The sequence below is a fragment of the Magnolia sinica genome, chromosome 5 (assembly GCF_029962835.1).
Source record: "Magnolia sinica isolate HGM2019 chromosome 5, MsV1, whole genome shotgun sequence".
Taxonomy (NCBI): domain Eukaryota; kingdom Viridiplantae; phylum Streptophyta; class Magnoliopsida; order Magnoliales; family Magnoliaceae; genus Magnolia; species Magnolia sinica.
The window spans coordinates 22,769,926-22,914,104 of NC_080577.1; the positions used below are offsets into that span (position 1 = coordinate 22,769,926).

The following is a 144,179-nucleotide window of genomic DNA, read 5'->3' on the forward strand; positions in this document are numbered from 1 at the left end:
GCATTGCCAGGTCAAATAGTTATAAGTATTGTTTCAAAATACAAATTATCAAAAAGTGATGGTCCACTACAAGTATAAGCCCTGAAGCCCCGTCGATCAGAACGGTCTACAGAAACCTGCCCGAAGACTGCATATATGAGAATGCCTCCTCATCATCCTCAAAGTCTGGCTCCGCCTCGCAAGCTGCGACATCATCTGAAACTACAACAGGGTCTGGTTGGTGTTTAAAACACCGTTCCGTAATGCGGGAGTGAGTGATCAACTCAGTGGAATAATAAAGTAAAGGTTAACATGTTATCAATTCAGTCAAGCAGTAATGATAACACAATACAATCAAACATCCCTAAGTACTGTGATTAATGCAAGAATGATATGTAATAATGATGCATGCCCTCGCCTGCACTCCCACTGCAATCTTCATCTCACGGTCACGGAATGTCAGTCACTTCCTCAGTGCTCTACCCAACGCCAAACTGCACATGCAATGCGGTGCATGAGCGTGATTACCAAGTTCTTATTAGGCCTTTTCATACAGCGGGATTGGAAAAGTAAGGTACCTCCCTTATATCATTTTCCAAATGATGATCCATTCTAGGGTCGTAAATCCTAGCCAGTCTCATACGACGTTGCGGTTACAGGACGTTACAAAAGGCTCGTCACCTCGATGCATGCCTGGTTTATACTTTTGTTTACTACGGCAAGGCTCGTCACCTCAGCGCAGTCTTAGAGTATGCTCGAGGTCACTACGAATGGCTCGTCACCTAAATGTAGGCCGACAACTTGAATACAGTATTTCATACCACCATATTCGGCTCACGAGTTTAGATTGCTCACTGGTCACTACGGGGAGGCTCGTCACCCCGACGTAGGTCGATAGCACGACCACGGTGTCCCATACCACCACGCCCGGCTCATGAGTCTTAACAGATCGAGGTACCAGGGTTAACGGGATTTCCATTGGTGAGTTTGGTACCTTGGGTTTAAGCAGCAGCATCCATACATGGTGAACATATATCGGGTCAATCGGGTTACTTGACAAGCTCGACTGGTACGAGCGCACGTCGAGCCGATCGACATGGAGCGCATAAGCACTCCGAGTGGCCTAACCACTGTCGACAACCCAAGTACGACTCGGATTCATCGAACACGTCCGGTGTGGCGAAACAACCTCAGCCACCAACCTAGGACCTGTTACCGATTGCCTGGACTATACCATAGTCCCAAACACACTCCAAACAATTCATTTCACATGTGATAGTCGAGAACAACATGTGATAATCAATCCACATAGAAATCTTATTTGAGCATTTTAACAAACACATAGTGTACATGCCAACACACGTAGGCATTTCATCACAAATCACGTAATAGTAGATAGGTTACATAAGGAAACCATAAGTATAGATAAGGGGGTTGAGGATCCTATCTCAACGCCCTTATGTCATACCATTAAACAAGCATTTACTCATTCAATCATTTTGTCAAACACTTAGACTACACATATTACAAACATGTAATAACTTAATTAAAACAGATGTTATAGCAAATCCTTTCACAAGGAGTTACCACGTATACAACGATCATGCATTTACAATTAATAATCATGGCAAGCACAAATCATAATTCTATATTCATTCAAGCATATCAACAAACACATGGATTTCACTATATTCAACATAGTCCATATATATGTGTAAAGTGCGGAAAGCATCGCATCCAAGCATGTGATAACATTCAAGTCAGTCATAAATCCTTAACTGACATTGAAAACCTTGAAAACTATAACATAAACATTTATAGTCTGCACCTTTCGCCGGTAAACAAGTATCGAACTCAGTTTGTACACCGAGTTTTTGTCTACTGCACAACGACAACCTACAGTATGAAATAGGTTAGCTATTCCATCACTTATACGATTTGAAACCTTAAAACAGGTTAGGGTTAGGATTCCTTACCCAAGTACGTTGTCGAAAATGCCGGTATAGCGATATAGATGGGGTGGTTGAGTGCGTGGAGTAGCGGAATCGAATCCCAGGAAGAATCGCCAACTCACTCTCTCACTATCTCCTCTTTCCTTCTCTTTTCTCTCCTCTCTCTTAGGATTTTTCAAATTCGTATGGAATGAGAGAGAGTGTTTAAGGCCCTTATATAGGCCCAGAACTGACCTCAATGGCCCCAGGGCCATGGTATATTTAGGTTATAGTAAAATAGAAACTGTTTCGATCCAATGGAGCACTTCTGGAGGCCCATTTTCTACGTGCGGTCGGACTTAAGCTCCCTGACATTGGATCTAGGTCAAGCTGAGTTTTCGGTCCAATCAGATTTACAGATCGACCATGGCGGACCAGTTTCAGTTCGACGGTCACCGATACTCGATCAGGGCCACAAGTGCACTGACATGGGTTGGAAATTTTCCCTTATTTGAGGGTGTAATTGGGTCATATTCTGACGGTTTGAATCCTCATATTTGGACCTGTAAGTGAACGACTCAGTTTACTTAAGTTTGAGTTTATTTCTTAAAGATATTCGCATTTCTCACACACTTTGCTCCGGGCTCAAGTTGTGCGTTTCTAGATACTATTAGGACTTGATTTCTGGGATAGTTGTCAAGTCCAATAAGGCGGTCATATTTGTATAGTTTCGTAGTTATCGGACTTTCGACGTGCGGTGTAGGTCCGATACGGAGTTTCGGTGTGCTCCTAAGAGCAACCGTGTTTAGAGATTGATCCTAGATTTCAGGGTAAGGTAGCGCCAATGATTCTACGAGTTTTAGGTCTTACAGATCGTATTAAAAGTGATTAGTGCTAATTTTACAGATAATCTAGTTTAGCACTAGTTAATTCTCACCTAATTTTTAAAGGATTTGGTCCTGTGTGATTTCTGCCTGAGGTGATACTTGGGCTTTCGTACGAATTTTTTCGAGACGTTACAATCTACCCCCCTTAAGAAAAAAATTCATCCTCAAAATTAGTACATTTTCGTACTCCTCGAGAATCTGAGGGTAGTTCTTTCGAACCTCGACTTCTATTTCCCAAGTAGCTTCTTCTTCCATGTGATGCGTCCACAGTACCTTCCCAAGTGAGATAACCTTGCTACGTAATACCTGCTCCTTCCTGTCTAGGATTCGCGTCAGTCGTAGTACATATGTAGCATCCTCACTCAACTGTACTGCTCCCATCTGATAATATGGGAAGGATCGAGAACGTATTTCTTCAGCATAGAGACATGAAATACATTGTGAACGCCCGCAAGTGGTGTGGGTAAGGTAAGGCGGTATGCCACCACACCCACTCGATTAAGTATCTGAAATGGGCTGATGAATCGCGGCGTAAACTTTCCCTTCTTGCCAAACCGAAGGACTTCCTTCATGGGGTAAACTTTTAGGAACATATGGTCCCCAAATTCGAACTCTAGCTATCGCCGCCTCGTATCAGCGTAACTCTTCTATCTGCTCTGTGCCGCCAGAAGTCGACGCCTGATAATGTCGATCTTCTCTGAGGTCACCTGTGAGACTCGTATCCTAGCTCGTACCGTTTCATAGGCTTCCGCGGTCCTCCCGGTCAAATTTCGGCGACCCTTGACCTGTATCCGATGTTTGCGTATGATCCTAAGCCGAGTTTTGCAAATCGGAGTCGACTCAACTCGAAACTTATACCCTAGCGATCGCGTCGTCGCCGCGGTTCTAACGCCGTGACTCGCGCACCAAACCGATACCCAGGCTAGAAGATGTGGGCCCACATTCATTTCGAGAGAAACGCTGCGCGTTGTAATTTTGAGGGAATCTCTACAATGTGTCCCATCAATCAATCAACCACCCAAGTCAAGTACAACCCATACCCTAAGTACAAGCACCCATCACTCTTTTTCCATAAGTCAACTTTCTCTTTCCCTTACCCATCTCTCTTTTACAAAAATTCAAACCAAACCATGCCTTTCCATCCCCTCCCTTACAACAACCATCTATCCATCCCTTTTCATTCATGATTTTTCTCTATCTCTCCAACCCCAAGAGAAGCACCCAACGTTCATGGCTCACCATGAGAAGAGCTAGTGTGGCCCACCTTCCTACCACCCAATCCCACCCTCCAAAATTGATCCCAACAGTTGAAATTGTACCTTTGGAGCTCTAACATGCATTGGCAAAAGAAGGAATGGAAGATCAAAGGTGGGTGATCTAACCGTCAATTTTTATTTGAGGGCCCACATATGGTGGGACCCATCTTGATGTATGCTTTGTATTTAGGGAGGGCCCATAGTGGCGGGGTCCCTCCCCTTCTTACTGAGCTCTCTCTCTTTCCCTCTCTCTCTCTCTCTCTTTCCTTAGTTTGATGGCCCATCATTGATGTGGTATGATGATCCATGCCGTCCATTTAAGCGGGCCAAACCGCCATCCACATTTGGGTCCACCTTGCTGCCCATCTTCGGGCCAGCCATGGATGAAAGGAAAATACAAATGTCAGTGGACCCAAACTGTGTGGGCTACCCATGTGGACCCCACCGTGATTTATGGGTTTTATCTCCACCGTCCATGGAGTGGAGTCACCCCAGCCGTTGGCCCAAAGACTGGCCAGGCTCAACGAACAGACTGCTGTCCAGCAGGCCTGGACGTTGAGGCCTAGACATTGTCTGGCTTCTTGTTTCTATATATATATATATATATATATATAATATTATCTAGTGGGCCACATGTGTGGACCCACCTTGATGATGTGAAGATCCACACCGTCGGTCCATTTTCAGGAAAAGGGACGTGTGGACCCCACTCCATCAACGTCAGCAAGTTTTGTGGCCCCATCACAGGGCGTGTGTTATATCTAAACCACCCATTGATTAGGCCAGCAGCTGTAGGACCCACGTGTGAATGTGTTCATCCAATGTCCATTTCATTTTCATGGATGTAGAAGCCTACCATACTGTACGGGTTCTATCTACACCGTCCACTGCATGGACCCCATCATGATGTATGTATTTTATCATGTCTGTCCATCATCAGTATGTGGACCCCACCATGATAGTGTGTGGGGCCACCTTGACAGGATGTGTTTCATCCACACCGTCCAACCCATGGACGGTGGATGTGAATTGGCTGGAGTGCTTAACGCAGCAGCTGCTGCTACATTGCAGTCAGAATGTGGAGCCCACCTCGCTGAGGTTTGACGTCAGCAAATTCTGCAGGGCCACGTGTGGATGGTTCCACCTAAACCGTCCATCAATGACGGTGGGACCCACTGACATGGATGTACTGTCCACCATCCATTCATTTGGACGGTGGGGCCCATTTAGCATATGTGTATTATCCACCGTCCATTCATCTGGACGGTGGGGCCCCTTGGACGTAAGTGTTTCATTCACAGTCCATCTGGTGGAAATCCACCTGATGCATGGGTTTTATCTGCACCGTCCAGCAGGGCTGGATGGTGGATAACCACCTTGAGCTGTGATCTAAGCCGTTCATCTGTTTCGGCAGGTGGTGGGACCCACCTTGACTTCATCCATACCGCCCACACCAGGGACGGTGGGTCCCACGTAGCTAGTGCTGTTGTTTAACATCAGCCAGTCATGTGGGTCTGATCAGAGGTATGTGATTTATACCAGCCGTCCATTTGAACACGTGGACCAGCCATAATGTATGTACCGTATCTATACCGTCCACTTGGATGAGGTACATGCAACATCGTGAGTCCATAGAGCACCATTTAGTAGTGATGTGGGCCCATGCCTTTTGTGGGTGACAGATTGCATACATGCGTGGCACGTTGAATGACTTGAATGCATGACATGTGTGTATGTACACGTGAGATGCATGACTAGTTAATACATGTGTGATGAGTGTATGATAAGGTGCATGACACCACATTATGTGTTATACATCCATGGATGCAAGTAATAGATGCATGAGTGATGGGTTATGTGTTATACATCCATGGATGCAAGTAATAGATGCATGAGTGATGGGTTATGTTGAATGCATATGTGACGTATATGGAATGGACACCTGATCCGCGCATGACCTAAACTATGGTAGGAAGGCACGTGCGAGGCTTGAGGTCGAGTAAGCACTCCCTGGTGACACTATTTGAATGCATGCCTGCACAGGAACTTAGCCGTACATGTGAGTGTATTGCATGCACCTTCATGGCCCTGTCAATGAGATGTATTTATGGCCCATCCATGAGGCCCACCTCGATGTATTTGTGCCCATCCATGAGGCCCGACGTGTTGTATATGAGGCCCATATAATGCAGCCCACTTGATACTTATATGGCCCATGTGGTGTGTTTGAGGGCCCATGAGCAGGGCCCACTTGTAATGTATCTGTGGCCTTTGTCGAGGCCCAATATGATGTTTTTTTTTATGGCCCACCTTGATATATTAGTGCGGCCCATTGATGCAACTCACTTGATGTGTATGAGGCCCATTAATGCGGTCCATGTGATGTGGCCCACTTGACATATGAGGCCCAGTGATGAGGCTCATGGGCGAGGCCCATTGTGATGTATTCGAGGCCCATTGTGATGTATACAAGGCCCATGGGCGTGGCCTATTATGATTCGTTTGAAGCCCTTGTATGAAGCCCAACGCGATATATGAGAGGCCCATAAATGGGTCCCAACGTGATGTATGTGTGGCCGATACGGTGTGTATGAATTCCCGATGTGGACCACTCCTTGGGAGCAATGTTGGTTAAATGGCCACATTGATGGATAATGATGGTTTAATGTCCACGTTGTGACCTTCCCTTAGGCGTTGTTCGACCCATTCTCATCAAGGCCGATTATTGATCCTGATTCCGATTGTCGTGGCCGATTGCCGATTAGCGATCAAGGCCGATTATCATGACCGATTGCCGATTCCGAGTATCGAGGCTGATTATCATGATTGATTCTGATTCCGATTGTCATGGCCGATTGCCGATTAGCGATCAAGGCCGATTATCATGACCGATTGCCGATTCCGAGTATCGAGGCTGATTATCATGATTGATTGCCGATTCCGATTGTCGTGGCCGATTGCCGATTAGCGATCGAGGCCGATTATCATGATTGATTGCCGAGTCCAATTATCGATACAAATTCCGATTGTCGAGGCTGATTCTGATTGTCGAGGCCGATTGACAAAGCCCATTGTGATGTGCATTTGACCCATGTTTGAGGCCCCATGTAATGTATATGCGGCTCGTATTTGAGGCCCATTGTGATGTGCATTGGACCCGTGTTTGAGGCCCATGTTGTTGTATATTTGGGCCCTTGTGTGAGGTCATGGGTCCACTATATGTTAGGATCTATGAGGGTCATTCCTCGGGGGGCAATGTTGGTTAAATGTCCACATTGTCGAGGTCGATTGTCGATGCCGGTTATGGATACCGATTATAAGTATGTGACAGCATAACATCATCATACATGCCCATATGCATCATCTGCATGTTTGTTATGAGATGTGGTTGATCATTGCATATGTCATTGGGCAGATTGTTATGAGACTCCCTGATAGGCGGAGGTTATTTCACATGAGCACATGGTATGCACAGGATTGATGCATGACTGGATTGTATGACTCATGCATCTCGCATTATGATTACTGTACGCCCTAGCGACACCAGGGCCGTAGCCTCCACAGACGTATCGTGGATGACCAAATGGGACACCGGAAATGTTTGGTTCTAGCATACGGGCGTCATAGATGTCCTTGGGTGAAAATCCCTAAACCTCCGTGGCCAGAAGACGCCCCAACGTCGAGACCGAGTGGATACATGAGCGCCCGAGTGCCGAATACCAGGAGGCCGCGTCTCCCACTGTGTCGTGGTCGGTTGGGAGGGGGTGTGGCCTTACTCGCCCGAGGGTAGGGGGCAATACTAGGCTGAGTTTGACCAGCTCGTAAATGGGTCCGCTATCGACGTGCCGGATAGGTATTAGCAGACTATTGGTCAGGCGGATAGTGAGGTTTCTTACGCTTACTTGGACTGTGCGGCTGGGAGAGCGACAGTGCCATTTGGAGTGTACTAAACCCCGGTGATGATCCCAGAGATGAACTGTACTGATATGTGGATTTAGTGAGCAGGAGTTGCATACTCATTCATGCATTTATTCATTCACTATCTACTCGGGTTGGTGGTGCGCAACTATTTGATACGTGTGCCTTCGCAATGGCTAGGATTTTGGTTGGGGCGCGCGACTAACCTGAGATCAGGAGTTTACCACTTTGGGTCTGACTATCTAAATTTAGGTATGGGACTGGTTTGGATAGAAGTCCTTTGTGGTAGACCCCGTAGCCTGCGATACTACGTACTATCATCCCGACTTCACACTCCAGTATGGTCATTCCATTCGCACTGCATATTGCATTATATCCGTGGCATATGAAATTTTGGATTACCATGTTTCTGCATTTATGTGGTCTAGGTACGACTAACGCTATTCGTGAACTCATCAGGAATTACATATTGCATCGCATCCTCGACATCTGATATTTGGCTCTTTATGACTCCTCATTTGCATAGCTATCCTATATTGCGTATTCTGATATTGATTGACTCATGGACTTGTCCGTATTTTTGCTTACTTTGTTATCATATGATTTATGATCTTCTCAGTATTTCTGTTTACTCTGATAATTCTTACTCTTGTCAGTATTTCTGCTTACTCTGATAATTCATGATCTTGTCCGATATTGTATGATTTATGGATTACCAGTATTTTCGGTACTGTATGATGATGGCATTGTATTGAATACTTGGCACTTATCTTGTGCACACACTCACACCACCCTCTAAGCTTTCTATAAGCTCATGCACGATAGATGCGTGCAGGAGATGTTAGGTTGCAGCATTGTTGAGCTTGGAGTGTGCAGCGGTCTTCTGGAGCTTGATTTTCGATTTATGTATTTTCCTTTCAGCATTGTACTCAAATGATTATATTAGTGGATATGTGTTGTTGATGTTGCCTTTGTGAATTGGGTGATCTTGTGGTCATGCTTATTACGAGTTAAACGTACAAAAAAATAAAAAATAAAAAAATCCTCTTTGTAGGATCCTAGGATCGGAATCTGGCGTATGGACGTTAGGAGCCGAGAATGGGGTACTACGGAGGCTGTCGGCACTGGATTCGGCGATTGGAATTCCTGTGAATCCGATTTTCGGGTTTGGGGCGTGACATCGCCTGAACTAACTCGGGGCCAATCAAGCTCTTCTCGCCAACTTCTGCCCAGCAATGCGGTGCTTGACAGGGGCGCCCATACAAGGCCTTATAGGGAGCCATGCCAATGCTCGCCTAAAAACTATTGTTATACGTGAATTCTGCATACAAGAGACAGTCATCCCAACTGTCCTTGAAATCAAGTACACAAGCTCGCAATATATCTTCTAAAATATGATTCACCCGTTCCGTCTGCCCGTCAGTCTGTGGGTGGAACGCGGTACTGAACTTCAGTTTCACACCCATTTCTTCCTGGATGTGAGTCCAGAAGATAGATGTGAATCGCGTGTCTCGGTACGACATAATCTCCAAGGGAACTCTATGCAGACGCACAATCTCCCTGATGTTTAGTCTGGCCAACTCGTCAACTGAGTTCGAAACTTTAATCGAGAGGAAGTGAGCCGATTTCGTCAACCGATCCACGATCATCCATATGGAATCATAACCCTTCCTTGTCTTTGGTAGTCCCGAGATAAAGTCTATAGAGATGAAATCCCACTTCCATTCAGCTATGGACATGGGCTGAAGAAATCCAGGAGGTCGGCAATGCTCTGCCTTGACCTGCTGGCATGTGAGACAATGGGACACGTAATCTGCTATGTGGGCCTTCATGTTGTCCCACCAATACGATCTCTTCATATCGCGATACATCTTCGTACTTCCAGAATACATCACCATCTTCGAATTATGCGCAGTCTCGAGAACTTCCCGCCTCAGATCGTGAAGATTTGGGACGCATAGGCGGCCACAGTAACGTAAGCCCCCATTCTTACCAACTCTCCACTCGGAGTCCTTATCGTCGCTAGCCTACTCTCGAAGATCAGACAATCGTCCATCGCCCTTCTGGGCCTCAATGATCCTATCATCAATAAGTGGCCGCACATGAATGTGCGTGACGTTCCCGAACGGATCCTCTACGGTGAGCTTCTACTTGAAGTCTCGCACGAACTCTACTATACCCCATTCTGCCACCATTAGTGGAGCCGCAAACTCTATGGTCTTCTTACGGCTCAACGCGTCAGTCACAAGGTTAACCTTGCCCGGATGGTAGAAAACCTCGAACTTGAAGTCCTTCAAGGTTTCCATCCATCGCCGCTGCCTCATATTCAGGTCCCGCTAAGTGAACATGTATCTGAGGCTCTTGTGGTCGCAAAAGAGCTTGAACTCCTCTCCGTAGAGGTAATGTCTCCAAATTTTCAAAGCAAAGATGACGGCCACTAACTCCAGGTCGTGCGTAGGGTAGTTTTCCTCGTGTTTCCTCAACTGTCGCGATAGGTAGGCAATAACCCTGTCCTTTTGCATCAAAACACCACCAAAATCGATGCGAGACGCGTCCGTTTATATCGTATACTTAACTCCTTGCTCTGGCAATACTAGCACATGGGCAGATGTCAACTTGTCTTTCAACTCTTGAAAAGCTGCCTCTGCCTTCTCATTCCAAGGGAACTTAAGGTCCTTCCGAGTCAACTGAGACAAAGGTCTAGCTATCTTGGAGAAGTCCCGAATGAATCGTCGATAATAACCTGCCAGCCTAAGAAAACTCCTTACCTCAGTAATCGAATCGGGCTGTTCCCAGTCCTGAACTGTGGCTACCTTAGCAAGGTCCACGACTATCCCTTCCTTAGACACCACATGTCCTAGGAACTTGAATTCCTCTTTCCAACAGTCGCACTTCTTGTACTGTGCGAACAACTAGTTCTTCTTCAGAGTATCCAAGACTGCTCGCAAGTGTTCCTCGTGCTCTTCCCGACTCTTAGAGTATATTAGAATGTCATCAATAAACACGATGATGAATTGGAATAGAAACGGCCGAAATACCCTGTTCATCAGGTCCATGAATATGGCCGGTGCGTTCGTAAGGCCGAACGACATCACAAGAAGCTTATAGTGTCCAAAACTGGTCCTGAAGGCCGTCTTCTACACGTCCTCATCCCTAACGCACAACTGGTGATACCCCGACTGCAAGTCAATTTTTTAGAAATACTTTGCCCCCTTCAACTGATCAAACAGGTCATCTATCCTGGGCAAAAGATACTTGTTCTTCACCGTCACTTGGTTCAATCTGCAATAATCAATACATAATTGCAGAGATCCATCCTTCTTCTTTACGAACAACATGCTGGGTCGTATAAAGCCTGCATCCAATAGATCATCGATCTGTTTCCTCAGCTCCTCCATCTCACACGAAGCCATGCGATAGGTCGGAAAAGATATAGGTGTGGTACTAGGCACTAGATCGATGGAAAAATTGATTTCGCGCTGAGGGGGTAGTTCAAGTATCTTCCTGAACACATCTGAGAACTCTTGGACCACAGGAGTGTCCTCAAGTGTTGGACCATGAACATCCTCCAGCATGGAAGCGTAACAACCAATGCGATAGGGCCATCTGACCTGCACTGGGAATGTAAAGGTCTTGCCCTCTGGTCCACAAGCTGTCACCACTCTAGTATCACAGTCGATCTCTGCCTTTATCTCTGTGAGCCAATCCATACCGAGAATAACGTCATAATGATGTAATGGGGTGACAATCAAGTCGATGAGCACTGTCCTGCTCCCTACATCTATCAAACACCCCTTACAGATCCTAGTAGCGTCCGAGAAAGTTCTTGTGGAGTAAGGATTCTCACCCCAACCATAGGACTAGTTTCCAACCCTAACCGCTTGACTGCTGCACACGATATGATAGAGATAGTAGACCCCGTGTCCACTATTAAGAAGACTGGAGTACCTTGGATATGTGCCGTAACATCAAAAGCCTACTGAGAACGGTTTGGCACCTGTGCCATAGGCCGTTGAGGCAGCCTGAATCGAGGTGTAGGCGGCCTAAAGGATGGTTGTGCTGGTGCTGACCGCAGAGGTGGTGCTGATATGGCCTGAGGAAGTCGGCGGTTGATCCTCTGAGGTGACGAAAAGCCACTATCCCTCATCCTAGTAAAACAATTCGTCTCTGTGTGGCCTAGCCTCTTGCAATAAGTACACCACACGTCTGGTCGCCTCATCACGGCCGATGAAGCCATAACCCTAGGCGGTGAATCTGTACGCGGCCTCTTACTGAGGAACAGTCTGCTCGGAAGGTCTGGTTGTGACCTAGGAGCCATAGGTGCTCGCATACGGGACTGCCTGTCCCCATCCTGCTCCACTCGCATAGACTGATCACTAGTTCAGCATAGCTGGTATGCTGGTGCAGCACATCTTCGAGAGGATCTCTGGTCGCAGACCCTCAGAAAATTGCCGCATGCGCATCGGCTCATCGGTCAATATCAACGGAGCGTACAACTTGTAACGTCCTGAAAATCGGGGGTCGAGCAGGTACCCAACTCCCGAGTTTCAACGCATTACTTATGCAACATAGATAATGATGATTTAATGTTGTCCATGTTAGTGCATAAAACATGAATGAGAATAAGTTAAATCAGCAAATCATACTCCAGGGACAATTGAATTTATGCAAGCAGAAGACTGTGATAAGTATATAAAATGTATAAACCATTGTAGGTCCCCAAAGTATGAACGCATTGCCAGGTCAAATAGTTACAAGTATTGTTTCAAAATACAAAATATCAAAAGGTGATGGTCCACTACAAGTATAAGCCCTGAAGCCCCGTCGATCAGAACGGTCTATAGAAACCCGTCCGAATACTGCATATATGAGAATGCCTCCTCATCATCCTCAAAGTCCGGCTCCGCCTCGCAGGCTGCGACATCATCTGAAACTACAACAGGGTCTGGTTGGTGTTTAAAACACCGTTCCGTTACGTGAGAGTGAGTGATTAACTCAGTGGAACAATAAAGCAAAGGTTAACATGTTATCAATTCAGTCAAGCAGTAATGATAACACAATACAATCAAACATCCCTAAGTACTGTGATTAATGCAAGAATGGTATGTAATAATGATGCATCCCCTCGCCTGCACTCCCTCTACGATCTTCATCTCACGGTCGCGGCATATCAGTCACTTCCTCAGTGCTCTACCTAACACTAAATGGCACATGTAATGCGGTGCATGAGCGTGATTACCAAGTTCTTATTAGGCCTTTTCATACAACAGGATTGGGAAACTAAGGTACCTCCCTTATATCATTTTCCAAACGATGATTTATTCTAGGGTCGTCAGTCCTAGCCAATCTCATACGATGTTGCGGTTACAGGTCGCTACAAAGGGCTCGTCACCTCGATGCATGCCTGGTTTATACTCTTGTTTACTAGGGCAAGGCTCATCACCTCAATGCAGTCTTAGAGTATGCTTAAGGTCACTACGAATGGCTCGTCACCTAGACATATGCCGACAGCTTGAATACAGTGTCGCATACCATCGTATTCTGCTCACGAGTTTAGGTTGCTCACTGGTCACTACGGGAAGGCTCGTCACCCCAGCGTAGGCCGACAGCACGACCACGGTGTCCCATACCACCACGTCCGGCTCATTAGTCTTAGCGGATCGAGGTACCAAGGTTAACAGGATTTCCAATGGTGAGTTTGGTACCTTAGGTTCAAGCAGTAGCGTCCATATATGGTGAACATACATCGGGTCAATCGGGTTACTTGACAAGCTCGACTGGTACGAGCGCACGTCGAGCCGATTAACATGGAGCGCATAAGCACTCCGCGTGGCTTAACCACGGTCGACAACTCAAGTACGACTCGAATTCATCGAACACGTCTGGTGTGGCGAAACAACTTCAGCCGCCAACCCAGGACCTGTTACCGATTGCCTAGACTATACCATAATCCCAAACACACTCCAAACAATTCATTTCACATGTGATAGTCGAGAATAACATGTGATAATCAATCCACATAGAAATCTTATTTGAGCATTTTAACAAACACATAATGTATATGCCAACACACATAGGCATTTCATCACAAATCACGTAATAGTGGATAGGTTACATAAGGAAACCATAAGTATAGATAAGGGGGTTAAGGATCCTGTCTCAATGCCCTTATGTCATACCATTAAATAAGCATTTACTCATTCATCATTTTGTCAAACACTTAGACTACACATATTACAAACATGTAATAACTTAATTAAAACACATGTTATAGCAAATTCTTTCACAAGGAGATGCCACGTATACAACGATCATGCACTTACAATTAATATCATGGCAAGCACGAATCATAATTCCATATTCATTCAAGCATATCAACAAACACATGGATTTCACTATATTCAACATAGTTCATATATGTGTGTAGAGTGCGGGAAACATCGCATCCAAGCATGTGATAGCATTCAAGTCGGTCATAAATCATTAACTGACATTGAAAACCTTGAAAACCATAACCTAAACATTTATAGTCCGTACCTTTCACCTGTAAACAAGTATCGAACTCAGTTTGTACACCGAGTTTTTGTCTACTGCACAACGACAACCTACAGTATGAAATAGGTTAGCTATTTCATCACTTACACGATTTGAAACCTTAAAACAGGTTAGGGTTAGGATTCCTTACCCAAGTACGTTGTCGGAAATGCCGGTATAGCGATACAAATGGGGTGGTTGAGTGCGTAGAGTGGCGGGATCGAATTCCAGGAAGAGTCGCCAACTCACTCTCTCACTATCTCTCTCTTTCCTTCTCTTTTCTCTCATCTCTCTCTCTTAGGGTTTTCCAAATTCGTATGGAATGAGAGAGAGAGGGTTTAAGGCCCTTATATAGGCCCAGAACTGACCTCAATGGCCCCAGGGTCATGGTATACTTAGGTTATAGCCAAATAAAAACTGTTTCGATCCAATGGAGCACTTTTGGAGACCCCTTTTCTACGTGCGGTCGGACTTAAGGTCTTTGACATTGGATCTAAGTCAAGCTGAGTTTTCGGTCCGATCGAATTTACAGATTGACCGAGGCGGACCAGTTTTAGTTCGACGGTCACCGGTACTCGATCAGAGCCACAAGTGCACTGATATAGGTTAAAAAAATTTCATGATCCGGGGGTGTAATTAGGTCAGATTTTGACGGCCTGAATCCTTATATTTGGACCTGCAAGTGAACGACTCAGTTTACGTAAATTTGAATTTATTTCTTAAACATATTTGCGTTTTTCACACACTTCGATCCGGGCTCAAGTTGTGCATTTCTGGATACTATTAGGACTTGATTTCCAGGATGGTTGTCAAGTCCAATAAGGCGGTCATATTCATATAGTTTCGTAGTCATCGGACTTTCGACGTGCGGTCTAGGTCCGATACGGAGTTTCGATGTGCTCCCGAGAGCACCCAGGTTTAGAGATTGATTCTAGATTTCAGGGTAAGGTAACGTCAATGATTCTACAAGTTTTGGGTCTTGCAGATCGTATTAAAAGTAATTAGTGCTAATTTCACAGATAATCTAGTTTAACACTAGTTAATTCTCACCTAATTTCTAAAGGATTTGATCCTGTGTGATTTCTGCCTAAGGTGATACTCGAGCTTTCATAATAATTTTTTCGAGACTTTACACAACCTGATTATAAGGTTACACAAACATGGAAGAACATAGAAAAGATAAATATCAACTTGATCCAAAACTTCCGTGCCCTGGAAAGTTTTCATAGGTAGGCATTTAATTCTTACTGTTTCCTGTGGTGTGGTCCACTTAACCATTTGATATGCTTCAATTTTGGCTTCATTCACTAAAATGATCTGAAAAAATGGATGGACGGCGTAGATAAGACGTATACATCACAGTGGACCCGCAGTGTTTACTCAGTACGCAATCCGCCGTCCGATTTTGAGTCATGTGTTCTTCATCGTAGACTGCAGGGCTCACGTGTCTAACGCCCTTGACTTGATCCATATGTGATAGAGGGAGATGATACGGTAGGGGTAGAGCCGGAGTATGGTAGACCCATCTATCCACAGTAAACCTTCCAGGGAAATGAATCAATCGAGTCCGTCATTTTAGTCGGCCCTACTTTGGATGGATAGTATTCCCAAACGAATAAATATCCAGTGATTCTATCCATCTGAAAGGTAGCCTTCATATCAACGGTGAGAGAATAAAATAGTTAATGGCCAAAATTCATCAAGGAAATTTTGAGAAATATGATGGAAAGGATTACTCAATTGGTGTGATAATATGAGCCATCAGTGATAGATCCCGCTAGATGGACGTCCTCGATCGATGCATATCCCCTCGACGTGTACTGTTGAGAGATGGCTCTATCGTATTCCGGTTCTTCTGTGGCTACCGTATCATCCACCGTGTCAGAAGCTACGTCGCTACTGGACGGTGGTCTGTGGTTCCCAGATGTATTTTATTTATCCACGCCGTCCATACATTTTGGATCATTATTTTATGGTATCGGACCAAAAACGAGGCAGATCCAGATCTCAGTTGGACCACACCACATGAAAAACGGTGGTGATGGAACATTCACCATTGAGAACTTCCTGAGGCCCATTATAATGTTTATTTTCCATCCAACCTGTTGATTAGGTTTCAAAGATCTTGATGGATGGAAAATACAAATATCAGCTTTATCCAAAACTTTTGTGGACCCCAAAAAGTTTTTAATTGTGGGCGTTCTGCCACCACTATTTCCTTTGGTATGGTGTGGTCCACCTGAAATTTTTATCTCCATCGTTTTTCGGAATACACCCTAAAATAATCTGAAAAAATGGATGGACGGCGTGGATAAAACACATACATCATTGTGGAGCCCAAAGAGAACCGTCCAGTCGCCAGTCCAGGCAAACCGCGTCCCCATTACGCGACCGGGATCAAGAACACACTCAAGTGCACGGAAGATAATTACACCTCCAGACCTCATAATCAAGTAAATGCACAAAAATACCTAAATCAAAACCGTCTAAACTATGGCCCCACTATATTTTAGTATAAAACTAAAAAATAACTTGGACTTTCAAAGTATCAACCATTAATTAATTCTCATTTCACCAATCCAGTCGATTCCATCAAAATATATTTATTATCATTATTTTCTAGTATTTTTCGTGGGTCCCATTTATATATTTATACCAACAATTTGATCGTTTTCGATTAATTCAAATGCATGCCACATGGACAGAACATGCATGCATGCATATTGAATACCATACACCACAATAACACGATATAATTAACTCTCCCCCCCTTCCGATAAGAAAGTATGAAAGAAGATTAAGTCAAGCAAGAAGACTTTGACTGAGAGAGAGAGAGGTGCCTCATTTTAATTCAAAACATCCCACCAAATGCGCAAAAATCACAAAAAACAAAGCAATCATGGGAATGAAAAAACCATTCTCTCTTCTCTTCATGTATGCTGTGTTTTTGCTATTTTCTTCTTCTTTTGTCACTGCTACAACATCAGGAGATTCAGAAGTAGAGACTCTCCTCCATCCATGGTCTCCCACTAGTTTTAGTCCCTTCGACGTTGGCACCGAAAGCCGTCGGAAGCTGTCTCATGTGCAACACTCCGGCAAAACGACTGCGAGGGAGCTATATGAATTTAATGGTAACACTGATTATAATTTCTACTAACTTTGTGCATCTAACAATTACTTCCTTTGGTTTGTTCATGATTAATTTAGTTTATGTTATCCTACCCAATGTTTAAAATGTCCATGCATTTTTGTGGACCAGTTCAAACCCAGACTGGGTCTGACCGCCGGTCGAACCGGTTCAACCACCATGATGTGATAATTAAATTAACTAAAATTACTTAAAATTTAGAAAAAAATTAAGGCTGATGGTTCGGTCCCTCCAGCCTAGTCGAACGATGAGGTGAACTTAAACCCAAACCTGGCAATCTGAATTCGAAATGGTAGTGAGCCGGCATGGATCAGCCACCGGTTCATTCCAAACCGATGGGCTACTTCGTTCGGGTTTTTAAACATTTATTTCACCCCATTTTATTTTATTTTTACTCCAATTTTGATTAATGATGTGATTAACAAGTAACAATCTCTCAAATTGTTGAGTTTCTTCTTTCTTTTTTCTTTTCCATTCTTCTTTTTTTTTTTAAAGGAGAGATGATTTATTTATTTATTTATTTATTTTTTTTTTTTTTTTTGTAATAAGTGTATTTTTCTTTTGGGTTGAAAGCAAGAACAATCAAATGAGCTTGATCAAAATAGAATGTTACCCTTTGTAATGATTCTATATGATAATATGTCATTTTTACTATTTTTTCTGCCACTGTGCCACTTGTGCAGGACATCTGTACCATGAAAATGGTATGTCCTATACTGACCATCACCTTTGCAGAAAACGAGGCTGTCAGGTGGGCCACAACTGTATGTAGAGTCAGATCATTGGTTGTCCATTGATTCCTGGGGTGTGGTCCACATGATTAGTGGAAAGGTCTGGATTTTGTGTGAGGCTATCTTCATGGTGGGGCCTGCCATTTTCATAGTAAGGATGTCCTATGCAAGTGGCACTTTGGTGAAAAAGATAATATACACATTCAACCGATTGGTGGAGCAATCCCAACCATTAAATTGTGGACCCTTGTTTGTTAAAATAGGACCATTAGATATTTTTCATTTCTCTACCATCAAATAAATGTCCATAAAATCTGATTTTCGTACATGATGCGTCTAATCTGGACTCATAATTTGGACAGTTAAATTTGAATTATATATTTATACGACAAATGCAATTTCTAAGTGGTGCGTATCATCCATCATGCTCTGTCAAAGTATTGAAATTTTTCTTTAATTTAAATTTGAAGGATGGACAACTATATAATTAATCAATGAGTCAAACTCGCCATTAGCTAAGTAATGTTTTCTTTCTAAAGTAAAGATTATCTGTTTAAAAAATAAATAAATATTGATTTTAATAAAATATATTTTAATAATAAAATAATATATAATATATAAAAAGTTGTTTTGAAAAACACCTTTTTGTGGGTTTTTGGGAATAGTCTCACATGGAAAAGGGAAGAGAAAAATCTGTAGTTTATATGAAGGATGTGGAGTATTATAATATTTACCTACCTAGTCCGTGGACTATAGACCTTGCGTGTTGGAACACCCGCGCGCGCGCTCGGGCTCGATGCAAGGGCCTGGGCATGTGAGGCAGTGTGGCTGTAGAGGCACTAGTGGAGCACTTTACACTTAGTGCAGGGTCCAGTTGTAACTGCTGCATGACTAGCCCAACAGCTAGAAAATGGCTAGTTGTTGTTTCACAACAGTCAGCATGCAACAGATTAATGGCCCATGCACAATAGTCAGAAAACGACCATAAAACGGCTAGTTTTCCAACAGCCAGAAATGGCTTAATGAAATTTAAATCTCTGGACCATAACCCTCTAGCCACCATAGCCTATAAAAGGAGGGCCTGGATGGGTTTCCAAACCATCTCAACTCACTCCAGCAAACCCATACGAACTAAGACAGCCAGCCCCTCTCCACTCATATATTCTAGTGTTTCCAGCAACATAGCAAGGTTTAAACCTTAGCTTGAAGAACAGACCAGTGGTGTAGTCTAGGACGGTTCAACTGAACCAGTGGCCGGAGATTTGAACTGACCTGTGCAGAAGTCGAAACTACTTTTTCTCTTCTTTTCTTCTTCTTTTGAGATTTTTCTTTTATACTGTAATACTGCCAGAAAGTGTGTGATTGAGTTCCATTTGGTGGGCCTTCGTGTTTGCTGAACGTAAACCCACACCAGGCTCGCCGTATCCTAGAAGCTGTTTGCCTGTAACCTATCAGCATACTCAATTCACTTGAGTAGGGGCAAATAACGCTTTAACGACAACGTTTCAGACGTGCTTCAGCCTGTCCTGATTTCAAATTATTTTACAATTTTCGGTTTCCACATTATACAGAAATATATTAATCTGTATAATTTCCAACATTATCTGAACAAATGATCTAAGCCTTACACTGTCGGACTATTTGAATTTTCAAAAGTCCCAAAAACTGATTTTCCAGGAGTGAAATTATTAGTCTGGTTTCTTTATATAAAAGAAGTGGAGCTCAAACATTATTAAACTCATACAACAATTCACTTGTGGCCCACCTAATGATTAGATTGGTTTCATCTTTGATCCATCTGATCATCATGCAATTAGATACACTTATTAGATGGATTAAAATCTCATACACATAACTAATGGTCCTACAATGCTCAATTTGACCACCCAAAAAGGACACAAGTTGTTGGGGCATGATGCTGATTATCCATTTTGCCAAAACAATTTAGGGCAAGAGCCCGGAACTTAGGCAAATGCAAAGCTCAAATAGATGACACAAGGAAGGACGTGATGACGTCGATCACCGTCTTCCTTAGGGAATTACTTTGAATTCATAGAGCTCTATGGACTCCTCACAAAGCTTACTCGAATTCATGAGGGATAAAAATAAAAATAATTTCTAATAAATTTGAAATAAATTGATTAATGATAATAAAAAAAAGATTAAAATTACAATTATTTAAATAATGAGTTCAAACCTGGGACAAAATTTTAGACTCGAACTCCCTAAAAATGTGACTTACTCCTGCTAGACTTCATGGTTTTCGGCCAAAAATAGTAAGTGTCCAATTTGGTTGAACCACGTTATTCTCCTAATTTTTCTAAGCCCTTTTCAAGTTGGGCACAACTCCTGCAACTCAAAGGATCAAAAGTTATAACAGAACTTAAACTTGCTATTTATAATAAAAATGAAAACAAGAAGAAACTTTTACTCTCGATCTAATTGAATCTTGCAAATCTTGCGTGGGAAACCTGGCATAATAGGGTTGGTTGACTAAACTAGCTTCTCCTACCAAAATCATATATAATATCTTAGAAAAACTCATCACAGTTTGTGAGATATGAATCTTTTAAGGTTCAAACGGTCTGGCCATTTCTGCCTTTGATCAAGCCTTCTTTGGTCCATCTTTGTTGTGAAATTGTCTATGACCCATTCTACGTAAGTAGACCACACCACAAGAAATAGTGGAGAATGAACGCCTATGGTTCAAAAAATTTTAGGAGTTAGAGAAGTTTTGGATCAAGTTGGTATTTGTGTTCTTCTTTTATTCAAGTGTGTGTGGCTGTATACTGACAAATAAATATCATGGTGGGTCTTAGGAGGTTTCCATCATGATGTGGTCTGCTTAATCCTTGGATCTACCTCATTTTTAAGCTCATGTTGTAGATGACCCCGCACAATGAATGGTGTGAATAAAATACATACATCATATGTGTATTTTGGTCTGACTCCTCGTGTATAATTTAGATGTGGGGTTTTAGTTAATTTAAAATCATCGTGATGTGTATGCATGCCACATGCACACACATCATGATGTTTTGATTAATTTACATGCATGCCACATGCATGCACATTGAATTCCATACTCCATAATAGCACAATACCAGGTAAGAGAAGACTTTGACTTGTAGAAAGAGAGGCCTGCCTCATTTAAAAAATCACAAAAATCAATACAGCTTACCATAACTTGCAAAAATCACAAAAAATCATGGGCCTAAAAATATCACAAAAAATAAAATAAAATCATTCTCTAAGTGGTGCCAAAAATAAAAATAAAATAAATAATAATAATAATAATAATCATTCTCTAAACCAATAATTGGGACAGTTAAATTTGAATTACTTATAAGCCACAAATGCAATTTCTAAGTGGTGCGTATCATCATCCATCATGCTCTACCAGAGTATCAAACTTTTATATTTTTATGTAAATTTGAAGAATGGACAACTATATAATTAATCAATGGGTCAAGCTAACCATGATTAGCTAAGTCATGTTTTCTTTCTAAAGTAAAGATTATCTGACTGAGTCATCTATGCCTTACGCTGTCTTAATTTACACTCTTGTTTGACTTTTCAAAAGTCCCAAAAACTGATTTCTCAGTAGTGAAACTATCCCTCTCATACAACAATTCATGTGTGGCCCACCTGATGATTGGATTAGTTCTTTTTGGTCCATCTAATTGTAATGGCAGGATACATGGATTAAAATCTCATACACATAACATATGGCCCTACAATGCTCAATGACCACATAAAAATGGTGAGGGCATTTTGGTCATTTTACTCCCTCCAAAAACCCTCTATAAAATAATAAATTTGAGGAATTTTGCAGTGAAAATCCCCAAATTAGGAGTGTGAATTAAGGGCTACTGCGCTGGCCGTTGAGATTTTGGCGTGGCCCACTTCGGGCCGGGCTTGGATTGAAATATTAGGCCCATGGGCCCGACCAGGGCATAAATTTTGAGCCCGTTTGGAAGAGTCCATTAATCCGGCCTGAGTCCAGCTTGGCCCATCTAGGGCGTCGAGTGAATTTTAGTCTGCTATCATGGACGGTGGGACGCACTTAGTGGACGACTCAGATCTTGCACACGTATGTAAGATCGGAACGTATCATCAGGTGAGCCCCAACTTGGATGGGCCATACCCCAAAAACCACACTGATTTGGCAATCCTAACCGTTCTATTAGAGGACTTTTTGGGTTTAAAGAAATGGATGGTTATAAAAATGTGAAACATGTTCTTTTGACCATCTTTTTGTTTTTTTTATTTCCAAAAAGATAGTCTAATTCAAAGGTTAGAATTTTCCAATTGGTAGAATTTTCGTATATGGTATATACAATGTGGGGTCCAGATGATGATCTGTTTGGATCTTGTACATACTTACACGTGTGCACTACCGAGCTCGTGAAAGCTAACCAATAGAAAATGGTTTTCTTAACAAACTCGGTCCAAAATTTTAGTATGGATTTTTTAGCTTATCTATGAGAAAATTAACCCATGCATACCTTTCTAGCTCAATAATTTATTGGCATGTAGCCCAGATTTTCATGCTGACGTGTCACTTTTGTGGGACATCCGAGCCGTGTAAACGGTCCGATCCACGTTTACGATCCCATGCATCAAAAATCAGTCTGATCCAACCATCAGGCAGGCCAAGCCGTGGAAATCATAGGATGGATGATGGTGATCCTACTAAGCCGGCAGTTGTGGCCCAGCTAGTGAGCGGATTGGCCCCATTTTCAAAAGGCGATCTTGATAGTGGGGCCAACCGTTTACATGACTTGGATGTCTCATGCAAGTTATATCTTGGGGGGAAAAGGAGGGTGCATGCTGAGTTAACATGGGTTGTAGGTAGAGCTAGGCACGGGACGACTCGACTCGGCTCGACAAACTGGACTCGTTCGACTTGTTTAGATCCAACTCGATCTGAATCAAGTGGGTGAGTAGACAAATCGAGTTGACTTCGTCCAATCCGAACTCAAACCAAGTCGAGTTCGAGTCACCCAGTAATTCAACTTGACTCGACCCAAAATCCAACTCGGTACTAACTCAACTTGATATGAAACTTGACTCATACATATATGTTAAAGAAAACTCAGATATGACGTTTCATATCCGAGATGACGTGTTGCTGGTAGAGAGGCTGCAATTTTGTCAAGTGAATATAGGTTTTGAGTTATGATTTGATCTCATGGATATCCACTGCACCCAACTGGACTCGGAACTTGTGACTAGGTTGGACTTGGTCCGGATTAATCCAAGCTAGACCCGGATTCGGATCGAGTCAGGTATGCTGGACTTGGTACTGAATTGGGTCAAGTTTGAGTCAGGCCCATTTCAAAACTGGATCGAGCCAGATCAGCCCAAGTTGGTCCGACTCGACTCGATGCCCACCTCTAGTTGTAGGGGAAGAGCCTTGCATGTCCGGGTTTCCAACTGGGCCCGCCAGATGGGGAATCCAGCCCAGCCCATGTGTCAAGGGGTTGGGTGGGGCCCACCAGCCAGATTCTTAGCTCTCCAATCAAGAAAAATTGGTGGGCTACCTCAGGACTGGGCCCGAACAATGGGCCCGAGACCAAACACGGTAGACCAACTAACCCAATTGCAACGCTGCCCACCGGTACGAGAAAGGTGGGCCCACACTTACTTGATTGATCATGAATGCAGTTGACTCTGATATGTACAAGTCATCAGTATTTCATGTGGACCCCTCTTCCACCATCCTTATAAACTAGTCCATGCATTTTTCCTGTTTGGATTCAAGAAATTACATTACCTAACAATTCTGCATGGACTGCAAACCATTTTGTAGAAAAAAAGGACAACCACGACAAGAAAAAAGGCCCCAAAACTATGATTTTGATCCTCATTCCGCTCTCCGCCGCACTATTTTTTGTCTTCGTATTCATCACAATCTACTTCGTCTGTTGCCAAAGGACGAGAAACATAAGAAACCAAGCAAGCGAATCGACCGATGGCGATATATTTTCAATATGGAATTACGACGGGAAGAACGTATATGAAGACATCATGGAAGCGACTGAAGGTTTCAACGACATATATTGCATTGGCATGGGAGGGAACGGCATGGTCTATGAAGCCGAGCTGTCAACGGGTCAGGTGGTAGCTGTAAAGAGATTCCACTCATCGGACAATGGCGAGCTCGTCGACATGAAAGGTTTTAGAAATGAGATACGAGCATTGATAAACATCCGGCACCGTAACATCGTAAAGCTTTACGGGTTTTGTTCGCACACCCGGTACAAGTTCCTTGTATATGAGTACATGGAAAGAGGAAGCTTAGATATTGTTTTGAACAATGCCGACCGCGCCGTCGAATTGGATTGGGTTAAGAGGGTGAATGTTATCAAAGGCATTGCTTGGGCCTTGTGTTACATGCACCACGACGGCCCTAAGCCGTTGGTTCACCGGGACATATCGAGTAAGAATATTTTGTTGAATTCCAATTTCGAGGCTTGTGTTGCTGATTTCGGCATCGCCCGGCTTTTGAATCCAAATTCATCTAATTGGACCGTCCTCCAGGGTACTTACGGGTACATGGCGCCAGGTAATTTGTTACATTTTGTATTTTTTCTTTGTCGAGATAATTGCTCGACGGTGTGTTTGGTTGCACCATATTTCATGATATTTTGCACTAAATTAAACTGACTAATTATGAATTATCATGATATGTGGTGCAACCAAACGTGGGGTTAACCTTTTTTGTTTCTCTTAATAAAAGAAAAAGACAAACGCAATTTTAGGTGTCATCCAAATGGGTCCTAAGGTTTAGGTGAGCCAAAAATGTTTCGGGTGGAAACAAATTAATTACTAAAACAAACAAGTAAACAAATCCTCTGAAATGATCCAAGCATCGAAGGTCATCAAGCTAATTGTGTGAGGGTGTGTTTGGTTTCACCATATTTCATCATATTTTACACTAAATTAAATTGACTAATCATGAGTCATCATAAAATTTCATGATATTTGGTGCAACCAAACGCAAGGTTAACCCTTTTTATTTCTCTTAATGAAAGAAAAGAGCCAAATGCAAATTTTGGGTGTCATCAAAATGGGTCCTGAGGTTTAGCCAAGCCAAAAACATTTTGGGGGGACAAAATTACTAAAACAAACAAGCAGCCAAATCCTTTCAAATGATCAAAGCGTCGAAGGTCGTCAAGCTAATTGCTTGAGGGTGTGTTTGGTTGCACCATATTTCATGATTTTTTGCACTAAATTAAACCGACTAATCATGAAATTTTATGATATTTGGTGCAACCAAACGCGGAGTTAACCCTTATTATTTCTCTTAATAAAATAAAAAAGCCAAATGCAATTTTGGGTGTCATCCAAATGGGTCCTAAAGCTTAGGTGAGCCAAAAACATTTTGGATGGAACCAAATTACTAAAACAAACAAACATACAAATCCTTCCAAATGATCAAAGGGTTGATGGTCGTCAAGCTAAATGCTTGAGGGCGTGTTAGGTTGTACCATATTTCATAATAGTTTGCACTAAATTAAACTGACTAATCATGAATTATCATAAAATTTCATGATATTTGATGCAACCAAACACAAGGTTAACCCTTCTTATTTATCTTAATAAAACAAAAGAGCCAAACAAAATTTTGGGTGTCATCCAAATGGGTCCTAAGGTTTCAAATGATCGAAGTGCCATTCGATGCCTCTTTCTCATTTTTCTCACAAGATTAATCTATAACTAAAGTTATAAATAAATAAATAAATAAAAGAAAATTCTTTACCCACTCTATCAATGGCTAAAATTCATAAATGGATTCGAATCTCCCGAAATTCTTAGAAAATTGTTGTATCTTTCATGCAGAGTTTGCTTCCACAATGAGGCTGACTGAAAAATGCGACGTATATAGCTTTGGGGTTGTATCGCTCGAAGTGATCATGGGGAGGCATCCAGGGGATCTAATCTCCTCTTTATCATCATTGTCTAGTGGAGAAAACATATTGTTGAAGAATGTGTTAGATCAACGACTCCCAGCTCCCATGGATCAAGTCGCAACCGAAGTTGTTTCAGTAGTGCGACTCGCTCTTGCATGTTTGCGCCCCAAACCTGAATCTCGTCCAACCATGAAGCATGTTTCTCGCGAGCTAATTGCACATAAACCGCCTCTTCGTACGCCTTTTCACAAAATTACATTTTTTCAATTGATGGAACTTGACAAACAATGGCACAAATGCAGCAGCAAGTGTCTTACAGCATGTTGATGATATTGTATCGTAGCATTCTCTTAGCTTATTTCATCAAACCAACCATAAATACAAATACATGTATACTCTAACCATATTAAAAAGACCATTAGACAAAATTTCTATTCTCTTGATGGCTCATTTTTTATCAGTCGATTTAACCTTCTAGAAACCTACCTTTTTCTCATTCATGATAGTTGTTGGTGATTTCTGTTTTCTATTGCTTATTTGTGTGTCACCAATTAAATGGCAAAGATTGTCCAAGTAATTATGATGACTATCAAATAATCACTTTTTGATAGAAAATGGATTTTGAGGAGAATGAATTTTGAATTTTTCATGTATTCTCATTCAATTCATTGTGGTGTATATATACAAAAGGAATGGCCCCAAAAAGGAAAAAATAAAATGAGAATTTTTTTTAATCAAATCTCAGCAAACATGGAAGGAAAATATCTTTAATTAAACATTCCCTAATACTCTCCCCTTAAATTGGTAAGTGGAGATCCGTAACGAGCAACTTGCCGTGTAAAAGATGAAAATGGTCTCGACCTAGGTGTTTGGTGAAGATGTCCACAAGTTGTTGATTGCAAGGCACATATGAAGTGCAGAGAACCCCAGAGGATATCTTTTCTCAAATAAGGAGACAATCAATCTCTATATGTTTAGTCCATTCATAAAATTTTGGATTACTAGCAATGTGAAGAACCAATTGATTGTCACGATAAAGCCACATTGGTTAGGAATGATGAACACCAACATCTTAAAGGAGATTTTTAAGCCAAGTGATTTCACGAGCAGCATTAGCCATGGCGCGATTCTCAGCCTCAACAGATGAACGTGAAACAATGGTTAGTTTTTTTGTTTTCCAAGAGATGGGGCTTTGTCCAAGCGTCCTAAAGTAACTCGTAGTAGATTGTTGGGTTTGAGTGCAACTAGCCCAGTCTAAATCGCAATGAGCCGATAATTGAGAGCTACAGGCAAGTAGAAGGACACCCTTTTCAGGAGAAGCTTTGAGATACCAAAGCACATGAATGACCGCATCATAATGAGGTTGGCGAGGACTGTGTATGAATTGACGGAGAACATTGACTGCATAAACAATATCAAGGCGAGTGACACTTAAGTAGATAAAACCTCGAATGAGTCATCGATACACAGTGGGGTCTGAAAGAGTTGTACATTAATCATTAGTCAAACATAGGTTTTATTCCATAGGAAAAGAGGGGGGCCAAGCACCAAGATAACCACTATCCTGAACAATGTTGAGAGTATATTTCTATTGACTATGGAAAGTCCATGTGGGAGAACGAGCCACCTTAATGCCTAAGAAGTATTTTAATGAGCTGAGATCTTTAATATGAAACTTGGTGTAAATGAAGTCCTTCAATATAGCAATAGCAGTTTGATCATTTCCAGTCAATAATATCGATGAGAACTGCAGTGAACAGTGTGCCATTGGAATGGGTGAAAAGCGAGTAGTATGCTAAGGACTAATGGTATCCAACTTCTTTGAGCGCAGACGAAAATTTTGCAAACTAGTTTCTAAATCCTTGTTGGGGACCATAGAGAGATTTATTAAGGCAGTAAACAGGGTGCTCCCCCTGCTTTACAAAGTCAAGGGGAATCGTTATATAGATTTTTTTCATGAAGATCTCTATGAAGAAAAACATTATTGATGTCTAATTGATGGATTGGCTAATTGTAAATAGCAGTGACAGCCAAGAGACATCGTACTATAACAACTTTGGCGATCGATGTGAAAGTTTCAAGAAAATCCATGCATTTAATCAAAGTGTATCCTTTGGCCACCAAACGCACTTTGTAACACTCCAGAGTTCCAGCAGCATGATATTTGTTTTAATACACCCATTTACAGCCAATAGGTTTTTTGCCTATGGGTAGGGTTTGCAGAGTCCAAGTTTGATTATACTCCAATGCCTGATTTTCTATAGTCATTGCTTCATGCTAATGAGGAATTTTAACATCTTGAGAAAATTATATGGGCTCATCATAAGAAGAAATAGAGGAAAGTAGAGTGACATGGTTAACAGAAAAACAATGATCTGAAAGGAAATTAGACAATGGATAAGGAGTACCTTCATAGGGTTATGAAGGAGGTGAAGTAGGAGAGGATGTAAGTGGAAGGGTAGGACAAACATAATCATTGAGGTGGGTAGGTCGAGTGATGGTGTGATGAGAGAAATGAGGCCACTTAGTAGTAGAACAATAGAGATGTAAGAACCCGAATTTTTCATACTCGGGTCTGAAAAAGTCCAGATTATTAAGTAGAAATTTTTCGTTTAAATGCACTATAGGATGTTTTCACTCCCGCTAGTATGAAAGATTGCCTATATAACCTCCGTTATTAGGAATTAAGAGGAACATCAGTTATGAAAGTTGCTCAAAACATATAATCTAATCAAAATAAGTTATCTTTCGAATACAATCATAAATTACAAAAATTACAAAAATTACAAAAAAGCCCTTATGGACCCATCACGTTTTCTAACCAAATAATGATAATATATTCCAAAGCAATTAATGTAGAATAGCTAAAGGAACAATTCCATACAACCAAAATCTCAAATGGGCTACTAAATCATGGAAATCTAGTATATCAACTCATCTTAGCCATGGATCAAGAAATGTGGTCCTGAAGATAAACCGATCATTCTCTTCACCACGTTGATAAACCCTAAACCCACCGTCAAAATTATGAACGGAGATGTATAAATATAATTTCCAAAGTAACCCAAGAGTTATAACCACTTTAGTGATCCAATCGAATCCAAATTTTAAACCCAAGCTATTGGACATAGTACAAACCAAACATCCACTATTAGATTATTGTGAAAATACCTAAACTAACAAATTAGCCCATAAACCCTTCATTTAGTGTCTCGTGATCATAAAAATTATTTTACACTGTACAAACCAAACATCCACTATTAGATTATTGTGAAAATACCCAAACTAACAAATTAGCCCATAAACCCTTTATTTAGTGTCTCGTGATCATAAAAATTATTTTCTTACACCCAGGGTAGTGGACTTGATTTAATGAAGGTCTTGGATTGCACCCTTCAGGGGTTTATCATAAAAATCTAGGAAAGTACTTTGGTTTAGTTCAAAATCCACCTAATTAGAAGTTTTCTGATCATTTTAAAACTAGTTAACTTAAGCCCTAAGTAGCTTGGAGTGGAACATCAAATTAGACCATTTCCCACCATCCGTTCATTATGAAAATTCGCGTAATCGCTGGGATCATTCGACTATGAGTTTGTAAAAAGTTTGAGACCCGATCGTCAATGATGGACTGTAAATCTCATGAATAGTCTAAAACACATTTTAGGTGTCCATCCATCATAAAAATTACATCTTTGGTTGCCGTTTGTCCAAACTATGCAAGACAATGCATCAGATGGTGGAAACAACACACAAACATAGAGGTGTACATGAACCGAGGTAGCTCAGTTAGCTCACTCGTCTCAACTCGAAAAAGCTCGATTCGACTCAGTTCGAAGCTAAGTTCAAGCCGAGTCGAGCTGATTTTTTGAGCTCAAAAATGAGTTTGAGCTGGCCCAGCTCGACTCGACTCGGATCGACCCAGCTCGAATCGAACTTGGATTGAACCAGTTCGGTGACTCGGTTACTTTGATATTGATGTTGCTCAAGAAGTGTTTGATGAAATGACTCAACAAAGTATTGCTGGTGGCAAGGAAGGTATGCATATGAAACCAATACCTTTTTTTTCTTGATTTTTATGTTGCTTAGAAGGTGTTTGATAAAATACCTGTAAAACCATTACTGATGTCTTAAAAATAGTGAAAGTTTGAAGGTGCAGTCCAGGTGTTTGTGAAAATGTTGCACAGGCGAACTCGACTCGATCTTGGTTCGAACTCGGCTCAAACTGGCCCGAGTCACTGACCGAACTGAGCCGAGCTGGCCAATTAAGCTCGAGGACCGAGTCGAGCCGAGTTCAAGCTGAGGTTAGCTAGTGGCCGAGCCAAGTTGAGCTGAGGTCAGCTAGACTCGGTTCGACTCGATGTACACCCCTACACAAACGATACCAAAATTGAGTTCCGCCTCGACTCAAAGAGGGGTATGACATGCAAACCAGCCCTTAACGCCATGTAATTTGTTATATTTTGTATTTGTTTGTGGCCGAGCTAATTGCTTAAGGGTGTGTTTAGTTGCACTATATTTCATGATATTTTGCACTAAATTAAACTGACTAATGATGAATTATCATGATATTTTGTGATATTTGTTACAACCAAACATGGAGTATACTCTTTTTATTTCTCCTAATAAAAGAAAGAGCTAAACTGAATTTTGGGTGTCATCCAAATGGATCCTAAGGTTTTGGTGAGCCAAAAATATTTTGGGTGGAACCAAATTACTAAATCCTTTCAAACAAACAAGCAAAAAAATCCTTTCAAACAAGCAAAGCATGACAAAGGTCATCAAGCCAATTGCTTGAGGGTATGTTTGGTTGCACCATATTTCATTATATTTTGCTCTAACTTCAACTGACTAATCATGAATTATCATGATATTTGGTGCAACCAAAGGTGAGTTAAACCCTTTTTAATTCTCTTAATAAAAGAAAAGAATCAAACTCAATTTTGGCTGTCATCCAAATGGGTCCTAAGGACCTTAAGTGAGCCAAAAGCTTTCTGAGTGGAACCAAATTACTAAAACAAACAAGCAAACAAATCATTTCAAATTATCAAAGCATTAAAGTTCATCAAGCTAATTGCTTGAGGGTGTGTTTGGTTGCACCATATTTCGTGATATTTTGTATTAAATTAAATCAACTAATTATGAAATTTCATGATATTTGGTGCAACCAAACACAAGTTGAACCCTTTTTATTTCTCTAAATAAAACAAAAGAGCCAAACTCAATTTTAGGTGTCATCCAAATGGGTCCTAAGGTTTAGGTGAGCAAAAAACATTCTGGGTGTAACCAAATTACTAAACAAACAAGCAAACAAATCCTTTCTAATAATTAAAGTGTCGAAGGTCGTCAAGTAATTGCTTAGGGCATGCTTGGTTGCACCATATTTCATGATATTTTGTGCTAAATTAAACCAACTAATCATGATATTTCGTGCAACCAAAGGCGGGGTTAACCCTTGTTATTTCTCTTAATAAAATAAAAGAGGCGAATGCAATTTTGAGTGTCATCCAAATGGGTCCTAAAGTTTAGGTGAGCTAAAAACAATTTGGGTGGAACCAGATTATGAAAACAAATAAGTAAACAAATCAATCTCCAAATGATCAAAGGGTTTATGGTCGTTGAGCTAATTGCTTGAGGGTGTGTTTGCTTGTACCATATTTTGTGATATTTTTCACTAAATTAAACTAACTAATCATGAAATTTCATGATATATGGTGCAACTAAACGCATGGTTAACCCTTTTTATTTCTCTTGATAAAAGAAAAGAACCAAACACAATTTTGAGTGTCATGAAAATGAGTCCTAAACTTTAAAATTATCGAAGTGCCCTTACGACGCCTCTTTCTTATTTTTCTCATAAATGAATCTATAACTGAAGTTTTTTTTATAAAAAATAGAAAATAAAAAATCATCCATTCTATCAATGACTAAAATCCATAGAAGGATTCGAGTCTCCTGAAATTCTTAAAAATTTGTGATATCTTTCTTGCAGAGTTTGCTTTGATAATGACTCTGACCGAAAAATAAGACATGTATAGGTTTGGGGTGGTAGTGCTTAAAGTGATCATGGGGGGGCATTCGGGGGATCTCATCTCGTCTTTATCATCAGGTGGCGAAAACATACTGTTGAAGGATGTGTTAGACCAACATCGATCTCCCCGCTCCCGTCGATCAGGTCGCAACCAAAGTTGTTTTAGTAGTGCGACTCGCTCTTGTATGTTTGCCTAACAAATCCAAATCTCAGCCAACCACAAAGCATGTATCTCGTGAGCTAATTGCACATAAACCACCTCTCTGAACACCTTTTTATAGAATTACATAGCAGGTTGCGGGAATCGAACCTGCATCATTAGCTTGGAAGGCTCATTATTTAGCTTGGAAGGCTCATTAATTAGCTTGGAAGGCTAGGGGTTATGGTCGACACGTCTCTAATTCAAAACCGAACATGAAACTCTAGTTTCATTTGGCTCCTTTATGGAAGATGGATAGATTCTCAGATCTAAGGCGTAAACAAAACTACAATAATAATAATAATAATAATAATAATAATTTGATGGAACTTGACAAATAATTGTGCATAGTAGCAAGTGCCTTACAATATGATGATATTGTATTATAGTGCTCTCTTACCTTATTTCATCAAACCAACCATAAATACAAAATACATGTATACTCTAACCATATTAAAAAAACCATTAGACAAAATTTATATTTTCTCATTGAGTCATTTTTTATCCATAGATTTAACCTTCTAGAACCCTCTTCTCATTTAATGTTAGTTGTTGATGATTTCTATTTTCTAGTGTTCATCTATGTGCCACCAATTAAAGGGCTAGATTATCCAAGTTATTCTGATTATTATCAAATGATCCCATTTTGATAGAAAATGGATATTGAGGAGAATTAATTTTGAATTTTTCATGTATTCTCATTCAATACATTGTGGTGTATGCATAAAGAGAGAATCACCCCAAAAAAGAAAAAAAAAAAATACAATGAGGAGAAGCAAAAGATTATATCAAATCTCAACAAATATGGAAGGACAATATCTTTAATTAAACATTTTCTAATACTTCCCCTGGAATTGGTAAGTGGAGATTCATAACGAGCAACCGGCCAAGTAAAATATGAAAATGGTCACTTTGGGCCCCACCATGATGTGCATGTTTTATGTACGCTGTCCATCTATTTTTTAAGCTCAATTTATGGCATGAGCCAAAAATAACGAAAATCCAAATCTCAGGTGGACCACACATAGAAAACAACAGTGATTGAACGCCTACCATTAAAAACATCTGGGGCCACAAAAGTTTTGGATTAAGCTGATATTTGTGTTATTCCATCATTCAGATCTGCCTAACCTAAATAATAAGTTGGATGGTAAATAAGCATTATAGTGGACCCAAAGAAGTTTTTAATGTCACTGTCTGTCTCATTTTTGGGTTCATGCTCTAAAATAATGATCCCTAATTAACGGCGTGGATAAAACATATGTACATTATGGTGGGGCCCACAGAGCACCAACTTGCTACCAACAGTGTCCGTGTGCAATCCGTTTCCGTTATATGCCATCCAATCCGCTAATCAGGTGCACCCAAAGAGGATGAAGGGACACCCCAAAAATTAGCCAAGTCCAAAAGTAGGTCGAGCCACAGCGGGCGGATTAGCCCCCTGCCTGCAAATAAGGTGAACCCCACCTTTCAGAGTCTTCTGGAGATTTTCTGCACAACCTTGATGAGTGCATGGGACATCCTAGCGATACATAAGGTGGGCCCCACCTTGAAAATGACCTGGAGAAAAAATGAGGCTAGTCTGCTCATCAAGTGGGCCACCCCCAATAGGAAAATAATAGACAGTTAACAGCAGCTGGCTAACTGCCACTGATGTTGGTGGCAAACCTATCACAACCATGTGCTACTGTTGTTAGAGATGGGCCTAACAAAGCATGTTTGAAAGTTGCTAGGTTGGCATGTGGCTCAATGAAACCCCACAGCATCGCCACATCACACCCACACCCACACACTCATGCGGTAGTGGGATTTCACCACCTATGGGTACTCGAACCCTTGCCCAGGTGTTGAAACTCCTTAGATTCTACCACCTGAGCAAGGGTAAGGACCCCAGGTCACACAATATATGTTATGAGAAATGAGACATGGATGCATGATGACTAAATCACCAAGCCCCTATGGCTCGAGTGGTGGGATTTAATTAGGCCAAGGGTTCTTAAAGATAGTCATGAAAAGTATGTTTGAAAATTGTTCCACTGAGGCCATCTCTCACAACAGCACATGGCTAATTTGCTAATCAAATTCTGCCTCCTCAGCTCACATATCCCCCACAGATTAGGTTGTAGGTGAGCCCCAGAGTTAGGGGACTACCTTAATGTATGTGTCGTATATCTACTATCCATAACTTTTTTCAGCTCATTTTTTACATGGTTAAAAAATGAAATATATCCCAATCTCAAGTGGACCACGCCCTAGAAAATAGTAGTCATTGACCATTAAAGACCTTTGGTAAGCTACAAAAGTGTGAGCTGATATTTGTGTTTTATCTTACATTAAGATGTTGAGAAAATTAAGATGAAACGGTAATTTCTGTCCAAGCTAATGGTTCTCACTGTCAAAAGGTATATTATATAATGGTAAGAGTTGGCCGACCAAGACATTGTAATAGTCGAGATTTATTGGCCTATTGGTGTCGCCACTAGCGCCACAACAGCTACATTACCTCACGATCTATTATTTACGTCGCAAGGGCATTCTTTAAATAAAAATATTAGAGAACTCAAATCTTATAAATCCTCTTAATTATTTCTCTTTAATTAATGTTGGACTAAATATTTTCATAAAATTTTAACTTCTTCAAATAAGAAAAAAATATTAGAGAAGAAAACAAAATTCGAAATATTTTTAAATTTGAATTAAAAAATATATGTGCAAGACTAATATTTTTATTATTTTAATTAACGAAAATCAATTGGTCCACTTTTATTTTATATTTTATCATGCCCTGAAATAAGCTTAAAATTTTGACGGAATGACCCATCAAGATGGGCCTTAGGTGCGCCCATCACTTGGTCACTAGGCAATCACGAGAAATGCTACTTACACGCAGGGATCTTCCATACATGTGAGAGATCTGAACCGTTCATCTGGTAGTCTCAATGGCGACTGTGCCCTGGTAGAACCTCGGGCTGATCCAATTATCAGGAGGGCAACACGTGGATCATCCGATCATTATCATTTTCTAACATACATTTTTATTCAAACGTGGCCCACATGACAAAAAGACCTACTTATTTTACGGCAACATCACACTCACCACATCCCACAAATTCAACGGCCGGATACAACGTACGTGCCACACTCAGACACGTGTAGCACGCACGAGTGTAGCGCTTGCAAATGCGTAGTTTACAAGGAAAGCGCCGGCTGTGGCGTTGGTTTCTCAGCCAGAGAATGTTGTCTTGAGCGCACAGCGAATTCCTGTGCTGCCTACTTTTATTGGTCCACGTCAACCATCATGACGTCAAATGAGGTCAGTTGAAAAATAAAAATAAATTCGTATTTAGACTTAGGTCATATACGTATTTTCACATTCGGTGCCCCTCTTTTTCTGTCCCTGGACTGTGGATTGCTTAGTACATAGCATATAACGTGGCAAACCTGTGGGACTTACCATGATATATGTGTTATATCCACACCGTCTATCCATCTGGCAAGATCATTTTAGGGCATGAGCTCAAAAACGAGGCAGATCCAGAGCTCAAGCGCACCACCTCAAAGAAAGCAGTGGGGATAATGATACCCACCGTTGAAACCTTTCTACTGTCCACTGTAATACTAATTTGCCAAGGGCCAAAAGACTTGGATGAAAGGAGAACATAAATATCAATTTTATCTAAAACTTTTGTATCCTAAGGAAGTTTTCAATGGTGGGGATTTAATCCCCACTGCTTCATGTGGGGTGGTCTACTTGAGTTTTGGATATCATTCAAATTTTGTATCAGCCAGCCTGCTGGTGTCAGAGCTCCGGAGGCCACCATGATGTACCTGTTTTATCTATACCATTCATCTATTTTTCAGCTCATTTTAGTGCATGAGCCCAAACATCAAAAGTTCAAGTGGACCACATCACACGAAACTGGTGGGGGTTGAATTCTTGAAATTTTCTTGGCAGTCACACAGAAGTTTTATATTAAGCTGATATGTGTGTTTTCCATTTATCAAGGTTATGTGACCTAACCAATAGGTTGGATGGCAAATAAACATTATTGTTGGAAAATTTTAATGGTAGGAATTCAATCACTACTCTGTGCAACGCGGTTTGGCTGGTGTGTTTTACCTTGGATTTAGATCCGACTCATTTTTAGGATTATGTCCTAAAAAGATCTGTCAAGATAAATAAATGATATGAATAAAACCCATACATCATGGTGGCCCTAAGGAGTGTTGACCCCAGGTGGCTGGTGGTGGGTTACCAGCCAAACCGCGTCCACAAAGGATGCCCTGAAAATTGAGCTGGCAGAAACCAATCTGATTCCAGAGATTTGAAAAGCCATGTTTTGATGGGTGGAACTTCAGTGGCCCCACCATGATGTATGTGTTAGATACACACTGTCCATCTATTTTTTTAGATCATTTTAGGACATGATCCCAAAAGGAGGTGGATGTAATCTCTAGTGGACCACACCACATGAAACAGCGGGAATTAGATGTCTACTGACAAAAGTTATTTGGGCTAAAGAAAGCTTGGATCAAGTTCATATTTGCGTTTGTACTTGGTTGTGGTTGCCTCAACGATAGAGGCAAAAGAGTTTCAATAAGAGGTCATGGGTTCAAATATCCATTCTAATGAAATCCGAATGTGGTGTGAGTGCATTGGTGTGAGTGTATGTGTAAGAAAAAATAAAAATAAACGTCAAGATAGGCCTTTTGAAGGAGTACAATGGTATCCATTCAATCCCAACTTCTTTCTGTGTTGTGGTCCATTCAAGCTTTGCATCTGCTTCGTTTTAAGGCTCATTCCCTAAATTGATAGGGCAGAATGGATGACCAATGTAGATCTAATACATACATTATGGTGGGGCCCATAAAAGTTTCACATGTTAAAACATTTCATTGAAATAAATCTCTCCTATTGACCGATTTGATCCATACATTTTAATCAGATAATCATGAACCCATAAAATGGATTTTTCAATTTTTTGATTTGAAAATGTCTATGGCTCATGATTATACTAATGTTGTGTATTAATTCTGAACTGTTTCCTTTGGTGTGCTCCATCTGTGATGAGTTTTGTTTTTAAACTTGGACAGAGAATATAAAATTAAAACACATTACATGTGGACCTGTTAGATTTGTTTCATGATAACCTGTTGGGCCCCATATAAGACGTGAATGGGTTCAAAATATAGAGCCCTTGCTGTACGAGGCTATTTGGTCGCTTCTTCTTCCTTCATTGGTTTATATATATATATTTTCACAGGTGGGGATAAGGGTGTGAAAGAGAGAATTGTGTTTTTTGGTTTACTTCATTTTTCGCTCCTTGATTTTCTTTATAATTGTTTTTTAGAATTTTTCTTTAATAGGCATAAATGGTGAGAGTTTGTGAAAGGAAAGGAGTGGAAGAATACTATAATGGATGAATGTTTCATGGTTGATCATCGATATTTATTATGGATCGTCTGTATTCACTATAGGTCATTGATATTTATACTGTGTATTGTTGATATTCAGTGTAGATAGTTGATATTTACTGTGGATTGTCGATATTTAGGGTGGATCGCCGATATTTACTATGGATCATCAATATTCATTGTGAATTGCATATATTCTCACAGTCGATAGTGGATATTCACTATAGGGCACCAATCCTATGAAAATGGCCATTATTCTATCACTATATGTTTGATTTGAGTGATTTTGTGCTCCTTGAAAATATAATTTATAGACTTTCAAATGTATTTGGAATCATATCACTTGGATGTCATTTTGATTGCCTAAAAGTGAGCCCATAATTCATCATTCATTGTGGGACACTAATCCGACGAAAACGACCATAACTCTCTCATTACATGTCTGATTTTAGTAATCTTATACTTGTTGAAAAGATAATTTGATGGCCTTTTAAATAACTTTATAATCATATCATTTGGAGACTATTTGATTGTTTAAAAGTAGCCCTACAATAAATACCAACAATCTATAGTAAACGATGAATTTTGGGCTCACTTTTAGGAAATCAAATGATGTTCAAATGAGATAATTCCAAATTCTTTTGAAATTTCATTAAATTATCTTTCCAATGAGTATAAGATCACTAAAATTGACATGTAACGAGGAAGTTATGGGCATTTTCGTTGAATCGGTGGGGCACAACAAATGGTGACCTTTGAGCACACTTTTGGGCAACTAAATGATGTACAAATTAGATGATTCCAAAGTCATTTGAAATTTTATTAAACTATATTTACAACGAGTATAAGATTACCTAAATCAGACATGTAATGATGGAGTTATGACCATTTTCATGGGATTAGTGCAACACAATGAATATCTGTCATTCACAACGAGAATATCAACGATCCACAATGAGATTATCAGCGATCCACAGTAAATATTAGCGATCTACACTGAATATCAGCGATCCACACTGAATATCGTCAATCCATAATATAAATATTGACGATCTACAATAAATATTGATAATCCACTATACAACATTCATCCATTACAGTATACTTTCATATCAACATTCCTCCATTATAAAAATTCATCCGTTACCAAAATTATTCATTACAATATTCATCCATTCCAACATTCATCCATTACAACATTCTTCTATTACAAGATTCATCAATTACAACATTATTTCATTACAAAATTCATCTACTACAACACCATTCTATTATAAAAATTCATCAATTGCATCATTCTTACAATTACAATATTATTTCATTACAAAATTCATCTACTACAACACCATTATATTATAAAAATTCATCAATTGCATCATTCTTACATGCCTTCTTCCATTTCATAAACTTCTACCGTCCATTCCTAATAAAAAAAAACTTTTTTTAAAAAACCATTTATAAAGGAAACCAATGAAGTAAGAAGCAATGAAGAAATAAGAAGGAATGGAATCGAAAAACACCATCATCCGTTTTACACCCTCATCCCCTCCTGTGAAAAACCAATAGAATTAAGAATGAACCGACCAAATGGCTCTTATGTAGAAGGGTTTCACATTTTGGACTTGTTCACATCTTATGTGGGAGCCGTTGGATTGTCGTGAAGCAAATTTAATATATTCACATGTAAGGAGTTTTAATTTCGTGTCATTAGTCTAAGTTTGAGGTCACAACTCATTACAGATGAACCACATCAAAGTAAACAGTTCAGAATTTATGCACACTGTTAATGTATTTGTGGACCATAAATATCTTCAAATTAAAAATTGATAAATCTCTTTCATGGCTTCATGATTATTCGATTAAAATGAATAAATTGGATCAACCATGGGATGGGCTAAATTTTAATTTTTCATGAGGCTCACGCCCCTTTCTCAATCAACTTTTCTACTCCCGGGATGAGAGCTTGGCAGTGATTTCAAGATTACAAAATTGTAAGTTAATTCTGTATGAGCTCTCGCCACTGCTACATCACTGTACGAGGACAGATATAAGGTCATCTAAACCAAAAACCTAAGAAAAATTGTTGTACCATAAGAAGCACCTAAAATGTCCTTGTATAGAAATCCATGTGTATTTTCAATTTTTTGCTTTTTAATTTTCATCCATTGATGTTAGTTGAAAGGATCAGATTGGCTGGTGTATCACACACCACCGTTTGGGATAGTGTGTTGATGTCACTAGGTCCTGTGGGTCCTACTATAAGGTATGTGTTATATCTAAACCGTCTATCCATTTGACTAGCTCATTGTAAGGCTTGACCAAAATCATAAGACAGATCCAAAGATCAAGTGAACCACACTACAAAAATCAATAAGGGATTGGACATCTATCATTGAAACCCTTCTGTGGGTTACAGAAGTTTTGGATCTATTTGTTTTTCCTCTTCATCCAAGTCCATGTTGCCTCGTGAACAAATTAGATGGAAAAAAAGGTTACTTGTGCCTACTAATGTCTTAAGGTGAGAATCATTGTAATACTGTTATTCATAGTGTGGTTTACTTGAGCTTTGGATATGATTCATTTTTGTGCTCATGCTCTAAACTTATCCAGCCAAATATACAAAGATGTGGCTATAATAAATACATAATTGTGGGCCATGTAACTTTGATCTCCTTTGAACCTTTGGTACATCTCCAATGAGATCAAGAAGGGTAAACTAGCCAGGTCAGTGGTGTGTGGTACACTAGCCAATACTCGTGAAAGCCTTTCGTAGGAAGTTCTTGCACTGGGAACCCAGCTGAGGCCCACCGTGATCTTTGTGAGAAATCCACACCATCCATACATTTTTTGGGTTTATTTTAAGACATAAGGACAACAATGAGTCGGATCCAATATTAAAGTGGGCCGAAAATGTGAGGATTAAATGTCGATAGTTAAAATATTCGTAGAATCATACTAATATTTGTGTTTTCAGTTCACAAATAATGTTATGAACGATATGAATGGCATGTAAACATCACTGTTGACCTAGAGAGGTTTTAACGGTAGAAATTTCCCTAAACACCTTTTCCTTTATTATGGCCCACTTGTGACCGGGATCCTTCTCAATTTTCGCCTTATATAAAAGTCTAAAATGAGCTCACAAAACAGATGGACGGTATGTATTTCATACAAACACCAATGCCGGCCTTACTTAAGTTTCCAGCACAAGGAACTCCTGCGGAAGGCTTTAGAAGGAAATTCGCGTCCTTCCAGTGACAAGTAAGGCATGACAAGACGGACTTAGCTAGTTGAGTAGCCAGACTCGCTACTAAAGTGATGTCACCAAATTACGTGGATGTATGTGTTGTATTCACACTGTCTATCTATTTTGAGATATCATTTCAGGGCATGAGCCAGAGAATGAGGCAAATAAAAAGCTTTAGTGGACCCACCGCATGAAACAGTGGAGAGAGTAATTCCTATCATTGAAACTATCCTAAGGCCTACCATGATGTTTATTTGAAATCCAACCTGTTTAAAAGTTTAAAAAGACAAAAAAAAAAAAAAAAAAAACTTCATGGAAAACTTTTGTAGCTTTTAGAAGTTTTTAATGGCTGGCGTCATTGTACCCGCTGTTTTCTCCGCTGGGTCCACTTGAACTTTGAATTTAACTCATTGGATCTTGTCCTGAAATGATCTCTCCAAATAGATGGACGGCGTGGATACAAAACATACATCATGTGGGGCCAAGGAACTTGGTGACGTCACTTCAGCGGCGAGTCTCTTTACTCAACATTTGAATAGCTAACCCGCGCCCGACACGTATTGCGTACGAGGTGGCTGCTAACTGGGAAACGAATTGGCGACTCCACGGGGCCATCATGATGTAGACCTCACCGCATGAAAACAATGGTGATTGGATATCCACCGTTAAAATCCTCAAAAGGCCCGTTGTACTGTTTATTTGACATCTAATTTATTGATTATGTCATACAAGCATAGATGAAGGGAAAAAACAAGATCAGCTTGATTCAAAACTTTTATGGCCCTAAAAAGTTTTTAATGGTTGACATTTATTCAACACCGTTTTCTGCAATGTGGTCCACTTGAGATTGGGATATACCTCATTTTTAGTCTTATACCATAAAATGATATATAAAAATAGATGGATGGCATGGATGAAATACATACATCATGGCGGGGCCTACAGAGCACCGACAATTAGCCATTGCCGGGTGGCAGGGGAGTAGCCAATCCGTTTCCTGCTGACAGTCGTCTGTGTACCACCAAGACGTATGTGTCCCATCCACGCCATCCGTCTATTTTTATTTTTTATTTTTACAGTATTCTATAGCATGAGCCCAAAAATGAGTTATATCAAAATCTAACATGGACCGCACCACACCACAATAAAGATTGGTGAATGAACACTCACCGTTAAAAACTTGTTAGGGGATGCAAAGGCTTTGGATTAAGCTGACATTCGTGTTTTATTTTCATCATGTTTGCGTGACCTGATCAACAGGTTCGATGACAAATAAACATTACGGTGAGCCTTGGGAATTTTTTAATGATGAAAAATCAATCACTGCTGTTTTCTTATGGTGTGATCCATTCGAGTATTGGATCTCCCTCATTTTTGGCATCCTACTCTATAATGATCTGAAAATATAGATGGACGGCTTTGATAAAACGCGTATATATGATGCGGGGCCCACAGAACACTGTCCGTAGGTACTGGCAACCGGCGCTGTCAGTACGCAATCCGCGTCCGGCACAAGAGTCCCCCGTGCTTTAACGCAGACGGAAATCGGATTGCGTACTGAGTTACTCAGTACGCTCTTATCGTACTGAGTAAACTCAGTTGGGCCCCCCTCGAATGGATGTGGTTTATCCACACCGTCCATTCGTTTTTCCAGATCATTTTATGTGTTCAATTCAAAATTTATACATATACAAAGCTCAAAGGGGCCATACCACTGGAAAAAGTGAAAGTATTGATTTCAACCGTTGAAAATTTTTTAAGGCTCCCCAGTGATGTTTATTTGTCATCTAACCTGTTCATAAGATCAGAAGGACATGGATGATGGGAAAACACAAATATCAGCTTGATCTAAAACCTATGTTGTCCCCAAGAATTTTTCAACAGTAGATGTTCAATTCACACAGTTTCCGATGGTGTGGTCCATTTGAGGATTGGATATACTCCAATTAATGGGTTAAGCCTAAAATTATGTGTTAAAAGAGATGGACGGAGTGGATATAATGTATGAATGACACAGGGGCCCACGGGGTTTACTCAGTACGCAATCCGCTTCCACGCAGACGTTCCACACTTTTCTTTCTGGTGTCTTCACTCTCCCAGAGAGAAGGGGAGTTTATAAATAAAGCTCTAGAGAGAACCATCCTTTCACAAAATCCCCATTTCCTGCAAAAGAGCATATTCCCCCTCCATAAAAGGTACCCAATTTCACATATGTTATCTTCCTTAGATTATTCCCATTTGGGTTATATTTCTTGGATTCAATTTCAGTTAAAGAAGCATTTCTCGGATTCTTAAACAGGCCCTTTGTGAATTTTTTATCTGATCTGTAACCATTTTTAATTCATCCATTTGGCAACAAATGTTTGAGAAATTTCTTCAGAGAAGAAGACCACCCACAAATTTCTTTGAGTGAATTTCCCTATTTGCCTTAACAATTAGTTGTCTCTTCTCTTCTTTAGACCATCATTTCTCTTTGCCAACCAGTTGTTTGACAAAAATCTGCAGAAAAGAAGAGTGCCCACTTTTTTTTTAGTTGTATCTCTTTGGCTTTCAGTAATTAGATGCCTGTATAGCACGGTTGGTACTGTTTAATATGTAAACAGTTGGGGGTTGGTTCGAATCCTGTACTAGTCTTTTGCCGACCCCAGATATTTAGGACAAGGCCATAATGATGATGATGAGATGTTTAGCTTTCAGTCATTTTTTTGGCTTTAGTCTGTCAAATGATTGTGTTTTGATTATTTTGTGTATGCTTGGATGGGAACCAAGAAGTCGGGATTCCAACTAGGTGGCTGAAAATGTTGGCTGTGACACGCTGCCTCAGTGATGGGGCGCGTTAGTCAATTTTCATGCAGTCGAGTTAAAAATATGAAAATAAGAAAAATAGTACTGATGATAGAAATTGCAAAAAAGAAGCTGATAATTTTGAAAGGAAAGGTGATAAACAGTTCATTTTTATGGGTTTTATGATTTTAATGTAGCATCCTCTGCTTGTTTTATATCCACTTTTGATATCTTGGGGGTGATAATTCATGAGAGTGGAGAGATCGAGAAGAATATTGCCCATTGAATTCAAGCTGGGTGAAAAATGTACATGTGCCTTTGGAGTTTTATTTGACCATTGTGCACCACTCAAACTGAAAGAGAAATTTTATAGGATAGCTATAAGACCAGCCATGCTTTATGGGACAAAATGTTGGGTTAAAGAACAACATGTTCATAGGATGAGTATAGTTGATATGAGAACGTTGAGATGGATGAGTGGCAAGACGAGGAAGAATAAACTTATAAATGAATGCATTTGAGAGAACTTAGGAGTAACACCAATAGGTAATAAGAAGAGGGAAAGTAGACTTTGATGGTTTGGTCATGTGCAACGGAGACCAAGAATTGCACTAGTTAGGAGTGAGTTGGTACAAGTTGAAGGCTTTAGGAGGGTAAGGGGAAGGCCCAAAAGGACATGGGTGGAGGGTAGTAAGAAAAAACTCGATGACCTATGGTTTAACTAAAGTTATGGCCCTTGATAGAGTGGAATGGTGGAACGGGATTCATGTAACCGACCCCAATTAATTGGGATAAGGCTAGATGATGACGACGACTTCGTATGTTTAGATATAGTTTACAATTATAAATGCTACTAATTATAATATTGTTTTCAACTTTTAGGTAATTAATATAGAGTGATATTCCATAAGATGATCTTTCCAAGCATATTATCTATAGAAATCCAAGCATAGAAGCTTATGTAGGACTTTTGTGCGTGGGCCACCTATATGGGGCCTGCCAAATAATGGTCCGAATCACCAAAAGGGTGTGCGCCCCACCTTTACGGGGTATGATGCCAAAAATACTTTCAATTGGTCCTGTTCTATGTGATCATAGTGGGTAGGTAGGAAGAAGTAGAGGGAGTCATATGGGTTTCATAGTGGGTATGCTGTTGCCACTTGCCAATACATATCCACACATGTATGGGTTTCAAAATATTAAGAAATGATGGTTAATAAGTCTAGGCAAAGCTCATGTCTTCTTAACTTTTGAATAAAACAATGATGAGCTTCAATTGCCAAAGAAAGCCTCCAAATCCCAAGATTGAGAAAACCCGTGATAGGGCTTTGATACCATGTAAACACAGATATGGAATAAGATTATTCATTCTAGAAACCCTTTTAGGTTAAGTGCAGCTCTACAGTTACAATTTCCCTTATCATCCTCCATGCTTTATGTCACTGAATAACAACCATACATGTTTACGAACACAGAAACATCCCTTTATAGCACATCATCACCATATCAACAGTACAATGCTGCTTAACACCATTTGTAATCTTAATCATCTCCTGTCTCTGGTCAGATTGGTATGTTGGATGGAACCATTATCTCTGCTTGAGAGCTTATAAAAGAGGGACCAATGGCAGCTACAATGCCTTTGAGGAGCTTCGTTTCACATGTCGTCCTAGATTTAGATGGTACACTTCTAAACACAGGTGGGATTTCTATGTTGACTTCTTTTTTTTTGGCTCTCAATGAAGCATGCTATGTGCTTTATGTGCAATTATCTCCTACAGTTTTATTGCTTTGTTTTTCATATGATTGTTTGTAATCTTAACTTGTCATCCCACATTGTAGATGGAATTGTAAGCGAAGTGTTGAAAAAGTTCTTGGGCAAGTATGGGAAGCAATGGGATGGAAGAGGAGTTCACAAAATAGTAGGGAAGACACCTTTGGAGGCTGCAACCTCAATTGTGGAGGATTATGGGCTCCCTTGCACAACAAATGAATTCATTTTGGATATAAGCCCAATGTTTTCTGACCAGTAATCTTTGTACTCTTTCATTCTGCCTTATTGTGCAGTGATCTTTCTTTCATTGACAAAGCCTATAGTATAACTTTTGAGTGATGGAAATCCAAATCCTGTGATATTATGCAAAGAATCATCTGGTCATGCTGATGGGTGGATTTGAAAACTTCTATGGATATAAAAAATTATTCATGATGCCAAATTCGTAATATCCTCTAGCATTTTGATGGCTATAGGGTTTGCTTACTATATTTCTTCATTTTAGGTGGTGCAATATTAAAGCTCTTCCAGGGGCCTCCCGATTAATTAAACATTTGAATGGTCATGGTGTGCGGATGGCGTTGGCTTCAAACTCTCCAAAGGAAAGCATAGAAGCAAAAATTTCTCACCACCATGGTATGACTCATTTTCTGAACCTGAAAAGCTTCCAAGTGTCAAATCTTTCTTAGAAAATTTAAAGATGCTATTTTGTGCGAGAGATGGGTCAAGGACATTGTACTCACAGATATATATATATATATATATATATATATATATATATATATATATAGAAACAAGAACATCAAGGTTTCTATGTTTCTTATTTTCTTAGCAAATTTCGAAGATGTTGATTTTGGGCGAGAGATGGATCAAAGACATTACACTTAATAAAAAGAAAGAAAATACAAGCTTATTAGCTCATTTTTGTCATGTTTAGGCTGGAAAGAATCTTTTTCTGTCATCATCGGTGGCGATGAAGTAGGAATGGGGAAGCCATCTCCTGAAATGTGAGACGCATAAACACAATTTCAATTTGGGGTTGCCAATTGAGGGTTACTTTCAATTCTTTTTTTTTTTTTTTGCAAATTTTAACTGAAACCCATTATTTCCAAGAATATAAATTCTTGAGTTCTGTGTATCAGATTTCTTGAAGCAGCTAAAAGGTTGAATGTTGAACCTTCCAAGTGCCTTGTCATAGAGGACTCCTTGTAAGTAACCTCAAATCTTTAATTCCTTTATTTCCTGATTTGTGCTCCTTTTAAAGCATCCCGATATATGTGGAATGATGTACTCATTCATTTGTTGCAAATCTAACATTGTATTCAATTTTTTCTCACATGCAATTCTGGAAAGAGGGGGGGATGAAAATCTATGTTCAGAGTTGCTTTTCTAATGTTCTTTGGTTGGCCTATTAAGAAAAATATTTACACATTATGATTGTAATTATGATGTTTTCAAAACTCATAGTCAGCACACCATTATAGTGTCTGCCAAGCTCAAAGTCAGTAAACATCTTACTCTTCTAACTGACAGGCAACTTTTGATAGATTATTTAAAAGACTAATTGGATATTGCATTTGAGGCAAGCTGAAGGGAATACTTGGGTGACTATTGTGTTGAGAAATAAATGAGCACTTCTTTTTCATTTGTATTATATTGGTGGTTGAGATAATTTTATTAAACTTACAGAATTCAAGTTGTTTCCTACTTCAATATGTTAATCTACTTTATTTGTGGATTAGATACCATAAAAATTAAATGCTATGTTACAACAACACTTTCATTTCTTAGAACAACACCATGTTAGACATGATTTTGAAGCCCTCTTTTTGTTGCAAAAGATATGAAATACCGTCAAAGAACTTTTAATGACCTAGGCACTGTCTTTCTTCTCGTGTTCTTATAACTAGAAGTAGAGATTGAAAACAGTAAATTACACATACTAGAATATTCTGTAATTGTATTTTTTTTCCAGTATGACCCTTTCCAGTCCTCTTATTTTGGACTTAAACCTTTTGAATCCAAATTTAGCTTCTTGTAGCTATGGTCTATTAGGATTTTTCAAAACGCAGTGGATAATAAAAATTTTAAAAACCCAATTTTAGATGTACAGCCCTATGAATCCCCGTTCAGATATTCTCTAGATTCTAAAAATCGAAACCATAAATCCTATGATTAGGATTACCTAATCAATGCCATTGAGAAACCGTTGTTTTGATGATACCGTTCCTTTAAAATTGAAGGTCTCTCCTTGATCTATCACATATATAGGAGAGGATGTTAGCCACAAGTCAACCCTTGGAGTAGGGACAAGGGAAATGCAATAGCCGTCCACGAGTGGACCACATGTGTAGAACATGTGATGGATGGAAAAAGGAGAGATAAAATCTCTCTATCTCTCTACATTCTTTATTGGTGACGCCTAGGGGGTGGGATGTTCAAGGCTCTCTTTTTTGTAGGCTCCTCTCCTTATAAGATAGGATCCTAAATATGGAGTTAGGGTTTTAGGAAGGAATCAATTATAGTATTCTCCCATCCTACAATCTACCATATGCTTCACTACTTTGAAAATTTGCGATCTTGCCTTATCCCATGCACTCATATCTAATCCAATCACTTCACTATCATGGACATCCACCATAAACCCAATCCCATGTGGATGAAGTGGTGGACTTGTAGATCTAAACATCCGATCATTAGTAAATGTGATCAATACCTTTTTAATGGTTAAAACAAAAGTTTAACAATTGAAAACATTTGTAAAACCTTTTTAAGTGTTGGGCCCAATAGAAAAACCACTTGATGAACATGTCATCGCCAATTTCTGAGCCATAAGTTTCTAAGAAACAATGGATCTATTGTTGGCCCATGTGAGTCTCAGCAAACCTTGATGGATGTGCCCAAGTACACTCACCTCTGTTAGCCACATGATGACCTTATAAAAGCAAGCAAAAGCATGTGTAATGTAGACCTTTATTCCTCACACATCCTTAGGTCTAAGGATTAATTAAACTCGATACATCCTTAAGTCGATCATAGTCCAGGCATGATGGGCCTCCCAATCTAGAATTTTGATATCGATCCACTAATGTCTGTGCCCAACAAGTCCAAAACTAGGAGCCTATTCCCATGGCAGATTCACACTCCTATGCGGGATAGCGTAGAGGCACATGGACTCATCTTCATACCCAATAGTGGAGCCTTTCCATCGTGACTCGCCATCAACGCCGTAATACGGAATGACCACATACAAAGTAATAACCATTAACCATAGGTTTCTCCTACAACTTGCTAGGTGGTCATGGTACAATGGGGTATTGAAATCCATGGCCCACAACTCTTCCTTGGTTAGTGATCTTTCTGTCCACTCTCAAGTTCCTAAGGATAATAAGAGGAATTCTCTCATTTAACCCATGTTCATGTATATTTAAGATACTCTCACATATTAACTATGGCAATGTAATATGTCCGTCTTGAACATGGTATTAAAAAAATGTAACGTAATAGTAATGGTGGGAACCATTACGTGTTACGGGGCCATAACAACTGTTATGGAAAAAGACAGTCTGAAACTGCCATTACAGGGTTGATACACTTTTTTTTTTCCCCAAAGGCGGTAATGACCTGTATTGTAACATTAATGGCAGTGGACTTTCCCACCACCACTACCATTATTGAATACCTTGATCTTAGACCCATGGTCATCATGATCTACGTTCAAGATCATCAGTGTCATTGGATACCATACATGTCATTAATGGATAGATTAACATTGGTTTTCCAAGGCACAACTCCAACACAGTCAACATAACAATAAGAAAATAAGCGGAATTTATCTTTGGCAGTTTGTGTTATTTACAATTTTAATATGTTTCTAATTTTCTATATATCTTTTTTGCTTTGGTACTTTTGTTTTAAATATTTTTTTTTTGTTTTTATTTGTTTTTAGAGATAACAAAGACTTTCATTAAAAGGAAAACAAGGGAGCAACCAACCCGCGGAGATAGCAAGTCAGTTAGCTCCATATAAAAGCACATTACAATCTTTTAGAGGGATAACAATAGAAGCCCATTTGAAAATATAAAACTGAACCCTTTGCACAATGGAATCCCGCCCTTTAGATTCCCCTCTAAAACATCTCCCATTCATCTCTTCCCACACCGCCCACCAAATAGCCGCAAGAGATAATCTCCAAATAATAGATTTCTGCTTTCCAAAGGAAGCACCATGCCAGGCCTTAAGCAGTCGACCCGTCGAATTGGGAAGAACCCAAGACAGTTGAAACCAGGAAAAAATACAACACCAAATCTGGCCGATGAGAGGACAGTGCATAAACAGGTGATTGACAGATTCTGTATCCTCCATGCAGCAAAGGCAAATGTTGGGAAGAATCATACCTTTTTTCCTCAAATTATCTACCGTCAGCACTTTGCCCTTACCTACCAGCCACGCAAAAACCGCAATCTTCGGGGGGATCTTGTATTTCCACAGCTTATCAGTCCGCACTTCTTCTATCACCTGAGTGATCCCGGTGGTAAAGTTATAAACAAATTTAACCGAGAAAAGGCCCGATTTATCTGGAATCCACACCAACCTATCAATGTCTGCCTGCTTAGGTTTACCATTGTTAATGCATAAAAGGAGAGCCGCATACTCTTCAATCTCCCAATCTTGGAGATTTCTTCTTATGGGAGGGTTCTACACAACATCATTACCACGAATATCATAACTTATCAAGGCCCCCATGGAGGTGGTCACAATGTTTCTTTGCCCAATATTTAGGTGTAGCAATGAGTTGGGTTCGGTGAGGGTACCCATATGGCCATATCCATACCGACCAAGGGTACTGAACCTATATTCATACCCATTGGTGTTCCGTATTGGTAATGGTGTCTGTAATGGTCACTACTATTACTGATACGGGGTATCAGAGTAACGACTGATACGCCCCCATATTAGTTGAAAAAAAAAATTATCGAAAAATTCTGGAAAAATATCCATAAAATCTAGAAAAATGTAAATATTCCAAATATGCATTATTACTATTATTATTTTGAACATGTTTATGGTAGTGTAACGTTCCTATCTTTGGTGAGAATGTTGTATCGGGCTATCTAATGGATTTGTGAACCTTGACAACTTGGGATTGACTGCAAACCTTTATATTTAATTTTCTAACTATATAATATCAATGATAAATTTATTAAAATGAATACGATACTAAAACATCTCACAATTGCATGTTTTACTATTATTTATAGTATTGGTGTATTGCATACTTCACGACTCATGTACATTTTATTTTAACCTACAGAGTTTAAAAGTTTTGAACATTGCATGTGATAACGATTATATCATGATATGATCGATATTATTGCCAACAATTTGAACATTGCATACAAACATGTGCCTATAAACTTTGAAATGGATTTTTTTTTTTTTTTTTACTTTTTAATGAATAGATTTTTGGTGATATCAATACATTGGCGCTATTATCAAAATGTCGTCGATACACTGGTGAATGGCGATACAAGAGATACCTGGAATTTACACAGTTGGAGATGTTGGCGATATTGATACATCGTTGATACCTGGAATTTCTGAGGCTACTAGTGTTATCAGTATCGCCGAGCTGGAGATACAGATAATATCGGGGATACTCTGAACAATGACTCCACGTTATGCAAGGACATGATATGAAACCTAAAAAACATAAATTGTTAGATGAAAATAGGGTGAATTGGTATTGAGAGCAAGGATTAAATAGCATCAGCAAAAGACCCCCTCAAGGACCCTAAACATGACCCCTTTCTCTAGCATCAGTATGTTTGATTCTGACATGGTTACTTATTTCATCCTGGTCCTTCGCTGGCTTAATCTAAGGATGCTTCCACTAATGCATTTCAACAACAGCTGAATTCAACACTTTACACCAGCCTCCATAGCACTGACCTGCCATTCCATTAAACTGTGGCCCCAGCAATGCCTACCCTCAGCTAGCTACCCACCCTGAAAGAAGCTACTTATGATACCAGATCCTTAAAAAATTGGCAGAAAAATATAGTGCCCATTCTATTTCTTGATCTTCATTTTACTTTCTTTGAACTCTATATTTTGATGAATAATGCAATTTCCATTCCAAGTCCAGTGCAATTGTAAATTTTATTATGATTTCTGATCTTTTTATATGAGAACAACCTGTATCAGGCCTGGTGTTACAGCTGGTAAGGCTGCTGGAATGGGAGTAGTTGCAGTGCCATCAGTTCCAAAACAAGCAGCTCTTTACAGTTCAGCTGATGAAGTGATAAATTCTCTGCTTGACCTGCAGCCTGAAAAATGGGGTCTGCCACCATTCCAAGATTGTATAACCCTGTAACCCACTAACACCTTTTATTAGTGTGTCTTCTCATTGCATTGTATTTCCTTTGAGGTAGCCCATCATCAAAGCTACTGATTTTGGTCTGCAGGGATAGAAGGTACTCTACCGATTGAACCTTGGTATATTGGAGGCCCAGTTATCAAGGGATTCGGTCGTGGATCAAAGGTGCTTGGAATACCTACAGGTATTTCAGACCTCCTAGCCCCTAAGTCACTGTTTCCTACAGAAAATGGATGTTAGTTAAGAAATTATTTTTTGTCATACATTTCTTTGGAACAGAACTTTTTATATAATGTTGAAGAGTAACAGAACTTAATTTTCTTTTAGGGCCTGTTTGGATTAGATTACTGCACCATAAATATGGGTAAATAAGTAATTATTATTTACTTATGTAATTCATGCGAAATGCCTCCTGGTAACGGTGACAGCTACACCTGTTTGGAAGGTGTAACGTTGAAACCAAGGAAGGAAAATATGATGATTGTAAAATCTGTGGGGCCCACCGTGATCTATGTACTTGATCCATGCCGTCAATCCATTTTACCTGCTCATTTTAGGGCACAAGGCCAAAAAAGAGGCAGATCCAAAGCACAAGTGGACCACACCACAGGAAACAAGGGGAATTGAATGCCTGCCATCAAAAACTTCTTGGGGGCCACAAGTTTTGGCTGAAGCTGATATTTGTGTTTTCTCTTCATTCATGTTTGTGTGATCTTATGAACAGGTTGGATGCTGGATGCACATCCCTGTGGACCGTGAGCCACGTTTCAGCTTTCAACGGTGGATGTCATTATCCCCCCTGTTTCCTGTGGTATGGTCCACCTGAGCTTATAATACGCTTCATTTTTAGGATCATGCCCTTAAATGAGCTGGTAAAGGGGATGAATAGCGCGAATTGGACACAGATTTATTCGGAGGCAATCTCACCCGATTTCCATGCATGCAATCACCTTTTTCGAGGCATAGTTAACATGCTATTTCCATCTCTTCCAAACGCCTGTGAGAAGGCATCATTGCTGTTTTACCACCCTTTACCACGCAGTAATCTAGTCCAAACAGGCCCTTGGTGTTTTGCTTGAAGCACTTTGTGTTTATGTAGTGGTTAGCTAGGATATCCATTGAGTTTATTAAAATAAAATAAACTCTGGAAATTGATTGAGTTCTTGAATGCGAACTCAGTTGTACTACAATCTCTAAAGCAATCCTCACCTATCATGTAAGGAACCCTTTTTCATGTGAGGATGCATATACAACATGACTATGATTCATCACATCAAGATGTGTAACCTCTAAACCACAGGCGATGCATGGGATGACAGTTGAAGCACCTGGTCTATTTATTGCCATCACACACTTGACGGAATTTGACTGGCCATTTTGATCAGTGGGCACTTGGATTCTTCCATTTGAGTTCATGAGGTTGCTTTGTGCTGCATTTGTTCTCATGACTGTTCATTCAACTGAAACTTACAAGATCACTTTGCATTGCAGCTAATTTATCTGCAGACAGCTTTTCAGTGATTTTATCAGAACATGCCTCTGGAGTGTATTTTGGATGGGCTGCATTGTCCACACGAGGCATATTCAAGATGGTCATGAGTATTGGTTGGAACCCGTACTTCGACAATACTGAAAAAACAATAGTGAGTACAAATCAATCTTAATCAGACTTCTATACTGTTATATTGATTCGATAATATTCAGTTCCAAAGGTAGACTTCACCAGACTGGGGTCACAGAATAAATGAAACAGCTTGAAAATTATAGAAATTAATCGAAAGGTGAATATAATAGAAATGGATATTTACCATAAATTTGACTAGAAAATGAGATTGTGGGAGGTTAAGGTTTATGTATTTTTAAAATGTCCCTCTTGGTCAGACTGGGAAGTTAAGGGTTTTGTTATCTCCCTATCTCAAGGAGCTTTCATTATGGAAAAGCATTCTTCATGGCATTCCAGTGGCAAACAGATGTATTGATTCAAGAATCAAGTCAAGAGTGGCACGTATTGCAAAGTCGATATGGAAAAAGTTTATGACCACGTGAATGGGATCCAGCTAGATAAGTGGATCTGGTGGATGGAGGAGTGTATCACTTTAGCATCTTTCTCCATCCTTGTTAATGGCTCCATTACTGGATAATTTTGTAGCTCCAAAGGCCTCAGTCAAGGTGGCATACCGTTCTTCAGATCTTCTTATCAGTGGTCGAGAGTCTTAGTTTGCTTATTGAGAGTGCTTCCTCCCTAAAGGTTTTGGGGTGAGTGAAACAGGGATGGTTGTGACCCGCCTTCGGTTTTGTGCATGAAACTTGTCATTTATAGTGTATCCTTGGAGCATATGAGAAATCTTAAAAGGGGTTCCCTCAAAGTGATGTTGTATTAGGGTTAATATTTGCTGAAGGGTGATGGTTGGGGTGGGTGCGTGTGTTATGAGTGTTTAGTTCCTGGTGGATTAGATGGGATGCAAAGCACTGGATCTTCCTTTTAGTTCTCCTGGGCCCCCTTTGCCAGGGCAACTCCAATCATACTCCTTTTGGGATCCTGTGATTGAGTGGATTGAAAGGAAGCTGCGAAAGTGGAAACTTCTGCTCAAAAGGTACAATTATGCTTATTAGATCTACTCTTTCAAATCTTCTGCTTTATTTCCTTTCCTCTTCAGTACGCTGGAGGTGTTAGCGAGTTTGGTCAATAGGTTGCAAAGAAATTCCCCTTGGGAGTTGAGAGGAGCCGGGCATAAATTTCATCTAATGAACTGGTAATAGGTCAAAAGCTGGAGAAAGAGGGGGCATCAAAGTTTGAAGAATATTAGGGGGAAAAAATCACACCCTCCTTGGCAAATGGTGGAGCCATGGAGAACAACTGAGTGCTTTGTGGAGGAAGCTTATCTTTAGGAATGGTGAATTTGGGGTGGTTGATTTACTAGCTTGCCCCCTGTTTGGCAATGACAAACAAAATTCTTACACTTAGGCGCTGTTTGGTTTTGGAGGAAGCTTATCTTTAGGAATGGTGAATTTGGGGTGGTTGATTTACTAGCTTGCCCCCTGTTTGGCAATGACAAACAAAATTCTTACACTTAGGCGCTGTTTGGTTTTCCAATTACAACGGTAAATAGATGTAAATGGGTAATGATTATTATCTTTTGTAATTGTGTGCTGACATTACTTGCATTTGACTGCAATGATGGTTTTGTTACATTGTTTGTTTCACCCAAAAATCACTGTAAAAATTGTAGCTCTATAGTGTAAAAATGTAAAGATTACAATCTACTTTACCTACTTCATTTATAAGTGTATTTGACTCTCAATTCACAAGCCTGAATTCCTCCTTAAACAAACACCTGGAAATGATAATGATGGCTTATTTATTTTGCATTTCATGGGAAATTAGAAAACCAAACAGGCCCTTAAGCTTTAAAAAACAAAAGAAAAGAAAGAGAAAGATTACTTTTTATTTTGATGCCGCCAACCAAGAGGAGATCCTCTTTCTCACACCATCTGGGATTTATTTTTGAGAGTTATTGACTCTGGTTTAACAAAGGTCAAACTGGCCGACCAACATTACTTTCTAAAGCACTATCTGGGATTTATCTTTTGAGAGTTATTGATTCTGGTTTAACAAGCTCAAACTGGCTGACTAGTATTACTTTCAGAAACACTGTCTGGGATTTATCTTTTGACAGTTATTGATTCTGGTTTAACAAGCTCAAACCGGCTGACTAGTATTACTTTCAGAAACACTATCTGGGATTTATCTTTTGATTTCACTTATACATGCAAACTATTGCAGGAGCCATGGCTGCTTCATGATTTCAATGAGGATTTTTACGGCGAGGAGCTTCACCTCGCAATTGTTGGCTATATTCGACCAGAGGTAGTAAAAAAGAATATTATGTTTTCTGCAAATTTAGGTTTCACTGTCTACTTCCTGCCTCTTATTGCATTGCTTCCACCTGAGATCTGCAGGCCAATTTTCCATCACTTGAGACTCTGATAGCAAAGATTCATGACGATGGGAAGATATCAGAGAAAGCTCTTGATCTGCCCATGTATGCGTCGTACAAAGATGCTCCATATTTAAGAAGCCTGTTGCAGCAAGACAACAACCATTCATGAATTAAATGCAGATGAGTATTCCTTGAGATAGCTTCTAGGCAACCTCAGAAATAAAAATGTGGGATACAAACTCGTTACATGTAGTTCCTCCTGCTGTTTCCAAGAGGAAAACTGATAATGTATGTTTCCCAGCTAATGGGATGGAATGGATTGTTATGTGCATCTTGCCACAGATGTACATGAGAATGTTGGCTTCCTATTGCTTGGCTATTTGCCTATTTGAGAATCTTTTTTCTTGTTTGTTTTATCTTGCATGCTTGATGCAATCTGAAAGGAGAGGAATTATATGATACGCAACCCATGTTCCACAGCATTCCTAAGTTTTTAGATTCTGAAAAGTGTGGCCCGTGGTTTTATGTCTAGTGCACCCATCATGAATGGACCACGCCCAAAAAATACACTACAGGACAATCATAACCCTCCAATTTGTGCCCTGTAAACAGACGGTCAACAGGAAAAATACAGCAACAGAGTGCACATTCAACTGAAAGAAGCCTTAATATTGGTTGCTAGGATCCTCCTGTCTGGGAGATTTTAGGGGTATGGTCCACCATGCCTTGGTGGGACACAGAAGAAAAATGGTCTAGATTACCGAAATTGGGCTCCACTTGTCAGAACTGAGACCCGCACATACTGATCAGAGATGGTTCATGTATCATATAGCTCCTGGTGAAAAGTTAGGTTACTGAATGGTGATGTTTCATGGATGGTATGAAGTAATGTCTAACTGGAGGAATTTCTGTCCGTCTCAACCGCTGGGAGATGCTGAAGAAAATTGAATCATTATCGTATGTTGCCACTGAATCTCTAATCCCTTAGGGTCTGTTTGGGCGGTGGGATTAGAAGGGATTAGGTGGGATGGGATTCAAAAAACATAATTATTACCCATGGCTGGGATTGTCCCCTGTTGCCATGGGATAAGATTAATGCCCTGCTTTGTTGATAATACGGTGGTACATTGAATGGATATACCCACCATCATTTGAAATTATTGGGAATAACACACGTGTTATATCTAAACTGTTCATTTGTTTTGTAACCTCATTTTATGGCATGGGCCAAAAAATGAGGTAGATCCCAAACTTATGTGGCCCCAAAGAAGTTTTCAATGGTAAGTATTCAATCCCTATTACTTTCTATGGTAGGGTCCACTTGAGCATTAGATTTACCTAATGTTTTGGCCCATGCTCTAAAATAATCTCGATAAATGGGTGGACGGTGTGGATATAGCCCACACATCATGGTGGGACCTGCAACGACTTGCTAACATTGAGTAAAATTGGCACGGGACCGATGCAATTCTATTTAATGTAATTCCAAGCTTTTCCATTCTTTCCAAACATGGAGTGGGATTGGCACAGTACCAGATGAATCCCATCCCACCTAATTCCTTCTAATCCCACCGCCCAAACAGACCCTTAGCTTCATCTGATTACAGTACCAATAAAACAGGCAATGAAAAAAGAGAGAGACATCAGATGATTGCAGCATGAAAAGACCATCACATGAAAAGAGTTGGAGTATCTCAGATTGACAGAAACAGATCTACAAACTCGATACCCATATGATGAATTTTGCAGTAGGTATACAGACCGGAATTCAAGGAAAATTGGCTTCGCTTAGAGCTCAAACGAATTGTCTTCTTCCAGTGCAAGTGCCGCTGCCGCCTCTTCTTCATCTTGGATGACAAAGTACGGATTCCTCTCGATCGGCTGGAAGTTGTAGAAAAGATACATGTAGAAGATCAAACTCGCACCCTCCATCGAAGCCGTACTTATCCAGTGATACCTGTAACTAACGACCGCGCCAATTGCAGAAACCACAATTCTTGTGAAATACAAGTACCCAACAACAACGACATAGAACTGCTTGAAAAGTGTCAGCTTCTCAAGGTTCCTGGCTGCCTTCCCATCTGTCTTCGAGGCCTCCCGAAGACTCCTGATTGACCAGATGATCGGAAAGAACACCGTGCAGCAACATATAATATCGATCAAGAGGAAGAGCTGGTTCCATGTCAGCCAGTCCTTGGTGGACGGCCCTGTCTCTCCGATCACTACAGAAGCTATGTTCTCGAGGACTTGCAGAGGTATGACGATCATCAGAAGATTCTTTTCGCGCTCATGCAAGAACGGCTTTACGAATGACCAGCCCGTTCCAATGAGGATGATTACAGTGAACAGCATTATACCTTTGAAGAAGCTGAAAATGTAGAACGCGATGTCCCACCCACGGGACGACCCGGTTCTCTTCACATATGACTGATCTTCGGATGCGCAGATCATCAACAGCGCTTTGAACAAGAGCAAGGCCCCCATCAAGACATGGATCTTATCAAGAGTCGCTCTTTGCTTGATGCAGGTGTAGATCCAGATCAAGAAGAAAACAGAGTACATGAGAAAGAAGATAAAATACAGTTTTGGCAGTTGGGTCTGGCCAGCAGGAAGGAAATCCTTCCAGCCCTTCTCTACATTGTACATTTCTGTGTGGACATCCATCCAAATTTCGAATTCGGGCTGGCAGTTTCCAAAGACAAGACTGTATTCGTCGGGATCATCGACAGCGATTGAACCATTGTAAGTGTAATCGAACCTGAGATCTTGGAATGTGAATATCTGTTTCACGTAGTGGCTTGATACAACACAGAAGTGGTCGGCGTACTCCGATTCATTTAGGATCTTTGCGTAGGATGCCTCCCTTAAGAGTATGAATCCCATCTTGGTTGGGTCCATATCAGGACTCTGTTGTTTTGGTTTCCATGCAACACGCTTCAGCCATATATCAATGTGACCGTCATTGGAGAATCCGAAACGTTCAAACAGGATCATGGGCCTTGAATCAGCGACGATGCGGGTATCTTTTATCTCAGAGAAGGCGATCGGCATGATCGACAATAAGGTAAGAACATACAACAGGTACAAGAATGGAGGGTGGAGATTGCCCATCATTCAAATTTGGTTTTGAATTCTGGTTAAAAGACAAGAAAAATGAAAGAAATTTTATTGCAGACTGTGTTCTGAAATTTCTGCTTAGGTGGTTTGATTTGGTTTGTTAGAAGTGGTAAAACAGAATGAGTTCGTTTTGCCTCTGTTGCAACGCACTGGACCCGGTGTGTCGCCACCCATTGGGGCCCACGTGTGGAGATGGTTTGATGATTTGAACCGTCCATGTTCTCTTTACTAGTATACACCATTAATTTTCCTTAATCAATTTCCTGTGATGATCTGAACCTTTGATTTTCAGAGTTGATTGAGAGCCATTGAGGATTTTCTTTTCGACTTTGTAAGTTACGTGATGGTACAATCATCTGTTCAGTGTAAGTTCCTAAGTGTGGACCTTAATGCATATTGTCTGGACGGTTTTGATTGTCGGATTACTCAGTATGTGGGCCCCAATGGGCGGTGACACGTGCTCCATCTTGACTCGCGACAGAGGCAAACGAATTCAAAACAGAATAACCGTTTTGCGTGGCGTAGCTTCTGGGAGTAAGAAGAGCATGATTTTGACAAGGATCCACTGCTTAATCCTTCAGGTCTTAATTCAATGGGGGCTCCTCATGTGAAGGGGCAGGGAACACGTGGTGGAGATCTGGACCATTCATCAGGTCGGGCACATTGTGAACATGTCATGGATCAAAAGTTGTGTTGGTCCACTAATCAGGCAGATCAAACTTATATGAGATAGATGGACGGTTAGAAAAAGTCCATCGGTCCAAATGCAACGCATATGCGTGGCTCACTTGATGAATTTACTACCCTCATTTTTTTTCGGTAGATGGCATGGTCAGTGTCCCTACATGATGAATGGAGTGGATCTCTCACACGAACCCATGTGTGCTCCGTTTTGAGTTCTCATTGATCAGTTGCGCAACTCAACAGAGCACATAGTAGAATAATCGATGAATCCAGACTGTCTGCTTGGTGGGGCCTATTATGCATGGACCATGCTACCAAAGCCACTATGATTGAATCATAATAACATCAAAATCACAGATTTTCTCACTTTCACCGTCCATTTGAAATCCACAAACCACCCCCGAGCTTCTGGTTTGGTCTTTCTACGACGATTTATACGGTGGGGCCCAGATGGCTGTTTGAAATACCAACCGTAGATCCATGGACAGGTAGAGTGGACCTTTTCCTCGAGTAGCACTCTTACAAATCGCTTGTGGCTGTTGGAGGGCTTCGCTTCCTTGTTCAGAACACGTTATCCTGCCTGCTGGTGTGGCAATGGGCCCGGTGGACCGGACACTGAACTGGACCACCCTCTTCTGAAGCGGGTTTAGATGAGTCGGCTTATGGTTAAAAATGTAGGCTGTTCAAGTAAATCATGGATCGGGCTAGGTTGAACCCAACCCAACCTGCCTATTTAGGTTATCCATGGGTGAGCTAGATAACCTGACTTTTTGGCACCTGTTTAAGTAAATGGACTGGGTTGAGGTTGAACCCTACCCAGTCCAAGCTGCCCATATAGGTTATCAATGGGCTGGGCTAGATAACCTGACCTGGCTCAGCTAAGGTCTGAAAAATAGATGAGTATAGAGACATCCACATGATGTGGATACGTTTATACGTATGTGTTTGCTAATTAGGCTGGTCTGGGCCTATTCTTGTGGTCCTGCTGGGGTGGCCGAGCCCAACAACAACATAATTAAATGGGCCGGCATGATGGATAACCCACTTCAAAGGTGGGGCCCACACGATGGACGGTCCACATTAAATGTGGGCTCCACATGATGGGCAGTGGACATTGAAGTTGGGCCTCACATGATGGATGGCTCATATTGAGGTGGCCCATATGATGGACAATACACATCAAAGGTCCCCACATCTAAGGCGAGCCTAGCATGATGGGCAACCCAGATTGAAGGTGGGGGCCACATGATGGACAGTCCGCATCAAAGGTGGGCTCCATATGAAGGGCAATTAACAACAGTGGAGCCTACATGATGGACGGTCCATATCAAAGGTCAGCCCTAATGATGAGTGGCCCATATCCAAGATAGGCCTGCATGATGAATGCCCCCATCATAGGTGGGGTCCACATCAAAGGCGGGTTCCACATGATGGGCGGTGAATATTAAAACTGGGCCCCACACGATGGACAATAACATTGATGGTGGGCCCACATAATGGATGATCAACATCAAAGGTAGGCCTTACATAATGGATGTTGCATATTAAAGGTCAGCCCCTAATGATGAATGGCCCACATCTGAGGTAGGCCCCTCAGATGGACGACCCACATCAAAGGTGAGGCCCACACAATGAACAGTCCACATCTAAGGTTAGCCCCGCATGAGGGACAATGGATGTAAGGGGGACTTAAACAGACTTGACAGATATGATATTGGAAACCAAATATATTTTTTATTTATTTTTTAGCTAATAAGTATTTCATTTATCAAACATACTTATTTGCTAAATAAGTAGAAACTAAGATGAGCTACTTATGGCATAAGTAGCTTATCGAAAGAAACGTGCGATCTAAACACCCCTTAAATGAATTCTAAGTTGGCCATGTCTGCTGGAATTCTCGGCCCATTTAGTAAATGGATTGATCTCGAGCTGACCCCAGCCCCAACCCGGGCCCACCCGTTGCTGCATTTAAGCTCATATATACTCTCTCTATTTTCTTGTCAATGATTTTATTATATTTTTATAAAATTATAAAAATACCCTAAATTGAGGGTCATGCCTCCATGACCATGATACACACGTGGCATGCCTGTTATGTATCAGAATCGTTCATTCTATAAATCGTGACTAGATGGTTAGGACCATTCGATCAAGACCGAGCTAGGTTAGTGGTTGATAGATGACAGAGCATATAAGATATATGGTTTGGATCATCATACACATGTAACACGTGTGCTTTGCATGATAATGGACGTGTGTGAAAGGCACATGCTTTAATGACAGGGCATTTTAGTAATTATTGCGTGTGATTAATAGGATTATCTGTGGCCGGGCTTGCCCTCTAGGCTCTCTGACCTTGTCGGGCCTAAAATTAAGCCGGTTTAATATCTGCTTTAGGCCCGGCCCGTTTAGGCTTTGAAGGGCATTTTTGTCAAATATCATGCATGATGGGGCACAGACCCGACCAGTTTCGTGCCTGTTTGTTTTGGCCCGTCACAGACCCGGGCCAGGCTTGGACAGACCCGACGGGTCCAAGCCCGGCCCGGTGGCAGCCCTTGGTCATTATTGTTTTTTAGGGGCAAAGAGCAGGGTTTCCTGGACTATTGTGGAAGTTGTGGTGGTGACTCATCCTTCTCATATTTGGAACTCAAACTCATGCACTGTCACCTGGACCATCCAAATTGTGAGAAAAACTACAGATGGATCGTGTGTGAAGAATCACCCTTATCTAGCAAGTATAACCGTCCAATTAATGGATATCAAATGGATGGTTAGTGGTAAGATGATGAATGGTCTATATTCAATTGGCAAGATCAGATGGTTATTATCATCTTTTCAGTATAATTTTCGTACACGCTCTATCTACAATGAATCAGCTATTTGGAGGGTCTGGATGGATTGCTGTACAACTATGCTATTTGGTTAAAGACTCCACCGTTTTTAAAATGGTGCAAGAGGTTGTACTGATTGACGGTCAGGATCATATCAACTCATGGTCCCAGCCTCCCATCGGTATGACCCACATCAATCATTGTTTCATATCAATTTAGAGCTGGGCATCGGACCGTGTCAGATCGGATTGGGTCTAACTCGACCCGAACCGGATTCTACTTAGCTTGATCCGAACTCGATCCAATCCAGGACCGAGTTCATGTCATCTGACCCGAGCCGATCTGATGCACGGATAGCCTGACCCGAATCGAGTCCGACCCGGCTAGGAAAAATCGAATCGGATCGGGTTGGGAATCATTCCGAAGAGGGTGATTGAAGCAGATGGGCTGGTGGTGTATCGACATCAGTAAGTTTTTTGGGTCAAACTGTGAGGTATGTGTTATATCCAAACCGTCCATCCATTTGGAGAGCTTGTCTTAAGGCTTTAGCCAAAAAATAAGACAGATCTAAACATTAGTTGGACCACACTGCAAAAAAACAGTGGGGGATTGATTGTTTACCATTGAAACCTTTTTTCATATCACAGAAGTTTCAGATCAACATGAAATTTGTTTTTCCACTTCATCCATGTACTTTTAACATTAGTTACAGATTAGATGGAAAATAAACATTATGGTGGGTCATGTAACTTTGATCTCATTTAAGTCGTTCGTACAACTCAAAGCTCGAGGCGCATATGCACTCGTCTAATTAGAGGTGGGCAAAATGGACCCAATCCGCCCCAATTCGAAAAGAACCGATGGCCTGAATCCGTCAGGTTCAGGTAGGATCGATCAGATCCGAACGATAATCGGATCGGATTCGGGTATATAGCAAATCCGACCGAACCGAACCGAAACGAAATCCGATTCGTTTGGATCCGACCCGATTTGATCCGGACTGCACCGGTGTAGTAACTAGTATAAAAAAAAAAAACCCACCCAACCCATCTCTCTCTCTCTCACACACACACAGAGATTCATCAGCAATGGCGTCTGTAAACAGCATTACACCCCAACGGCTCCTCGACATCTTAAGACCCACGTTAGGTACAAAACCCAACTTCGAATTCACATAAATGGTATGTAAGACCCGTGTCCTAGTCCGTACCGTTCCGTTAGCTTCCGCAGTCCCTTCGGTTGAATTCCGGCAACCTTCACACCGTATCCGATGTTTACGTGCGATCCTAAACCGGGTCTCGCATACTTAAGTCAATTCGAACCGAAACTTGTATCATAACGACCACGCCGTCGCCGCGGTTCCAACGCCGCGACTCGCGCACTGAACCGATACCCAGGCTAGGAGATGTGGGCCTGTGTTCATCCCGAAAAAACGTCGCGCGTTGCGATTATCGAGGGAATCTCTACGATATATCCCATCAATCAATGTCAAGTACAAGCCTTACCCCAAGTACAATAACCCATCCCTACCTTTTCAAAAGTTCACTCTCTCTCTCCCCTCACCATCCCTCTTTTACCCCATTTTCAACTAAGGCCATACCTCTTTTACAAAATTTCAAAACTCATACATACCCATCCATCTCCCATCCTTACAACACCACTCCATCCATCCTTACACCCATTATTTCTATCTCCCTCTCTCATTCTCTAGCAAATATCCAAATCCCATGAGAAATTTCACACATCCAACACTCTCTCTCAACTCCAAGTGTGGCCTACCCTCTCATCTCTCATCCCCACCATAGAAACTCCATCATCCACCGTTAAAAGTCAAGCATAGGAGCTTACAAGCCTACGAGAGCAAGAAGAAGGCCTAGAGGTGGGTGATCTACCGTTGTTTTCAATTTTAAGGGTCACTTGTTATGGGACCCACTTGATGTATGTGATGTATCAATGGAGGGCCTATAGTGGCGAGGTCCCTCCTCTCTCTCTCTCTCTCTCTCTCTCTCTCTCTCTCTCTCTCTCTCTCTCTCTCTCTCTCTCTCTCTCCCCCCTCCCTAGAATGAAGTGGGCCCCACCAAATCATGTTAAATCCACTTCATTCATCAAGGTAAGGCCCACCACATTTTAGGCAAAATCCACCGTCCGGTGGTAAGTCCCACCTGCTATACACACACACACACACACACACACACACACACACACACACACACACACACACACACACACACAATATATTGTATTTATATTATGCTATTATATAAATATACATATATATAGTTGGTGGGCCATGTCCATGTGGGACCCACCACAATGCATGTGTTTATCCATGCCGTCCAGCGTCCCTGGACGCTGGACGGGAGAGGCTAACATGGAGTGTGTATACTGACGTGGGTGTGTACTAACAACAAAAAAAAGAAAAAAGAAAAGTTGCTTTTAGGGTGGGCCGCTCATGTAGGCCCCACCTTGATGTATGTATACAATCCAAGCCGTCCATCCTCTTCCTCAGATCATTTTAGGCGTTGAGCTGAAAAATGAACTTAATCTGGTTTCTTGGCGGGCCATGGTATAGAAAACAGTGTTCTACCATTGATACACTCCCCGACGCTCTTGTACATAAAAAACCATCCAATATTGGACTCGATAGGTTTGTATCGAGCCACAGGGACTAATGGATGGAGTGAATCTTACTGATGCGGGCCCCACCTACTAAATACCTTAGAAAAAACAAACAAACAAACAAAAAAAACAAGCAGCAGCGCTGCTGCTTTCAGGACGCAGCAGGCGCTGCCTGCGCCTGGCAGACGGATGGCCTGGCAGGGCCCTCACGGCTCCAGCTATGAGCCCCACCATGATGCGTTTCGACCATCAACACCATGCATTTGATGGGTCACCTCGGACTAGGAGGCCATCCCAAAAATCAGCCGTATACGGAACTCAGGTGGGCCACACCATCTAAAATCATGTGAAGACATGCTTAAAACATATAAAATCACTTGGTGGGGCCTACCTGAAATTTGGATGCGGCTGAAACTTGGTCGGAACCCTCAGCCAAGTGGGACGTACCTAATGAGTGGGCTGGATTTGTGAACCACATCACGATAGGCTCCCTGTCCATGTGATAATAATAATAATAATAATAATAATAATAATAATAATAAATATCACGGTGGGCTCCCTGACCGTGTGACCCTGTCAACAGGTTGCATGGCAAATAAACGTTACGGTGGGCCCCAGTCCCACCAAGGTCCACGTGGCCTTGTGAACAGATTGGATGTAAATAAACGTTTTGGTGGGGCCTGGTCCACGTGACCTTATGTACAGGTTGGATGTAAATAAACATTATGGTAGGCCCTGGTCCACGTGACCTTATGCACAGATTGGATGTAAATAAACATTACAGTGGGCCCAGGTTGGGTGGAAAATAAAGATTACTGTGGGCCCCAGGTCTAAGTGACCTTATCAATGGGTTGGATGGAAAATAAACATTATGGTAGGCCCCACATGGGACCCACTTGTGTATGTATTGTAATCCACACCCTCTATTAGTGTGGGCTCCATCATGATGCATGTGTTTCATCCAAACCGTTCAACCATTTTGGACATAATTTAAGGCCCATTGTTGAGGCCCATCTTAATGTATTGGTGGTCCTTGTTGAGGCTCATCTTGATTTGTATAAGGCCCATATTATGAGGCCCATTGTGATGTATGCAAGGCCCATGTGACTAGGCCTGTCTTGATGCATTTGTGGCACGTCGTTGAGGCCCACCTTGATATATATATATATATATATATATATATATATATATATACGAGACCCATTATGAGGCCCATTTGATGTACTGGAGGCCCATGGGTCAAGACCTAATAGGACGTATATAAGGCCCATTGTAATGATTCCACCATGGTATATGTGTTAATTTTATAGCGGGCTATACCTTGGGAGCAATGATGGTTTGATGTTCACATTGTAAGGATGATGTTGGTTAAATGTCTGCATTGTCATTCTCTCCCTAGGGCCCATTAATAGGCCCATACCTATAGCATATAGGCCGTCTAGGCCCATCTTCGTTTTGATCAGAGCCCATCACCATATAACATGTATAGTATAGATCTATGATTCATGATCATACGCATCATATGTATGCTCGATATGATAAGTGATTGATCATAGCATATGCCTTTGGGCAGATCGTTTATGGGCTCCTTGACAGGTGAAGTTGCCCCACATGAGCGCTTGGTACGCGCAGGATTGTTGCATGTCTGATAGCATGATCCATGCACTTGCATTAGTGTGATTGTGATTTCTGTATGCCCTAGTGACATCGGGGCTATAGCTTTTATAGATACATCATGGGTGCTGGATTGGATACCGAAAATATTGTTACTAAGCATCGGGGCGCCATAGATGTCCCTGAGTGAAAATTCCTAAACTCGATGGTACCAGAGGATGACTCCAACGTCGAGACCGAGTGGATATATGAGTGCACGAGGGCCGAATACTAGGAGACCGCGCCTCCCACTGTGTCGTGGTTGGTTGGAAAGGGGTGTGGCCTTACTCGCCCGAGGGTAGGGGGCAATACTAGGCTGAGTTTGACCAGCTCATGAATGGGTCCGCTATCAACATACCGGATAGGTATTGGCATACTATTGGCCAGGCAGATAGTGAGGTTTCTTACGCTCACTTAGACTGTGCGGCTAGGAGAGCGGCAGTGCCACTTGGAGTGTACTAAATCCCGATGATTATCCAGAATGAGAACTGTACTGATATATGATGAGGATTGGCATGCTTGAGTTGCATCTTGCATTGCATGGCCATGTTATGGCCGATAGCATTCTTATCTTGCACCGCATAACCTTGATACGTGAATTTGAAAAATTCATGTACTCATCAAAAATAAATACAATTAAGTTGGGATCCACTGCACAGATCATGCAGATAATGCACACACTTACATTACCCTCTAAGCTTTTTAAGCTTATGCACGATTGATGCGTGCAAGTGATGCAGCACCCTCCGATCATACCAAGATCTTAGTGTGCAAATGAGGTATGCTTCTAGAGTTTGTTATTTTACCATATTTATTTCACTTTCATGCTTAATTATAAACAAAAAGTTTATAATCATAGTGGATTTTGTGATAGAGTTCTTATTATTATTTTTCATGGGTTATGCTTATGGTTATGCTCATTATGTAGCGTTTTTAGTAAAGTCCTCCTTATAGTGGCCCACTGCAAGCCCGCCATGGATAGGTGTCAATCGATCCAGTATGCGGACTACTGTCGGTCAGCTGTTGGACCATATTCATCGGTCCAAATTCGTGAAGCCACCCCTATTAAGTAAGTTAGCGTAACATGGTATCTCAGGATCCTCTCTCCCAAGCTGCTATAAACACCGCAACGCTTCAAAATCCCGTCTATTCAGCTCAAAAAATAGAGAACTTGAAAGAAGGATTGGCTACTCCCCCTGACACCAGCCCGTGGCTGATGGTCGGTGCTCTGTGGACCCCACCATGATGTATGTGTTTCATCCATTCCGTTCATCCATTTTATAGATCATTTTAGGGCTTTATATAAAAAAAAATGATAGGGATATAAATCTAAGGTGGACCACACCGCAAGAAAACAATAATGATTGGATATCCACCATTATAATCCTCCTAAGGCCCACTGCACTTTTTATTTTACATATAATCTGTTGATTAGGTAATAAGGACTCAGATGAAGGGAAACAACAAATATCAGCTTGATCAAAAACTTTTATAACCTCCAAAACATTTTAATGGTCTACGTTCATTCAATATTGTTTCCTATAATGTGGTCCACTTGAGATTTCGATATACCTCATTTTTTTTTCTAATAACATAAAATGATCCATAAAAATAGATGGAGGGCATGGATGAAACACATACATCATGGTGGGGTCCACAGAGCGACGACTGATGGCAAGGGATTAGCCCATCCATTTCCAGTACAGCGCTACAGCTGTACTGGCGCGTGACGCGTCTGGCAGCGGATTGCGTACTGAGTAACTCAATACGGTAAGCGTACTAAGTAAACTTCGTGGGCCCCAGTGTCATTCATACATTGTATCCACTCTGTCTATCTCTTTTAACATATAATTTTAGGGATTTATCCCAAAAATGGAATATATCCAAAGCTCAAATAGACCACACCACCAGAAACAGTGTGAATTGAACATTTACCGTTGAAAAATTCTTGGGGACAACAGAAGTTTTAGATCAAGCTGATATTTGTGTTTTACCTTCATCTATGTCTTCTGATCGTATGAACAGGTTGGATGACAAATAAACATCACTGGGGGCCTAAGGAAATTTTCAACGGTTGAAATCAATATTTTCACTTTTTCCAGTGGTATGGTCCACTTGAGCTTTCTATATGCATAAATTTTGGGTTGAACCCATAAAATGATCTGGAAAAACGAATGGACGGCGTGGATAAACCACATGCACTCGCGGTGGGCCCAACTGAGTTTACTCAGTACGATAAAAGCGTACTGAGTAACTAAGTACGCAATCCGATTTCCTGGCATCCTCGTGCTCCGGGCGCTCCTCAAGCTCCGAGTTGTATGAACGGTTCAAAGGAGATCAAAGTTATATGGGCCCCACAATGATGTATTTATTATATCTACATCGTTCATATATTTTTATAGATCATTATAGAGCATTATTCAAAAAATGAATAATATCCAAAGATCATCTAGACCACACCACAAATATCAGCAAAGAATGATTTTCACTATTAAACCATTCGTGTGGTCCACTTGATAGTTAAATTTGTCTTATTTTTCGTCTCAAGCCTTAAGACGAGCTTGCCAAATGGATGAACGGTTTGGATATAACAACTACCCCATAATCAGATCCACAGAACTCGCTAACGTGGATACACAATTTGAATTCACCCTGCGCAGGCCGTGCTTGCATGAAAAGATGTAAACAATTTCGTGAATAGCAAGTAAACTTTAAAAGTTAAATAAAAACGTATACACGGATACTGAAAGTTCTTTCAGAGCCATGTGGGGCCCACCTTGATGTATATATTTCATCTAAGCCATTTATCCATTTTAAAATATTATTTTAGTCATTGGGCACAAAAAGGAGATATATTAAAGGTTAACTTAGACCACACCATATGAAACAATTTGATTAAATTCATACTGTTCGAATCTTACCTAATCCGATCCGACTTGATTTTCTTGACCAAGGCGGACCCGGTTCGGGTAAGGTCAACCAGGCATCGCGTCTGTCTGAATCAGGTGACCCGGATCCGGTCTTGGATTGGATCAAGTTCGGGTCTAAATATTGAAAATTCGGATATGATCGAGTTATACCTGATCCGATCCAATCAGGATCGATGCTAAGCTCTATTCGTCTTCGAGCGACATGCATCTACAACAGCCTGTCAAGGATGTGTAGCTTGCGTGGGACACGGATTTGCTGCCGACAGGTTGAGTAGCTAGGCTCCCTACTAAAGTGACGTGACCAAGTTCTGTGGGACCCGCTATGATATGTGTTGTATCCGCACTGTCCATTCATTTGGAGATGTCAATTTAGGGCAGGAGCCAAAGAATGAGTTAGATCCAAAGCTCAAATGGACCCCACCACAAAAAACAGTGGAGAGAGAGATGCCCACCATTAAAATTTTCTAAGGCCCATAAAAGCTTTCGATCAAACTGAAATTTGTGTTTTCCCTTCTTTCATGTCTGTCTTAACTTGTGAACATGTTGGATCTGAGATAAACATCATAGTGGACCTTAGGAAGGTTTCAATGGTACGAGTCACTCTTCCAACTGTTTTCTGTGGTGGGGTCCACTCCAAATCTAAATCTAACTCATTCTTTGTCTCATGGCCTAAAATTATCTGTACAAATTGATGGACAGTGTGGATACAACACACACATCATGGTGGGTCCCATAGAACCTGGTGACGTCACTTCAATAGGTAGTCTCGCTGGCTACTCAACCTATCACTCGTCAGCAAAAGTATCCTGCGTATGATACAAGCTATCAATTTTAAGTTTTTCCAGCTACACGCGCTAGTATAGTTGGCGTGTGATAGAGCTTGAATGCACGTGGGCCCACCGTGAATGCATGTGGTTGATCTACATCGTCCATTCGTTTTTCCATATCATTTTAGGGGTTGAACCCAAAATTTATACATATCCAAAGCTCAAGTGGACCATACCATCAGAAAAAGTAGTACTGATGATGCAAACATCCAATGGCTCTATTTTAACCTCAGCCCTTTATTTCTCAACAATTAAAGATGTAAATAATTAATGGCACTATTTTAACTTCATACTATATGATCGGATCGGATCGGATTCTGAATCGTATCTCTTCGAATTGGCATTAATCCGAACTCTGATTCAATGAATGGTCGGATCAGCCTGACTATACTCGAACCGCACCGATTCAGATCGTCGATTCAGTTCGGATCGAGTCAGATCTGGTCAGATCGGGTCAGATCCACCAAATCAGGTCAGATATGCCCAGCTCTACATATCATGTCAGGTCACATTCCTTCACGAAGATTCTCCTTTCTCAAAACAAGAAAGGCTTTCTGTCTGTTGATAGTACAGATGGAGCCCACCTTTTAGTAATCTAAACCATTGATCTGGTAGACCACATCATGATATTTCGTTGCTCCACATCTCCACTATCTGATGAACCTACTCATTCAAATGAAAATGCTAAATCACAATCCATGGTCCATATTTAACAAGGATCCAATCAGATGGTTAGGATCATTCCATGTCATAAACTATTTGATCAAAACACAGGGACCCACATGCACATTTTGGAAATCCTGCTACCTTCACCTACCACCACCGACCCACCATCTAAGAACATACAGCATGTTTCACTATCATTGATGATGATCCAACCCCACATATGCTAAGATGATCCAATAACCTAAACCGTACATATTCTATTTAGTAATTATAAAAATTACATCATCCAAGAATCACGCTTCCTTAATGATCATGACCTTCTACTTTTTAAGTTGAATGTGGCCATTAAAAATCTTTCTTTTAAAATTTTAAATTCATCCATACATAGTGATTTTCATATTCATTTGTGTTACACGACAAGAAACTATATTAGGAAAATTTTTCACAATGATTAACGACAATACATGAGAGATTTGAAGAAATCTTAATAGATACATATCTTTAACATAATAAATAAATATTTTAATTTATTTTAAGTTATTCGGTTTGAAAAATAATATAAAGAAATAGCTTAAATTTAAAATAGAAATTGAATATTTTTTCAAAAATAAAAGAAGTAAATGTGAATCTTTCATATCTTACAAAACACCAATCATTGATATTTCTAGCAACGGGTGAATGATCATGTAGCACTTTTGTTATCAACTATGGATGTAGATTGCATTGTGCCCTGTTGAAGATAGAATTAAAATTTAGGGAGATCCAGGACTCAAGTAGACTACACCATAGGAGGTAGTGGTGATAATGATTCTCATCTTTGAAACTTTTCTACTCCCATACAACCAATTCATAAAGTTACATAAATCTGGATGAACAGAAAACACAAATATCAGGTCGATCCAAAATTTCTATGGCCTCCCAAAAGATTTCAACCATAAGAGTGTAATCCCTATTGCTAGCTCATCTTTCTTTGACGTGCCCTGCTTTTGGACTTATATCCAAATATGATATGAAAAAAAATGGATGAACAGTGCAGATAAATCCTACACGCCACGATGGCCACTCAAAGCTCTTGCCCAATCCCCGGTGGAGATGAGTTGGGTAGGACACAATCTGCTTTGATCAACCATCACTCTTTTAGTTCCTGATGACTTTAAATATTGTGACTATAGAAAAAATAAAAATACAATCATAAGTTGATCCAAACCATATCTCAATACTTTATTTTTATTTTTATTTTGTTAGCCTGTTAGTACACCTCACTGACAGTCCACACTTCAGTGTTAGCCACCGTCACCAGGGTACCGATTCCAAGATCTCAGTGTTGAAATGAGGTATCTTTCACTCAGTCTACTACTTAAGAGTTATGGACCATGGTATTCATTCATATCTTAATATAAACAAACACAATTTATAAGCATAAAAAATAAATAAATAAAAGAATTCTCTAAGGCCCACCATAATGTATGCGTTTTATCTACTCTATTTATATAGCTTTTTTTTTTAGCTAAGGTCGGTGGAGCGTAGCACACTACGCAGTCCGCGTCCATGGATTTCTAACTCATCAGGTCCTCTATCTGAGAAGGTTTCGACTTCAGCTGGTTGGACCATAACATACGGTCCATCGGTGGAACACATACACATTAAATCCAACTCTCACAATAGGTTGAATAGACCATGAGAATCAATTAATACAAAAATCAGCATTATCTACTCATCAGGTGGGCCACACCAGTGATAAATAGAAACATAAAAGCGTGGTTCACTTTCTGTGATTTTTTTTTTTCTCAAAAGATGATCCTAGTTATAAGACCAACCTATTGGACGGATTGGATGTCGTACATACATAAAAGGTTGGACGTTAATATCTAGGCGGACCACACTTAAACTACAACAGGATGGACCTTAGGATTTGTCTTTGTAATACCGTGGAATAGATCACCTTTATCGCAGTGACATATACACGACGAGGTCCACCTCATGATGAAGGGGAGGTTGTTCCCCGCGTAACACTGTATGTTTCCATGATCGTGGGGCCCACCTTAACGTAAATATTATATATCCACACACTGTCCATCAGTTTTTATATATCATTTAGGTTACTGTCCCAAAAATGAAACATATCCAAATTTCAAGTGGACCGTATGGTAGGGATTGAATTCCCACCATTAAAAGCTTCTTAGGGCCTGTTTGGCCTGGCAGACTGGATAGGATTAGATTGCATGGGAAGGGATGGAAGGAGCAATCCCGGGATTGGCCGGGCGTGCCAAACAGGCACGTTAAAGTTCTGCCTAGATTGGAGGAATCCCATGGGATTGCCAATAAGCTACTGACATCACCATCAATACCTTGAAATCCACTCAATCCCTCCTAATCTCATCTATTTTGCCGGGACATGTTTGGGGGACGGATTGGAAAGGATTGGCCAGGCGTAATCCTGGGATTGGCCAGGGAGCCAAACATACTCGGTGGTAGATTCCCTGAATATACCAACCCATGTGCTTGCCAGAAATCCACTGACGCAGCCATCGTTCCCTGCCATCCACCCTAATACAATCAAATCTCATGGGATGGTCCGTTCAAACACCTTAGAGATACAAAAGTTTTGGATCAAGCTAATATTTGTGTTTTCCCTTTATTCACAACTGTGTGACCTAATCAACAAATTAGATGGCAAATAAAAATTATGGTGGGCCCTAAGAAGCTTCTAATAGTGGGCCTTCAATAACCACTTTTTATACGGTGTGGTCCACTTGAGATTTGGATCAACTTCATTTTTAGGACCATGCCCTACAATGAGCCGGAAAAACTCATGAACGGTGTAGATATATAACATATACATAAACGTAGGCCCTATGTTGAGGGAAACACCAGGTAATGTATTGCCCAGGTAACACCTAATCCCCTCCCATTATGGATCGCGGTGAGATACGCTCGATATCGATGAGGTCCACCAGATGCTGAACGGGAGGTGTTACCCGGGTGACAGTGGGGTCCACTTTAATGTATATGTTATATATCCATGCTGTCCATCACCTTTTTCATATGATTTTAAAGCATATTCAATAAAACGAAGTAAATCAAAATCTCAAGTGGACCACACCATAAAAGTTGAATCTCCACCATTAAAATCTTCTTGGAGGCACAAAAGTCATAATTCAAGCTGATAATTTTGTTTTCGCTTCTTCAAGGTCTGTGTGACCTAATTAACAGGTTGGATGGCAAATAAACATTACGGTGGGCATTAAAAAAAATTTAATGGTGACCAATCAAACTACTATTTTCTAGAGTGTGGTCCACTTGAGATTTCGATCTTGTTAATTTTTGGGACCATACCAAAAAATGAAATGGAAAAACTGATGGACGGAGTGGATATAGAACACATACATCAAGGTGGACCCCACGGTCAGCGAAACACCACTGACGTGTTACTCGGGTAACACCTAATCCGCTCCCCCACCTGATGCGCTTGGATATTTCACAGGATCTGCCACGTGGCACACGTCGGGTCCTATGCACTAGCTGACGTGCACAGACGCGTGGTCTCATCAAACCTCCGTAAAGAAATATTAACAACAGTCCTGCGTATTACACGTGTAAACCACTACTCGAAACTAAATACGTGTGGAGCCCACAAATCTGAAAGGTGGTAGTTTCCACGTGTGATAGCAACCGTTGATCTTGATCGGACGGCTGTCAGGCTTGCGGATCGTCTCTCCTAATTAGAATCTGGACGCAGCTTTCCTCGGACTCAAAATGTTTCACGTGTTGGTATCTGATTGGCCCACTATCGAAAGCAGATTCCGTCTCGGCTTTGTGCGGATCCAGGCCCCAAGCATTGAAATTTCTAGAAGCATGTCGGCACGTTCGTTAAATACGGTGTTAGTTCGTCTCCTTTTTTTAAATGGTGGTGACTGGTCCACCGTACGTGGCATACATCTACGCTAATCTGGACGGTTCGATTCATTGTAGATGAAGCATAGGGTGAAACCCATATCCATATGATGATCCATACATCCAGTTAGAGATCAAAAAATGGATGGATGAGAATAAAATGCTAGGTGGCTAAATTCTACGGTTTAAATAAGTTGGTTAAGGTCGTCCAATCGGTTTGAATTTCTAGCCATGTACTTTCTACAACTAGACCGATGATTTGGGTGGTTCGGGTTTTGCATGCATGCCACTTGGATAATAGATGACCGAATGTATCAATTTAGAAATGGTGGCGAACTATCACGATCTCCCTATATTATATTGTGGCCTCTCATGATAGTCGAACGACAGTTTAGAAATGGTGGTGACTCTTCAACCCACGTAGTTGTACAGAAATCCAATCCGTACAAATAGTGACCTGATATAGGGTGGAGAATAATCCAAAAGTTTCAGTGAGATCATGTGGACCACTATCTTGCTTTTTAGCCATCCAATTTTGATACCATCAATTGGATGGTTAGCATTCTTTATCATTGTGATTGTTTTAAGAGTTATGGATGGTCTGGATAACGTTACAAATGTGACACATGGGAGGAGGATGTGTGGTCACCATTTTCCAAAATGGTGGTGAATCACAAGACTCTAGTCTTCGCCACGTAATCAGCTTCCTCGTGATAGACTATTTTGATAGTTCAACACCATTTTAGAACTGGTGCTGACCCTTTAACCGTACACGTGGCATAGACCTTTCATACTCTCGAAATTCGAGCAAACCCAAAACAACCCAATGGTGGTGAACTATGACTGGAATCAATCGCTTTTCAATGAAAGTAGAGGGACGATCCGAGCCCTCTTGTTTTGACTGACCGTATCTAACTAAAATCAAGATTACAAGTATCTTTAAGTATGTCATATGATCTAATCCAAGCTGAGATTAACGGTCCACATTTACCTATCAACATCCAAACATTCCAAATCTCCACACCATGCACATCCCAATGACCACGTGTCCCCTTCGAGACACATCCATATACTCACACCGAAATTATTTTAATACCCAATACCTAAAATGGCATCCTAATGCTTTGTTCAAGCAATTAAATAAGATTAATGAATTTAATTATTACTTGAGTATACAACTAACGAACGAAATATATGGACAGCTGGTGTGTATTTATTGGCCACAAAGCTGCTTTCATAAACACATTTGCATCCCACTATATTTCATTATTATTATTATTATTCAATCTACTACATTGAGCAAAGTGGTTTCTTTAGTCTTATGATTAGTGATGTGTTTTCGAAAAGATCATCGGGTCTTTAATGGCTCTACATGAGCTGAATGGGGTACGTGGCCTGACGCCAACGGCTTGCCGACCTATTTTAACCGTAAAAAATCTTGGGTCAATCTCCATCGCATGATCGAGATACGTTTGCGATGTAGGCTGCTTTTGAATGATTTTGTAGGACATTTTCTTGCATTGGCTTAGCAATTCGAGTGGTTCCTAAAGTACCCTTAAAGATTTAGTTTAGTGACCATCGATGTGCATTTTAGACTAGGGTGTGTTTGGTTGCACCAAAATCATGAATTGGTTAATTCATGATGTATTTGTTGCAACCAACACTCTTAGGAAATTAATTGCATTCATGTGCCAGCTAGGGTTGTCAACAAGATAGGTTTGAACTTAGCTTCAGCTAGGATTTTGATCGAACTAGACCTATTCAAAATTGCACTTTTGCTCGGCTATGCATGTGCATTTTAGACTGGGGGCGTGTGGTTGGACCAATTCATGATTTTAGTGCAACCAAGCACCATTTTATACTAGAGTGTGTTTGGTTGCACTAATTCATGACTTTGGTGCAACCAAGCACCATTTTATTCTAAGGTGCACTTGGTTGCACTAATTAATGATTTTGGTGCAACCAAGCGCACCCTTAGCGAAATGATAGCCTTCGTATGCTTGCTAGGTCTATTAATGGGCTAAGCCAAGGGTTTAGACTAATATGCATTTGGTTGTACTAATTCATGATATTGGTGCAACCAAGCATCATTTTAGATAGGGTGCGTTTGGTTACACCAATTCAAGATTTTGGTGCAACCAAGCCCACATGATAGCCTTTGCATGCCTGCTAGGGCTATTAATAGGCTAGGCCTAGGGTTGCGGCTCAAAGTTTGTACTGTTTGCGGTGGACCTGATGGGCCTGCTGGGCCAGGCCTATTTAAAATTTGCTTTTGCCCGCTTGAGCCTGGCCCAACAATAGCCCTAGTGCCTGCACCACTCGCTGTGCTAGAGGACCTTTTTTAAGGCATTCGATTCATTAAATAATCAGTTACCAAAAATAGTTAGGTTACCAGTTCTTGTTAGATTATTTATGGAGAAATGTTCAAAGAATCATTCAATGTCTATTGTATGATTTGGATCATGTTGTGAGATCTGATCTAACGGTGATCAGAAGGTGGGGCACACCACCTTTCTAGAAAGTGGCCGCGGTACGCCACTAGTTCATTCCACATCAGATAACGGGGATTAATCACATGGGTTGATTACCTGACCTTGGAGCCGCGTGGGACCCTCTTGTGGTGTATATTTAGAATCGTAACCGTGAATCTTGTGCATCTCCTCATGGGAACCGTACATCCCAAGATCCATCCTTATCAAAATCTCAGGTGAGACACACCACAGGGAACAATGTGCAATTACACTTGTTGTGACCTTTCGAAATGTCTAGAGTTCTAGTGTATTCCTTCATCTTGGTAGGCCTCACCTGATGAATGGTTTGGATGACATATACACAACATGGTGGACCCTACATTCCATCTATAAGTTTCTACTGTGGACACCCAACTCTCCATTGTCCTCATTGGTGTGACCCACTTGAGTTATGAATTAAACTGGATTTTGGGATCTAGGCCTAAAATTATGTGGCCCATCTAATGGGCGGATTAGATGGAACTCATTCATCACTGTGGGCCACAGGAATTGATATGAGCTGGACCATGAGTCTACCCATGAGATAAGGGCCCAAGTCCATTGAAGCTCATGAGTCATGAGCCAGGAAAGGGGTGCAGCCCATGATATTAAATAACTTGGCCCAACCTGGAATATATTCCGCATTTTTTGGGTCTTTTGGACGTAACCTCCACAAAAGGGATTTTCCGCAAAAGCAGGTTTTACTCATCAAAACCCCATTTTGATAGTGCATCCAAACATGCCATTAATCATATGCAACCCCTTAGTTATTGGGCCTAAAACGGGCTCAATTTGTTCCCATGGGCCTCAAGGCTCATCCCATACCTGTCCCACAAGGAGAGGGTATTTTGGTAATTCTGTTGGTGGGGCTAGTTTCTATTTTGGATGCAATTGAGATTTCTATCCTAACTAGAAAGAATATTCTGTGGGCCAAACTTCTATCCATTGGCTCAGAAGCCATTGATCATATCTAGCGGACCATCCTGGAATCAAACTGCTAAATTAGATCCTTCCCACTCTTATATTGCTCTTTACAGATTTCTGGAAAAAGACCATCCATCTAACAGGGAGAGGGCATTTTGGTAATTTTGTGTAAAAATCAAGGCATTTGGTCGTACACAATCTCTCTACAAGACAATGGAATGAAAGTGATTTGATAGAGACATTGATTTGATAGATAGAGGTACTTGGTATATATATGTTCGCAAATCACTCATCTTGTCACACAAATCAGGAGACAGCTTTTCAATTGAAAACTTGGTTTTTATCTGTCTGGGGTTGAGTGGTAGAGTGATATGATGATGATGATGGCTGGACCCTTTGGGTGGGGCACTGTAGATGAAGGGTGGAGAAAGGGTCCCTGGACTCCTGAAGAAGATAAATTGCTTATTGAGTATGTTAGAGTACATGGTGAAGGAAGATGGAATTCAGTGGCTAGCCTTGCAGGTAATCACTTATACTTACATGGTTGAGTCCAAAGCTCAGTTGAATGGTTGAGTTGATCTGCGACTCAGTTGACCCGGTGGGTGAATTATAGCAAAATTGTGTTACATGATCTAATTCCCACTGATCATTCGAGCCGCGTTTTGTTTTTTTTTCTTTTCCTTCAGATGTTATCATCCAAGTAGCAAAATCATCCAAATTAATCCAGACCCAACTCGTTTTTTATCGTTTTGTTTCGACCCAATCAATCAGGATACAAACCAAGTTGGACCCAACTCAGTTGTAGAATAAAATTTTGTTTTCGACATTGAAATTAGTTGTAAGAACTTGATATACAATTGTAATGGCTGTTTTGAAAATTCAAATTTCAAAGAAAGAAAATCTCGTGGGATTCTCTTTTAATAGTATCTATGTATGTATGTCATTTTTCTCAATTATGGTTTTTGTTGTTTCAGGATTGAAAAGGAATGGGAAGAGTTGTAGGTTGAGGTGGGTGAATTATCTACGGCCAGACCTGAAGAGAGGGCACATAACTCCTCAAGAAGAGAAGATTATTATAGAGTTGCATGCTAGGTGGGGAAACAGGTATGTTACAATGCTTACATACAACTTTCAACGTATTTATTTCTAAAATCATGAATTTTGCACCCTAAAAGATTATCCAATGAATGTTATGGCCATTCCATGTGGTGGACCACCCATTAACTCATTGGTACACTCAACATACATATTTGCAACATGTAGCATTTCCTCTATAGTGAAATACAATCTAACACAATGAAAATCTAATGCGTAGATGGTCCACGATCGCACGTAGCCTTCCTGGGCGAACGGACAACGAAATTAAGAATTATTGGAGAACCCATTTCAAGAAAAGTGAAAAATCCACTCAGAAGATTGATAAAGCAAAAACTCGTGCTTTGAAACGACAAGAACAAAAAAAGCAACAACAGCAGCAACAACAACAATTGGATATGAAGACATGCATTTCCCAACTCGAAGAGGGCGAATATAAAGTATCTCTCCCTCAAGCTAGGCTAGAGATGTTTTCAATGTATCCCCCAGCAGATGACCAATGCATGTCTACCATGTTTCACACTGATACTTCCCCGCCGGATGCTGCATTGAGTGATGGCGGTCTGTGGGGTGGCCTGTGGAACCTTGACGACCTTCGTGCCGACATCGACAACATGTGTGCCACCAGCAAAGCCATGGAAGAAGAAATTCAAGTCACTCCTTCCTTCTATCCAGGATTTTTCAATTAAGAAGTTTTGCTAATCACACACTTGTGTGGAGCCCATACTAATTGCATACTTCCAAATGTGACAATGCCGCACACACTTGCAAGATCCTAGCCGTCCATGCTGTGGGACCCCAACTTTTTCATGTCCTGGCCCAGGAATTAGGCAGGTCCAGTCATGTTATGTGGCTCAATCATTATCTTAGTTGTCTATTTGTTTCATATGGTGTAAATCACCTCATGAACCGACCAGCTTGATTTTTTTTGGGTGGGGTCTCTAACAAAAGGGCCCACCTGATGGATGGCTAGGATGGTCCACATACGTGCCTCAATGGTGCATGTTGGGTTTTGGCTGCACAAGTGTGTCTGATTAGCGTATCTGTTTTACTAAATTCCATGCAAACAAGCAAGCAAGAGAGGAGTCGCTTGTTTGAATTAGTGTATGAACATGTCTGTGTCTGTTGTAACCGTTGCTATTTGTAAAGGGAAAAGCTTTAATACTCTGGCAGAGTGTGGTGGTTGATACTCAGGCACTAAGAAATTGTACATGTTGCATACAAGTAACTTGATCAAACCACCAAAATTTTCAGCCCCAGTTTCGATGAATCATAAACCACGTACGACACTAGTTTGATTATATATCTAGCTGATGTTGGACATTTAATGGATAGTTGAAAAAAAAAAAATCCAATGGTTGTAATTCATTGAACAAGTGTCCAAAAATCAGAGGACACTATCTTTCAACCAATCTGATTTTGGAGCTCCCACATATCATCAGTGGGTCCCAAAATTCGGACGGTTCCTTTGAGCTAATGTGTGGTCCCCACATCTCACTCTGCCCGAGTGTCCAATAACTCTTCCTTGTATTACTCCTTTTTTAACTTTAAATGACGTTTCCATGTCATGTCCTTGGCCCCATGGCATGGATACATCAATGACATGTGTTTCATTCTTCAATGAAAAGGATGTGTGTTTTGGAAGAGTTCTTTTTCTACACGAGTGGTAATGATCTAATGGAGAATGCTAATGTGGTATAGAGGCCACTCACAGTACACGTGGCAGACTTATATGGTGATCAGGGCCGTTGTTCTGATGGGCCACCATGCAGATTGGTTGTGTTCCAAAAGAGACTGGGCATTAGAATGTGGTAGCCCCCAATCAGTGGCGTGCAAAAGAACAGTTGGAACAGCGACCTACAATCATCTGGTAAAACTCACAATTGGAGGGTCGTAGTTGTCAAGTTGACTTGATTTCTAGCCTATAGCCCATCGAGACAGTGGCCCACCAGATCAACCGTCCTGATCGCCGTTGCTGAGTGTACCTTGAGAAAATTCCATGGAATTTTCTGCATGGACCTACGAACTAGCATTCCTCTATTCTAATGGATCCATCTTCTCGTATCTTTTTGACCACTTGATATTAAATCTTCTCATGTCTTTTCAACCACTTGAATTGCAACGTGTATTATTAAATTGGTGTAAAAGTACAATGTTTACAAATTACAATACCTCTCCTAAAAACACGTATTTTGACCCACAATTCCCATATTTGGATAGATACCTTAAAATCATAATAATAATATTTTTACATTAATATCAAATTGTATAGAAAATACATTAATGCACTTATTTGTATAAAAGATTTCCACTGTAATACAATATTAAATTGTAGTGATTATAAACTTTTTTACATTTGCATTTGATTACTAAATTCTGTGTTTAGACAAAAGATGTGAAGTCATAATAATGATACTCTCCTATTACATTATTGATTAATTAACAATCCAAACAAGCCTTAAAAAGCAATTAGGGTCGTCAATGGACCAAGTCCCGTGTCTAAGTCCAACCCATTGTTAGGCCAAGCACCAACCAATCGATTTTTTTTCCACACGCAAACACCCCCATACACACACTAGGCAGTTTGGTAGCAACAAAAGTTTAATCTCTACTTGAAGAAAGAGAACAATTTCAAAAGATAATTCTTTTTTTTTTTACCTCATCACTATAAAACTTCTCATGTTGTTAAAAAGTCCACGAGACATACTTATTCCTGTTAAGATACATAGCACATCATTCTCTTATAGTCTCATGCTACATGTGCAACTATATCCAGACGTCACCGTCCATCCATCTTCTAGTGCTGCAAATATGTAATGTATAGCCTTTTGTGGTCATGCATTTGCCATATATGTCATGTTGTACATTCCGCACATTATACTACATGCATCCATAGAAACAAATCTTGTTCTTAGCAATTCCTCTGCTTGAGAATTGCTCCAAAGGTTTTCAAATTTTGACATTTTTCTAATGATTTTATTGGACAATCTCTCTGAAATAAAATAATTTGAAAATGATTTTAAATTTTGAAATATATAGGTTGGATTATTTTAATTTCGACACAATTTTTCTATACAAATTGTAATAAGATCTTCGAAAATAAAAAAACTGATGTGATTTCAAAAATATCCCAGTTGTATCATTTATCAAGGTTTTGCAATCAAAGTTATGCAAAACCATTGGATCTCAACAATATTTGGTGTGCCACTATGCATCATCAAGTGCCCATTGCAGCCCACTTCACCGCATGGTCATACGATGAGGACCGTCCATCTGGTTGGCCTTGACCTTGACTGATCAACCTTTAGTTCTTGGGTTTGCGACCTGCATGACCGTCAAAGAATAAGCATGGAAATGGAATAAAAGGCGTCTAGCTTGCATGGTCCTAGCAGTCTAATTGCTGGCTCTCAAAACAAATGGACTAGGAGTGTCCATCAGTATGATTTTTTCCCAGTGAGCCATCCTCGGTGTGGGCCACCATATGATTGTCCAGAGTCATCCAACCATCTGGCCACATGGGCTCCATTGTGGATGACCTCAGGCTTTGCGATGGAGGCGAAACACCCCAGCAAACACATGCCTGCACAAGCATGTATTTGTTCAAAAGAGATTATGGTTTTCCATCATTTCAAAAATGAACTTGAAATATTAGAAAGTGTGGATTTTGAATGTTGTGATCTGCTAAGCTAAACAAGAAGATGATGTTCCATTAATGATAAATGTTCACAAACAGCCTGATTCCACCCAATGTGTCATGTGTGGGACATCTCAGCTGTCCAAAAGGTGGCCACGCCATGGAGATTATTTGGACAAAATTCAATCTGGTGTTCTAACTGTGTAAGCCACAGCATCGAAATCAATGGACAGTCGATGATCTAACGAATGTACAGGTGTGAGGAACCTAGGTAATCTTCATGGCACAATCCATGTTTTCAAGGCTCAGATGCCCTACATACATGATGACATGTTGGCCCAGAAAATGGGGCTATATGTGAACATTTCTCTCAATTTCAATACCATAAGAAATGAAAGGACACCGGTAGAACGGTTTTATGAGCCTCCCAAGAGGGTGGTGGCATGTTTCTGCAACACTTCCCATGCACTACTGACATGCCTCTCTTCTGTCAATGGCGCCCCCACTGCGAATCGCAGAACAAACTTCCCTGACAGTACCTGCTTAAAAATCACAGGCATCAACTTTCTCAACAGAGAAAAACAATCAATCAGAGTGTAAGACGTGGGGCCCATGGTTTGGCAATCCAAACTGTTTATCTGATGAAACCCACTGGATGTGCATGCCTGGCAAATCTTCCAGATTGGAATATCCCAGCCCTTCTTAATGGAGATCTACATTTAGACAGCTAAGTTAAAAAATAAAAATAAAAATAAAATAAAATTATGTTGGCAGTCTAAATTGAAGGGGTGAAGGCCAAAGTATCGAATGGTTAGGATCATCAATCTGGGAGATATATGGGGCATCCTCCATCCATGGTGAGGACAATCAGATCAACCGTTCAGAATGCCAAACTAGAACCCCACAAGTATGGAATCCCACATCAGCAAACTACGTGCTTGCTGATGAGCAGGACGTGTATATCCTTGGGCCTTCTGTTCCTAGAAGTAGAACCCACAGTTTGGAGATCCAGGCCTTTGATCTGATAGACCCCACATTGTCCGCACCGTGTCCCAAAAATTACCCAGATAGGCGAATGGTCTGCATTCAACAAAAGTAGGCCAAAGATTGGATTGCTTGGGAACTTCCAATCTTGGAGATAGGTGGGGGGGGGTACTCCGTCCATCAATGGTGGATCATTGGTCCCAATCACAAAAATGTGGCCCCTAATCTACGAACCGTGGGCCCAGGGATACTCCATATCCTTAGGTAGAGAATCATTCAAATTCCACTCTAAACAAAAGAATCGGTACAGAAAAAAAAAAAAAAAAAAATCTCTCAGTGAAGAATAGCACAATATAAGAACTGATCACTCGCGCGGACTTACCGTGTGTGATATGAAGATTTTCCCACTTGAATTTACAGCCTCTAATAAGCTAGAATTGAGTTTGTGTCCATTATCTTGATCATGCACGGTAGGCAGAAGGCGAAAACAAACGAGTGAAAATGTCCGAGGCACAATGACCTGCACACATAAAGTCACACAAAATAAACCTTATGAGTGTCCATGCCTGGGCCATGCAAAATCAAAATTTTGAACCGGCCCAGCCTCATACGCCCAGCAGTTTTCACAAGCATATTAGTTGCATCAGTTCAATTGGACAGTCCAATCAATCAATCTGAACCGTCCATTAAGTCTAGAACACTTTTCATGGGCTACCAAGGGAAAATCACATTGATGGGATGATCAAATCCATCCTTGATTAGGCCTTATTTTCTATAGCCATCCTTTTTCCAAGCCATGGATGGGACAGCTATGACTGCATAACAAAAGTGATTCTTTGAAGTCATAAGCAATCCATGATGGGCCCTAACAAATAGATGGATCAAATTGTTGATTGGACCTAATTTTGTGTAAATAATCTTGACCAATCATATTAAAGGCCACTAGTCAAACTGTTAATATTTGTTGAATAGGTGTGCTGTTTGCATGGTACCCCTTGAATTCTGGATCAATGAATTGGACTAAGAGTCCCAATGCAACTGCACTAAAAGCATTCAAGAATCTCTCTTCATAGAATAGAACCATGCAAAACAATAGAGGGAAAACATATATGCTTGGTGTCTTGGAACAGAGCAATAAAGTACGCTAAACACTGACCCAAGGAGGAGAACTTTATTACCTCAAACCTGGGATCAGCAGCAACAAGTTCTTCAAATTGTTCAGCCAACTTGATATGATTTCTTATGTAGCTTTGTAGATTTTCCAAACCATACAGTCTCATGACCATCCACAGCTTCAACGATCTGCGGTTTGACTGTGGATTATTACATTCAAAGATAACTGTACATGCAGCTCTAACTCTGACTTAAATAGTGTAACCTACAATTCTTGATATTATGCAATTTTAGGATAAGCAATGAGGGTCGTTTGGACAGTTTTTGGGGATCAGACTGGGTCTCTCTCTCAATTTTAGGATAAGCAATGAGGGTCGTTTGGACAGTTTTTGGGGATCATATTATATAAATCGGTTGCTTGAATTAATTGGACTGTATCAGCAAATATGAACTTCAACAGGGAGTTGCATTCTTGCAGAATAGTACAAATGACTTCATAAGCATACTGTAAAAGTTTCAACAGGATTATATCCAATGAGATGTTGCACCTGAACCGACGTCCAAGAGGAATTTGCCAATCTTTGTAGTCCACAACAGCATTTGCTTGCGAAGCCTAAAGCTCAATGAAATGAAAAAAAAAAAAAATTAATTAATTAAAAAAATTAAAAATTAAAAATCTCAATGCTGATGTAGGGATTGTCCTTTTGCAAGTTAATAAAATGTATTCCAAATATATAACTAGGTAATTATATAAACATAAGAAGGCCAAGAAAATATGAGAATGATTAAATGAGAAGCTTAGCTAGTTACATAGGCATGCATGAAAGAATTCAAATGGTAGACTTTTCACAAAGCATGCAAATTCTATCCCACAACCAAGGGTGGTGATGGGCCAGGCAGGCTGCCCTGAGAGCCCAGCCTGGCTTTGGACCTATTAGCTTGTCATGTGGGCATTTCAGGTCATTTTAGCCGACGCAACCCAGCCCGAATAGAAGGATATTGTTGGACCTGGAAAAAGGTGTGGGACCTGATTTTCTGAACTGCGAGTGCTAGGTCTATCAAGCTGGGCATCCTCAAATTTTCCCTTTGTCTCAGCCAAGACCCTCCCCCTGCTGCTAGTCCTAATTGAATACAGAAAGTAGATAAAACATTTTGAATGCCACAGTGCTTATTGCAGCCCTTCTGCCCATTTTTCTTCTTTGAAATCAGTGAATTCATTAAGAAATGCACGTCCCAAAAACTTTCACTTATAAGAAACTGTCATGAATATGTTTTCCATATCTGAAAGTTTCCATAATAAATTCTTTCTAACAATGTCGACATTGCTTAATTTCACCATGTATTATTTGTTACCTCAGGCATCAATATCCAATCCCTAATCAGTTTCGTAAAATTATAGCCAACACCAGAAAGAGAACAAATCACGCACAGGCAATGGACTTGTAGTGCCATACCATCTTTCTCGCTAACATCCCACTAATGTAGAACATCCATACCATGAAAATGTAGGCCCCACCATGAAGATCACCCTTCTAAAAAATTGGGCTAATTCACTCACTAGGTGGGCCCACCGGTATCTGAGTCAGACTGTCGGTTCTATTGATACCAATGGTGTCATCTGATGAGCAGATCGGCTTGATTTTAGTACCAGGTTATCTTCATGTTGTGGCCAACCATTTTCATTGTATGATGGCCTACATAAGTGGCAAGATGGTATGGCAAGTGATGGTGCCTGTAGGCGATCAGTTCACCATTGATAAAGGTCCTACTCATAAAACATGTTCTCTCACATAAGCAAATTAAGCGATGTGCCAAGGTTCACTCACAAGACAGCAGCATTGTTTCCAAAAGAAAGAAAAAGGAGGTAATCTTGAACAAGTTGCGTGGACTATGAACCCACGGTGTTTAGAACCAATTCTCTTTGACATGGATATCACGATTCATGGACTATATTGTCACATAACTCAATATTGTACAGTTCAAAATTATGCATAATGACAATGAAGTCCATAATAAAGCATTTCAAACTCTCTCTCTTTTTTGAACAAACAATTCTTAGAACTTTCAGCCACCATATTTTACCTCACTCGAGAAAATATGAAAATATTGATATGAAGTAATGGGAGGAAATTCACCTTATTTTTTAGATACTCCGGATTTGTAGAGAGTGATTGAATCAGAGCACTTCGGTCCTGGTGAGAAGGAAAAAATCATTTACTCAGGAAGCAACTGTTTTATACACTTGAATTGAAAGACATGAGTACGGAGAAAACAAGGTATGATTGGTTTATTAAGCAATTTGCTACCTGATTTAGTTTTCAGAAAATATGAACCTTATTTTTCAAAGGCAGCCCAACAAGGAGCAGTTAGTATTGTCTGCATTTTAATGGATGGAGGAGATAAGGACAAGTTGCTAGATGACCAACATGAAATTTAATTTCAACATAGAAAACTGCCTTTTCTGCAGCGTAATATAATTACCCACAAATCAATTTCAAGAAAATAGATTATTATAGAAAATTTCCAGATATAAGATTTATGCACTTAAACAAAGTTGGAATTGTATTTGGCTAGCATTTAATAACAAGTTGTTCCATCAAAATCAAAAAACGCATCAGTCCATCAGCTTCTGAGACATGCATGACAATGATCTCCAAATGCTTCCTCGATATATATGGCACAAAATAAGTGCCACTGCACCATCGATGCTTATTGTCAACAAAGATTTAATGCCCAACAGCTAATGGTATTGGTGTTAGTAATTGGTTTCATGTGATTCAAAGTGACTGAAAGAAATAAGTTCACAAAATGTTATATAAACCAGAAATCAACATCTGGTCTTTGGGAATTAGATTAAGCTAGAATATGTTAGCCTTTCTCAGCTTTGAAATGGTAGATTGGCAAAAGTTTACAATCAGCAACCACCATAAATCAACCTCCCTCTTCTACCCAAGTTCGGGAACCGGTGGTGGAAGAAGCTTATGGTGACAACACTCACATGCCAACGCAATCCCACCCAGTACTCACCACCAACCCGAGTAATACGTGCACACCTTGAATGGCAAGCAAGCAAAGGAGGGCCATTGAGGGGCAGTTGCCAGAAAAAGTGCTAAGACGATACGGGCACACTCACATGGAGCCATGGAGTTCCCTCATATCAGGTAATAAACACAGGCATCTAAGCTGGCAAGGAGGCACACATATTGATGCAGGACAATTAACCACTTGCTCTAAAAGCTCAAACTAATAAAGCATGGCGAATTAATCCCTTCATCTCATAGCCTAGGCCCCACATCCCATGGGTTAGGACCTCGGCCGAACCTCCCTCGTGGGCCTCACTGCACATAGGGTTCCGCTTCACACGAACCACCCGCCTCACACGGACCGCCCACCCAGAGTGTGCCCCTGCATCGCACAGGCCACCCCACTCGAGCCCGATGTGAAAATGCCCCTGCATTACATATGCACCACCACTGGACGGAAGTAGAAAGGACATGCTCAAGTTGCTGGCTGCAAATAATAACAGTGAGCCACTGAGATACACGCGCACATAGAATGGTACCATATGTTATTAAAAAAACCACTCAAAAGCCGGGGAAAACATGCAGGAATGATGAGAAATCAACCTGCACGCAACAAAAGGAACTAAAACAATACAAGCCAGTAGCTTCTTAGCACCTCCGAATTACAATTTTTGAAAGGCTTTAACCCCTCAGGCAATAAATGACTTGATTTTTCACCTAGTGAAAGACCTCCTCAGCTAAGCTCAAAGAGTCTGAACAATAATTGAACGTTTTATTTTTCCTTTCCAGATGGACCACACCATGCCATAAAAGATATCCACCAAAGCGCTTTCTCCTTTTACTCTCATACCCCCAAACCGGGCAAGAAATCTTCAAACAATACAGGGGGAGACCAGAATACACCACATAAGGTCCACATTCTCCACCAAAACTCGCACGCAAGCAGGCAATGAATAATAAGGCGATCCATTGGCTCCACTGCCCGAGACATGAGATGCAACCATTTGTGATAATCATGCTTCTGTTGAGGGTCAAATATTACATATTAGACCCCAGTTATTACTTGGATCTACAAGCATAATTCCGTTTAATGGCTGATTTAATCATGTTTGTGATGTAGGGCGTATCTACGAGTCTGGATGGGAAAAAGGTACTAAAAGCATGGATTTAGCGGTCTGAAATCACCAAGGCAAGCGACGGACCCCAGGAGACCAAGATCGACGGATGTGCATCACGTGTGCACGGTACACAAGTGCACCAGCCGTGCACTATATTCCTCAAAGTCGGTCAGCGCACGCTGACCGACGTCTCCCTCTCCAACTCGAAGTCGTTCCTGCGGAAGGAACAGAGGTCGCGGGTGAGTCTTGTGGGCCACCACCGTGATGCAATGGACCGATCCGGACCGTCCATCAGAAGCCCTTGCCCCCTATCATCCTCGCCTAGGTGGCAATATTTTAAGAAATAAATAGAATGGGATCCTAGCCGTTCAAACGTCGGACGGACGGCAGCGCGAAAAGTCCTGTGGACCACACCAAAACCAATATAAAACAGTCTATTCCTGACTGGTTTTTCGAGGCGCATCTAGTGGACGGCGTGGATTTCCCAAAACGAAAGCCATGTGGGCCCCACCATCAGCCAGCGTAAGTGCGTAACGCACTCTGTTTCGCAACCGACGCCGTCCGATTTTCACGGCGAGTTGTGCGCTCGTGGGGGTGATCGGACGGCTAATCTGAACCGTTCATCATGAAGATGGACCAAAAATCCCCCAGAGGACGCTCTCCTTCTGGAAAGAAAGCAAAGAAGAAGAGGAGTGGAGACACCGAACTCCTGATTGCGTAAGGTCTCTCGCAGCAGAGTAAGTGCTTGGAGTCTCCAGCTTCCGCAGCCCACTTCTAGCAGGACTCAACAGCAGTTCCGCAAGGAGCATTAAAGGAGGTCGTCTTTGGTTGGGGAGGGGCGTTCAAGGAAGAGAAACGGAGAGGAGAGTGCAGCCGAGAGGAAGTTTTGGTTTTTCTGCTGGACGAGATTGAAGGAGGGACGCTGCTAGTGGCTGGGAGGAAACAGAGAGTACAGGAAGCTCGGGTTTGGTTGCTGCTGGGACGTCAAGGAGAGAGGAAGGAAGGGAAAAGGAGACGTGAGCAAAAGGTGGACGTGGCTGGAAGCAGCGGCTGGGCTTGGCAGGGACGAGAAGTGGGTTTTTTTTCTCTTCTTCCTTCTTGTTCTTTTCTTTTCCTTTTTATTTTTATTCCGTTGTTTATTCAGCCCATTCATGTGTGGCTAAACCTCTTAGCTAGGGCTAAGAGGTGAAGCTTGTAGCGAGATGGGAGACACTATTTCCTACTTTTCATTTAAATTTATGAACTGAACTTGGTTTTAAGTTGATTATTAAAAGAATATTTTCTCAGTCTTTAATGGTCTGTTGTGACTGAAATTACAATGGGTTTGCAACGGCTTTGAATATCTCTTTTTCTCTTTTGATGTTTATGACGTCAGGAGGCCCTGTTGTTCACCATCGTCTCCTGGGCATGGTTGGATGATAGTACCCTTCCTAACTTTCATGTACGTTTGATTGGTTGGTAATTAGTTTAATCCTGTTATTTGCTTTGTCTCCTGGGCATGGTTAGATGATGGAATCCATTCTAATTCATATACCTTTCATCTCTTAAAAACCAGATCAAGTAGGTTCAGTTTGATTTCCATAAATCTTAATGCAGGCATGAGATCTCCCTGATCCCTACAAGTGGATCCTCTGAATCCCTAGTTTCCTTCTTTTGAATTCCTTAAAGTTTTAGATAATTATTCCACAATTATTTCTTAAATTCTATTTGGTTTAGATCACATCTTAGTCTGGTTCTAGTTCTACTTGGTTTCAGATAACGTACAGGTATCAGTCCCTGTGGATTCGACCTCGGTCTTACCGAGTTTATTACTACATCACAACCCTATACTTGGGGAGTGAACAGCTTCTCTTGCGCAAATGATCGATAGTCAAGATTCCTCCTTTGACCGCGAGCCATCTAAAAGTAGTGTATCTCCCTCTTAAGATAAGCAATCTAAATGCTCTTAGCTTCACAAAATAACAAGGTATTGTCTGCAAATTGGAGGTCACCCAAATTCATTGCATAAACCAATCTCTATAGCTTTTGATATCATTTTGCAAAGGGCTCCAGCAACCACCACAAATACAAAGATGAAACAGAAGAATTTGCCCAATATGTTTTCAATGCGATTGAGCTACCACTATGTGTGTGCGCACATGCGCGTGTGTGTGTGTGAGAGCTTTGCTAAGTGCACATGCATGTGCAATAAAGCTCGTGTACACGCCACAAATTTGCGAGCATTGCACACACGTCCAAGATCTAATCCATCCATCAAGTTGGTTCAACCTTTTACATATTTTCCCAATAATGAAATCTTGTCCAACCAGCACATGGACCCCATTATTGGAAATAGGTAGATGGGTTAGAAAACTTCGACAAAGTTTTTTAGAGTTACATTTGTTTTGCAAACTGTGGTCCACCTGACCAGTGAATCAAGCTGATTCTTGGGCTAGTGCATCAATATAGTGGTGTCGTTCTGATGGACAGATTGGATCTTAGACCTACTGCTCCAAGCTGGCACATATGTGGCGTGTACATGAGCTTTATTGCACACATACGTGGGCTTAGCAAAGCTCTCTCTCACACCCACACCCAAACACAGATATACACATATACACATACATACATACATATACATGTATACATGCAAACACAAATATACACACATATATATAGGATCTTGGTAATGTCCCCACCTTCATGGGGACGTCAGCAATGTCGTCGAAGCTTTAAAATGGCACGTGGGGGTGACCTATCATCGATCCAAACCTTTCATTTATTTGTACAACCAGGAGCAAGCCATGCTGTAAAAACACAGCCACACCCACACATAGATATACACATATATACATACATACAAACACAGATATACACATATATATACGTACATACAAACAAAGATATACACATATATACATACATACATATACACATATATAGAGTATTGCTAACATCCCCATGTTCATGGGGACGTTAGCAATGTCCCTGAAGCTTTTAATGGCACGTGGGGTGACCTATCATCGATCCAAACCGTTCATTCATTTATACAACTAGGAGCAAGCAATGCCGTAAAAATCATGCCAACCGATGATTCGAAGTGTCGAATCAAAAACATGAAAAATGACATCTAAGATTGAGCGGAGAAACAAAATAGTTCCAATCATCATCCTGAAACATCTACCAAATAAATCCCACTTGTATTCCTCATGATTCCCAAGTAGAGGTTTGGTTTGATTATTCTAAACATGTGATCTACGGCTCAAAAACAACGGACGATTGTAACAAATTGGCCCCATTCAAAGGGTAAGGATCATCCGATTGGAGTGGTTTTTGCGCCATGGATTGCTCCCATTGGTCCTATTGAATGAACCGTCCCGATTGATCATTGGGCATCCCACATATCATTCAAAAGGTTGGGGATGTTAGCAGTGTCTATGCGTGTGTGTAGGGATGCTCATACCCAATTAGTTAGACGTTAAGTAGCCAACCACCCAGTAGATAATTTTCAACATGTCATGTGCATTTAACATCCAACCCGTCCAATAGGTTGGCACAACCATGAGGATAATTTTGTGCAAAAATCAGCCCCATCCACTCATCAGGTAGGTCACACCATGGAAAATAATGTATAGCTGATAATAAATAACATAATACAAGTACGGTCCATGGCGGCCGCCTGATGGATGGATGGGGCTGATTTTTCCATAAAGTCATCCCCGTGGTGGAGCCAACCTATTGAACAGGGTAGATGTCACCTGCACATGATATTTGGACTTGGAAGTTGTGTGTGTAGATATCATATGCAAGTTGTGTGTGTAGCAATGTTTTCAGTAGCGTTGTAGCGTACCGTGTAGCATACGCTACGTAGCGTACACAAGTAGCATAACTCCCTGGTAGCGTAAGTTACAGGGTATGTAGCGTATAGCATAGTGTAGACAGCATATGCTACCTGAAATTTCATTTTTTTTTAAGTGTTTTTTCTATGTTAGTTTAACACCTTTTTTAAAATTGCGATGACTTGTACCTATGACACATGGCACTATATTAAACTAATCCGGACCATTCAAATTGCGGTCAATATCGTGGACAGAGCACTTAGATCAATCCGAACCATCCAAATTGGGATCCATATTGTGGATAGAGCACTTAGATCAATCCAGACCATCCAAATTGTGATCTATACCATGAATTTGTGATGTTTCAACAAATGGAGGGAAAAAAAAAAAAAAAAAGTCACACTTAGAGATGTCTAAAGGCAAAGACAGAGTTAGAGAGAGAGAGAGAGAGATTTTGCAAGGAAATAAGTGGTTAATCCAGATTCGTAGTCAAGAACTCATAGAAATTATGCATTTTATAAATTTTATCATATTTTCTATTATTTTAATAAAAGAATATTGAGGATTGTGTAGCTTATGCTATTTGCTATAGAGGGTCAAACGCCACACTACACGCTATTTAAAACACCGGTGTGTAGATATCATATGTGTGTGTTTGTCGATGTTCGCTTGTATGTTTACCGACCACCACTTACATGCCAACATAAAAATGCCTAAATTGCATTTTAGTATAATGTATTCCCTGAAAGGGTATTGCATATGATTAAGGTCTATGGCATCAATAAGCACATAAGGAGTTGAATTTCTCTGCAGTTTTCAAAATGGACATGAAGAAAAAACATTCTTTTTCAAGTGGAATGGAAATTTGTGTCCAAAGGAATCTAAGTTTGGGTTTCGTAATGAAATGGTATCATATGTTAGGGGGCGTTTAGCATCTCTACAAATAAGAGCTTATTGACTTATTTCTTTAAAAAAATAAGCTTTTAGACTGTTTGGTAGAAGTCTAATCATAGTGCTTATTTGTTTAGAAAGTAGCAAACAAGCTCCGATTTTATAAGTTGGGGAGGGGTTACTTTTTGAAACGAAACTTATTTACCTCAAGCGGGTAGACATTTTGAACTAATTTTTGGACAAGTTTATCGTCAAACTTTCCAAGTAATTCCCATCTTACTCTCTTCTCTTCTCTTTACAATCTCTTCGAGGTAGGTCGACATGATGAACGACCCATATTGAAGGTGGGCACTACATGATGAATGGTCCAAATCAAAAGTGGGCCCACATAATACACAGTCACATCAAAGGTGAGCCCCACATGATGGATGGGCTGCATCAAAGCATGGCCCCACATGATGGACGATTCACATCAAGCAAGCCCTACCTAATGGATGGTCCACATCAAATGTGGGACCCACATGATGGATGGTGGATTTGAATGCAGGACCACATGATGGAAGGTTGGGCCCACATGATGAATGACCCATATTGAAGGTTGGGCCCCACATTTATTTTTTTTAAAGCAACGAGGATAAATATATATATATATATATATATATATATATATATATATATATAAAGAAGGAGGAAATACAAACAACAGAGCGAGAAAACAAATCTGCTGAGATAGCAGACAAAAGCTAAAGGCCTAGAAAACATAGATCGCTATCTCTCGAACTCTTATTGATGACTGCCCATTCAATCGAAAGCCTTTTGGCCCTGGAGCCAACCACATTAGCTGAAGAAGTGTCATTAAAACATCTTTCGTTTCTCTCTTCCCAACCACACCACCAGATCGCTAAAATTGCCATTCTCCAAATAGCAGTTCTGATTTTTCCTAGGCTGAAACCTTGCCAAGACGATAGCAGGTGGGACATACATGATGGACGGTGGACATCAAAGGTGGGTCCCACATGATGGACTATCCACATCAAGTGGGCCCCACACGATAGATGGTCCACAACAAAGGTGGGACCCACATAATGGATGGTGGACATCAAAGGTGGGCCCCTCATGATGAATGACTCATATTGAATGTGGGGACCCACATTAAGGTGGGCCCACGTAATGAACAATTCACTTCAAAGGTGGGCCCCACATGATAGATGGTCTACATCAAAGTGTGCCCCAGCATGACGGAACATGCACATCAAGTGGGTCCCATTTGATAGGCAGCCCACATCAAAGGTGGGACCCACATGATGGATGATGGTCATTGAAGGTGGGCCCACGTAACGGTCAGTTGACATCAAAGGTGAGCCCACATGATGAACGACCCATATTGAAGGTGGGACCCCACACGATGAATGGTCTACATCAAGGTGGGCCCACATAATGGACGGAGTGGGCTTCACATGATGGATGGCCCACATCAAAGTCTGGCCCCTCATAATGGATGGTCCACATCAAGTGGGCCCCACCTAACGGATGGTCCACATCCAAGGTCTCACATGATGGATGACCCATATCCCAAGTGGACCACATGATGGATGATCCACATAAAAGGTGCACCCCACACGATGAATAGTGGATATCAAAAGTGGGCCCCACATGATAGACAATCCACTTTGAAGGTAGGGCCCACACTATGGACACATTAGATGTGGACTCCACATGATGGGTGATGGATAGTGGACATTGAGGGGCCCCACATAAAGGAAAATTAGCATTGATGGTTGGCCCCACATGATGGATGACCTACATCAAGGTGGGCCCCTAATGATGAATGGTCCACATCCAAGATGGGCCTTGTATTATGGACGGCCCACTTTGAAGGTTTGGCTCACACAATGGACGGTCCACATCAAAGGTGAGCTCAATATGATGGTTGATCCACATCTAATGTACGGGATAATAGATGGCCCAAATGTCTTAAAATATGAAGATTATAGTCATCCATTCTTTTGTCATTTGGGGCATAGTTCATCTATGGTGAGATCCACCAAAACAACCTTTTGAATTGTTCTTGTGATAGAGTTGTTGACATCTTTAAAAATAACATCAATTACCCTTTTTTAAAAAGCTCTTATTTGAAGGATTTACCAAACATGCTTATTTCAAATAAGAGCTTTTTTTGGATTTGAAAACGTAATTGTATAAAACGAGCTTATTTAAAACAAGTGCTAGAAAAAAAAGAGCTTATTGGAGTAGCTATTATTGAATTAGAGTAGAGATGCCAAACGAGCCCTTAGTAACCACAAACAAGAATGGCTTGCAATGAATATATAATTAAAATTATTTGAGATCTGCACAAAGTAACATTTATCTATGTGTGTGTATAACATACTCCAGCTGGTTGTGACACCAGTCGAAAATGATATAGCGTTAAAATTTGGTAGATAGTCCGTCACCAAACCCTTGCCAAGCAAATCATGAAGCCAATCCTAAATAGCTGGGACAAGTTACAGCAACAATGACAATGATATGTGTTTCCAGGCTTTAGTTAAAAAATTTGGTCAAGAAATTTCTCGAAGTGATGTGTTTCATTACCTTTGCTATATTATTCTAAGGATAGAGAGATTGATGAGGATGCTTCCAATAGAAATTAGAGCTGGGTGGATGAAGTAGAGATGTACCTCTAGAGTGTTATGTGATCGCTGCATGCCTTTGAAACTGATGGATAAATTCTGTAAGACAACAATTCAACCAGCTATATGCTATATGGGGCAGAATGTTGGGTAGTTAGAAAGCAGCGTCAGAAGAGGTGAAGTGTCATGGAGATGAAGATGTTGAGACAGATGCCTTGGAAGACTAGGAAGGATAGAATCACGAATAAGGTCATTTAAAGTAACCTAGGAGCAGTCCCGCAGGGGGGGGGGGGGGGGGGTGGATGAATGGCAGATTGACATGGTTCTGTCATGTGCAATGAAGACCAAAGGCAGCTCGATTAACACGGATTAAGGTCGAAGGGCCTAAAAAGATCTAAGATGAGAGGAAGACCTGAAGGACTTGGATTGAGGTGGTGAGAGCAGGTATGAAGGCTTATTCACTTACCAAGGATAGGGCCTCAGGATTGACTAGGAAACAAGATTCATAAAGCAACCCAAAATAGTTGGGACAAGGCTTTGATAATTGCCCCACCACCACCTTCGTAGTCGTTGCCACCATGATCTTGGCCTTTCTCTAGCAAAGGATTGGCCTTTAAATGTAGATTGGCAGTTCTTATGATCAGTTGCCCGCCAGAAATCAACCTTCCTCTTTTATCAGGGTACTTGGAACTCGCCATGGCAAAGGCTCCCATTGACAGCACTAGCATTCCAACATGGTCCCACCCTGTATTGACCCAGCCAATTATGCACACCCCAAAGGGCAAAAACACAAAGCAGGGTCATGAAGGGGTAGTTGCCTAGCAAACAGCCAAGTACAGAGGTACCACCACCAGACCAAAAATGGGAAGGTCATGCTCAGGTGGTTGGCAAACACCACTCAAATGCCCAATACTGCATTTGAGCCTAGAAGTTCAGATCATAAAATATATAATACCATGGATGCTTGAAAAAACCTATAGTTTAATCCAGATATTGTAGAAATCCAAGAGAAATATTCCAAATAAAAAGGGGGCATACCTTCACCCAGAGGGCCGAGCAGTCAAAATTTGTTAGAAACCATTTGTGTGCATTCATATTAAATGAATCCGCCCCTTCCACCCCATTGATGTAATGGCGATATTCTGGGCAGATACAAGCACTACCGGCATATGCCGCATCGATATGGAACCACATGTCATTATCCTACCAAGAAGTTAGAAAAGAACCACTGTTAGCATTTTGCATGATGAACTAATTTGCAGCAACTGAATTTTCAAAATGGCAAGAGTAGATACGAAAAGAACAGAATTGACTGAAAGAGAGCAAATAGCTATGGAAAGGTTACAAGAGTAGATACCAAAAGAAATCTCAGTAAGTAGAAAATATAATATTTGGAAGATTTTATAAGAAGAATAGATTAACATTACTAAACAAAAGCTGCATTTATGAATTATGATATACAGGTCCCAGGCGTGGTGTGTCGTAACCGCCCTCATGAGACCATAACAGCCGTTAGGTAACGGTAATGGCGATGGGGACATCACACGCACGCGCATGCCCCCCACCCTATGCACATACGCAAGGAGGAGAAAGGCCACACTATCGATCTGGATCGATGACGACTTCTATGGAGGGCCTCTTAGATAGGGGGCTATGCTACGTAGCATTGGAGTGGACCCGATCATCATATGAATTCCACCATTGGATCTCATGATCGTGGCCCGCGACCCTAGATGATCTAGGATTTTGAGTTTTGGTTATTATCGTTATTAGGAACATCATGAACGGTTTTGATTGCGTTGATTAGTTGTTATTTTTGTTACTATCTCTAAGTAATAGTGTGCGCACATGGCTTAGCTTTTGAGGTTTAGGGTTTTTCTTATAAATAAGCAACTCCATGTAAGGTTTTTTCATTAAAGTTTATGAATAAAATTCTTTGTTTTCTTCTTCTTCTCTAGTTCTCTGAGTTGAAGAATCTAGTTGGGTGCGAAACCCTCCCTTCTTGAAGGGCTAACTATTGTGGTACGAAGCCACAACCATCCCATATCATCCCCACCCCTACACCCCACATCCCTCATCTGCCACAGCCATCCCATCTTCAGATTTATCCTTTTTTGGCACTCAAGTTCTCTTCTACAGCAGGTTTCCAGATTCTGGCCCACTGGGGGGCTGAAACTTCGGCGGAGCACCACGCACTCACCGTACATCGGATCGGCCCAAAACTTGGTGTGAGAGTGGGCCTCCCCTGGCCGACCGTACCCAAGGAGTCCTCTTTCAGTTTCGTGGGCCCCACACACATGCGGCCAGACAACTACGCACGTGCTTCCAGGTGGGCCTACGTCCACACGCAGGATCATTCTCAGGTTCTTCTCTCTCCTCTATTCCTCTCCTCTCTCGCCTTAAATCTCAAACCCTAACCCTAAAAAATCCCAGATCCTAAATATTTCCAACTTTTGCAAACCCAAGGTTTTCCCCTACATGAAACATGGTGAATCTCTTGAATTGGGGAACAGTCCTTTGCAGGATTGGATGAATCTACACTCCATTGGGAATTGTTTGGTTCATAATTCTACTTGATCTAGCCCTAAACGTGAGTAGGCATGGACCCTTGTAGATTCCCCTTGTTGAATGTTTGAATGTATGTGGGATATGAGTTTTTTTATTTTATTTTTTTTTTGTGATTGTTTAGAAATTGGTATGATCTAAAGCATGAAATCTTGCACCTCATATTTAATTTCATGTCCTGCATCGAATTTCGTATCAGGGCTTAGGTTTTTCATAGGGGAATGCATTGCATGTTTAGGGTTTAGTTTAATTATGTCTATTTTGCATCAAGTCTCATCATATAGGGCTGTTTAGGACCCATCATTTCACAATATGGGCTGCTGAATTTTCTGTTGTTAGAAAATCCCTAAATTTCTTGGCTGAATTTTCTGTTAACAAACTATTTAGGCAGTTATTGCTGGAATTTTAGTAGCGCTGTGTAGTTTCCCTCATATACAATCCTATAGGATCATTTAGTCCCATTTAGACACATATAGTTGTGTTAGAGAGTCTTGGAGTTGAGTGAGTAGTTGTATGCCCACGCATATTGGTCGTGGTTTTGGCTTACACCCTACCCTAAATATAATGCAATTGCAAGAGTCAATGAACAATATAACCCGGCAGTTTAAATCTTTAGGTAGGCGCTTGGAACAACGTATTGACCAACGCTTTGAACAGCTTAATGTGCGCGCTATCCAACTAGAAAACTCTGCCCCGGCAAACCCCACCATTGGGGAAGATGCTCAATCTCAGGCAGGTAGTCAAGAGGATAGACCAAGGAATGGAGGTAGCCAAGGAATTGGTCATGGGCGCGCACCTATGCAACTGCCCCGCGAGAGGCATGATGATCACTATGACCCAGATGCGTGACTCCTACAGGGAGTTAAAGTAGAAGCCCCTATGTTTGATGGTCACTTGGACCCTAAAGCTTTTCTATATTGGTTGGGAGATATGGACCACTATTTTGAGTGGTATAACATGTCGGATGCTCGTCGAGTCCAATTTGCCAAGATAAAACTTGTGGGCAAAGCAAAGAGGTTTTGGACTACTGTGGAGCAAAAGAAAGAAAGGTCGAAGCAGCCCCCAATAGTCCATTGGGCAGAAATGAAAGAAACTCTTAAGGAAAAGTACCTCCCTTTCTCCTATCACTTGAGATTGGTTGAAGAATGGCAGTCTCTTCAACAAGGTTCCATGAGTGTGGCTGAATACATTGAGAAGTTTGAAGAGTACTTGACCCGGTGTGAAGTTAATGAGAATCCTGTACTCATTATTGCTCGATTTAAGATAGCCCTCCGTTCTGACATTAGGAGAGAGCTGCTCGCCAAGGACATAGACACTCTTGAACAGATGTATCAAGTAGTGTTGGAGTTTGAGCAATACCTCAAAGCATCTGTGGGAAGGCGGTTTGAGTTTCATGATCTTGACGTTAAGGTCAACCCTTCTAGGGCTAAGCCCAACAATGATATCAATGCAAGCCTTCCAGTAGTTCTCAGTCCAGGCCCAAGGATGATAAGGGTAAAGGAGTTGTCGGGTCTAGCTGTGTAAAAGTGATGCGACTAGGTGTTTTAGATATCAGGGGTTTGGTCACTTTGCCCACCAGTGTAGCATAAAAGAGGGCACCAAGGTGTTCCTTATTGATGGGCAAATAGAAGTAGTGCCCCCAAAGAGTGACAGTGAGGAAGAAGAATATGAGCCAGCAGAAATTCATAGTGATGAGGAAGAGGGAGCTCAAGAGTCTGCGACCCTCGCAGTTATGCGTTGCACCTTTACATAAGCCAAGAATACCAACGGTTGGCGCCATAACACGATCTTCTATACTTATGCAAAATGTGATGATAAGAGTTGCAAGATGATCATGGATAGTGGTAGATGTGCCAATATGGCATCAACTAGCACCGTGAGCCGTTCAAGCTTGAAAGTTGAAGCCCATCCTCAACCTTATAGAGTGTCTTGGGTTAATAAAACTTCCATTCCAATCTCGCACCGTTGTCTTGTTCCTATTCAGTTTGGATCATATAAAGATACTTTGGTGTGATGTTGTTCCCATGGATGTTGGTCATATCATTCTGGGTAAGCCTTGGCTCTACGACAGGGATGTCACTATATTTAGTCGTTCAAATGTGTGTACATTCTGATTTGAGGGCAAGAAAGTCAAGCTAAATCCACTTCCACTCAAGAACACGACTGAAAAGGAGTCCACCACATAGAGTATTGGCAGCTCAAAAGAATCAAAGGAATCGAAGTCCAAATCTAAACCTCTCCATATTTTAAATGCCAAGGACTTTGAGTGAGAGACTGAGTCAGGCTCGATAGTGTACGCCCTCGTGGCTAGGGAGAGTGCACCAGAAGCTAGTGTAGAATTACTCACTGAAGCCATTTCGGTAGTGGATGAGTTCCGTGATGTTTTTCCTGCGGATCTACCGAATGAGCTTCCCCCTATGAGGGATATACAGCATGTCATTGATTTAGTTCCTGGGGCGACTCTACCAAACTTCCCTCATTACAGAATGAACCCAAAGGAGCATGCAGAGTTGAAGAGACAAATTGATGAGCTCCTAAAAAATGGTTTCATTTGAGAGAGCATGAGCCTATGTGACGTGCCCGCCCTTCTAACACCTAAGAAGGATAGCAAATGGAGGATGTGTGTTGATAGTGGGGTCGTTAACAAAATCACAGTCAAGAATCGGTTTCCCATACCGCGTCTTGATGACATGTTGGATATGATGGCCAACACTACTATTTTCTCAAAAATTGACCTCAAAAGTAGTTATCACCAAATCCGTGTACGCCCTAGTGACGAGTGGAAGATGGCCTTCAAGACGAAGGATGGGTTATACGAGTGGCTAGTCATGCCTTTTGGGTTGACTAATGCCCCAATTACTTTTATGCGTGTGATGACCCAAGTGTTGAGGCCCTTCATGGGGAAGTTCCTAGTCGTCTACTTTGATGATATCTTGATTTATAGCATGACCAAGGAGCAACACCTCAACCATTTAAGGCAAGTTTGTGGGATCCTTAGAGCCAAGAAATTATACGCCAACCTAAAGAAGTGTACATTTATGTCTAGTAGTGTTATCTTCTTAGGTTTTGTTGTGTCAGCTGAGGGTGTGTCGGCGGATCCCGATAAGGTCAAAGCCATTGTCAATTGGCCTGAACCCCATAATATTCACAATGTGCGCAGCTTTCACGACTTGGCTACCTTCTATAAGTGGTTCATTTGAGGCTTCAGTTCCATTATGGCTCTCATCACGGATTGCATAAAAAAAAAAGAGTTTTAATGGACGAAGTCAGCTTCGAAGGCCTTCGAGGAGATAAAGGTCAAGATGACCGAAGCTCCAGTTACCCGACTTCCGGATTTTTCAAAACTTTTTGAAGTCGCATGCGATGCATAAGGAGTCGGCATAGAAGGAGTACTTACTCAGGAAGGGCACCCTGTCGCCTTCTTTAGTAAGAAACTGAATGAGGCGAAGCAAAAATACTCCACCTATGACAAAGAATTCTATGCGGTAGTGCAATCGTTGCGCCACTAGCGTCATTATCTATTGCCGCAAGAATTCGTCTTGTTCTCAGATCACAAGGCCTTGAGATATCTGAACTCTCAGAAGAAATTAAACCCTAAGCACGCCAAGTGGATCCAGTTCCTTCAAGAGTATACTTTTGTGCTTAAGCACGAAGCCAGTGTAGAGAATAAGCCTGCCGACACGTTGAGTCATCAAGTCACGTTACTCAATTACATGAGTGTCGAAGTCATAGGGCTAGAGCGTGTTAGAGAGGATTATTCTGAGTGTCCAGATTTTGGAGTTGTGTACGCATCGTTGTTAGAAAGTCCGTCAGGAGCTAGCAGTGAGTACTTGATTTTGGACGGATATTTGTTTAGGAGTGACCGCTTGTGTATACCTCACACCTCCCTCCGCGATTTTCTTGTCTGAGAGTTACATTCAGGAGGGATCGCAGGTTATTTTGGTCAAGACAAACCATTGCCCTAGTGGAGGATACGTTCTATTGCCAAGCCTCAAACGAGACGTGGCCAAAATTATAGGGTAGTGTCGTACTTGTCAGCTAGCAAAGCAAAAAAACAGCAAAACATGGGGCTATACACACCTTTGCCAGTTCCATTCGCCCCTTGGCAGGACATCAATATGGACTTCGTGCCTGGGCTCCCCAAGACTATTCGGAAACACGATTCCATATTTATTGTCATGGACCATTTTTCTAAAATGGCCCACTTCATTCCTTGTTCGAAGACCTCCGATGCATTTCATGTTGCCAAGTTGTTTTTTAATGAGGTCGTCAAGCTGCATGGGTTACCCAAAACCATAGTATCTAATCGTGACGTGCGATTCATGAGTTATTTTTGGAAGACACTATGGCATATGATGAATACTAGGCTCTAATTTTCTTTTGCCTACCACCCTCAGACCGAGATGATCAATAGGAGCCTAGGAAATTTGCTCAAGTGTTTAGTGGGGGAACACACTAGGATGTGGGACACTGCACTATCTATCGTCGAGTTTGCATTTAATAGTTCTATCAATAAATCCACAGGTTTAAGTCCTTTTGAAGTCGTTACTGGTTATAAACCTTGGAAGCATATTGATCTTGTCCTTATGTCCCTGTCCCATAGGCCATCAGAGTCTGCAGAGTCCTTCGCACATCACATTCATTCATTGCATCAAGAAATCAAGCGAAAGATCAATACTAGTAATGAACATTACAAAATTTTTGCAGATTAACATAAACGATTCAAAGAATTCAATGTAAGGGACTCTGTGATGGTCCGCATCAGGCCAAAGCGGTACCCGCAGGGAGTCGTTCGTAAATTACAAACGCGTAGCGCTGGACCATTCAAAATTATAAAACGAAACGGTCTCAATACGTATGTAGTAGATCTTCCACCTTCCATGGGAATTAGTTCCACATTCAATGTGGAGAATGTAGTTCCATTTCAAGGGACCACGGATACCTTGTCCAGCCTTTCACCAAACCATCCGGATTCCCCAGATTTTTTCTTTGATCCATGGCCCATTCTCGACCCATCTTCCCAACCTCTACCTACCTTTCCCACACCCAGAGAGGAGATAGAAGATATCCTGTACCATCAGATAGTATCGAAGTCGGGCGGCAGATTTCAAAAGTTCCTGGTCAAGTGGAAGTCACGGCCAGCGTCAGATTGTGCGTGGCTCACTGAGGAGGAGCTTCAGAGACTTGATCCTAACATCTTGAAGCAGTTTAGGAGTTTTATTTCGTCAGTGGCGAAACCTTCGCACCTGGGGAGAGTTGATGGGGACATCACGTGTACGCGCACGCCCCCCACCCTACGCACATACGCAAGGAGAATGAAGGCCCCACTATCGATCTAGATCGACGACGACCTCTATGGAGGGCCTTTTAATTAGGGGGTTGTGCTATGGAGCATTGGAGTGGACCCAATCATCATGTGGATTTCACCATTGGATCTCATGATCGTAGCCCTCTACCCTAGATGATCTAGGATTTTGAGTTTTGGTTATTATCGTTATTAGGAACATCATAAACGGTTTTGATTGCGTTGATTACTTGTTATTTTTGTTACTTCGTCTCTAAGTAATAGTGTGCGCACATGGCGCAGCTTTTGGGGTTTAGGGTTTTTCTTATAAATAGGCAACCCCATGTAGGTTTTTTTCATTGAAGTTTATGAATAAAATTCTGCATTTTCTTCTTATTCTCTAGTTCTCTGAGTTGAAGAATCTAATTGGGTGCAAAACCCTCCCTTCTTGAAGGGCAAACTACCGTGATGCAAAGCCATAACCATCCCATATCGTCCCTATCCCTACACCCCACATCCTTCATCTCCCACAGCCATCCCATCTTCAGATTTATCCTCTTTTTTTTGCACTCAAGTTCTCTTCTACAATAGCTTTCCAGATTCTGGCCCACCAAGGGGCTGAAACTTCGGTAGAGCATCATGCACTCACCGTACATCAAATCGGCCCGAAACTTGGTGTGAGAGTGGGCCTCCCCTGGCCGACTACACCCAAGGAGTCTTTTTTCAGTTTTGTGGGCCCCACACACGTGCTACCAGACAACCACGCACGTGCGTCCAGGTGGGCCTGCTGTCCACGCGCAGGATCCTTCTCAGGTTCTTCTTTCTCATCTATTCCTCTCCTCTCTCGCCTTAAATCCCAGACCCTAACCCTAGAAAATCCCAAATCCTAAGTATTTCCAACTTTTGCAAACCCTAAGTTTTCCCCTATTTGAAACATGGTGAATCTCTTGAATTGGGAAACAGTCCTCTGCAGGATTGGATGAATCTACACTCCATTGGGTATTGTTTGATTTATAATTCTACTTGATCTAGCCCTAAACGTGTGTAGGCTTGGACCCCCATAGATTCCCCTTGTTGAATGCTTGAACGTATGTGGGATGTAATTTTTTTTTGTGATTGTTTAGAAATTGGTATGATCTAAAGCTTGAAATCTTGCACCTTATATTTAATTTCATGTCCTGCATCAAATAGTGGCAACCATTACATGTTACGGAGTTGTAATGGCCATTATGGAAAAAATGACTTGTAACAGCCCCACAATAGTTGTTCTGGCCCTCGTAATAGCGGATACGAAGCCAATATAGGTTTTCTTCAATAAAAAAGGGGAAAAAAGAAGAAGAAGGCTATAACAGCCATTACGGCCCATATCATAACAGTAATGGTGGTGGCCATAACCGTTATGGAATACCTTGATCCCAGGTGAGGATGGTTGTCAAATGGTAAATCATGTTAATCAACTCACTGCCAATCATGTAGAGAAGCTAGGGAACAAAGGCACTCTGGAATAATGTGGGATTAAAGCACTTGGTGAAACAAGCTTAGGGTCATATACACTTTATGTGTGTATCCAAATGAGGACCCAAAATGTCCACTAAGCCAACCATAACATATATTTGACCATCTTCCAAATCCCAAGCTTGAAAATGAGCACTTGCTTTTTCTAAACACCCGAGAATCTTGTTTTCTTGTACATATAATGGTTTAAGCCTCTCTTTAGATTGATGTAACCAAACAGAACAAATGAGCATTCTTACAACACCTTCATTCTTTGCAACCTATAAATCCTTCCATGGACACAAATCATTCCTAAAATGGGAATTGCTTTCATCTATAGACATGTTAATTATTCATTTAAAAACTTTCTCAAAAAATATTGAAACCCAATAGAAAAAAGGGACATCCATCCCATTAATCAGATGCACCCTTCCATGGTAAGCCATGGGCCTAAAAATGAGGCCAATCCATGACTTAGGTGGGCCACACTACAAGCAATAGTTGAGAGTGGATGCCCGCCCATTGAAACTTTCCTGATTGTGTATAGGGCCCAGTGAGATGGATTTAGACATCCAGCCCATCCTTTGTGTGATGAGGGGTCACACCAAATTTTAGGCCATTCCAAAACTCAGGTGGGCCCCACTAAGTGCTTTAGATGTTTTAGGCATGATTTCCCATAATTTCATATGGTGTGGCCCACCTGGGTTCCGGATACAAATGTTTTTTGGCACATCCCATAACCTAGAAGGGACCTACCAAATGCACGGTGTAGATGTCCATCACACATCATGGTGGGGCCCATAGAGCTTGACTATGATGTGTGATGGACATCCATGGCGTGCATTTGGTAGGTCCCTTCTAGATTATGGGATGTGCCAAAAATCAGCCATATCGGGAAGTCAGGTGGGCCGCACCATCTGAAAGCATAGAAAGTCATGTTAAAAACATCTAAAAGCACTTGGTAGGGCCCACCTAAGTTTTGGAATGGCTTAAAATTTTGTGTGACCCCTCATCCAAGCGGGACACACAGTTGATGGGCTGCATGTCTAAACCACATCTCATTGGCCCTATAGACAATCAAGAAGGTTTTGATGGCAAGCATCCACTCTCAATTGTTGATTGTGGTGTGGCCCACATAATTCATGGACTGGCTTGATTTTTAGGCCTATGGCTCACCATGGAATGGTGCATCTGATTAATGGGATGGATGTTTGTCACACATCATGGTGAGGCCCACAAAGCTTGACCTCATGGGAAGCTTCCCATGAGGTCAACCTTATAGTACCATTTCCCTATATATGTATGTATGTATATGCATATGAATGTATAATAAGGCGAGGTCAACCTTATAGTACCATTTCCCTATGTATGTATATGTATAATAAGGTGAGGTCAAGCTCTGTGCGCCCCACTGTCATGTGTGTCCAACAACACACGAATGATATTATATATGAGAAACCAGCTAGTTCTTATCTAGTTGAGCCTATGGCTTTCAAATCTGGGACAGTAAGAAAATTGAGATATAGGAAAGCGAATTCCTATTTCAGCATCATTGCGAGGAGTCATGGCCTAGAACAAATAGTGAATTGTTTTAATAATTGCAGATATTAAGCATATACTGACCAAATCAACAGTCAAACATGCAACTTGACACACCATCTGAGGTTTTCCTTTTTTACCTTGCTTCAACCATGTTTCACAGCAAAAAGAAGCATGATGATTTTAAACAGTATGTTTACCATTAAGGTCTCTTTCCAACCGGACTAGGTACCAAGTACAGAATAGATCAATGTCATTTCACTGAAGTTTAATTTGCTAGGAAATGTTACACTAAGGAGCTAAGGGGACCTTTGGATGGTTGGGGCTGTTTGTCTCGGGAATTATGAATCATAGTAGTCAATCCTGGATTTGTTATTCCTTTCGTTGACTAATCTATTGTTTGTCTTGACATCTCGAACCAGGAGTCATAAACCTGGAATTTGTAAAGCTGTTGTTTTTGTTGGATGTATATGCCCATGAAAGCCAATCCTTTTTGTTATAATTGTTGATCTATTTGACTATATCTTTAATACGAGAGATGCTCCAGTGCTCTCAGAGAACTGTAAGTCAATAGTACTCTTAGTTGCATGGCTTCACTTCGACAGTCAAATATATCAATCTGAACTGCTCATTAAGTGGAGAAAACATCGTATGGACAACCTTGCAAAAATTGTACAGATCAGATGATCCATTCCATCCTTGATTTGCCTTGTTTTTTATTGCCATCCTTCTCCAAGCCATGGATGGGATGGTTATGATTGCCTAAAAAGAGTAAACCTTTTCATAAGCCATCCATGATGGCCCTTGACAAATAGATGAATCAAATTGTTGATTGGACCCATTCAATGTGAACAATCTTGCCCACCCATATTAAAGCTCAATGATTAAATGCCTAATATTTGTCATACTAGTTTGATGCATTGTTTGAAGTATCCCGTTATTATTGAAATATCCACGTTAGCTTGGCGATACCGATAACACTGGTAGTATCAGAAATTCCAGGTACCGGCAATGTATCACTAAGTATCGCCAATGTATCGCCAATATTTTCGACTGTGTAAATTCCACGTGTCCCTTGTATTGCCAATGTATCAGCGATATTTCGATAGTATCGCTAATGTACCGATATCGCCAAAAATATTTTTATTAAAAAAAAATCATTTTCAATTTTTTTATAGGCGCATGGTTGTATGCAATGTCCAATTTGTCGATGATAATATTGATAATATCGCGATATTATCATTATCGCAACATGGGTGATATCAACACGACAATCTTCCGTTTCCTGTATAGTTGTCAATGACTTCTTAATGAAATATCATGTGTTGTCGATATTTTGAAATATCGATGGATGTTTAGATGGAAGGTTGGGTGGTTGCATGGATAGATGGGATGGTTAGATGAATAGATGAGATGGGATGGTTGGACTGATTTATTACAACAACACATGCTTTTAGGCCCCCATTAAATGGACACTTATTATGTATGCATTCTTTTTGCAATTTTTTTCTAAATATGGAATGTGTGTATTTTAGCATCTCCTAAAGTTTTATAGAAAAATTCCACTGTTTGCCCCACGTTTCCCCAACGTTTCGCCACATTTTCCATTTATCGGCGACATCGATATTGTTTTTGTGTCCCTAGCTAGCAAAACTTGTAGCAATACTGATACTTCGAACACTACCGACATCCACCCCATCAATCAAATGCACCCTTCCATCGCGGGCCATGGGCCCAAAAATCAAGCCAATCCATGACTTAGGTGGGCCACACCACAAACAATAGTTGAGAGTAGATGTCCACCCATTGAAAACTTCATGATTATTTGTAGGGCCCAGTGAGATGAGGTTTAGACATCTAGCCCATCCATAGTGTGTCCCACTTGTATGCGGGGTCACACCAAATTTCAGGCTATTGCAACACTTAGGTAGGCCCCACCAAGTGCTTTTCGATGTTTTAGGCGTGATTTCACATGGTTTAAAATGGTCCGGCCCATATTGAGTTCTGAACATGGCTGATTTTGGAACATCCCATAACCTAGAGGGAATCTGCCAAATGCACGATGTGGGTGTCCAGCACACATCACTATGGGGCCCATCGAAGTGATGTGCGTGGTACAAAGTTCATGGTGCAGAACTCCATTTTGTTTTATCCATCCTATAACTCTACTCATTTGAAATAGATATCTTCCAAATTAAGGAATAAAAATGAAGTCCCTTTATTAACCCATCCATAATACGAATAAGAGTCCAGTCACTCTGCTTTCATTTAGAACAAAACGTAAAAAGACTCCGTCAAATATCTGGATTCGTAGAGGTGATTTATTCAAATGTCCCTTTTCTTAGAGGGCATTTAGATTAACATCTAGCTTTGGAATATACCTTGCTACTCCTATTATCCATATTGGTTTATCCATTACTGCGTGTAGGGTTGTTATCTATTATCACCCAAGGCCTAAGGCCACTCACACACGCATGCATCACAGCTTTCAACATTTGGGAAAAGGTCTCTTACCAGTTCTATATAAAAGTGTGTGTGAGTGTGTGTGAGTGTGTGTGTGTGTCTATCAAAAGAAAGCATTGCCTTGAAAAAAAAAATCATTGTTAATTCTATTAACATATTACTTTGTAATTGTTACCTTAGCTATCTTGCCCAATGAAGACAACGGATCCACAGCCGTTGAAGAAGTTGTACCAACCTGAAAGTAACCATGCAAGAAACTTCAAATACTCTTGCAATGGATAATGAAAAATCAAAACTCGATACATGTAACCATATCTCAACACGAAGATGGGTCCTTGCTCTTACTCCGGTGGTAGACTCTCAGGAGTTTCAACACCTGGTTGAGGGTTCGAGTACCCATAGGTGGTGAAATCCCACTATGGCGTGAGTGTGTGGTGGTTTGTGTGCATGTGTAAAAAAAAAAAAAATTCTCAACACAAAGATTTTACCTTATCCTATTTAAGTTTGCGAACATACAGTGTTGTCAAAATTCTATGATTTAAGATTTGAGTCGAATCTTAAGCAAAATGGTTTGAATCCATTTTTATACGAACCCTACGATTTTATGATTTGAATCCTATTATTTATGATTCAAATTATACTTGTTCTTTTCTATTTTAAGCTTCACTTGACTTTCATTTTATGTTTTTAAAATTACGGGGGCTTTAAGAATCATTTAGAAAAAAAAAAAAAGGAATCATTTAGAAAAAGTAAATTCTTTTATTTTTTTCTTTATAGGAGATTAAATTTTATATATATATATATATTCTCTTCAATGTTAAATCATTAAGCTTTTTTTAATGATTTCTTACTTCTTAACTGGTCGAAACAACAAACTAATGTATGACTTATCTGGAATGTTTTCATGGATGGGTATGATCATATTGACTTATATATATTGTAGAATGATGGTTAGAAATCAAAATATCTTTTTTCGTCGGTCTACAGAATCAAATGCCTCTTTTAATGTGATTTTACATTCAAGAAAGTTACCAAGAACATAAATTATTAAAGGATACTTGTATGTCTTTTAAAGAAAAACTCTTGAAAGATTGAAAGATAAGAATCCCTTAACATTATCATGACATGGTATTACTTGTGCATATTGTGGGAAAAGGATGATTGCTGAGTTTTTTTAGTTTTTTTTCTACTTTTTTTCATATTTTTAAGAAGATCATAAAAAATCTTACGATTTATGATATGATTTGCAATTCGATACGATTCAACCCCTATTACAATTTGCGATACGATAACGATTTTGACAACCTTGTGAACAAATGTAACTTTTGTATGGGTGTGTGTTTACGATACGATTCAACCCCTATTACGATTTGCGATACGATAACAATTTTGACAACACTGCGAACAAATATAACTTGTGTGCATGCGTGCATTTGGTGGGTGTGGGTGTGGGTGTGTGCCTCTATGTGTGTGGTTGTGTGTGTGCTTTTGTGTGTGTGTGTGTGCGTGTGTGTGTCCCATGCACATGGTGTGGAAATGGGAGATGTTAGCGAGCTTCTTAGTCAGGTCCTTTCATTTTATGATAGCCAAATCAGAAGCGGATGGAGGAGTCAAAGTTCACTAAGCATGTTTGGTCCTACGCAGCTCCGCCAAAAGTCATAGCTTTTTGTTAGCTTGTTGGGAGAGAGGATTTTAATGGTGGATAATTAATGCAGGGGCATTTTCACACCGGGCTCGAGTGGGGTCGTCTGTGGGATGCAGGGGCACACTCGGGGTGGGCGGGGCCCATGGGAGAGGTCTCGTGTTCAAGACTCCTCGTCGGGGGTGATTAATGCACATTTCACACCGGGCTCGAGTGGGGTAGCCTGTGGGATGTGGGGACACACTCGGGGTGGGCAGCCCGTGTGAGACGGTACCCATGTGATTTGGGGCCCACGAGGGGGGTTCAGCCAAGATCCTAACTCATGAGATGTGGGGCCTAGGCTATGAGATAAAGGAATTAATTCGTCATACTCTAACAGTTTGAGCTTTTAGAGCAAGTGATTAATTGCCCTGCATCAAATTGGTATCAGAACGGGAGGTCTCGTGTTTGAGACTCCACACCGGGGGATATTAATGCAGGGGCATTTTCACACCGGACTCGAGTGGGGTCGCCTGTGGGATGCAGGAGCACACTCGGGGTGGGCGGGGCCCACGGGAGAGGTCTCGTGTTCGAGACTCCTCATCGGGGGTGATTAATGCGCATTTCACAGCGGGCTCGAGTAGGGTAGCCTGTGGGATGCAGGGACACACTCGGGGTGGGCGGCCCTTATGAGGCGGTACCCATGTGATTTGAGACCCGCGAGGGGGGTTCGGCCGAGGTCCTAACCGATGAGATGTGGGGCCTGGGCTATGAGATAAAGGGATTAATTTGTCATCCTCTAACAGTTCGAGCTTTTAGAGCAAGTGGTTAATTGTCCTGCATCAATAATCTTCAGAAATTGGGGATATTTTTACCTAACATTTGTTTGTTGTGTGGGACTGATTCGGAATTACCTTTTTATCCATTACCAGTTTGCGTCCAACACGTGGAATGATGACCTCTCCGGGTTCAACATTTTTTTGGCCATGCCAAGTTCTATTGGTGAGTTGTTGTTGGCGTGGCATGGTGTGCAAGTTGGAAAGGAGAAAATGGCATCACGGCAGCTTTCTTTGATGGCAGGCCTTTGAAGGATTTGGGAAGAGAGAAATGGAAGGTGTTTCCATAAAGCTAGCCTTAGTGTCGAGTGGGTAGTAAGTAGGGCCTGGGCATTCATTGGGAAGTTGGGTTGCCGTAATAGTGGGGGAAAATTGTGCTCTTCACCTCTGTAATTGGGTGAGGTGGTTACTTTTTTTGCATTTCTGTATTCTGTCACCTTTTAGCACTTCTTAAATAAAAAGTTGTTACCCAAAAAATTAAAAATTAAATCCCATGCACATCTTCTGCAAGTGGTTCTAAAACTCACTGACTCAACCCGAAACTTGGGACATGCCTCCCCCCACTTACTGAGATTTCAAGCCGATTCGTTAGGAAACTCAGTACTAGGAATGAATCGGGCTTGATCGTGAGAAACTCATCGAGTCAACTTGCCGAGACTCGAACTGAGTTACTCTGCTTACAAATGGTGGGGTTTTATATTTATATATATATATATATATATATATATATATATATATATATATATATATATATATATATATAGAGTAAGTGAGGATTGAACACATGACCTCTCCTAAGGCAAGCAACACCTACTAACCATCAATTCACATCCAATATTGTTGCTTTATATTGAGTTTTATTTATATTACTTAAACTATATGTAACTATTTTAAATATTTATTAACATCCTAATTTTTCAATTTACAGTAATTAAATATCAAGACGAATGGGTTTGAGTCTTCGAGTCAACCCGACTCAGCCAAACATTGAGTTGAGTGGAGTTTTCTGGTTTTTGAACTAGGGTTCAACACACATGAATGCTCTATTAACAGCATATATATGCTTCATTTGGGTTCATGTGCACATGGTACACAGTGGTTCACAAAGAACTGTGTCAGCTCTGGGTCTGGTTCAAGGCACTGAATGCACATAGTTGGTAGTCCCAAGGACATGGCAGGCACATGGTGCATAAGGTACCCATGTGTGGCTGCTATTTCTGCATTGCAGTAGCCATGCATGGCTACTGCCAGGACCAACAGTGGCGGTGGATAATATGAGCACTTCAGGTTACAGGAAACATAAACATTGCGTGTAATGGAGTTTCCCAGCAGGAATAACAGAAATGCGTTCTCAGGAGAATTAGAATCAGCACAGTGGAGGAAAAGAAAGGAAAAATAACTGATGTCAGAAGTTTTGATATAAGATGTTTCTTACAGTCGCACATAGAAAAAAGGGTATTAAGCCAGCTGCAAGATCATCAGAGACCGCTTGACAAACTAAATCAGGATCGAGGGCATAGTTTGTTGAAGAATCCGTTTTCAGCAATCTAAAATTCCCTGGATGAATCCCAGCAATCTGCCATTATAGAAAGAAACTTCAAAGATCAATAGCCAGTTTGTCAATAAATTACAATCTCAATATCCATGTTATAGTTAAATCGGTATGACCCGATCCAAATAATGTCAATCAAATGCCTAGGAACACAGTCCCGTAAGCGGACAATGGAAATGTTTCTTACATTCGTAGAGTAAAAGTGTAAAATCTTTAAATATATAAATGTTGCAAGTAGTCCACAGGAATACAACATTAGCGGCCGTTGCTGATATACCTGGCAAGCCTTTTGCAGAGCGGCATGTGCTTGATCGGATGCATAAACCAAAAGCTTCCCAAGGAAGTCTTTTCCAACCCTCCTCAAGACCCTATCACGTGCAGCCAATAACACAACTAGAACTGCTTCACTTGCTGTGCCCTGAATCACCCCTCCACCTTGCCCTGGAAAGGATTGAAAGCCATTCACCAAGAAAAATGCAGATTATTTAAGTGAAGAAGTAATTCAGATGAATGCAGATTCCTTCCTAGCGCTGTTTAGAATGACTAGAAAAATATACATAACCATCATATGGATGCACACCCCCAGAGAGATACAAATATGAACACACACCCACACAGAGATATAAATGTGTGTGTGTGTGTGTGATATTCGAAGAAAAATGAGAGAAAAACCAAATAATCTCAAGCATATCAAGCGGTTCATCTTCTACATCTTAATAGAGAACAACAACTGCAACAAGTAACTATAGATTTTGGATGCGGAAAATATAGGCAGCTCTCCATGTGTTAATTAAGCAAATAATCCTCCCCGCTCTCACCCGATGAAAGAAAATGGTCCGGTAGCTTCAACAGTTTAGCGAGCCAATCCAGAACAATCACTTCGAGTTCCGTTGCAGCTGGAGAAGTGACCCAACTGAACCCCACAATGTTTATACCGGCACTGAGCATTTCTCCTAAGAATCCAGCAGTGCTGCTATTGGAAGGAAAATATGCGAAGTAATCCGGACTTTGCCAATGGGTCACACCTGGTAATATCTTCTGCCGAACATCTGTGTTCAAATAAAGGGAAATAGCTATTAGTGCATGCTCCTGAAAGGTCAATAAAAAAGAAGAAGATATGGACAGGTTAGAAAGAGCATTAATCAAATCATTTGCTTCAAATGGGTGAAGATGAGAGGAGTAACTTCACCATCGAGGACATCTTGCAATGATTCAGGATGGTTAGGGGCTGAATCTGGCAAAAGTTCACGTAGATAGCCAGGCTGCAGACGAGGCCCTTTATCAGAGAACTATTATTATGTTTGATAGAACTAGAAGCACAGAGTGAATTGCTCAAATGAAAGACCTCAAGCATTCTTAATTAACGAATAATAATACCGAAATTTAACCATCACGTATGCGAAGATGATTGAAATTAGCAATGTTAGAAGTGCCCAAATTCAGAAACAGCAATACTCGTACCCAAAAAGAAAGGACCAAATCCGAATCATTTTTTTTTAATGGAGTATTTAATAAATTTCATTTCTCAACCACCACACTAACTGAATTGCATAGGGAAAAGTATAAATGGGAAAAGCATGACCCAATTAAAAGTACATAAAGGAATTTAAATGGGAAAAAAAAAAAACTAAAATACTAAAACAAAGCAGCATTGTAGTAACTGAGTATTTGTTACTGAATGGAAAATGGACATGGAAACAGCTATAACAAAGCTCCACTAAAGCTACTCGCTGAGGTAGGATTTTTAGTCCAGCTCAACCTGCACCATCAAGACCCAGGCCCCAACATTCATGTGAAGTGCCCCAAAAGTCAGGCCGGTGTGGGGCACACACGTATGTCCAATGTGGAAAGATGGTCACATTTTAACCATCCATTTTCGTACATGCAGTTGTCCACCTGATGAACACAGTGGCCTGATTTTTAGGCAAAGTACATACATGGTGCGCCAAACGTGATGAATAGCCCTGATCACGATCTTGCAAGTAGCCCTTGCATTTGCATTTGTCACAGATATATGATTACTACAATGTAAGCAGAAAAATCACATCCAAATCAAAACAAAAAATCCCAATTCTCACTTAAAATTTGGAAAAAAGTTGTGTACTCCGCTTATGGACCTACCTGGGTAACTTTCCCTGACGTGCGGGAAATGACTTAACATGCATGAAATCCATGCCATCAATCAGGTAAACCACCCTTTGTTTGGCCTTGAGCCTGAATATCAGGCTGATTCAGCACTCAAGTGAAACACCCCAAAAAATATCATACCTAAAACCTCTAAATTCACATGGTATAGCCCACCTGAGTTTTGGAATAGTGTCATATTTGTAACTCTTCCATCCTGAAGAGACACATCAGATGAATGGATTGGATGGCATAAAAACAACATGGTGGGCCCTACTCAAACTAATGGTGGGCGTTCCATCCCAACTGTTTCCTATGTTGTGGCCCACGTGAGTGTTGCCTACGCTGTGTTCGATGAAATTACATTTTAAGCAAGACCCATTTCAGAAAAACAAACAAAAATGACAGATTCCAAAAACAAAAAAAAAAAACAAAAAAAAAAAGTAGCAGCATAGACTGTATAAGCAGTATCAGCAAGACCCATTTCAGGGAAAAGGAAAGAAGAGAGAGAGAGAGAGAGAGAGGAAAACATCCGAGAATGCAATTACTGAAACAGAAGAAAATGGAAAATGAATGAAAGAAGCAGAGACGGAGAAGGAGAACGAATTACATGTACTTGGCTGAGAACAGGGAAGTTCTCGATGCTTTTGTAGTAGTCGGCAATGAAATCAACCATCTTATGTGCATTTTCTCTCAGCTGTTCCGAATCCATAGGCTTCAATTCATTCTCCCTGCCAAAAATAAATAAAATTTAATAAAATGTATATTATTGCTATTACTACTATTTTCTACGTCGATTTTTATCACTTTTTTCAAATGATTTTAACAAAAAAAGAGATTGTTGAAAGAAACGATTTACATGGTATTGCGAAAAAGAGAAGATGAACGCAGCAGAAATGAGGAGAAACGATGAACGCAACGTTCTTCTCTTCACCTCTTGCTTTTTATGTTTTGCAAAATCCACGCGCGTGTATATCCGTACACATCGACGCGAGTACGTCGTCAAACATAAGACACGTGTGTAAGATCTGAGCTTTCCATGAGGTTAAAAATGGTTCTTAGATCTTATGTGAAGAAATAAGAGTATATCACTCTTCAGATGGGCCACAAAATACACAGTAAATTTATTTATTTTTCTAGCCATTAATTCACTTTGATATGTCGTGGCCCACATGAGGTGTGAAATGACCTGATCTTTTGCCAAAAGATCTAAACAGCGCAGGTACCTAATGGAAGGTTCGGATATCACACGTGTCACACTATGACACATGTATCTCCGCGTGGATTTGTACTAATAACATGCTCGTGGGGAATTAGCAAACCTCAGATAATTCCAGAGGATATTATTAATATAGGGAGTCCGGATCCTCTGTTATCAAGTCAACAGATAATTCCTAGTACCCAAATTCTCATTGGTCGACGTCATCACTCACTAAAAAAATAAAAATAATAAAAAACAGCTTCGGACGCCAAACCATTAGGGTAACAGGAATTGTCTGTTAACATGATAACAGAGGATCCCGACTCTCTATGTTGAAATCTCTTGACGGCCTGTAAGTACCCACCAGTAAATGCTTTTTCCTCAAGCATTTATCATTTTTCTCCGGTAAATGCTGTGAAATGCCAGAGGATATTATTAACAACTTCGCCCATTTGAAAATTTTGTGTAAGTTGAAAATGCATGGTAACTGCGGCTTCCCGCGTTTGTAATTGGGAGCGAAATGTTTGGGTGAAAATAGGTTTGGCGAAGCAGATTGGCTGGTGTACCACACACCAGCCAAGGTAGCTGTTGTATTGACTTCAGCAAGTTCTGTGGGTCTGATTATGAAGTATATGTTATATCCAAACCGTCCATCCATTTCGAGAGCGCGTCTTAGGGCTTGAGATAAAAAATAAGACAAATCGTAGTATCAAGTGGACCACGCTACAAAAGCTATGGGGGATTGAACGTCTACCATTGAAACCCTTTTTAGGGTCACGGAAGTTTTGGATCAATATGAAATATGTTTTTACTTTTCATTCAGGTCTTTGTGACCTTATGAACATATTGGATGTAAAATAAACGTTATTGTCGGCCCTACAAACATTTTAACGGTGAAAAACATTATCACAGCTCTTATTTATGGTGTAGTCCAGATGATCTTTGGACATGATTCGCTTTTTGGATAATGCTCTAAAAATATATAAACCGTGTAGATATAATAAATACATTACTGTAGGCCCACGTAACTTTGATATCCTTTGAAACGTTCGTACCAGTCGAGCTCGAGGAGCGTCGATGCTCTACTTGGCACGGCACGTACCTACAGCAGCTATAAAGCTGGTGCGTGGTACACCAGCCAATCCGCTTCTGGGTTTTACGGCTTTTGCATTCAGTAGTCTCTCGACATTTCAGCGGGAGCGTTCATCAAGCCCACCGTCACCGTCCATTTCCGATACACCCACTGTAGTAAGGTGGTAACACAAATGTTGAATGTTTGGGATATTTTTCCTAAAATCTAAACCGTCCAAATCGTATATACCACCTTAAATTTCTATATTCCAAAAAACTATATCGTTTTGAGTTGAATTTGGACCATTAATCCTATGTTTGTGGGACCATGAACGTGATGATCAGCATTCTCTTTAATTTGGAATGCGAACCCCTCTAAATCGTTGGTAAGATCTTGTGTTAAGCATATCCAATGCTCAGGTACCTTACAGTGGATATTGAATTCTCACCATTCAAAAATAAGTATTTGAATCATATAACCCTTTAAGTTAAAAAGGAGAAGTTGTGAAAATACTAGCTCCAAAATAGTTGAGGGAAGTTGTCACCTGTTAAGTAGAAGGAGAAGCCATTAATATAGCTCCAAAATAGCTGATTGAAGTTGCCCATCTAAATAACCAAAACCAAAAAACGAAAAAACAATTTATCCAACATTATAAACAACCACAAAATCCACCACACATACATCAACGATATAAGATCATTCACTAAAAAACCATAACCATGACAACAACACCGAAAACAATAAACAAAGCTAGCATCGAATCACGATCTGCGTCACTTCAACCATGAGACGTCCCTACATTGGCTGTCTGTGTCGTTGCTAGTATCGTCGGAGAAGGCATATCAGGCGTGAAGTACAAACCGGACGCATCGGATACACCAACACCTACCTGATTGGGAATAATGTCACCTATGAACATGCTCCAGGCAATAAAGGCCTCCTCTGCATACTTGAATGATATGAACCGAGCATGGCTGTAACCCTCAACTTGGTCTCTACATTCCTCCCATGTGTATCAAATTTCTAGTTGTCTTCCTACAAAGACAACGTAGAATTTCGTCATCTGTTCAAAAGAAGAAGTCACTAGTCATCATTAGATTATTCATAATTATAAGCAGTTACATACCGGGTAATATGTCATTGGTGCAAGTGTCACTGTGACTTGCGCGTAAGTTAAGCCTACATGTGGTTCAAATTAATAACAATACATCCCCATAATTAAATTATATGAGGATCCAACCAACTATATACATACATACATACATATATATATATATATATATATATATATATATATATATATATATATATATATATATATATATATATATATCAATGCTACACATTAAGTACTTGTAAGGTATCATGTATGAAACAAAAGTGTGATAAAAAACAAGTAGAAATATTCAATTTTAACATATACAAGTCTAAAAAATATTATAGTTAAAAATTATCTAAAAGGCAAAGCCTACGAATGACTGATTTCAACCCATCAAACTAGGCAACATGTTCCTTCATACGTGGGGTCCATCCCCATTCAGCAGCATTCTTACAAATGAAATTCGCTTTTCTTTGGCAAAGTTAAGGAAGGCAGCCCTGTATGATTCTTCTTTCGATAGCAACTTTGTCGCGCATAAAACCTCATCAGCCGTGAGTCCCTCCAACTATTCCAAAGCCAGTATAATTTGTGTCATCCAACTAAAGTTCATACCCTTGTCGATTGAAATGACAATTGACTTCATGGCTCCCCCAATATCGACCATCCCAGTGCCAATCATATCAACAGGTCGCTCCACTCTCGGTCTCTTTTTATAATTAACTATGGAATTCGTGTTGCTGGAGGCATTCCCATACTATGTCGGACTCGAATGGGGAATATTGTTGCCTCTACGGCTGTCATAAGACGAATGGATATGTAGTGTATCGTCGCCAAGATCTTCAGAAGATATTATGTTAATATCATCATTAGGTCAACAATATGGTTGGATGAACCTCCGTATCTCTCCATCAAGGAGTGGTAGCACCGGGAGAGAAGTTGTCAGTGACACATGCTTTACCGGTAACCTTGTCATTTTCAAATATGAACACAAGATCATCGTATCTTGGCATGGGTTTGCCACGAAATTAAGCAACATCTGGATGAGACTAAACACAATACAAAAAAGAACCAATCATTAACATTGCGCTTTGTATGATGAGATATAATTTAAAGGTTAAATGGGTTACACCTTAATTTAGTCCATCCACACTTCATCTGATGCGACGATAAATTTTATGTCTGGGTCCCATCCAAATCCAGATGCACTCCGTAGATCTCTGATAGTGAAGAAGTTTTTTTTCATTGTGCGGATGTGATTTTTTATGTTCCCATTGGTGATCTCAAGGCCTAACTTCAACCTCATATTTTAAACGACTCCTGTAAATGATTTTATTTTAAAGCTAGCACCACTTTTTCTTCCAGCAAGGACTAGCTCCATTAGACCGTTGATTAGGATGTCGTCCATGCCATCTGTCCAACGAAGAACACCTCCATAAGACTAGTCCTCAATTCTACTATTAATGGTATGCTTTTTGGGCGATCTTCGAAAGGTACTACTGGGTGATCCTAAATGATTTTTCGTCGGAGCAGATAGTACGGATCGTCTATTCAGTGACATGAAGTCGCTTTGGTCTACCTCAATCTGTTAGAAGATAAATTGGGAATGTGTGTAAAAAAATTCGGTGATTACTATGACGATTTATTGTGTCCTGTAAATAAATAAGAAGTGAAGCATATCCATTCAAAAAAAAAGTCGATATGTTAAATAAACAAAATATGGAACAACAACATGTGTGATCTAGTTAAGAGATTCTTGAATGCTACTTCAAGAACCATTGCTCAAGTTCGTCTTATTACAATGTATTTAATTTATTTGACTCACTGGATGCGCTTCGTTCCACATTATGGACGTGATTTCATCGAGTTTTTTTGCCCACTCATCTCTTTCGTGTGGGGTGACATTCAAAAGCACGCGTCCTTCATTAAGGACAGATACTTCTGTAGGTGATGGGGTCACACCATTAGCACCACAACTAAATAACCCCTTAAACTCAACCATGTCATCATCTCCTGACATCCTTATGAAGTTGTGTAACACACAACAAGTTAGCATTATCTTCACTTGAAATTGTATGGGATATTGTGGAGCAATCTTCAGAATTGGGAACCTGGCTTTCAAAACTCCAAAATATTTTACTATTACATTCCGTAGTTGTGCATGCAATAATTGAATAACTCCTTAGCATTGGATGGTTTTCAACATGTACGATGCTCATTGAGATGGTAACGTACACCGCGATATGGGGTCATGAAACTGGGAGAGTGCGCATAACCTGTTGGGGGACCTTGCATAAAACCTTAGGATCGAGCCTCCCAAATTAAACCGAATTATGGGATAATAAAGCAATGAAATAAATCAAAGCACAAACCACACAGCATAAGAGATTTTTATATGGAAAACCCTCAAAGAGGTAAAAACCACAGGACCTCATCCAGATCAACAATCCACTATGAAGTAGAACATTACAACATTCTTCACTCACGCAAGAGTGGATAAACAATAAGAGAATAAAAGAAAAATAGAGAAATCTCATCGATCACGAGGACGTAGAAGCACTGATATGTCGAGTGCACAGTATATCACCTCTACGAGCATAACCTCCATTCCACAAGCTTCATCTCTCTCTTTTTTTCTCTCTCTCTCTCTCATACATTTGATAACCCTAAATCCTTTAGCAAACCCTTGCAAAGCTTTAGGAAACTCTCTTGCATTGCCTAAAAAGGTCCTAGGCACTCCTATTTACAGCTTAAGAAACTCCCTTTCGCACCCCTTGCGAAATGGCCTCAGATTTCTGCAGTCCACGCAAGATCCGAACTTAAATCTGTGTAACCTCGACTCGTCGAGCGACCCACTTGACTGGTTGAGCAGCTCCCTCGACTAGTCGAGCACCCTGGAGAAAATTCATCAGATGGTCTCTGGACTTTGAGTCGAGCCCCACTCGACCGGTTAAGTGTCACCCACGACTGGTCGAGCAGCCCACTCGAACGGTCGAGCAGCGCGGTGAAATACTCCGAATTTTTAACCCGCGGTATTGTCTATCCTCTGAACTGAGGAGGAAAACCCCATCAAATCTCTCCCTTTCCAACTCGGGAGGAATTCACCTTCTTCAAGCCAGTCTGATTTCTACAAACCTCAAACTTGCCCTTGAGTAAAGCCTTGATTATTATGTCTGACCCATTATCGTCCATATGGACCTTCTCGAGCTGTAACACCTTTTGTTCCAAAGTATCCTTGATCCAGTGATACCGAATCTCTATGTGCTTCGACTTGGAGTGCTGATTTGGATTCTTGCTCAAGTGTACAGCACTTTGACTATCGCAATAGACCATGTGCTGCTCCTGCTTCAGGCTAAGTTCATGTAGAAACCTCTTCATCCAAAGCATCTCTTTACATGTCTTTGTGACTGCAATGCACTCGACCTTTGTCATCAACAATGCTACGACCTTTTGTAGCTTGCTCTGCCAATAAATGGCTCCTCCTGCAAACGTGAACAGGTAGGATATTAACTCTACCTGCTTAGCTTCCGAGCAATGAAGAGGCTGGATCACTTTTGTAACCTGGTTTAGCCAACTCTCGGCCTCTTCGGGTCTGTGAGTACCGGCAAAAGTAGATAGTCTTAACCTTTGGAAGCGCTCGAAAAGATTATATGGCATGGCTGACGTTCCGACTTGGCCTAACGATGGTGCACTCATATGATGGGTCATTCCTCCCACCACAGTATGCAACGACTGTTGTTGTTGTTGCATCTATGTGACATTTGCTCCATTGTGTCTCCAACTGGGGCGGTTCGGTGAGTAGATGTCTCGCCGAGGCTTGGTGGCGCCCCAGGAAGTTGGTTCGGAATCTTATTGTTCATGTTAAGTTTACTGGCTCTGCCCTGACTAGGAGGCAGTTCATTTAGGGCGAGCCGCTCGCAGTCCTCTCTCCCACCCAAGGCTAGGTGGATAAGACGACTATTGCCTTGAGGCCTCATCGTCCTAAAAGACAATTTCTTAATATTTAGATACCAAACATCCACAAACATAGGGTATGATATTTATAGAGTTAGAGCGATATCAAACATAAATCATCAATTCTCCAAACATTCCACACATTACTAAATAAAAGTAGTTTCATGTATTTCATTAAACAAAATTTGTCACTGTTACATATGTTATGACATTAGATGTACAATGACAGAGAACACATGATTGCTAACTAAACAGAAGAACTTCAACATTTACAACCCCAAACTAAGACTATCCAAGGCTATTACAAAAAGAAAGAAACAAATACATCCCGACACTCCTATTCCTTCGATTATAGTGACGGAGGAGGCGCTCCCTTGTCCTGCATGCAGCACAGGATCTCCTTAAAGGTACGAGATACCTTCTTCAGCTTCTTCTTTTGTATACCTGATCCTCTTTTAACTTGGCCAGATGGTCATCGCGAGTGACCCGATCCTGGCATTCAGCGTGAGTTGTGGGAGGCTCCCAGTCAGAGTCCCGAGCCTCCACTTCCTCTTCACTTTCTTCTTCCTCTTTAATCTCTTCCTCTATCTCGACCCCCAGCTCCTCCAGTTGGGCCATGCGCTGCCTGGGGCCCGTCTTCATATTGTTGATGGTGTTTTCATTGATGAAGTGGATAAGGGTGAGATGGTCCATCTGCAGCCGAAACCCAAAACTACGGGCAATCTTGCAAATTAGTCGACCAAATGGGAGGGACTGATTCTCCCGAACAGATTGTGTCTCCTTCACAATCTGGGTCAGGACAAGAGTGGGAAGGCAAATCTTATCTCCCTGCCCCACCCTATATAGGAAGTCTACCATAAACTTAGTGCACTTTGTATGGTTGCTCGACCTGGGGTACATGTTGTATGTGCATATATGGTGGAACAGGCAGTAGTCGGGTGTCATCCTCGTCATCTAGATGCTATTTTCTCGCCTCCATTCAACTAATTGACGGCATAAGAAACGCGTGCGACGATCTCTCTCCTGCCTCTCAGTGAGGTTAGACTCACTAGCATGAATAGCGCCGCGCTCCACTCCCATAATGCGGGTAATAACATCAACATCAATTCTGACTTCCTATCTACCTAGGGGAATGATAAACTGGAGAGGTTCAAGGGTTGGGTCTTTCATATGTGCGTAAAAGGTTCACACAAGACCCTCACTAGCGTGAGATTTCCCTTCAAACATAGGGCCCCAACCATTAGCCAAAAGGTGGTCGATTACCGGATATTCTTCAAATAACCTCTCATTTACATGAGCTTCGAAAATAACCTTGCGTTGGCGAAACTTGCAGAGCTCAATGCCCGCCGGTAGACATCTCTCTATTGGAATTTTGGGATCAAGATCCCGCTTTGACCTTTGCTCGGTGCTCGAACTTGCACCAGCACTCATCTTCTTCGTGGATTCTCTCATATGACTTAGCCCGACTTCATCCGGGGCCACTAACTTCTTTCCCATGAGGGAAAGGAGCATAGAAATAGAGAAGATGGAAGTCACTACCTCGAAGAAAGCCATGAAGGTGGAAAGGTGTATGGAATGAAGAGATTTCAAGGAGATGGAGGTCATAGGACCTTAAAAAGGGAATTTGTGTCCCAATAAGAGAAGTTTGGGATGTGTAAAGAGGATTTAAGAAGGTTGAGAGCAAGGGGAGGTCAAAAGTGAAGCATGCAAGGAAGAAAGAGGTCCTACAAGCATGAAGAGGGAGATTTGAGAGTGGAGGAGGGTTTAGGGAGGGTTTAGATGAGTGAAAATGATGGGAAAAAGGGGGGAAAGGGTTTAAAAGAGGGTGTGGGGTCGTGCAATGGGACCCCCGCACATGGGAGGGACCCACATGGTCGGGCCAGCGACAGCGCGCCGCTGTCATGGCGGTGCCGCCGCAGTTCTCTGGAGGTTTGACAGTGCCGTCGCCATTTGGCAGTGGCCACCCCCTCGGGTCGCTGTTCACGTTCCATGGGACCACCTGGGCCCCACTAAATGCATTAGTTTGACCTCTGTATTAAATGTGGTCCACGTACTACGGTCCAGGAGTTGTTTTCTGCCTAAACGGGTTCCTAGACTGAGTACACCGACTTAGATGATTTCGATTTGTTACAGACAAGTCATAAGTTCATTCTAGTTAAGGTTAAATTGATCCCGCGTTTAGCGAAACCTGTCAGACTCATAAACCGGGCTAAGGAAGTCTCTTGAGCTGCTCGGGCCGCTCGAACTTGTGTTGTTCGTTCTTGTCAGTTCAGGTCATCAATTCTCTAATTAGAATTTATTTAGATCACTTTTTCTATCCCAGTTTCTTTTACTAGTGCCCTAACTAGGTTATAAGGGTCGATTTCACCATCTAGGCGAAATCCTGGGAACATAATATTTGTTTTTAGATTCTCGTCACTCCCTCATAAGTCTAAGTGCGTCGTGTTAAACCTGTTACCCTAGGCCCAGTTTAATCCAAATCGTGCTTTGATACCAAGTCTGTAGCGCCCTGAAAATCAAGGATCGAGTAGCAACTCAGCTCCCGAATTCCCGAGTGCCACGTGTGCAATGATGAGTAATTAATGAATACAGTTAACATGTATTAATAAGCAGTGATGAATTAAGCTAAGCATGTTTAATCGCTATTCAAATAATTAAGTTTCAAGTGCTACTAAGCAGTTTAAAATTCCATAATATATTCATCTTCATCATAACAACTTAATAAATTTAAATAACAGTCATCTAGGGATCCAATCTCATGCACTCATCACTCCCCAAAATGATCTGTGGCCCAATCCCGCCGACATCCACCTCACTAATATGCCTTGCCAAATTCTTGGTAGTATGCCCGCTCCTCGTCATCGTTGGTACCGACATCGTCCAATACATGTTGCTCCAGGGTACGGGTTTTGGTTGGTGTTTTAAAACATTGTTCTAGAGTGAGAGTGGGTGATCAACTCAGTGGTACCATTAGCAATAGGCATACAAATTATCACGCATATGATACATTTAATGAACAACAAGTAGCATAGAATCCTAAACATTATTGTTAATGTAAATGCATGATTATGATATGATGCATGCTCCTCACCAACCAACGCTCCCTCAAGCGACGACATCTATTGTTCGCAATGAAATAATACTCCCTCAAAAGCGACCTCGACTGCAAAATCACCAACAAATATAATGTAATGTTGTGAAATATGTTAGCCTGGTTGATTAGTTAAGTTCATTCATCCAGCGGGTTGGGGAAACCGGAATACCCTAATGAAGTTATTGCCCTAACCCGATTGCGCGGATAGCCACACACAAAGTTCTACTCAAATTTACAAGTTCTACATAACATATTTCATCCTATACAATTATGTGGACAGCCATATAGCAATGCACAAAATAAATCTTCCATAGGTCAACATACATCATATAATTCAGCCATGCGTTGAAAATCCAAACAAGTGACTCGACCCAATCAGCCAATCATCATCATTACATGCCTACATCAAGCATATTCAATCACAAATTCAGGAAATCAGGGAATCAAACATCAAATAACAATTCATGTCTTCTTTTCAAGCAAATTAACTCCAAATTAGGGAATCAATAGTGAATCAGCAACAATTTGGAGAAAATCAAATATTTGCATCCTACATGACATTCAAATCATTAAGTCATATGATTGGGATATTAAGGTCTCATCCCTTTTCATAATTTTAGTGATTTCTAGTCTTTAATCCTAGTTATGCAATCCAAACATAAATTCAGCCACATGCACTAACAATTCACCAATTACATTCATTAAACCTACTTTAGGCAGGATAATCGGCCACCTAAAGGTAATGGTCTGCACCTATTCTTAGTCGGAGGTTGCCGAGATAGTTTTAGTGACGCCGGGTCAGCAAGCTTGAGGTGTCGGGTCCCTGCATTGCATAGAACGGTCAACAATTACATGTCTGTTGTGAAAAATTAAGGAAATAGGGTGTATGATCCTAGCTTACCTTAAATGGGTTGGAATTCCTTTTCTCCAACTGCAGAGAATGACAAAGTTTGTCTGTAAAGGAGATGTGAGGGTGTCGGGATCATCAAATCCTGAGCACCAAGCTCACATGCACATCCAAGTGGGGCTCTCTCTCTCTCTCTCTCAGTTGTTGAGAAATGGGGTTTGAGAGAGAGGGCAACTCTTTTATATACCCAAATTATTTCAGCTAACCCTAACGTTTTAGGTAATTCCCCAAATAGGCAAGTGGGGCCCATCTTATGTTATTGGAGCTGCTCTGATGGACCCCTAGCCCACCTGACACATGGGATAAGTGTCTCACGACCCAATGAAGGGTTGGGCAAAGTTTGACCACAAACGGATGTGGGGTTTTACCGCAGCAACCCAATTCGCGATCAACGGTCACCGTTCCACGATCAGCAGCCAAATTTTGTGTATAAGGGCCAGAAATTATTTCCAACCTTCAATGTAAATTTAGAAGAGATCTGATGGCTGAAACGCTTGGATTTGCAGACTCAAGCAGCAGGGCCATTTGATTTAATTTTAGGATTTTATTTCTTTAGGTGAGGCGACTTGCAGTTTGCAAGTACTGGCAAGGCAGGATCGATCAACCATTTCTGGGCATCTTTTAGGTTCGGCGTCTGTGTGGGACTACAAGCCCAGCGAGACCTAAGGTTTGACAAAGTTTAAAAAAATTTGAACCTCCCTCGGGCGATACACAGCCCGTACAGGTAGTCGCCAAGTATGGCTCGGTCGTCTGGTTCTATGGCCTGTGCTAGGCCCGAGCACAATTTGATTTAATCTCATTAGTGGTCAAGTTGTCATTAATTAGTCCATAGTAGATCCACATGTGCGACTGAATTATCCGATCTTGCTTCGACTCGAACGTGCGCCTCAGGACACTGTTCCCTTTTTGGATGGGGCGTTACACTAACCCTATACGCCAAAACCCAAGGAAGCCTAATCCCAAACATTAAACTCAACTCAATCAACCTAGTCAACCCAATCAACATAATAATAAACCTTAGGAACCTATAACCCCAGAGCCTCGAGTAAACTCAATGATTTAACTCATCTGGTCAACCTTCCCAAAGAACTCACCTATTTATGCAAAAATAAAATAAAATCTTAAATCAATGCTTAAAATCAAGCCCAGTCGGAGAAAAATGTGCAAAAGGAGTACAATGTCCTTCACAGCAAAGCTTCCACACGAGTGGGGGAGGTTGACTGCCAAAGCAGGGAATCCAAGTTGGGACAGGTAACAACCAACTTGCCGCCAACCATTTGGCACTCCTTTTTGGGCTGGCCTCCCTCAAGTATATGGAGTCCTTCTTTTCCAGACTCTAAGTGTGTAACTGATGTGCATTTACTCCAATGCCTGTCTCTTTACCTAAAATTATCATTTTAGCACATTATCCAACCTATGAGATGATTTCATGTGGTAATATCCTATCCTAGCCCTTCAACTACTTTTTACCCATGAACTTTACAAGAATTACAATAAAAATCAGGTTTAAAGGCATCCCCATCTATTTAGAAAAGATTCAGTAGATTCGATAGATTTAAAAATCATCCATCCACCAAAGAGAGTGAGTGAGTGAGTGAGTGAGAGGGGGGGGGGGGGGGGGAGAGAGAGAGAGAGAGAGAGTCCAACCGTAGTCTAGCCTAACTTAACTAGAATTTGAGTATCCTAAGTCTTGATTTGAGCCACTTGATCTAGCCCTTTTGACACTACTATTCACTCGATCATTCAAGCTTCAATTAGTTTCATCTAAGCCTGAGCATTAACATCGTGCAACACTCATCCATTCTTAATACCCTTGCTTCTCAAATACATCATCATTGCATTACATTTCATTGTTTTCTTGTATTTAATCGGTGGGCGCCAGCTTTGTGGCTTGTTTATATAATTGGAGCCTGCCTACAAGAAACCTAGCTAGTTACTCGTTATTTTGGCATAAGTATCAACATAACATCCAACATCTCACACATTACATTTTTACATACTTTGCACCCTACATTCGGTCAGTTCGAACACATGCTCTGCAGCTTACCGATATAATCGAATCTAGCTCATTAGAATTTTGGACTGAATAACCATCACCATCATTGCATCACACTACGTCTTTCATACGTGAGAATTAATCTTATTCCTCAAAAATCAATCATAACTCATGAAGTAAAGATCGTGCCTCTATACAGACAAAGTGGGTGCATAACACCTTCCCTCTTTGTAACTGTGATCTCGTATTCAGAATCTCTGGAACGCGGACTCAAGAATCATCTTATGGCTAAGGATCTTCGGATTCTCAATCCTAAGCATTTCTATAGGGTCTAACCAATTGTATAATCAAATTAATTGGTTAGTGGTAGGGCTGTACATCGAGCCGAGTCTAGTCGAGGTGGGCCAAGCTTGGCTTGACTCGTCCATGCTACACTCGAGTTCGAGCTCGAGCTCAAGCTCGCCCTCGAGCTCAACATTGAAGCTTGGCTTGTTTACCAAAGCTTTCGAGTTGAGTTCGAGTCGAGCTAGTGGTTTGAGTCAAGTCGAGTTTACCTTGGTAGGGTAAGGGTAGGGGTGTACACAGGTCGATCTGAGTCGAACTGGCCTCAACCCGGCCCGGCCCGGTCACTAGCCACACCTAGCCCGAACTCAGCCCAGCCCGGTCATTGGGCCAACATGTCCAGCCCGAACCCGGCCCGACAGCAATCGGGCGAGTTCGGGCCCAGTTCAAACCTTCGAGTTCTGGCCAGAATTTGTACTCTTGGGATATACTAATATAAATCAAACCATTTAACAAGAACCAAAAAGGAACACTTGATTGGATTAATGACAATGGATTGATGGAAATTTATTGGACAGTTAAAAATGAAAACATCCAATGGCCATTTTTCCACAAACACTTCTCGAATCAGATGTTAGGAACTCTTCAACCAATTCGATTTTTTACCATAATTTAGTTGGCTTAATTCCAGCTACTGTAGGCAACGTGAACAAATTCTGTGTCTGTGTATCAAGCGTTGTACCTACCAGAGTATCAAATAACGCCCCTGGGTTTGTTTCTGTAAGAGGCCACCCCCTCCCATGCGTGTGTGAAAGATATAGGCCATTCATCAAATAAGGGGCATCATTAAGTACCATTCTAGTATGTGAGATTGGACGGTTAGAAGTAAAGGGATAAACAGTCCACATTCAACAATGTAGGTGGGTCACGTCTCTATGGTAGGCCCCAACTTCTTGTTGGAATAGTGGGGCTCACCATTCCAACTTACCAACATAGAGATTTTTAATAATAGCAGAGCAATCTTATATAGCAACATGGCTTTAAGGCCATCTGCAACCTCACGATGAACCATGCTCACATGATCGGCAACCATATGTGGGCCATCATGTGGTTATTAGAAGGGAAATGATCAAGGGTCCAAATTCAGATGGCAAATTGGATGTATTTGTTTGTAGGATCAGTCCAATGTTTTGGATATGCTTCATCAACAGTGGGCCAATGACTTGGGACGATCTGGATTGATGCACACGTATGTCACATGTGCTGTAGCTGGGTTGTTGTGCAATTCATCTTCTATTCGTACGACATGGCCCATGAGAAACCAGGCCTTATCCAGGTCGGGCCGAGTCGACTCGAGTTTCGGACCGAGTCGGGCCAAACTAGGCCCTATCTGAACTCGGCTCAAACTCAATTTCGGGCTGAGAAAAATGGCCCGTCCTGATCGGAACTCAGTTCCGGGTCGGGCTGAGTCAAGCTTTTTTGGGCCGAGTCGAGCGAGCTAACCGAGCTAGCCCGGTTCGTGTACACCCCTAGGTAAGGGAAAGAAAAAGAGAGAATGGGGACGGGTGAGGTCGGGTACGGTTTTTTAGTAAAAACTTTTAAGTTTTAACTTCTTTTTTTAAAAACTTAAATATATATATTTTATATATTTAATATTAATATAATATATTATTAAAATATATTACTCGAGTTGAGCTCGAGCTTCGAGTCAAGTCGAGTCGAGTTGAAATACACCATGGTAGAACTTAGCTTGAACTCAATCCGAGCTTAGTCGAGCCGAGTCGAGTGAGCTTTTTGAGTTAGCTTGACTCGTGTACAACCCTAGTTAGTGGTAACTTTGGTTAGACATAACACTCTCTTATCCTCAAAAAGCCCTCGGCCGAGGCAACTCATGGAAAGCGAGTCAATCCTCTAACTCAGGATCTAGCATCCACAAGGGTGATTAGCACAAGCCAAATCTGCTTAGCGGATTAAGTCGTTTATAATGTCATTAGTAAAACAACTACTGTCGGATTATGGGCGAATTTAAATACATGAAATTGCTTTATAATTACCTATATTCGAAGGGACAATTATATGCTATGAGGATGACAAAAATGTCAGATCTATCTGCGCACATCAACATCTTCAATAAATTAGTTTGCAAACTAACAAATGGGAACGTGAAGATCGAATTGGGTATGTATGGAAAAAAAATCCCCTATGTAACTCGAATTGGGTAGTGTACATAACACAGATGTTCATGGATACATGAAAAATCTCTATATACCCCACCATGATGTGTATGTTTTATCCACATCTTTCATTTTATTTTATTTTTCCAAATTATTTTGGAGCATTAGCTAAAAAAAGGTAAAATTATTTCAAGACATTAGCTAAAAAATAATCAGATCCGCAGGTAAGTATACCACCACATCACATAAAAAGTTATGATTACAACTCACAATTGAAAACTTTTCGAGCACATAAGTTTTGGATGATGTTGGTATTTGTGTTTTCCTATTGGTCTGTAGCCTTATAACCAAGTTAAACGGCAAATAAACATTATGGCAGGGAGTGTGGATCGTCTGTTTCCTAAAGGAAGGAACTCCCTGACTCCAGCGTTTTCATTAGTCCATGTCACTGTAAGTTCCACGTCATCAGTTTTTTTAATATATTAAAAAATATATATATAATAAGAAGTATAACGGAGATTTTAGACACGGAAACGGACTGGCTACTCCCCATGCCACTGGCCAATGGTTAGTGGTCAGCGCTCTGTGGGCCCCATCATGATGTATGTGTTTCCCATGCTGTCCATCTATTTTTATAGATAATTTCATGGTATGAAATCAACAATGATGTATATCCCAATCTCGAGTGGACCGCATTATAGGAGAGTGTTGAATGAACATGGACCATTAAAAATTTTGAGAGCCATACAAGTTTTTGATCAAGCTGATCTTTGTTTTTTCCCTTCATCTGGGTCTGTACGACCTAATTAACGTGTTTGATGTCAAATAAACAGTACAGTGGGCCTTAGGAGAAATTTAATGGTGGATATACAATCACTACTGTTTTCCTGTGATGTGGTCCACCTGAGATTTACTTACCTCTCTTTTTTTTTTTTTTGCAAAAAGCCCTAAAATGATTTGTAGAAATGGATGAACGGAATGGATGAAACACATACATAATGGTGGGGCCCACCTGGCACCGACCACAGCCACCGGGCCGGTGGCAGGGTAGTAGCCAATCCGTTTCCGTCGGACACGGGGATGCGGATTTCCTGCCAAAGCCTTTTGCAATAAGTTCCTACCCAAGGATTCTGGATGGGGCCCACTGCGACGTTTGTGATAAATCCAACCCGTTCATCCATTTTTAGATATCATTTTGGGACATTATACCAAAATTAAGGTGTATACAAAACTCAAATGGGCCACACAAAAGGAAACAGTGGGGATTTAGTGACCACCGTTGAAATATTTATATGGCCACAAAAGTTTTGTATCTATCTAATTTTTTGGTGTTTTCACTTCATCCCAGTAAAAATGACCTTATAAACGGTTTGGATGGCATATGAAAATCAAGACGCCTAGGAAGGTTTCAACGGTAGGAATTTCTTTCTCCACTGTTTCATCTTCTATGGCCTATTTGAGTTTTCGATTATCCTAATTTTTTGTTACATGTCCTAAAATGAGCTCTAAAAATGGATGAATAGATTGGATTTCTTATAAACATCATGGTGGACCCCACCTTACATCCCAGCGCTGGAACTTCCTGCAAAAGGCTTTCCCCAGTTAATTCGCGTCTGTTATATGGTTTCCATTCGAAACAGATTTGCTACTCCACTGCCACTCGGTGCTATGTGGGCCCACCATGATGTATGTGTTTCATCCATGCTGTCCATCTATTTTTCTAGCTCATTTTATGGTATGAGAACAAAAACGAGGTATAACCTAATCTCAAGTGGACCACATTACATGAAACAGTTTCGAATGGACGTCGACCATTAGAAACTTTTTGGGGGCCATAAAAGTTTCGGATCAAGTTGATCTTTCGTTTTTTCCCTTCATCTGGGTCTTTATGACCAAATAAACAAATTGGATGTCAAATAAACAGTACAGTGGGCCTTAGGAGGACTTTAATGATGGATATCCAATCACCATTGTTTTCCTGTGGTATGGTCCATATAAGATTTATATTCCTCTCATTTTTGGGATGAAGCCCTAAAATTATATGTAAAAATAGATTAAAGGAATGGATGAAACACATACATCATGGTGGGGCCCACGGAGCACTGACCACCATCACTGGGCTGGTGGTAGGGGGAGTAGCCAATCCGCTTCCGTTTCCATTTGGGATTCAACGCACGCGTTGTGATGTCACCTATTTATGTGGGTCCCACTATGATGTATGTTTTGTATCCACACCGTCCATCCATTTGGAGAGATCATTTTAGGGCATGAGCCAAAGAATGAATCAGATCCAAAACTCGAGTGCCCTCCCCCCCCCCCAAACAAAAAAATAGTGGAGAGAGTCACGCCCACCATTAAAAACTTATAAGGGTAGCAAAAGTTTTCGATCAAGCTAATATTTGTGTTTTCCCTTCTTTAATGTCTATGTTAACTTATGAAGAGGTTGGATCTTAAATAAAAATCACGGTGGACCTTAGGAAGGCTTCAATGGTGGACATCATTCTCATCACTGTTTTCAGTGGTAGGGTCCAATCCAGCGTTGGATCTACCTCATTCTTTTGATCATGCCCTAAAATGATCTCTCCAAATGGATGGACAGTGTGGATGCAACACATACATCGTGGTGGGCCCCACGGAACTTGGTGGCGTCCCTTCAGTAGCGAGTCTAGTTACTCAACGTTTCGGTAGCTAATCCTTGTCACTTTATCTAAATGAATCTCGTCACTTTGTCCAGTAATTCCGTTGCTTTGTCTACAATAACCTTGTCACTCTGTCTAGCACCCATTCACTTCATCTAGTGAAATCTCGTTACTTTGTCCAACAACCTCGTCACTCTGTCCATTAAAACCCCGTCACTTTGTACCGCAACCTCGTCACTTTGTCTAGTGAACTCCGTCACTTTGTACTGAAACATCATCACTTTGTCTAATGAACCCCGTCACTTTGTACTGCAGCCTCATCACTCTGTCTGTCAACACCTCGTCATTTTGTTTGATGTACCCCATCACTTTGTGTTGCAACCTCATCACTGTGACTAGTGAACCCCGTCACTTTGTACTGCAACCTCGTCACTTTGACTAGTGAACCTCATCACTTTGTACTGCAACCTCGTCACTTTGTCTAGTGAACCCCGTCACTTTGTACTGCAACCTCATCATTTTGTCTCGTGAACCCCGTCTCTTTGTACTGCAACCTCGTCACTCTGTTTGTTAACACCCCGTCATTTTGTCTGCTGAACCTTATCACTCTGTACTGCAACCTCATCACTTTATCTGGTGAAACCCGTCACTTTGTGATGTAACATCGTCACTGTGTCTAGTGAACCCCGTCACTTTATACTGCAACCTCATCACTTTGTCTAGTGAACATCGTCACTTTGTACTACAACCTCATCACTTTGTCTAGTGAACCCCGTCACTTTGTACTGTAACCTCGTCATGTTGTCTAATGAACCCCGTCTCTTTGTACTGTAATCTCGTCACTCTGTTTGTTAACACCTCGTCATTTTGTCTACTGCATCCCCTCACTTTGTACTGCAACCTCTTCACTTTGTCTAGTGAACCCCGTCACTTTGTGCTGCAACCTCGTCACTATGACTAGTGAACCCCATTACTTTGTACTGCAACCTCGTCACTTTGTCTAGTGAACCCCGTCACTCTGTACTGCAACCTCATTATTTTGTTTAGTGAACCCCGTCTCTTTGTCCTATAACCTCGTCACTCTATTTGTTAACACTCCGTCATTTTGTCTACTGTACCCCATCACTTTATATTGCAACCTCGTCACTTTGTCTAGTGAATCCCGTCACTTTGTGTTGCAACCTCTTTATTGTATTTAGTGAACCCCGTCACTTTGTACTACAACCCCGTCACTTTGTCTAGTGAGCTTTGTCACTTTGTACTGCAACCTCGTCACTTTATACTGCAACCTCGTCACTTTGTCTAGCGAAACTTGTCACTTTGTATTGCAACCTCATCACTGTGTCTAATGAACCCCGTCACTACCAGGTAACTTTGTTCGACAACCCGTCACTTTTTTCAACAACCTACTCGTTGCATTGGGCCTCGATAAAGTCAATTATACCAATTCGGATCGAGTCTTAAAATAATGTAAGAAAACGGATGGATGGAGTACACATAAAACACATAGATCAAGGTGGGCCCGCGGTGAGGATCCTATGGACATTAGTCATCTTGGGTCGCAGCTAATATTCCTTGCTAATTAAGCATATTTTGTAAATAATTTTTTTATCTTATAAAATTGTTGTGAGATGACATGGCCTAATGAAATTTTAGAAGAAAGAAATTAGAAATGGATTACCTACCGAAACGTTAAGTAGCTAGACTCACTACTGAAGTGACGCCACCAAGTTCCGTGGGGCCCACCACAATGTATGTGTTGTATCCACATTGTCCATCCATTTGGAGAGATAATTTTAGGGCATGATCAAAAGAATGAGGCAGATCCAACGCTGGACTGGACCTACCACAGAAAACAGTGACAAAGAGTGACGTCCACCATTGAAGCCTTCCTAAGGGCCACCGTGATTTTTATTTGAGATCCACCCTCTTCATAAGTTAACACAGACATTAAAGAAGGGAAAACACAAATATTAGCTTGATCAAAAACTTTTGTTACCCTTATAAGTTTTTAATGGTGGGCGTGACTCTCTCCACTATTTTTTGGGGGGGGTCCACTCGAGTTTTGGATTTGATTCATTCTTTGGCTCATGCTCTGAAATGATCTCTCCAAATGGATAGACGGTGTGGATACAAAATATACATCATAGTGGGACCCACATAAATAGGTGACATCATAACGTGTATGCTGAATCCCAAATGGAAACGAAAGTGGATTGGCTATCCCTCTACCACCAGCCCGGTGGTGGTGGTCGGTGCTCTGTGGGCCCCACCATGATGTATGTGTTTCATCCATTCCTTTAATCTACTTTTACATATAAATTTAGAGCTTCATCCTAGAAATGAGAGGGATATAAATCTCATATGGACCATACCACAGGAAAACAATGGTGAACGGATATCCATCATTAAAGTCCTCCTACGGCCCACTGTATTGTTTATTTGACATCCAATCTATTTATTTGGTCATAAAGACCCAGATGAAGGGAAAAAACAAAGATTAGCTTGATCCAAAACTTTTATGGCCCCCAAAAAGTTTCTAATGGTCGACGTTCATTCAAAACTGTTTCATGTAATGTGGTCCACTTGAGATTAGGTTATACCTCATTTTTGTTCTCATACCATAAAATGAGCTAGAAAAATAGATGGACAGCATGGATGAAACACATACATCATGGTGGGCCCACATAGCACCAAGTGGCATGAGAGTAGCAAATCCGTTTCGAATGGAAACCGTATAACAGGCGCGGATTAATTGGGGAAAGCCTTTTGCAGGAAGTTCTAGCACTGGGATGTAAGGTGGGGTCCACCATGATGTTTATAAGAAATTCAATCTATTCATCCATTTTTAGAGCTCATTTTAGGACATGTAACAAAAAATTAGATGATTGAAAACTCAACTGGCCATACAAGATGAAACAGTGGAGAAAGAAATTCCTACCGTTGAAACCTTCCTAGGCGTCTTGATATTCATATGCCATCCAAACCGTTTATAAGGTTATTTTTACTAGGATGAAGTGAAAACACCAAAAAATTAGATAGATACAAAACTTTTTGTGGCCATATAAATATTTCAACCGTGGTCACCAAATCCCCACTGTTTCCTTTTGTGTGGCCTATTTGAGTTTTGTATACACCTTAATTTTAGTATAATGTCCTAAAATGATATCTAAAAATGGATGAACGGGTTGCTTTTATCACAAACGTCGCAATGGGCCCCATCCCGAATCCTTGGGCAGGAACTTATTACAAAAGGCTTTGGCAGAAAATCCGCGTCCCCGTGTCCGACCAAAACAGATTGGCTACTCCCCTGCCACCGGCCCGATGGCTGTGGTCAGTGCTAGGTGGGCCCCACCATTATGTATGTGTTTCATCCATTCTGTTCATCCATTTTTATGGATCATTTTAGGGCTTTTTTGAAAAAAAAAAGAAGGGAGGTAAGTAAATCTCAAGTGGACCACATCACAGGAAAACAGAAGTGATTGTATATCCACCATTAAAATTCTCCTAGGTCCCACTGTACTGTTTATTTGACATCAAATATGTTGATTAGGTCGTACAGACCCAGATGAAGGGAAAAAACAAAGATCAGCTTGATCAAAAACTTGTATGGCTTTCAAAAAGTTTTTAATGGTCCATGTTCATTCAACACTATTTCCTGCAATGTGGTCCACTCGAGATTGGGATATACGTCATTGTTGATCTCATACCGGGAAATTATCTATAAAAATAGATGGACAGCATGGATGAAACACATACATTATGATGGGGCCCACAGAGCACTGACCACTAGCCATTGGCCGGTGGCATGGGGAGTAGCCAGTCCGTTTCCGTGTCTAGCGTCTCCGTTATACTTCTTATTAAATATATATTTTTTAATATATTAAAAAAACTGATGACGCGGAACTTACAGTGACGTGGACCAATGAAAACGCTGGAATCAGGGAGCTCCTGCCCCTGGGAAACAGATGATCCGCACTCAATGGCAGGCCCTGGAAGGTTTCAATGATAGGGTCATTATTCACATTGCTTCATGTGATGTGGTCTGCTTGAGCTTTGGATCTAGGATGCGGATTAGCCATCGACAGGTTGAGTAGCCAAACTCACTGCTGAAGTGACATCACCAAGTTACGTGGGTCCCACCACGATGTATGCCATGTATCTACACTGTCCACGGAGATTAGTTTAGGGCATTGTCCAAGAGAATTAGGCGGATCCAAAGTTTTAGGGGACCCCACCATAGAAAATAGTGGAGAGACAGATGCCCACCACTGAAACCTACCTAAGGTCCAACATGATGTTTATTTGAGAGTTAACACATACCTTAAATAAGTGAAAACACAAATATCAGCTTGATCGTGAACTTTTGCTATACTTATAAGTTTTTAACTGTGGGCATCACTCTCTCCACTGTTTTTTATGGTGAGGTCCACTAGAGATTAGCATCCGGCTTATTCTTTGACTCATGCCCTAAAATGGTCTCTCCAAGTGGATGGATCGATGTAGATACAAAACATACATCATGGTGGGATCCAACCAATTTCGTGACTTCAATAGCCGGTCTGGCTACTCAACTTGTCAGTAGTTAATCTGCGCCCCGAGGACCACACCTCATAAAGCTATAAAAAATGAATGGAAAGCGGAAGCGGCTGGTGTTCCACTGTTGACGTCAGTAAATACCGTGGGTCTCATGATGAGGTATGTGTTATATCTAAACTATCCTTTTATTTTAAGAGCTCTTTTTAAGGCTTAAGATTAAAAATAAGACATATCAAATGATCAAGTGGACCACACTACAAAAAGTAGTGGGAGATTGAACGTCTATCATTGAAATTGTTTTGAGGTTCACAGAAGTTTTAGATCAATATGATTTATTTTTCTCCTCTTCATCCAGGTCCTTGGTGACCCCATGAACAAATTGAATGGAAAATAAACATTATAATAAGCCATATGAAAATTTTAACAGTGAAAATTATTATCTCTGCTACTATTAGGGGTGTGGTCAAGTTAATCTTTATATGTCTTTTTTTTTTTTTTTTTTGTAGTAATCTAAAATAATCTTGAAAAATAGATGAACAGTATAAATATAATAAATACAGCAATGTAGGTCCCACGTAACTTTGATCTCCTTTGAACCATTCCTACAACTTAAAGGTCAACAGGGCTCACCTTTGCGCCACACATACCTGGTGTGTGGTACACCAGCCAATCTGCTTCCATGGATAGCATGAATTAAAATGTACATCATAGTGGTGAGGCTTGGAAGCGGATTGGTTAGTGGAGCTCACACTAGTTATACAGTTGCTATATTGATGTTAACAAGTTTTGTCGATTTGATCACGAGGTATGTGTTACAATTAAATTGTTCATTTATTTAGTTAGCTTGTCTTAAGGCTTAAGACAAAAAAATAAGACACATCTAACTATCAAGTGAATCACACTGAAAAAAGTAGTGGGGGGATTGAACGTCTACCATTGAAATCCTTTTTAGGGTAACAGAAGTTTTGGATTAATACAAAATTTGTTTTTCCTATTAATTGAGTTTTTTGTGACCTTATGAACACATTGGATGGAAAACAAATATTACATTGGGCCCTAGGAATTGTTTAATGGCGAAAATCACCATCTTAGCTGCTATTTGTAGTGTGGTTTAGATGATTTTTAAATAAGATTCATTTTTTTTGATAATTACTAAAATAATTCCTAAGAATAAATAAATGGTGTAGATATAATAAATGCATCACTGCGGCCGTGTAACTTTAATTCCCTTTGAACCGTTTGTACAACTTGCAGGAGGGGCGTCAGTGCTCGTATCCCCACGACATCATACCGCACAGCAGCTATGTACCAGTAACGAGTGTGTGGTACACCCGCCAATCCGCTTCACTAAGTAACTTAGTACGCCCACTGTCATACATACATTTTATCTACTCTGTCCATCCTTTTTACTAGATAATTTTAGGGAGTTATCCCAAAATTAAAGCATATCCAAAGCTCAATTGGAACACACCACCAAAGTTAGTGTGAATTGAATTCTACTGTTGAAAAGTTTTTAGGGGCCACAAAAGTTTTAGATCAAGCTGATATTTGTGATTTACCTTCATCTATGTCTGTGTGATCTTATGAATATCTTGGATGACAAATAAACATCACTAAGGACCATAGAAAGGTATCAACGGAGGAAATCAATACTTCCACTCTTTCCTATGGTATTGTCCACTTGAGATTTTGATATGCTTCAATTTTGGGATCAACGACTAAATTGATCTGTAAAAACGGATGAATGGTGTGGATAAATGTCATGCACTTAAGGTGGGCTCAACAGAGTTTACTCAGTACGACAAGAGCGTACTCGGTAACCCGGTACGCAATCCGATTTCGCTGCTGTGAGGCTCACGGCATGCCGATTGGGTAGGTTGAGTTGCGACCCACCACGAGCAAAAGAATGAGGCATATTTAAATACGGAGCGGACTCTATGAAACAAAACAATGAGAGAGAGGTCCACAGTTGAAACTTTCGTAAGGTCTACTGTGATGTTTAATTAAGATATAATCTGTTTATAAGTTAACACAAATATTAAAGAAAGGAAAACACATATACTAGCTTGATTGAAAACTTTTGTGGACTTTAGAAGTTTGTAACGGTGGGTGTCACTCTCTCCACTATGTTCAGTGGTGGGTCTACTAGAGAATTTGATCTAACTTATTCTTTGGCTAATGATTTAAAATAATCTTTCCAAATGGATGGTCGGTGTGGATATAAAACATGGAAATGGATTGACTACTCCCCTGGACACCGGCCAATGGATGGTGGTCGGTGCACTGTGGGGCCCACCATAATGTATGTGTTTCATCCATTCTGTCCATATATTTTTACAGATCATTTTACTTTATGAGACCAAAAATGAGGTATATCCCCATCTCAATTGGACCACATTAAAGGAAACAGTGTTGAAAGAGTGTTGACCATTAAAAACATTTTGGGGCCCATAAAAGTTTTAGATCAAGCTGATTTTTGTTTTTTCCCTTCATCTGGGCATGTATGACCTAATCAAAAGATTGGATGTCAAATAAACAGTACAGTGGGCCTTAGGAGGATTTTAATGGTGGATATCCGATCACTATTGTTTTCATGTGCTGGGGTTCACTTGAGTTTTATATACCTCTCATTTTTGGGATAAAGCCCTAAAATGATCTTTAAAATGAATGAACATGATGGATGAAACATATACATCATAGTGGGGCCCACAGAGCACCGACCATCAGCCCCAGGGATGGTGTCAGGGGGAGTAGCCAATCCGTTTCCATAAAACATACATCATGATGAGACCCACGTAACTATAACTAGGTGGCGTCACTTCAGTAGCTAGTGTCGGTGGTCAACCAGTTAGTAGCTGATCCGCACCGGCTATATAGCTGTTGTAGGTACTGTTGTGCAAAGCCGAGCACTGACACTAGCTGCTCTGAGTTGTATCAAACGGTTCAAAGGAAATCAAAGTCACATGGCCCTACGGTGATGTATTTATTATATTTACACGGTTCATCTATTTTTAGAAATAATTTTAGAGTATTATCTAAAAAAAATAATCATATCTAAAAATTATTTGTATCACACCACAAATAGCAGTGGAGATAATGATTTTCATCTATAAATAATTTATAAGCCTTAAGACTATCTCGTCAAATGGATGGACGGTTTGGATATAACACATACCTCAGGATTAGACCCAAGGAACTTGCTGACGTCAACAAAGTAGCTGGTGTGAGGTACATCAGCCAATCCGCTCCCGCTTTTTTTGCTAAACAGTACCGATACGGGTGCTGTGTTCTTTGGTGCGCAATCCAATTCCTCTCCTGTCCCCCTCCATGTACATCATTTCGAGAATTCCGTGGCGGGAAAAAGTTTCATTTTGAAAATCTCCGCAATTTTCAAAACATCCCTTCTCCTTCTGACGAGCGACGAGCCGATTTCTGTCAAGCGCGAGGTTTTCTTCCTCCGATTCGCTCACCTCTTCGAAAATCGCGGAAAATTAGGTATTTCATTCAATTGCCTTTTTTTTTTTTTTTTTTTTGAAAATTGATTCTCTCAACGAAGACCAAACCTCAAAATCAAAGGAATTCTTCCTGATATTTCCCCAAACACCATCAGAAAATTCCATTCCTAAGATGCAGATTCTTATTCCAACACGTCCGAGTGTAGAATCGTTTTTAATATCTTTTGATTTATTTTATATGGATGAGCAGAGATTCCGCAATGGAAGGAAGCGAGAGCGAGGCGGTATTCGATTCCTTCAACCTGAATCCTCAGCTTTTCATCAATGAAGTCCTCAACGCGGTTGATGACATGGTCGATGGGGCATTCGACTTCTACGAACAGTAGTCCTTCTTTCCTTCCTTTTTCCTTAAAAAAAAAAAATAAAAAAATCTTAATATCATTTCCAAATCTTAATCTCATTTCCATGCGCCGTCCAAACTGTAACATGCATTTGTTTCTACTATGCTAATTGTTTCTGCAGGCAAGCATCTGAGCTCTTGGGCAACATGGGCAGTGATAGATCCGGCGAGCTAAACCGGGTAACTTTTCCTTGCCTCTGCAGTGACTCAGGGTCCAGCTTGTGCCGCTGCCCACTGGGGTTCATATGCTGAGACCATATGATGATTTGAACCTTCCGTAGTGCTGTTACTACAGTGAATAACCTGTTGTTTCCATAATCACGCCCCAGTGATAATCCTAGCATTTGATTTTTAGACTTGAGTGCAGGGTGTTGAAAATTTTATTTCCGTTGTCGTAAGTTCAACTCCAATATTGATCGTCAGTATCATCCATTCTGCGTATTTTCGTGCAGTGTCCTGTGTAGCATAGAGTGCACTACATGGACGGCTCAGATCATCAGAACACTCAGCAAGTGGGCCCCGGTGGGTGGCGACACATGCTGGATCCTGAGTTGCGACAGAGGCAAAATGAACCAATCTATTAGTACAATGTTGCAATTTTTCTCTAGGGGTGTGTTTGGTTGCACTGAATTTCATGAACTATCCTGAAAAATCTGCACAAGTCGACTGATTAGTTTCGGAATTTCATGATATTCGATGTGACCAAATGTACCCTTAAGAATTTAGTGCCTGTCTTTGCTGTTACTTAACAGTATAAATTTAATACCATCCTCATATATGCCAATGCAATGGTAGTGTTTGGAATGATTGTGTATTGTGATATCTTACACACATGCTCTGACTTGTTACTTTCCATTC

General features: G+C 40.9%; 6 protein-coding genes across 11 annotated transcripts in view; 4 read left to right on the forward strand and 2 right to left on the reverse strand.

The window, feature by feature from the left end:
- Positions 1-17,349: 17,349 nt before the first annotated feature.
- Positions 17,350-26,949, forward strand: LOC131245746 (MDIS1-interacting receptor like kinase 2-like). Its single transcript, XM_058245417.1, has 3 exons — positions 17,350-17,636; positions 24,200-24,955; positions 26,233-26,949. The coding sequence occupies exons 1-3, from the start codon at positions 17,405-17,407 to the stop codon at positions 26,628-26,630; spliced, it is 1,386 nt and encodes a 461-aa protein (XP_058101400.1). The 5' UTR covers positions 17,350-17,404; the 3' UTR covers positions 26,631-26,949.
- A 16,303-nt stretch (positions 26,950-43,252) lies between these two features.
- LOC131245747 (bifunctional riboflavin kinase/FMN phosphatase) lies at positions 43,253-56,479 on the forward strand. The gene is made up of 11 exons (XM_058245418.1): positions 43,253-43,387; positions 45,544-45,676; positions 45,819-46,005; positions 46,256-46,386; positions 46,688-46,757; positions 46,893-46,958; positions 51,958-52,112; positions 52,218-52,313; positions 53,621-53,772; positions 55,914-55,997; positions 56,090-56,479. Exons 2-11 carry the CDS (start codon positions 45,601-45,603, stop codon positions 56,237-56,239), a joined length of 1,167 nt encoding a protein of 388 aa, XP_058101401.1. The 5' UTR covers positions 43,253-43,387; positions 45,544-45,600; the 3' UTR covers positions 56,240-56,479.
- Positions 56,480-57,858: 1,379 nt separating this feature from the next.
- Positions 57,859-59,181, reverse strand: LOC131246986 (protein CANDIDATE G-PROTEIN COUPLED RECEPTOR 7-like). Its single transcript, XM_058247436.1, has one exon. The coding sequence runs from the start codon at positions 59,179-59,181 to the stop codon at positions 57,859-57,861; it is 1,323 nt and encodes a 440-aa protein (XP_058103419.1).
- A 19,871-nt stretch (positions 59,182-79,052) lies between these two features.
- Positions 79,053-81,551, forward strand: LOC131247250 (MYB-like transcription factor EOBII). Its single transcript, XM_058247656.1, has 3 exons — positions 79,053-79,250; positions 79,703-79,832; positions 80,044-81,551. Exons 1-3 carry the CDS (start codon positions 79,100-79,102, stop codon positions 80,510-80,512), a joined length of 750 nt encoding a protein of 249 aa, XP_058103639.1. The 5' UTR covers positions 79,053-79,099; the 3' UTR covers positions 80,513-81,551.
- Positions 81,552-82,837: 1,286 nt separating this feature from the next.
- Positions 82,838-117,467, reverse strand: LOC131245748 (tyrosine decarboxylase 2). Of its 5 annotated transcripts, none has more exons than XM_058245420.1 (15): positions 117,372-117,466; positions 117,123-117,243; positions 115,578-115,650; positions 115,207-115,437; positions 114,666-114,829; positions 114,272-114,412; positions 110,555-110,614; positions 98,073-98,237; positions 87,690-87,746; positions 86,103-86,167; positions 85,620-85,743; positions 84,824-84,961; positions 84,123-84,170; positions 83,841-83,996; positions 82,838-83,403 (listed from the first exon to the last, which is right to left on the reverse strand). In XM_058245420.1, coding segments are annotated over exons 1-14 (1,512 nt in total). In that variant the 5' UTR covers positions 117,374-117,466; the 3' UTR covers positions 82,838-83,403; positions 83,841-83,873. The 5 variants fall into 5 exon arrangements, 4 of the variants coding, with proteins under 4 accessions (XP_058101403.1, XP_058101402.1, XP_058101405.1 ...); XM_058245419.1 differs by having other exon boundaries at positions 82,838-83,147; positions 117,372-117,465; XM_058245422.1 differs by lacking the exon at positions 86,103-86,167 and having other exon boundaries at positions 82,838-83,147; positions 85,620-85,754.
- A 25,276-nt stretch (positions 117,468-142,743) lies between these two features.
- LOC131245749 (protein MIS12 homolog) overlaps positions 142,744-144,179 on the forward strand; it is a 36,520-nt gene continuing 35,084 nt past the window's right edge. For both annotated transcript variants that reach the window (XM_058245423.1, XM_058245424.1), the window contains exons 1-3: positions 142,744-142,961; positions 143,172-143,303; positions 143,444-143,501. In XM_058245423.1, coding sequence (XP_058101406.1) covers positions 143,182-143,303; positions 143,444-143,501 — 180 coding nt within the window. In that variant the 5' untranslated portion in view covers positions 142,744-142,961; positions 143,172-143,181. The remainder of the gene's footprint in view (positions 142,962-143,171; positions 143,304-143,443; positions 143,502-144,179) is intronic.

What these genes read in the sequence shown, in the direction of transcription:
- LOC131245746 (XM_058245417.1), top strand. Translation starts at nt 17,405, where the DNA reads ATGGGAATGAAAAAACCATTCTCTCTTCTCTTCATGTATGCTGTGTTT. An exon ending in GGAGCTATATGAATTTAATG is followed by an intron (nt 17,637 to 24,199) that starts GTAACACTGATT and finishes ACCATTTTGTAG; the next exon opens with AAAAAAAGGACAACCACGAC. An exon ending in TTACGGGTACATGGCGCCAG is followed by an intron (nt 24,956 to 26,232) that starts GTAATTTGTTAC and finishes TCTTTCATGCAG; the next exon opens with AGTTTGCTTCCACAATGAGG.
- LOC131245747 (XM_058245418.1), top strand. Translation starts at nt 45,601, where the DNA reads ATGGCAGCTACAATGCCTTTGAGGAGCTTCGTTTCACATGTCGTCCTA. An exon ending in GGGAAGCCATCTCCTGAAAT is followed by an intron (nt 46,758 to 46,892) that starts GTGAGACGCATA and finishes TCTGTGTATCAG; the next exon opens with ATTTCTTGAAGCAGCTAAAA. An exon ending in TCTGCCACCATTCCAAGATT is followed by an intron (nt 52,113 to 52,217) that starts GTATAACCCTGT and finishes TTTGGTCTGCAG; the next exon opens with GGATAGAAGGTACTCTACCG.
- LOC131246986 (XM_058247436.1), bottom strand. Translation starts at nt 59,181, where the DNA reads ATGGGCAATCTCCACCCTCCATTCTTGTACCTGTTGTATGTTCTTACC.
- LOC131247250 (XM_058247656.1), top strand. Translation starts at nt 79,100, where the DNA reads ATGATGATGATGATGGCTGGACCCTTTGGGTGGGGCACTGTAGATGAA. An exon ending in TTCAGTGGCTAGCCTTGCAG is followed by an intron (nt 79,251 to 79,702) that starts GTAATCACTTAT and finishes TTGTTGTTTCAG; the next exon opens with GATTGAAAAGGAATGGGAAG. An exon ending in CATGCTAGGTGGGGAAACAG is followed by an intron (nt 79,833 to 80,043) that starts GTATGTTACAAT and finishes TCTAATGCGTAG; the next exon opens with ATGGTCCACGATCGCACGTA.
- LOC131245748 (XM_058245420.1), bottom strand. An exon ending in CTCTGCAAAAGGCTTGCCAG is followed by an intron (nt 114,413 to 114,665) that starts GTATATCAGCAA and finishes CTATAATGGCAG; the next exon opens with ATTGCTGGGATTCATCCAGG. An exon ending in GCTCGGCCCTCTGGGTGAAG is followed by an intron (nt 87,747 to 98,072) that starts GTATGCCCCCTT and finishes CCTTCTCACCAG; the next exon opens with GACCGAAGTGCTCTGATTCA.